General features: G+C 44.1%; 1 protein-coding gene across 1 annotated transcript; it reads right to left on the bottom strand.

The window, feature by feature from the left end:
• Nucleotides 1–11952: 11952 nt before the first annotated feature.
• On the bottom strand, nt 11953–126110 carry LOC306924990 (dynein axonemal heavy chain 11; the record flags this gene model as incomplete). The annotated part of the gene is made up of 83 exons (XM_079503670.1): nt 11953–12200; nt 12816–12956; nt 13663–13775; nt 17178–17293; nt 17921–18103; nt 19141–19383; nt 21962–22081; nt 26933–27124; nt 28362–28589; nt 30144–30271; nt 31222–31370; nt 32374–32567; nt 32936–33058; nt 33883–34053; nt 34550–34690; nt 35906–36070; nt 37466–37670; nt 44110–44232; nt 45239–45474; nt 48671–48844; nt 53499–53633; nt 53979–54080; nt 55018–55200; nt 56227–56370; nt 57669–57782; nt 58778–58924; nt 59554–59787; nt 62998–63159; nt 64978–65120; nt 66031–66154; nt 69900–70062; nt 71934–72130; nt 72795–72956; nt 73452–73691; nt 74394–74496; nt 75259–75424; nt 75886–76093; nt 78745–78918; nt 79400–79531; nt 79998–80148; nt 80462–80610; nt 81162–81289; nt 81515–81647; nt 82069–82146; nt 84205–84399; nt 84510–84602; nt 86721–86859; nt 87712–87828; nt 88713–88858; nt 89516–89672; nt 91760–91920; nt 92166–92297; nt 95037–95270; nt 100004–100156; nt 100933–101059; nt 101152–101243; nt 102235–102459; nt 104441–104563; nt 104875–104997; nt 105832–105990; nt 106734–106817; nt 107268–107426; nt 107645–107731; nt 108373–108489; nt 109092–109314; nt 109731–109900; nt 110805–111062; nt 112594–112926; nt 114060–114212; nt 115272–115514; nt 115876–115980; nt 116422–116617; nt 116911–117026; nt 118321–118458; nt 119998–120114; nt 121188–121355; nt 121974–122219; nt 122467–122678; nt 123175–123274; nt 123364–123553; nt 123729–123922; nt 124449–124598; nt 125889–126110. 83 exons carry the CDS (start codon nt 126108–126110, stop codon nt 11953–11955), a joined length of 13422 nt encoding a protein of 4473 aa, XP_079359796.1.
• Nucleotides 126111–128957: the final 2847 nt, after the last annotated feature.

Below are 128957 nucleotides of genomic sequence, written 5' to 3'. Positions count from 1 at the left end.
CAAGTATCCTGTAGGAGTTCTCTTCTGATTGGATAAGATTGGTATCCCAACCTGACAACGTATTACCACTTTACTAAAGAGCTGAGAGGGAGACGGAGACCCCGTTACTGAACAAACATTAAAGCAATTACTATACAAATAGAGAAATATCACGGAAACCCCCTTTAACTCTGAGAATGCACAAAATGGAATGTACACATTTGCACATTCTTAGAGTTACAAATGAATAGGTTTTATTGTGTACAGAATAATCACAACAAACTATTTTCCTATGTTCTCCTTTTCATTTTGTCAGTGTACTGTATTTACAGTAGCTAGTTGAAAACAGTTCTGACAGATGTACTGTTGTACTGTTAGGCTACAGTTAACTAGTTTTTTCATAATGAGTTTTGCGATGCATTTTAACATATAGTGAAATCAGCAGTAAATGTACAAGACATGAATGAGGCTTTATCACAATGTGTCATTTAAGCAGTGTTGTGCGTGCGTACGTGCGTGCGTGCGTGTTTGATTGAATGTAGGGGTGGGAGTCACTATGGATCATATGACTATATTGTATCATGATTCGTGGGCCATGATTTGCTAAGATCACAAAGTTATTTGATATTGTGTTGTGATTCTGCAAATCATTAGGGTTTTGTATCAACCTCTCACTTGTGTTGACTGCCGTCTTTGGAGTATTTAAAAAAGAATACTAGCCATTGCATAAAATGTACTTAAAAATCAATGCATTTTATTTTAATTTTAGTGAAATTAGAACAACAAATGAAGCATTTAGAACTGTTTGACTTGATCTGCATCCATTAAATGCAACACTTAAGCCTACATTTTTATTGCGACTGAAGGGTCACGCTTACTATGAAAACGTGCATCTCCCGTCCGTTAGTTAATCACCCAAGTCTCCATATATGGTATTGCGCCACGTGACATCTCATGACATCATGGAGACGCTTAGATCTCCATATATGGTATTGTGACATCTCATGACATCATGGAGACGCTTAGATCTCCATATATGGATCTGACCTTGTGACATAACGTGACATCATGGAGACACTTAGATATCCATCATAATTGTGTGAGATCAAACGCTCTACGCTATATATCACCATGAAGAACCCTGGCCATACCCGTTTTTCATTGTGCATTTTTTGGTCAAAGTTGATCCCATGCCAAAGCGACATCACTCACCCAGCAGTCTGCCGTCACCCAGGCGGATGCGTACAGCGATCTGCCCCAGCAGCACAACCTCGACATCACTGGGGATCTCCATATATGGGCATATATGTAGTCGCGACGTAGACGACATCACCAGGGGCCCTACCCCATATTTGGGAATATGGCCATATCACGCCTCCATTTATGTTCACACCTCGTAACATCACGCCTCCATATATGGTCACGCCTCGTAACATCGCGTGACATCATGGAGACCCTTAGATCTTGTGCATTTTTTGTTCAAAGACACTGACCTCATCTAACCCTGGATAACCATACATGCATGAGAAGACTGGATCATCACCTAGATCTGCATATATGGAGCCGGCCAGCAACTCTACATCTGACCTAAAACCCTTAAGCTTATATCTCCATATATGGAGCTGACCACATGAGGCCCCCACCTTCACTTAATGTGGCCCTCAGGTTAATATCAACTGGTGGCCCGGGGGCCACATGAAGCCCCCACCTTCATTTAATGTGGCCTGCAGGTTAATATCAACTGGTGGCCCGGGGGCCACATGAGGCCCCCACCTTCATTTAATGTGGCCTGCAGGTTAATATCAGAATACTGATATATTATACTATGGTAAAAAATTATGAAAAACGAGGATTTTAAAAAAAGACGAAAATCACTCCGAGACCATGGGGTATAGTCCATGGTCTCGAGTGATTTGATCGTCTTTTTTTCAAATCCTCAAAAATGATGAAAAACGGCATGCTATAATATGCCGTCTGAGATGGGCTATGGCCCATGGTGAAAAATGATGAAAAATGAGGATTTGAAAAAAAGACGAAAATCACTCAAGACCATGGTCTCAAGTGATTTGATCGTCTTTTTTTCAAATCCCCAAAAATGATGAAAAACGGCATGCTATAGTATAGCATAGTATATATAGTATATATAGTATAGTATGTAGTCCATGGTCTCAAGTGATTTTCGATTGTCGTTTTTTCACGATTTCATTTTTTTTTTAAATCCTCCAAAATCATGAAAAACGACAGACTATAGTCTGTCTTCCGAAACCATGAACTATAGCATGTCGTTTTTTCTGGGGGGGGGGGGGGGCCCTGGGGGGACACTGGGGGGCACTGGGGGGGACACTGGGGGGGCACTGGGTAGGCACTGAGGAGGCACTGGGGGGACACTGGGGAAGCACTGGGGGACACTGTGGGAACAGACTATAGTCTGTCTTCCCAAACCATGAACTAGCATGTCGTTTTTTTCATGATTTCAATGATTCCAAATGGACCCGTTAGGGTCAGGGTCCATTTGGTTCAATTTGTATTTGCATTGTTTTGACAATATAAATTGGGGTCTCAGAGATAGAAATACCATTAAATGGGGGTCCGTAGACTAATGCATGTCAAACTTGAAATGAAAGAGGTTGAGAATCACTTAGAGCCGTCAACATCTTCTCTTATGGGGGTCCCTGGCATACCTTTTCACATGGGGGTCCGCGGGGCTAAATAATGTCAATTTGGGGGTCCTTGACATGAAAAAGTTTGGGAACCACTGGTGTATGGTAATATGTAGTTGTGATGTAATGTGGGGGGAGGAGTTCAAGCCAATAACGACGCAAGGATGTGTTCAACCGCAGCACATAGTTTTATAAAGAAAACGCGGTGCAATATTTATTTTCCCTCAAATATAATAGTTTTACCAACATTGTTCATGTGAAATAGTTTGTTTATGATTATTATGAGATTATTATGAAATTATGAGAATCGCTATGTAGCGCCTGGGTGTCCCAGGTGTCTGGCCACCAGGGGACAAACAAAACAGTGACCTGTAGCCGGGGACAGTCAGAGTGAGAGATTTGATTCTGACGGGGAGTGGAAATGATACAACACCGGCACGCAGTCACAAACTTGATTTCAGATATACTGTATATTCCCCAACAAATCTCCCGGCCACATCAACATCGTTCATGTGAAGTGGTTTGTTTGTGCTTATTTTGTTGAAATGGTGGAAGTCGCTATAATTATGGTGAGTCCCTAACCCCAGATGACCGCCGCTGGCCAGGTTGAAGCCTGGATTCCACCCGGGGAGGAGGGGGCGAGTCCCCCCAAAAGCCATAACGATTTTGAGCGCTGCATGGACGAGTGATCATCCATTTATTGGCTGAAATAAATAGCTTTTAGAGATACGTTGCCCTGCGAGGTTTCACATTTCTCATGGTCAGCAAGGCAGCTTCTGCTGGCTGGACTCGTGCTTCAACTCCGTGGAGCAGCGCGGACAGGCGATAAAACATCATAATGATTTTGATAATTACAATGAATAAGCATGGACAAAGTAGTTAAGATGAACGATGTTGTCGACGTTGGATGAAGCTCAAAGAACTTTGTTCAGGTATCTAGTTTGTCGCCGTCCGACATTCCTAAACCGTGTTATTAAAGAAAAACTGGTGATAACGGACAAAACTCAATCAAATCGAAAGTGGCCTTTTTCCAGATGTTTTGACCATTACCTCTGGAATGGAAAGTCCAATCTGCTCAGTTCAGCTTTTTGGTGCATGATTTTGAGGACATGTTCAGGAAGGCCTCTAGCAACTCTAGCCGGCACTGAATACACCACTCACTTACAAAAAATCAGACCAGTCTGAAGCGATTGGTGCAACAGCACCCCCTATTGGTAATCTAAACATAGTCACATTTGGTACTCTAAACATAGTCCCATAGTCCCATAGGGACAAAGCTGTTCCTTGGAGTGGTTGCACCACTCAAAAACACTGGATGTTGCCTACATCACCTTGAAGTGGTTGCTTTCACACTTTACCAGCTTTAGATAATTTCCATGTTTGAACTAATCATAAAACCACTGCCTGTTCTGAACTATCTATCTGAACTGACGTTCAGATATATCATATATCTGAACTGGCCAGAATGTCCAGAAGAACATCAAATAACCAATAGGCTACAGATTATGATATGACCAAAATGTATTCCCCATACTACCCTTGAACGACACTGAATGTTACAGGGAATGCGTGTGTGCATGCACAAGCGTGCGTCACAGTGCGTGTGAGTGCCATGAGTCATGGTTCCACATCAAATGCCAGTGCCAAGCGCACACGTGCACACACTCACTCACTACCTCACCACACTCACTACCCCCCCCCCCACACACACACACACACACACACACACACACACACACACTCTCTCTCTCTAATTGCTGGTCTTTTGAGAACTACTTTAGCTGTTGACATCAGTGGAGGTGGATCAGTCAGGCAGCAACACCCAGAACTCTGGTCTCTGTGTTTGGCATTAAAAGCAAAAACAGCCGTTTAAATGAACACTTGGGATGGTGCAGTTCATGTTACTACCACACCTTTTGGCATAAAGTGCATAAAGGGTTCATTTCATAGAAAACAAGTAAACCAAAATGACACTTTTGTGTTGTTACTAAGAAGTTACAGTATGTCATTTTTCATCTTTTTTTCATCTTTGATTGTTAAAAATAATTACGAAAATTATGAAAAACTATGTCGTTTTTCATGATTTTGGTCGTCGAAGATCATGAAAAACGACATACTATAGTTTGTCGTCGAAAACCACGAAAGTGTCATTTTTCATGGTTATCGACTACATGACAGTATGTCGTTCCATTTTTTTGTGTTTTTTCGTAAATGAATGCCCTGCTTGATCATACTAGAGCGTGACACAAAAGCATCAGTAATAGTTATAGCACTGTGGTGTGAAACATCCCTTTCTGCATGAAATATGAACACATATTCGTTTCACATTCGACTCAAAGGGGTTTATATGTGTCACTCACTCATACAAGTACGAGCAGTATACACACTTGGTAGGTATACGTGAAATGTGTTTCAACTAGAACAGAACTTACATTTTGAAATGGCCAATACTTGAATTCCTCCAAGTATTGACTCTACCTATCCTCTACCTCAGGGGTTCTCAACGTTTTTGGCCGGGGACCCCCGGAAATGCTTTGGCAATGTCTCGGGACCCCCGCCTCGCCCCCTCCCGACCCCCAATATAAATTGACTGCTACAATAACCTTAAACCATTTTGGGCGGGAACCCCTTTTGGTGTTTTAAGCATTATGTTATAATTTAGCTATTGAAAAATAGCAGATCTACAAGCTCATAGCGCGCCACCGAGTGGCGCGCTTGTAGGTCTGCTATTTTTGAAAAATCGTGAAAATAAAATTTAAAAAATCTTTTTTATTTATTTTTTAATAATTTGGGGACCCCCCAAAATAATTTGGCGACCCCCCCGAGGGGTCGCGACCCACGGGTTGAGAACCCCTGCTCTACCTATTCTAACACGTACCAGGTGGTTGCACCACTCAAAAACAGAGGCCACTTAAGGTTCAAGGTTCTATGTTGTTCTATTTATTATGTGGATGTCTTGTGTAGGTAGATAAAATGATTTTGTTTCTCAGATACTTTCTCAGTCTCCATACTCCATACATAACTTTTTGTGTTTTTTCGTAAATTAACCCACTACTTGATCATACTACACTGAATTGTCAAACAAAAGTAGCAGATCCACAAGCTCGAGCACCGCACTTTGAGATTGTAGATCTGCTACTTTTGCCGTTTTTGAATTTGAATCCTGAAAAGTAACTGTTTTGGACATATGAAGTTTCCACCCAACACAGACGACGACATACTTCTTCCTACAACAAATAGCGAAAATAACTCGTCTACAAACTGTCACCTTGTAGACCAGATTGTTTGCATCTTGTGTTTTCTTGCTTGTCTCTGTTTTGCCACTGATCTGTACAGCACTTTGGTTGTTTTAAAACGTGCTTTATAATAAAGTTTGATTTGAGATCAATTATTGCATTGGGGTTGGATTCTGTCACTCTTCCCAGTACATCGAACTACTGTACTTAAGTACAATTTTGAGGTATTTGTACTTTACTTAATTGCGTATACTTTTACTCCACTACATCTTGGTTCCAAATATTGTACTTTTACTCCACTACAATATGTTTTGAACACTTTAGTTACTAATTACTATGTAGATTTTTATTATTGTTACAAAACATGCATTAACCACTTCAGCCCGGTTATACATTTTGACGATTTGAAAACAGCCAATCTACAAGCTCACAATGCGTCGCAATGTGACACATTGTGAGCTTGTAGATTTGCTACTTTCAAAAGATTGCAATACATTTGAAAACTTAAAATATGGGACATGCTGCATGATGAGTACTTTTACTTTTGGTACTTTAGGTAGATTTTACTGCCGACACTTTTGTACTTTTAGGCCTACATGTTGAATAACGGACTTTGACTTGTAACAGAGTATTTCTATATTGCAGTATGAATATATGAACACCGGACTTTATTTCTATATTGCAGAATTGATACTTAAACCGGAGTACTTTTTCCCACCACTTCCAGATGCCCCCGCTGTCTTTAATCCATTTTGGGCGGGATCCCCTTTTAGTGTTTTAAACATTGTTATAATTTAGCTATTGAAAAATAGCAGATCTACAAGCTCATAGCGCGCCACCGAGTGGCGCGCTACGAGCTTGTAGATCTGCTATTTTTGAAAAAAAACGTGAAAATATTTATTTCAGAAAACTGGAGGATTTCGAAGTTTTTTTATTTTATTTCGAGGTCAGGACTAAATGGGTTAACCAGGTGTCTTGGTTGGCCTATCAGCCCTATCTTGTGGCATGATGACCCCCCCGTGGCGCCGGGTCCTCGCACCCTGCCATTTCCTGCCAGCGCTGTATCATTTCCCTGTCACCAAATGACTGGCCTGCTGCTGTGGCGTGCTAATGAGAGGAAGAAGAGGAGGCTGATTCTATTCAATACAATACCAACGGGATCAATCCGCTGACATCACCATCCCACCACCAGCCATTTTGGCAACGGGAAGAAATTAAGAGCAAAACGCCAACAGCTGTTTGCAGTTAAAGATAATCTTGGACACGAAGGGAACAACAAGGCAACAAGGGGTGATTTGCGTCAGCAAGTGATTTAACGGCTATAATTTGGTAAAAATCAAAACGTGGCATCAGTCATTTCGTTTGCTGTTGTGCAGATAATTGGTACGTCCAAAACCTGTGCTCCAAATTCCAATGGATCCAATGTAGTTATTTAGTCACAAGCTCTTTAATAGTTTTTTAAATCGGTTCAATATTCACCAGTAAGACGCCTGAGGACGAGAAGCGACCGCGCCCTAAAGGGTGAGGTCACGTGCACGCATCCGCCTGGGTGACAGCAGACTGCTGGGCGAGCGCTGGCGCTTTGGCATGGGGGGTAAGATCTTAATTTTCGGACCTGTTTTCGCCGGCTGCCAGGCGCGGCTGCACTAATAACTTTGGGGCAGGCCTGTCTAGAGTTTAAATGGACAGGTATCAGTCAAAAGGGAGACATCGAAGAGGAAGGATGGATGGGGAAGGATCAACATATGGAATGTCAGAACAGGTCAGCTCCATATATGGAGATCTAATATTGATGACATCAGGGATCTCTGATGATGTCACATGCTCTCTCACCTGGGTGACCAACCAACCAAACAACACACTGAGGGGAAATGCACAATTCCATAGTTAACTGTGACCTTTGGTCGCAAAAACCCACACACTTCACTTTTGCTTTTCACTTTCAAAACCTTTCAGCAAGAATAGCAGATTTACAAGGCGAGCTTGTAGCACATGTAGCGCTACTTTAGTTTCTGTAAGTGACTAATTTAGAAAAAAATAAAAACAAGAAATATTACATAGTCATATTTGTCAGGTGAAAAAAACGCTGGCTCCGTTGTGCATCTTTCATGCTCTCCAGTTTGCTCATAACATTAGGTGGTGTTATTGCCGATTTGCAGACTTCCGCCGTGCCTGTGTCATAGCTTAGGAGGCAGCCAATCATGACTAGGTCACTACTACGCGATTGGCTGGCGGCGTTTAGGCGGCTCCCATTGGCTTAGGCGGCATGGAGGCGACTCCCATTGATGACTAGGTCGCCATTAAAAACGGGCCTGTTGTATGTGAGGGTTCACCTGACAAAAAGTTAAAAGATGGAGAAAGTTTCTACCAGATCATTTTGCGTGGAAGACATTGTTACTTTGACAGGGCACCCACAAATGGCATTAACCCATTAAATCCTGGAAATCATCTGTATCATTTATAGCACATTGGTTCTCTAAGTGAGAGAGGGTATTAATATCACAATCATTGTAACCAATACCCATGCACTTTAACCTTTATTTTATACTTTGGCTATTCAAAAATAGCAGATCTACAATATCAATTAAAAATCTTTTTTTTTTTTAATCTTGAAAATGTTTGCAAATCTTTGAACATAATATACTTTTAGACACATTTGCTAAGAAGACATTTGTAGAATCGGCCTCAGGTCTTAATTGGTTAAAATTACTCATTATGGGGGCTAATTCTTTGCTCTAATTTGCGATACACCTTTGTTATTGTCACCTATCCAGCTTATTATTACTGTTGAGATTTAAATCTTCTTGCAGAGGCTGTTTGGCCAGAGAATGAACAGTTTTACAACAACCCCACTACACTACATATTCATTATCAGCACAGTTAATTATCATGATTGCATAGAAATTTTAATCTTAGTGAGGCAAGCTTCTAGATTAAAAAGTAAATTCCTGTCACTATACTAGTGTATGGTGTTAACCTTGACTCTGGAAGTGCTGCCATCATTTATCATAGCCTCCTGGATAGCAGACCTCAAAAGATATCAATCATCCCAGGCTGCTACACCTTGGGAATGTGTACCTAATCATATTCAAACAAGCCAAGCTTTAGCATACCCACTAGTACATCTGATTATCTCCCCACGTATAAAATTAACCCGGCCGACATCAATGCACTCAATTCAGCAATGCCGACACTACAGATAAGAGCGCTTGTGTGTTGCCATTTGCTCATTAAATGCTATGGTTTTTATTTGGTCAATATTAAGTTAATCAGATCCTTAGCTCCAGAGTGGAGGCAGATAAAGGATGGATAATCTAATGTGCCGCTATCAGAGAAGGCCTTTTCAATAGCTTTCTCCAGGCGGGCCAAGGCCCGGATGAATTACACTATTCTGTTAGTGTGCTGCCTCCGCCGTAGCAAAGGTCAATGTCAAATGTGCCTCATTTAAAAGTCAATAGCAGGCCATGCACATCATCTCCTGGGAATTCTGGGCTGGGGGAGAGGGGGGACCCCGGCAGACGGCATTGTGTATCATTCAGTTAGCAGAGGGCAGCCGGGAAGCTTTTTTAATCTTGACCTTCCAATAAAATATGCTCCCTATCCAGAATTACATGGTCTAAAATGGAGACATAAGCTCCCAACAAATCATGTCCCCGGACTAAGCATTAGTCTCGTGGGAGAAGCGGCGCGCCATTGGAACACGGTTCACAGTTCACACAACAGGTCCATACAACAGGCTGCATGCAACAGCACAGCACAGCGGCACGCATTTCTTTACTGCATGGGTAGGTAAAGCAAAATAAAATATCATGACACAATATGTTCCACATATTACCAATCAGGAGAGGAAATCACAGACAGGCTTTAACCTTTGCTTTGATGAAATATCCGAGACCATTAGGGTTTTATGGAAGATGCTTCTGAACAAAATGCTAGTTTGACCACTTCAAATGCTATACTCTTAGAATCTACAAACTCTCAATTTGTGACGCAGACAGGCTATTTATTTTCGCTGTGAAACTTGCTTCAACACAAGACATGCTGGCTTCTATGGAATACAATTTGACTGAAATTGTGGCAATTGAGAACTTTAATCCAATTAATGAACAACACAAAAATACATCTGCAGTGGATTTGCCATTGTTCATTGTCCAATATGCACATACAAGATTGACAGGGGTATGACATGTTAAAATCTATAGACTATCCATGCATCGTAATTTCAAAGTAAAATGTTGTATTGGTATCAATAGAGTGGATTCTCCATGTCTCTACAGCTCTTTAATAAACATAATACATCTTCAGGAAGGTGACAAAATTTCAGCCAATCAGGAGAGAGTAGCTATTTATGATCTTAATCTTAATTTATAGTGTACCAGTTCCAATTTTGTCTGCTCATTTCTTTGTGTCATCACTTACAATTCCACTTGTTTAATATGTATCCTGACTGCATTCTCTAGTCTGATTGGACACAATTGGATTTCAGAAAATGCATTTTCAGTTAAATAAAAATCAGGAGAGACATGGAGACTCCTGTTACTGAACAAACACTCTATAGCAATGACTACTATCACAATATAGAGAGTTTAACACTTATTTTAACCAAAGAAAATCACAGTACCTTTAATAGAGAAGACTAAGACAAAAAATAAATTAACTGTTAAAAAAAGAACTCTGACAGTGTACACATCTCTATCATTTGTACACTCTGAGTAAAATGAACACTGGGGATTTGGCCATGTAGTAGGAGGTAATAACATTAGATTCCAGGTGGATTTGGCCATGTAGTAGGAGGTAATAACATTAGATTCCAGGTGGATTTGGCCATGTAGTAGGAGGTAATAACATTAGATTCCAGGTGGATTTGGCCATGTAGTAGGAGGTAATAACATTAGATTCCAGGTGGATTTGGCCATGTAGTAGGAGGTAATAACATTAGATTCCAGGTGGATTTGGCCATGTAGTAGGAGGTAATAACATTAGATTCCAGGTGGGACTTTCCGTCCCGTCAGTGGAATACTGTATCCAGGCTTTATGACTCTTTTTGACCACACCTAAGCGAACCGTCCAAGCCTCGTGAGTTTTGGGAATCCAGAACTAGGGATGTCCCGATCACGTTTTTTTGCTCCCGTTCCAATTCCGATCATTTGATTGTAGTATCTGCCGATACCGATTTTTCCTGATACGATATTTATATTTTTATAGAACACTTATGCCATATCGATCACAATAGTACAATATCCCAAATCAGAGACATTATCCAGTCTAATATGAAATGGATATAATATTGATACTAGGGTAAGTAACAAATGTATAGCAAAACTAGAAAAAGTGCCCTTCTGGGCACAGGTCTCCACCAGGAGGATAGGATTGTGTGTGATGTTTGGCAAAATGTTTAGGAGTAATATGTTTGTGTGTGTGTGTGTGTGTGTGTGTGTGTGTGTGTGTGTGTGACGCGACTTGGCCTGTTGTAGCGCCACCATGAGGCTGATTTGAAAACTATCAAGTGGCATTTCTTCCTCAACCTAGTGGGAATATGCATGCACAGTTTCACCGCAATCGGACGCTGTGTTGAGGAGTTGTGGCGATTTGTACAAAACGGGTACAAAGCGGGCTACTCCTGAAAAGTTTAGAAGCCAATCAGGATGGATTACGAGAAATCAAACAAACCCGTCTTGATCACATGACTATGGAGAGCATGTGTACCGATTTGCATGACATTTTGATAAAAACTGTTAGGATTTAGAAAGCCTTTTTTAGAATAGGCCTCAGGTCTAAATGGAAAGTAACTAAGTGCATTTACTCAAGTACTGCACTTAACTAAGTAACATTTTGAGGTACTTTCACTTTACTGGAGTATTTCCAATTTGATGATGATTATGATGATGATGTTTAGACCCACGTACATTATCTCACTTGACGGTAACCACAGTAATCGTGCTGCTGCCGACTAATAGACAGCCAGACACACAAAGTCACATGTTGGAGCGGTTAGCGCCGCTCCAAAAATGTGAGTACTTTTTCCTCCCTCCTCCTCCTCCTCCTCCTCTTCCTCCTCCTCCTCCTCCTCCTCCTCCTCAGACAGACATCAGCAGGGCCACCCCGGCCAGGGTCCACTTGGTGGGAGGCTGCTTGGTCCTGAGGTGGAAGGTGCACACGTAGGTGTCGCCACGCAGCTTGCTGCGGTACACTGGGCACTGGTAGGTGTTGGACAGGTCCTGCTGCTCGGCGGGCACTGCGCGCACGTACAGCACGGGCATGGCGGGGGTCAGCTCCCGCAGCGCCGCATCCGCCATGAGCCCGCTCTGGGTGTCCCAACGGGCTCCTGGGTGACGCACGGTAACAGGATTCAATGTACGGAATTGATTCTTTATTAATTAGTGTGGCAACCAGACTGTTGTTATTGTAAATGAGGATACTTTGCCGCGCTACTCCTCCCACAGTTTTTGCCGCACACACTAATTAATTCGTTCTCCATAGACTTATAATGGGAAGATCGAAGACTAATTAAGGCTCCAATTTAAGTATTTTTTCCCTTGGAGACCGTAAGCGCCATATTTACAAGACTTGGGGGGAGGTTCATAATAATTATGAAAATTAATTGAATGTAATGTATATTGTATGTATAGTTTTACTACCATTTTAAGAGCCTGCTCAGGGACTACAGATGTAAATTAGCTTATGGCTAACTCTGGCACAATTACACGGAAGTGAAAACTGAAATGTTGATTAATGAGCATTATCCCTGTCAAATAAATAAATAAATAAATAAATAAATAAATAAATAAATAAATAAATAAATAAATAAATAAATAAATAAATGTCAGATCACCTTTGACATGATCTAAATGTCTCAATAGAAGAGCAGGGAGACAAAACTGTACTGTATAACTTATAAACATACTCTTCATACTATTGTACACTACAGTTCCACTCCTACCGTCCATGTAGAGGCCGTGGATGTATGCTCCCTCTCGAGGCGGGTGTCCATAGTCATCTCTAGTCTTCTTGGTCACGTCCACGGTCAGGGTCATCTTATCCAGCGGCCACTGGTTCTTACGAGCAATGCTCTGCATCACAGCTGAGATGGAACATGTTCACATGTTGATATGATCATATAGGTTCTTACGAGCAATGCTCTGCATCACAGCTGAGATGGAACATGTTCACATGTTGATATGATCATATATAGGTTCTTTCGAGCAATATGCTCTGCATCACAGCTGAGAGAAAACAGGTTGACAGCAACAATATTTCATTAAGATTACACACCTTGCCAATAGTGACAAATTGTACAGTATACACACTTCTGGCCTCCAAGTTTTGATTGTGTCGCTGACACAGTCAGGTCTCAAATAAAATACGTTTTCTCCTGATTTGTCTGTCTGCATTTTTACTTTAGTGTCAGAAAGAAAGTTGTTAACATACTGGTTTCTGTCGTGTGTACTTGGCCCAAAGCTAAGAAGATTATACATGTTTGGCCTAAAGCATATCGCTGTTGTCAGGCAGAAACCTCTCATCTCCGTATTCCTCCGTATAACTTCGTGTTTTTCGTAAATGAACGTTCTACTTGATCATACTACAGCGCCACACAAAAGCATCAAAAGTAGCAGATCCACAAGCTTGAAGCATGGCGCAATTACATATTTGTTTTTGCCGAAAGTATGATTTTGAGACCTGTTTCGCCATACAACGAGAATTAATGAGATGGCTGTTTTTGGTTTGTGGATCACAGACCACAGAAGTAACATGACTGAGAACTTTAATCCATGGAAACAGAAACTCACCAGTGAGGAAGGACTGAGGGTTGAAGAACCCAGACAACCAGACCACGGCAGGTAGAACCAGGTCCTGGGTCCAGCTGTCCAGCTCACGACAAGCACTCAGCACATCACTGAACCTGGAAATCAGAAAGGTTGGTTGGTTAGGTTGGAAGGTAAATCATTTCCACAGGACTGCTGTCAAAAACACAGATGCTTCTAGATGTGGAAACATGAAACTATCTTATATATTAATAATGCATTGCATTTTCATAGCGCTTTTCTATGCACTGTGCCTACTCAAAGCGCTTTACAATGGTCCATTCATACATCGGGAGGTGAAGCGGCGAACAGTCAACTCCAGCGTTCTCACTTCCCACATTCACACACCAATGGTGGCAACCACTGGAAGCAAAGTGGGGTTCAGTGTCTTGCCCAAGGACACTTCGACATGTAGACAGGAGGAGCCAGGATTCGAACCGCCAAACCACGGGTTATTGGACGACCTGCTCTACCTCCTGAGCCACAGCCACCGAATATGGCTTCTACAAAACCAGTTTATTATTCACATTGTCAGTATGTCACAGCCCCACCACCAGTGGCCATCATTTGAATGAACATTATACCATACAGTATACCCCTGTGAAAATGTCAGCAAGGTATGAACATTACCGTATGAAAATAATTGATACCATAGGACCATTAGTTATTTTTTATTATTTTTATAATATAATAATGATCAGTAAGACCTCATATTTAACCACCATTATCAAAGTGAACATTACAAGACCTGGTTAGAAATTCTACATTATGGCTTTGAAATATATTGGAAATGGAAGGTTGGAAAGTTAAAAGTTTAAGGAGGTTATGCAAGTATGTCCATCATCTTCCAACAGCATCGGAGCATTTGGCCATCAGGCGTAACTTTCCAATGAGGAAATGACGGAGATTGTTTTTAGGCATAGTTACCAGTGGGAGAGGGTCTTGGTTGGGGAGGTATAGTTGTGGTTAGTGTATAACTGGTACAGTACGTACCAGTGGGTGAGGGTCTTGGTTGGGGAGGTATAGTTGTGGTTAGTGTATAACTGGTACAGTACGTACCAGTGGGTGAGGGTCTTGGTTGGGGAGGTATAGTTGTGGTTAGTGTATAACTGGTACAGTACGTACCAGTGGGTGAGGGTCTTGGTTGGGGAGGTATAGTTGTGGTTAGTGTATAACTCGTACAGTACGTACCAGTGGGTGAGGGTCTTGGTCGGGGAGGTATAGTTGTGGTTAGTGTATAACTGGTACAGTACGTACCAGTGGGTGAGGGTCTTGGTTGGGGAGGTATAGTTGTGGTTAGTGTATAACTGGTACAGTACGTACCAGTGGGTAAGGGTCTTGGTTGGGGAGGTATAGTTGTGGTTAGTGTATAACTGGTACAGTACGTACCAGTGGGTGAGGGTCTTGGTTGGGGAGGTATAGTTGTGGTTAGTGTATAACTGGTACAGTACGTACCAGTGGGTGAGGGTCTTGGTTGGGGAGGTATAGTTGTGGTTAGTGTATAACTGGTACAGTACGTACCAGTGGGTGAGGGTCTTGGTTGGGGAGGTATAGTTGTGGTTAGTGTATAACTGGTACAGTACGTACCAGTGGGTGAGGGTCTTGGTCGGGGAGGTATAGTTGTGGTTAGTGTATAACTGGTACAGTACGTACCAGTGGGTAAGGGTCTTGGTTGGGGAGGTATAGTTGTGGTTAGTGTATAACTGGTACAGTACGTACCAGTGGGTGAGGGTCTTGGTTGGGGAGGTATAGTTGTGGTTAGTGTATAACTGGTACAGTAGTACCAGTGGGTGAGGGTCTTGGTTGGGGAGGTATAGTTGTGGTTAGTGTATAACTGGTACAGTACGTACCAGTGGGTAAGGGTCTTGGTCGGGGAGGTATAGTTGTGGTTAGTGTATAACTGGTACAGTACGTACCAGTGGGTGAGGGTCTTGGTTGGGGAGGTATAGTTGTGGTTAGTGTATAACTGGTACAGTACGTACCAGTGGGTGAGGGTCTTGGTTGGGGAGGTATAGTTGTGGTTAGTGTATAACTGGTACAGTACGTACCAGTGGGTGAGGGTCTTGGTTGGGGAGGTATAGTTGTGGTTAGTGTATAACTGGTACAGTACGTACCAGTGGGTAAGGGTCTTGGTTGGGGAGGTATAGTTGTGGTTAGTGTATAACTGGTACAGTACGTACCAGTGGGTGAGGGTCTTGGTTGGGGAGGTATAGTTGTGGTTAGTGTATAACTGGTACAGTACGTACCAGTGGGTGAGGGTCTTGGTTGGGGAGGTATAGTTGTGGTTAGTGTATAACTGGTACAGTACGTACCAGTGGGTGAGGGTCTTGGTTGGGGAGGTATAGTTGTGGTTAGTGTATAACTGGTACAGTACGTACCAGTGGGTGAGGGTCTTGGTCGGGGAGGTATAGTTGTGGTTAGTGTATAACTGGTACAGTACGTACCAGTGGGTGAGGGTCTTGGTCGGGGAGGTATAGTTGTGGTTAGTGTATAACTGGTACAGTACGTACCAGTGGGTGAGGGTCTTGGTTGGGGAGGTATAGTTGTGGTTAGTGTATAACTGGTACAGTACGTACCAGTGGGTGAGGGTCTTGGTTGGGGAGGTATAGTTGTGGTTAGTGTATAACTGGTACAGTACGTACCAGTGGGTAAGGGTCTTGGTCGGGGAGGTATAGTTGTGGTTAGTGTATAACTGGTACAGTACGTACCAGTGGGTGAGGGTCTTGGTCGGGGAGGTATAGTTGTGGTTAGTGTATAACTGGTACAGTACGTACCAGTGGGTGAGGGTCTTGGTCGGGGAGGTATAGTTGTGGTTAGTGTATAACTGGTACAGTACGTACCAGTGGGTAAGGGTCTTGGTTGGGGAGGTATAGTTGTGGTTAGTGTATAACTGGTACAGTACGTACCAGTGGGTGAGGGTCTTGGTTGGGGAGGTATAGTTGTGGTTAGTGTATAACTGGTACAGTACGTACCAGTGGGTGAGGGTCTTGGTTGGGGAGGTATAGTTGTGGTTAGTGTATAACTGGTACAGTACGTACCAGTGGGTAAGGGTCTTGGTTGGGGAGGTATAGTTGTGGTTAGTGTATAACTGGTACAGTACGTACCAGTGGGTGAGGGTCTTGGTTGAGGAGGTATAGTTGTGGTTAGTGTATAACTGGTACAGTACGTACCAGTGGGTAAGGGTCTTGGTTGGGGAGGTATAGTTGTGGTTAGTGTATAACTGGTACAGTACGTACCAGTGGGTGAGGGTCTTGGTTGGGGAGGTATAGTTGTGGTTAGTGTATAACTGGTACAGTACGTACCAGTGGGTAAGGGTCTTGGTTGGGGAGGTATAGTTGTGGTTAGTGTATAACTGGTACAGTACGTACCAGTGGGTGAGGGTCTTGGTTGGGGAGGTATAGTTGTGGTTAGTGTATAACTGGTACAGTACGTACCAGTGGGTGAGGGTCTTGGTCGGGGAGGTATAGTTGTGGTTAGTGTATAACTGGTACAGTACGTACCAGTGGGTGAGGGTCTTGGTGGAGGGGGATGCCAGTCTGTCCCAGGATGCGGGCAGTGTATCAGTGAACAGAGCGGCCTGCAGAGCCTCCATGCTGGACGACATGGTCAGCTCTCCCTGGTAGAGGTCGCGCACGCACGCACGCGCACACACACACACACACACACACACACACACACACACACACACACACACACACACACACACACACACACACACACACACACACACACACACACACACACACACACACACACACACACACACACACACACCTCCTTATTTTGAAACGTTTACAAATTTATTTTGTAACATACTAAAAATAGTAGTATAGTCTAAAAATTAAGGAAACAGAGTAAAAAGACACATTTCCATCTATAATGCCAAATCTCAATGAATAAAAACATTGTGATTAATGATGAAGTTACAAAATGAGTCCTCATTCTAGAAGTTTATGCGGTGCATCACAACCTGGTGCTGACATGTTGTTAGCTTGTAGATCTGTCCATTTTGAAGCATGTTAGTAATGTGAATGTGAGACCATAAACTTCATGTTAGAGTTCCCGTTTACCTTTTAGCTTAGGCAAAAAATTAGCTAAAGTGGCCCGCGATACACACAAATGAAGACAGTACACAACGTTTGGTTAATGGCACGTGAGATTGGGTGTACCGAAAACTTTAGTAAATGTATTTACACGTTATTTATGGCCAGCTTAGTGGATGGGGGCCAAGAGCTTCCTTTACCTTCAGACCCAGGTCCAGCTCTCTGAGGGAGCGTGACATCTCTGCTAGGAGGACGTTCATACGTTCACACTCCTGGAAGCACACCAGGATGTAAGGGCTGCGTTGGGCTGTCTTCGCCATGATCTCAGCCATGTTGTACTCTTCTGGAAGCCTCTCCAAGATGTCGTCAAGGACCATCTTCACCTGATGAAATTAAACATTTATTCTAATTTGTAATATTAAAATGTTAGAATAATTCATTATGTGAACAGAGAATTATTGTGAGTTGAAAGAAGAACAGGAAACTGAGAGCAAAGAAGATGCCATTTTTAAACCGGGATGTTCCAATTAGGCATTTAGCAGACGCTCTAATCCAGAGTGACTGGAGTGTGAGGGCGGAAGAAGCAGAGTAAACATGACCTCTAGTCAACAAACAAGGTAAATAATAACATGCTGAAAAAAGATGACAAGAAGGCATGTAAGCAGAGTGGAGAGCTATACGGGCTGAGGTGGAGTCTAAAGAGGAGAGTCTGAAGTGAAGAGGTGAGTTTTCAGACTGGTGTAACATGGTGAGTGGACCTGCAGTTCTGACTGCAAAGGAGAGTTCATTCTCCTGGCGGCTGTATACTGTATGCATTTAGGGACTGGTGAACTTCGTTTTGTTGAGTGGTGCTAGCCACTGTCTAAATACTTCCTTAATGTTAACGAAGTCCACACCCACAACACCAGAGGGAGTGCAACAAACCATGTACAACCCAGATTCGGCACAAACAAGGGACACATTTATTTTCGCTCCTATGCCACCAAAATGTGGAACGCCCTACCAACAGTCATTAAGACATGCAAATCCCTTGACTCCTTCAAAACCGCTCTCAAAGGGCACCTACGGACGGCTGCAATTCGAAACTGGCCCCCGTAAAATCGGAATCCCCCACAGTAGAGTAGAGTAGAGTAGAGTAGAGTAGAGTAGAGTAGAGTACAGTACAGTACAGTACAGTACAGTACAGTACAGTACAGTACAGTACAGTGCCGGCCGTCGGGGGCTCATTTGGTTCGATTCTGGTCAACACTGACCATAACTACAGAAACTAAGGGACGGACGGACGGACGAGGATCTGTTCCCCGTTATGGGAACATAACTCTGACGGCGGCCCAAGTGAACATTGCGACGTTCGGCACGGTGACGCGCCGGCTTTAGCTCGCTCCACTGTGCCTCTCATGGAAACAATAGCGTCCTGTACCTTGTCCTCGGAGCTCTGTGTGGTGCTCTCTCCCCTGGTGGTGTGGTGGGGCTGCAGCTCCAGCAGGGCTCTGAACAGGCTGTGTGAGGTCACAGCGAGGGTCTCCAGCTCAGCGTTGGGGTGCAGGCCGTACAGGGCGGGGCTCTCTGCCGGCAGGTGCTGGTCCACGTAGCCGTGGTAACCGCTGTAGTCCAGGAAGGGCGGAGCCAGGAAGCCGGGGCACAGGAACAGCTCCCCTTCAAACTGAACAAGTGTTGAACGTGAGACCAGTGGTGTAAAGTAACTAAAAGTACATTTACTCAAGTACTGTACTTAAGTACAATTTTTTGTATTTCCAGTTTTCAGTACTTTTTCTTCTACTCCACTACATTTCAGAGACAAATATAGACCTGGTGCAACCTATATGTTGTTATAACTTAGAATTCGGGAGCTACCTCTGTCTCTCATTAGTTGCTACTAATGTTTTTTTATATTTTTGAATAATAATTTCAGTTTTTCAGAAACCTTAGGTTAGGTTTTAGAAGCCGTTTTTTAAATCGGCCACAAGTCTAAATGTGATATTGTATTGTATTACTCCATTACAATTCATTGAAAACTTAAACAGTTACTAGTTACTTACTGTAGATTATGATTATGATTACAAAACATTCATTATCCACTTCACCCATATACAGTATATACTTTGGCACTATTTGCAAGTCATTTTTATACATTTTATACATTTGAAAAAACCTTGGGACCTTCTGCATAATGATGAGTACTTTTACTTTTGGTAGTTGAGTTTTTATCATGCCATTGTACTTTTACTCAAGTCAACTTTGAATACTGAACTTGTACTTGTAACAGACATTTACTTAAGTACAAAATGTGAGTATTTCTTCCATCACTCGGTGAGAGTGAGATGAGTTCAAGCAAGACAAAGAGATTTTAAATCCAGTCCAGCCGTCCTGAAATCAATATAATATCGTTGCTGTCGGGTGGAAACCTTGAATGTCCAAAATTGTTACAATGGATCCAATTATTTTGTCAAAAGCTTTTGTTTAAATATTCACTTCACTTTCAAAACATCGCTAAAATGGTTTATCTACTGTACATGCTCACAATGTGACGAGTTGCGCTTGTAGACTGGCTGATTTTCACAACGTTTTCCTGTTATACACGAATAGGTAATTATTTACGAAAATAAAAATGATTTCAAAAGGCGTCAAATGGAGTATACTCTACCATACAGATGTACTGAGTATACTCTACCATACAGATGTACTAAGTATATTGTATTAACCCATTCAGGCCTGACGTCGAAATTTAAAAAAAATAGTTTTCTAAATCATGACAATTTTCTGAAAGATTTGAGGCACATTTTAACGATTTTTCAAAAATAGCAGACCTACAAGTTCATAGCGCGCCACTCGGTGGCGCGCTATGAACTTGTAGATGTGCTATTTTTCAATAGCTAAATTATAACATAATGTTTAAAACACCAAAAGGGGTTAACATAATCTACCATACAGATGTACTAGGTATATTGTATTAACATACTCTACCATACAGATGTACTATAGTCATATTGCGTTCATACTCTTCCGTATGCAGCTGTTACAATACGTTTTATTCTCGAAAATAAATTCCAGGGTGCAACTGAGGAACAATTGGAAGTCCAAACTTGTCTGTGTGTTCTAAAGGAGGTATTTGGGTGGTAATCAACATGATGGACAACAGCACATGCGTGGGACTGTGGTCGCTGTGCATACACAACTAGACTGTGATTGATGGCTGATAGTCTGTGGGGCCTAATGGTCTGTCTGGGAGACACAGTGGCTGAAAGGTAATGCTTTATACCGTCCTACCGCTAAATAGAGTCCACAACCACATCATGTATGTATCACAGGATGTATGTATCCTTGCAGGTACAGTAGGTGTAGTGATGGGAACAGTACCATTTTGGGGGACATGTATCCTTGCAGGTAGGTGTAGTGATGGGAACAGTACCATTTTGGGGGACATGCATCCTAGCAGGTAGGTGTAGTGATGGGAACAGTACCATTTTGGGGGACATGTATCCTAGCAGGTAGGTGTAGTGATGGGAACAGTACCATTTTGGGGGACATGTATCCTTGCAGGTAGGTGTAGTGATGGGAACAGTACCATTTTGGGGGACATGTATCCTAGCAGGTAGGTGTAGTGATGGGAACAGTACCATTTTGGGGGACATGTATCCTTGCAGGTAGGTGTAGTGATGGGAACAGTACCATTTTGGGGGACATGTATCCTAGCAGGTAGGTGTAGTGATGGGAACAGTACCATTTTGGGGGACATGTATCCTTGCAGGTAGGTGTAGTGATGGGAACAGTACCATTTTGGGGGACATGCATCCTAGCAGGTAGGTGTAGTGATGGGAACAGTACCATTTTGGGGGACATGCATCCTAGCAGGTAGGTGTAGTGATGGGAACAGTACCATTTTGGGGGACATGCATCCTAGCAGGTAGGTGTAGTGATGGGAACAGTACCATTTTGGGGGACATGCATCCTTGCAGGTAGGTGTAGTGATGGGAACAGTACCATTTTGGGGGACATGCATCCTAGCAGGTAGGTGTAGTGATGGGAACAGTACCATTTTGGGGGACATGCATCCTTGCAGGTAGGTGTAGTGATGGGAACAGTACCATTTTGGGGGACATGCATCCTTGCAGGTAGGTGTAGTGATGGGAACAGTACCATTTTGGGGGACATGCATCCTTGCAGGTAGGTGTAGTGATGGGAACAGTACCATTTTGGGGGACATGTATCCTAGCAGGTAGGTGTAGTGATGGGAACAGTACCATTTTGGGGGACATGTATCCTAGCAGGTAGGTGCGGCACAGCCTCCGGTCCCAGTCATCAGTGATGTGACCTCCATACATGATCTCTCCAAACAAGTAGCACAGGTCCTCCCATGGCACCTGGAAGTAACGACGACATTAGTTCGATCTCATGACACAAAAATCCCTGTTCACACTACAAAGTGCCACACAATAGAGCTCCAAATGTCCATGCAATGTCTACGTAAACAGCTTCAAGTGTCCATGCAATGTCTATGTAGACAGCTTCAAGTGTCAATGCAATGTCTAAGCAAACCAGCGTTTCACGCATTTCCTTATTGCGACAGCAACAAGTGAAGCTTCAAACATTCCCAAAAGCTGAACTTTGAAGCCAATGTGAAGTGTTATAACACAGCCCTGTTTTGTACATTGTCATGTGACGAGTTGTGAGCTTGTAGATCTGATATTTTCTTAATACAAATAAAATAAAAATAAATCTGAAAGATAATTCACCTACAGTATGATGACATTCCCAAAATATGGAGACAACGGTCTGACCACCAGAAGTGAATAATGTTTACATGGCCACACAACCCCTTTTATTCCCTCTATACCAAGGAGATTTACCAGCTCAGTGGCCCTTGTGGTTAGAGTGTGAGACTGGGAGGTCGGGGTTCAATCCCTGGCCGGGTCATACCAAAGATGGGACCCAGTGCCTCCCTGCTTGACACTCAGCATCAAGGGTTGGATTGGGGTTAAGTCCCTGCGACATACTAGTGTCATGTCCAGGGGGTGTACTTGTACATCAAGCTGCCTCACGCTACAGAAACAGGAGATAGGCTCCTGCCCTATGGGCCTCATGGCTCGGCAAGGCTACTTACTTATACCAAGGAGATTTGCTATAGAAGGAGAAAATAAGGGAGTTTGCTTTGTACCCCCTGGTTTTAAGTAGGATTGCTATAGTGTTGTTCATAAACAGGCTCAGCCTCGCTCTTTAATAAATAGAAAATATTTTTTCAGATGGGTTACCAATTTCAGCCAATCAGAAGAGAGTACCCATTTCACTTCAAGTTTTATAGTGTTCCAGTTCCAATTTGGTTTGTTCATTTATTATTATGTCATTACTTCCATTTCACTAGTCTATCCTGTCTCCTCTCTCCTGACTTAAATTGGTATCCCGACCTGAAAATGTATTGTCTGTTTATTAAAGAGCTGGAGACGGCTAGGGAGACTCCTGTTACTGAACAAACACTATAGCAATGACTACTATCACATTATAGAGCTATTTATCACTTATTTTAACCTACACAAATCACTTACCCGTCATTTAATATTGGGTAATGACTTCACAAGCGTAATATGAATTTCACTTCCATTGTGAAATCAGTTGAAAACCACTTTTGTTTTAAGTGCCGTTTTCTTCATTATACTCGTTCAATCACACGTCGATGGTTCCGTCCTACAAACCTTGCACGCTAACAATACCGTTTCTCCTCTGCGATAAAAAAAAATAAGCACTTTTAACGACGATAATGGTGCGAAATGGGCCAGAAATTGTTTCTTTGCACACAATGATCTAAATGTGTGACACCAGAGGGCCTCTTCCTCAGCAGGGGGGGACATTATGATCCTCTGAGGAAAGAGAAGAGCCTCCGGATTCATAACGGATGACAAAAGCTGCCGGTTCACCATCATTTGTACCTGTATTGTTTTGCAAATTGCTTCCTTCATCAGTTCTAATTGCAGTGATCACTTATGCAACGTTGTGGAGTGTCAGATCAGCCTGCATGTAATTACATTTAGGAGAACGCTTCATTGCCCTCCTAATGAATCCTCTGTATACGCACATACAGGTTACTGTTTAGTTAACATAATGAAGGACATTCGTTTTTTTTGGAGGGCAGTATACCAAGCAGATATAATTGGTTGTGACCGCGGTAATAAGAGTGCTAAGAGGGAAGCATTAGGAGTTGCGACTAGAGAGCGCAACTGTCGTGAGAATGGATTTTTTTCTTCCCGAGATAAAGCTAAATTACAGGTTGGGGCGTCCGAAGCTCTCTGAAGAACAGCAACAGACATTTTTCATGCTTTAGTAGTGGAGCAAAAGATTTCACTAAGTAATTGGAGGCAGTGTGGGGATAATCCAGCATCCATACTGACTGGCTGCCGCCACCACCCAAAACCTCAACACCATTACCGTTAGGGCTGATTGATACCTAGGTGCACGCTGGCGAAAATATGTGGTTTTCCCCTCTACACGAAATATATATATATATATATATATATATATATATATATATTCTTTTTAATGATGATGATTTTGATTTTTTTAATGTTTTTTTTTTGTGGCTTTCGCCTTTATTTTATAAAGGTCCAGGCCAAGGTGCCTGGACCGCTGAGCCACGGCCCAGGCCAAGGTGCCTGGACCGCTGAGCCACGGCCCAGGCCAAGGTGCCTGGACCGCTGAGCCACGTCCCAGGCCCTACACGAAATATTTTCGCCAAACTGTTTGCTCTCAGAATAGAGAGGCTAGTTGTCATGTATTTAATCTATTATACAATTGAAAAGGTGTGCCCAAAAAGCTGTGCGCCAACCCAGGAACAAAAGGCACCAGCTACTACGTCACTGACACACTGCAACACACACTGCAACAACCCACTAAACACACTAACACGTCACAGACTTACCCTCCGTGTCGACCCTCCGCTATCTCCTCATGTCGCGCAGCACGCCCACACTCAACACCACACGCGTAAAAATTGTCATTGCACTGCCACTAAAGCCGCCTCCCGTCCAGACTCACACACAATATCAATATCAATAATAAACACAAACACGCCACAAGCACCGACACCCCCGCCTAATTTGTTGCCAGGTCTATGAAAACAAGCCCAGAAAAAATGCCATTCAACACGCTACTTACAACTCGCTTACAATTCGCGGACCTGGCAACACTGCATCCTGTTTTCCCATTGGCTACGGTTGCTACAACACGCATTTGCACTGCATGCTGGGAGCAACACAGCTTAATGTAGGGGTCACCGATTGCTGTGCTACATCCCCCTCATGTTCTCACCACCCCGTTCGGCTACACCACACACACTAACCTACACAATTCTCCACATGCAACACAGGGCCCTTATTGGCTAGCCCCCTCACATGGCGATCCCCAAGCAGCAAAACACAGGCCAGCCAGCCACACACACACACCCACACACACACAACGGCCACGTTCGGAAATATCGCACTGAGCGCACTGTGCAAATGCAATGCAAACTAATAGGCGACTGTGCTTCGGCGCGGTATTTCCGAACGCGCCCATCTCATCGCCACAACGCGCGCAGTCGGATGCCAAGCTCTTCCGCGCATTATTCCTTTCCCAGTCTCACCACACCACGGACTCATTGTAACCTCGCCTCAGTGTCACTGCAGACACGTAATCACACTGTGGAGGATTTGTGACTGAGTGACTGTGTGTGTGTGTGTGTGTGTGTGTGTGTGTAGTTTGATTTCACCATGTTTTACACTGCACAGTTGCGCAGTGCACACCATGGGACAAATCGGCTTTTCACCCCCTGCCACTGTGCCCACAAACGCATGTACAAGAGGAAAACAATCTAAACATTATATACTAACGTCAGCATCGGGCAGATTAACACACACAAGCGTTATTAGTTGAGTTTTCTTATTGAAGTGCCTCTGAATTGTAACTGTGCGTTTATGTCAGTCAGCGATGCGATCCGTGGTTATTCAGCCACCAGCAGCACCATACGCACGGACTGGAGAGAGGCGACGTGTTTCTCTCCCTTCGGCTCATGTAGCCATCATTGTAACTACAAATATTGTTCCCGAAGAAACAATGTGGGGTCACTGCAATCCAAAAGATTGTAGGCCTACTATAATGCAGTCAAGGTCCCCACAAAAATATACTACAGTATGTTCTGCTCCATTCTCAACATCTTTTGGTTTCCAAAAACAGTAACTTATTGTAAGTAAACAAAAACAGTAAAAAGCAGTTTCATGTGTGCTTCTTTTAATTTAATTTAATTTGCTTTGATGTGAAAATAAAATACAACAAATAATAATAATACCCATCCGTTACTACATGTGAAGGGCACAATACTGGGTTTAAAAACACAGCTGAAACATGAAGTGGAGTCTGTCAAATCTCGCAATTTCCTTCTTCCCATTGCGCTGCAACGGAACTAGGATGAGCCGCCCGAAGGGCGGCGAAATTCTAGTAAAGTACATGGTGATGAAATATGAATGGGACTATTCTCATTCTACTACTCCACCACCAAAATGTGGAATTGATTGATTGATTGATTGATTGATTGATTGAAAACCTTATTTAACATCTTGTAGAATAAGCGCAGGAAAGCACAGTTCAATACGGTCTGCTTGGATAAAAAAACAAGGAACAAGGAAGCACTAAGGCTTGTTTCTATTGCGGTCCTCCATTTTCAATTCATCAGAAAATGTAATGACACAAATATTATATACATTATTAGGCAAAATAAAATAAAAAATAAATCACATGTTACTGACATCCATCCGATTAAAAGATGTATAACACTGGATTCTTTCCAAAATGGCCTGAAAAAGTCTATCAGGAGACCACAAGGGAAGGTAAATATAATTTTCCCCATCTCTTTTTTACATAACTAGAACAGTTCCCGGTGGGCAATGGTGCGACCTCGCCCGCATCAAGTCCCCAGGACATTTTTATGTTATTCTTTTAGCCTTAATGTCTTACTGTACTAGCCTGACACTGAATTGTCATTTCGTTCCACTTCTGAATCGCCAGAACATATATTTTTTAATGGGCATGGCTAGCGATTCAGGGCTGGGGCCAGGCTACTGTACCACATGCTGTTTACATTTCTGACTAATAAAGTATTCAATCAATCAATCAATCAATCAATCAATCAATCAATCATCAATCAATAACATGTACTTGACAGCTCATGTCCATGATGAAGGCAGACATACCTTGGAGTTGGCCTCCAGGTAGTTGTACAGGACATTGACAGAGATGGTGAGGTCTCCAGTGTTGAAGGGATACGAGCGGTTCCATCCCTGGGGACCAAACTTACGGCGCTCTGTCACGCAGGCATGGAAGTAGCAGAGAGAGAAGAACACAGCGTTGAACTCCTGCTCCCTAGAGCACATCTCCAGAGTGTCCTGGAGTAGAGATATGGGATGAAGACAAGAGAAGAGAGAGAGACACATTGTCATTGTACACACGCCGACATGGAAAGCATTCATTTTATGGTCTTATCGGGGAGTTGGCTAGCCACCTTCCTGACCTTAACCATACTGAGAAAGGTTCAACTTTGGTTAATGTGTGTACCGTCACTTTAAATGTAATTTATACTTCATCCTACGATGGAGCTTGTAGATCTGCCATTATTGGCAAGGATAGATTGAGAAGATGTCAATTGAGCCGATCAAATTCCTATTCCTTGTTTCCCCGGGTGGTGCTGGTTGGCAGGTTACCAATACACTTTTAGACCAACATGTTTGTGCCAGTGTGGGTGATTTTGTTCCTGTTGTTTTTATCGTTTAGACATAACGTCATGAATGGGCCGCTATACCAGATGACCGATAACAGTCTCGACAAGCCAAAAGCTTATTGATACTCGGGTCTCGATAAATTCAGAACTGGGTTTGCAATGTATCCAAGCTTGTGACTAAAGCTCCAAGCACGCTTCAATGTTTTTCTGTTGAAGCTATGACTACACTTCACACTACACTTCACAAACAGCGTGAAAAGGAGCCCCCCTTTAATCCATGCATTAGCCTCGTACCTGGCTGAAGTGGTGCAGGGCGATTAGCCTCGTACCTGGCTGAAGTGGTGCAGGGCGGTTAGCCTCGTACCTGGCTGAAGTGGAGCAGGGCGGTTAGCCTCGTACCTGGCTGAAGTGGAGCAGGGCGGTTAGCCTCGTACCTGGCTGAAGTGGAGCAGGGCGGTTAGCCTCGTACCTGGCTGAAGTGGTGCAGGGCGGTTAGCCTCGTACCTGGCTGAAGTGGAGCAGGGCGGTTAGCCTCGTACCTGGCTGAAGTGGAGCAGGGCGGTTAGCCTCGTACCTGGCTGAAGTGGTGCAGGGCGGTTAGCCTCGTACCTGGCTGAAGTGGTGCAGGGCGGTTAGCCTCGTACCTGGCTGAAGTGGTGCAGGGCGGTTAGCCTCGTACCTGGCTGAAGTGGTGCAGGGCGGTGCCGGTTAGCCTCGTACCTGGCTGAAGTGGTGCAGGGCGGCGTTCATGCATTAGCCTCGTACCTGGCTGAAGTGGTGCAGGGCGGTTAGCCTCGTACCTGGCTGAAGTGGTGCAGGGCGGTTAGCCTCGTACCTGGCTGAAGTGGTGCAGGGCGGTTAGCCTCGTACCTGGCTGAAGTGGTGCAGGGCGGTTAGCCTCGTACCTGGCTGAAGTGGTGCAGGGCGGCGTGCAGACTGGCGTTCATGCCAGTGGGCGGCTCGCTGGTGATCTTGATGGCGTTCTCCAGTAAACCTCGGGGAATGACGTGCTGCTCAGGGTCGGCTGCAGGCTCCCCACTGATGAACAACCTGTAGTCTGGATGACTGTCCAGCGCCACGCTCTCCACCAGAACCTCCAGAGAGGGCAGCCAGCGCGCCACCAGATGGACATTCTGATAGCAATAGAACAATAGAATAGGGTGGATAACAATAGGGTGGAATATGATACGAGAGGAGAGGAGAGGAGAGGAGAGGAGAGGAGAGGAGAGGAGAGGAGCAAAATTCAACATGGGCAAAACCAAAAGACCAGAAAAGGGCATTTCATCATTATTGCTAGTATTTCATAAACTGTGAATTAAAATTAACAAATATGAATAACTATCAATACATGTATTTGTATAGATATGTAGCAGTGGCTCAGAGCTTCAGCCTGATGGCCTCAACAAGTCTAATATCTCTCCCAGTCCATAGGGATATCCCTTTGGTCTAGTGGTTAAGATGTTGGACTTTCACACGGGTGACGCTGGAGACCCGAGTTCAAATCCCATATATACATACACAATAAACTATACAAAAAAAATCCATTGTGAAAGGCTGCAGTGATGTGATTGGCTGCACGGCATGCTTCCCTTTCAGGCAGCCGTTTATACGGCTGACTTAGCCAATCATGATCCTGATTGAACCAAATTGAGTTTGTGTTCCCCAGCTAAGGAGGTGAGCTAATTCAATTAGGTGCTGCAGTGACTGGCTGGGAACAGCACAGCAGCCTGCCTGTCTGCTGGGGAGAGTGACTGTCTAGAGCCCAGCGCTCCATGGCTGCTGAGTAAACACTTCCTGGCATGTACCAAGGAAGGTAAATTAAGGACACCGACTAGATGTATCTAAAGAGTACAAAGTACATTTCTGACTAGGCCAAAGTCAATCATTGCCAGTCTGACAACTCAAATATCGCGATACTACCGAGCCAGAAACGATACCTGCTGCTGTTTAGATGCCTCGATAAAATAATGTAGTTTGCACATACAAAAAAAAAAGAAGTGGTCACAAAACAACCTGTGAACCTGTGAACCGATTATATGACAAAGATCGTAATAGTTCAGGAATTGTGTTTGTTCACAAGCTGGCCCAGCTGACTGTCATCGACAATACTCCAATGTATTTCAGCGAACTTACAGAACCAGTTTATGCCTCCCATGCACGTCGATGGCACCTGACTGGCCCGTTGACTGACCCTACCTTCATTACCTGTAGAATGACCCAGTGTCCATGCTGTATGTACCTGTAGAATGACCCAGTGTCCATGCTGTATGTACCTGTATAATGACCCAGTGTCCATGCTGTACTGTATGTATCTGTAGAATGACCCAGTGTCCATGCTGTATGTACCTGTAGAATGACCCAGTGTCCATGCTGTATGTACCTGTAGAATGACCCAGTGTCCATGCTGTACTGTATGTACATGTAGAATGACCCAGTGTCCATGCTGTACTGTATGTACATGTGGAATGACCCAGTGTCCATGCTGTACTGTATGTACCTGTAGAATGACCCAGTGTCCATGCTGTATGTACTGTACCTGTAGAATGACCCAGTGTCCATGCTGTATGTACTGTACCTGCAGAATGACCCAGTGTCCATGCTGTATGTACTGTACCTGCAGAATGACCCAGTGTCCATGCTGTATGTACTGTACCTGTAGAATGACCCAGTGTCCATGCTGTATGTACCTGTAGAATGACCCAGTGTCCATGCTGCGAGGCACTCCTCAACACTCTCTCGGCCACCTCCTCCTGCCCCTGGCCCAGGGACACGTTGTGCACGCTCCCCTGCTCCATGGAGAAGCCCAGCTTCAGTCCTGCAACACACATACAATACATCAGGACTGTCCAAGAAAAAACAAGACGCAGAGCCACTTAACCACTTAATACGGCATTGACCGGGAGCCCCCAGCGGTGTTCGGCCCCCTCCTTTCTTTCCCCCTGTACCGCAAATCTCTTGTGATGCGTTGCGAACGTGTAGATCTGCTATATTCACAGAATGTTTGCATATTATGATGCCATGCCCAGAAACAGGGATGATATGGTTTGAGTGGTTACCAACCACCGTGCTTTGAGAGTAAAATAATTCACTAATTTAATGCCAGATTTAGTTCACCTTTTCAGTCAGGTCCTTATTTTAAGGCAAGAATTACCCCAGGATCGTGAAGCGGATCGTCCCGCGACCTTTTTATAATTCTCCCAAAACGTACATTTTCTATAATGATATGACACATACTGTACGACCCCCGGGTAGAACAAGAACCAGATGGGAGGATTACATGGCCACACAGGCCATGGAACGCATCAGGATCCTAGGAGGAAGTTGCTAATGTTGCTCTGGAGAGGGAATTCTGGAGCTCTCTGCTGGGACTGTTGCCCCGCGATCCGATTCCGGATAAGCAGTTGAATATACTTTTACTAAATTCTATTCAATTGTGCCTCATTTGTACAGTATAGTGTTACAGTACAGTATACTATACTGTTGTATAGTGTATATACAAACTTGTTTAGTATTAATTATGAACATGATGCTCCATTTTCGTCACCGCTAAACCCGTTATCCCTAAACTTCTTTGCCTTTTTTTACTATTTTGAAGAACATTTTTGAATATGTTCAACTAGCCAATCTACATTGGCACGTTGTGAGCTTGTAGACTGACCATTTTAACGATTCAAAAATGTTTTGCAAAATAGTAAAAATAGGCAATGAAGTTTAGGGATAAGGGGTTTAGCGGTGACGAAAATGGAGCCCCTTGTGTTTCTTTACCTAACTTCTCCACATCTTTGAGAGGATCCACACCAGCTGACAGGATGAAGAACACGGGGGTGGAAGGGTCGCTCTCCTCAAAGGATTTCTCCAACTCCAGACCAGCAGTCTCCACATATCTGCTCCCCATGGTCTCCTCCACAAAGATCCTGTCAAGCAGTTAGTGGACATTACACACCTTCAATATTAGAGATATCAGAGCGGTGGAAGATTGCCAGTCCAAATCCAAATCCCTGAAGTAGCAGGGAACATCTCCGTAGAATCCCTAACCGAGAATGGTCAAAGTACCCTTGAGCAAGCCACTTTACCCTGGCAACTATAGCTGCTCAGAGGCCGGCACTAAGAGGAGCCCTTGGTGTGGTGTCTGTGCATAGGGCTGAGTAATATGCACACAATCAAATGTCACCATATTTGTACTAGTTTATTTCTATCATAGTTTATTTTATTTATTTATTTATTTTCAAAAAATGCTTAAATACCAGACCTACAGTTCAATCTTATGCACATCGATGTGACATATTTTGAGCTTATAGATGACTATTTTCACAATTTGGGGGTTTTCTTTTGTTTTGTTTTACATTTTTAAGTATAAAATAGGCCTTTAGTGATTTAAAGCAGAAAAAGACAACAGTTATGCCATATACTGTATTTCTATATTATATCCCAAATCACACACAATATCTAGCCTCATATCACAATATCGATAGTCTCCCTTGGGTGGAAAACCTGCTACTTGGGTCCAAAACTGCTACTTTTCAGGATTTAAATTCAAAAACATGAAAAGTATCAGATCTACAACAAGCTCAAAATGTGTCTCTTTGCGCCACGTTTAAGCTTGTGGATCTGCTACTTTTGATGCTTTAGTACAGTATAGTACAATATCATTATATAGATATTCCACTGTTACGCTCTTAGCTTACGCATGTTTCATGATAACTACTTTTTATGTATGTGATGTATTGTCATGCTTTTTGTGTTTGCATATTGTAAATCGCACTGGATTAAGAGCGTCTGCTAAATGCCTAAATTGTAAATTGTAAACGATATAATATTGCCCAGTCCTATGTATGTGTAACATTGTGATTGTAAAACAGGACATTGGTGGATCAGACACATGTTCCCAGATGTTATAAAGGTTGACAGAAGACTTGCCTGAGGGAGTACGTCATCCTGTCAGGCCTCAGCGCTCTGAGGATGAGGAGCTTGTGGAGGGAGCTCAGGTTCTTCCACTCCTGGGGAAGCCTCTCCATCTCTGGACACTCCGACTCCACGACCTTCCTCCATCGCTTGGGGGAGCTCTCCATGTCCCTGTCCAAGCCGCTCAGCTCCTCCAGCGTAGAGATGGTCTAAATTCAGACACAAACGGACGTCATGTCATGATGGAACCTCCTCGTCCCGGTGACATTTGGTGAAGATTGACAAGCTCGAAAAGCAGCGTGAAGCAACGCGTTTTGAGCTTGTCAATCTGCTATTTTGTCATTTTGTTATTTGAATGCTGAAAAGTAATAGTTTTGGACATATGAGGTTCCCACACGACAGACGAAATCCAATTCAGTCCACCAAACTGTATATATTTCCTCAAGTGATGGAACCTCTTTCTTCACCCGGTGAAATTTGGTGAAGATGGCATCAAAACGTCTGAATGACAGCAACTTAACGTTTGTCCATCTTTTATCAGATAACATCATGTGGTAGTATGGTTCAGTAAGTGTACCTTGATGGCCCCCCAGGCCTGAGGAGACAGGAAGGACACTGGGCTGGCTCTGCTAGGCTCCACAGGGAAACGCAGCAGGAAGTCCAGCTCCTGTCCGTCAATCAAGCCCTGTGTCAGCAGCACCTGAGGAGTGTCGTTTTACCAGTGGTGGAAACAAGTACTCAATTGTAAAAGTATCAATACTACAATGTAAATACTCTGTTACAAGTAAAAGTCTGGAATTTGAAGTGTATTTGAGTAGTACAAAGTACAAAGGTAAGTACAGAATGTCCCATTTTTTTTCAAATGTACAGTATTAAAATTTACAAGCACAATGCAGCGTGATGTGACGCATTGTGAGCTTGTAGTTTGGCTATTTTCAAATGGCCGAAATGTGGGCTGAAGTGGTTAATGTAGAATAAAGTACTGGAAATTAGGAATACTCATACCTCAAAATTGTGCTTAAGTACAGTATGTGAGTACATGCACTTTACACCACAGCATTTTAACCATTTGATCAGTTACATCAACTACTTCTCATTGAGAAGTAGTTGATTGAGAAGTTCTCAATCATTCAGCTTGTTTAAAATCCTAACTCAGAAGAAGACGAGGTCAGCCTCATCAACCTGGAACATCCACCTCAATAAGCGTTTGAGGGACAAGGACATGGATGAAGGAAGGACTGCTTTCAGAGCAGTGTCACTTCCAAGATGAAAACAGCTGCTGCAATGACAGATACTTGCATTATGCCGTCAGATGCCACCCCCACCTGTCACAAGACACCCCCTCTGTCCGCCCGGAGCCAGGTGTGAGGGCTAATCGATAGCAGCGTATGGTCCTGCGGACTGCTTTTAATTGAAGCTAATATGGGAGCCGAAAAGTGATTTGATTGATGGGGATGACAAGAGGCCACACCTCTGAGGCTGCCCCCTCCCCCCACCCCCCGTTCCCCTGCCCCGCCCTCTCACCTGGAAGGCCATGTGAGACAGGAAGGTGAGCTTGTCTCTCTGGAACAGGCCCTGGCTGGTGTACAGGAACACAGAGTGGGTGATGGCCTCCATCAGGGTGAGCACTCTGGTCCGGACGTCATCGTCCCACGGTGCTCGCTGCATGGCCTTGTGAAACACACTGTTGAAGGTCTGCAACACACACACACACACACACACACACACACACACACACACACACACACACACACACACACACACACACACACACACACACACACACACACACACACACACACACACACACACACACACACACACACGCTCTGATAAGGAGCAAGCTACATATTATCCTTTGATTATTTTGATTTTATATTAGGACAAATTTGCGTGACTATAAAGACTAAACGGAAGCGGGGAGGAGGCATCTAATTCGTTTTATCCTTGAGTTGTAGTTGTAGACAAGTTGTAGAAAAGTATGATGGAAGCATTTGAAAATAGTGGTAAGCAACAGTCTGGCTGTTAACACTAGCTCTCAGAGACAAACAGAGACAAATAACACTATGAAAATGTGTTATATAATTGATATTATTTGTCCTGGTCAGTGTTCACTGCTGCTGGACACAGCTGTGTTGTTGTGTGAGTGCTTCCAGGCGGCGTGGCGGAGGGAGCGGCAAGCAGGTGTCACCTTGAGGGAGAACTGGTACATGGGGTTGATGACGCTCAGCTGGTTGATGATGAAGTAGAGCATGGAGGCTCTGTGCGCCGCGGGGCGGTAGAGCTCCCGGGCCTCGTTGATCTCTGTCTCGTTGGCCCTGGCCTCCGCCACCTGTGTGCGTTGCGGTCGCAACGGGAGAAAAGAAAAAAAAAAAAAGAAGGAAAAAAAGATGAGTCATTAGCCGCCCAGTCACGCTCCAAAACTCTGCCATTATCCTTAAGCACATAATGCTCCAGAACTCTCTGCCATTACACAGTGGGCCCGATTCACTAAGCTAAACTTCCCATGTTAGTAGTCTGATTCAGTAATCTTTTTTGTCTGTGAATTTTGCGGAGGGCGGCTCTTTCTCTTTCTCAAGTCTGCTCAGATGCAGACTTACATGGAACCAAAGCTTGCTGTATGTTTGGAAGTTTGGAAAATTCCTTTACACACCAAATATGGGTATAAACAGCTTAGTGAACCGGGCCAACTGTCTCTGTTGGGTGGAAACCTCATATGTACAAAACTTTTACTTACAGGATTCAAATTCAAAAACTGAAAAAGTAGCAGGTCAACAAACTCTTGATACTTTAACGCTTGTAGTATGATCAAGTAGGATATTTACGAAAAAACACAAAAAGTTAGATTATGGAGATAAGAGGTTTCTGCCCGACAGCGACGATATCCTTAACCACACGGCCTTTCCAGCTAATGTAATGAAAAGAGGCGCTTGCTGCTGCATGACATGAAAATAAATAAAAACACACACTCAGTGATCCAAGAAAGCCAAGAGTTAGCAAGAAGGACATGCGAAGGTCTATGGAATTCAAATACTGAAATCATACGGTGTATGCGACTGAGAGGAACCAGGTTTTCCTTGGGAGGTCTAGGGGTGCTCTTGGCGGTGGTCTTGTTGTACAGTACCTTGTGGTGGATGGTCTTAGCGGTGGTCTTGGTGTACAGTACAGTATCTTGTGGTGGATGGTCTTAGCGGTGGTCTTGGTGTACAGTACAGTACCTTGTGGTGGATGGTCTTAGCGGTGGTCTTGGTGTACAGTACAGTACCTTGTGGTGGATGGTCTTAGCGGTGGTCTTGGTGTACAGTACAGTATCTTGTGGTGGATGGTCTTAGCGGTGGTCTTGGTGTATATTGTATAATGTACCTTGTGGTGGATGGTCTTAGCGGTGGTCTTGGTGTATAATGTATTATTGTACCTTGTGGTGGATGGTCTTAGTGGTGGTCTTGGTGTATATTGTACCTTGTGGTGGATGGTCTTAGCGGTGGTCTTGGTGTATATTGTACCTTGTGGTGGATGGTCTTAGCGGTGGTCTTGGTGTATATTGTACCTTGTGGTGGATGGTCTTAGCGGTGGTCTTGGTGCTCTCCAGCTGCTCCACCAGGTCCATGTCCCCCAGGAAGTGTCCCTGTGCTGCAGACAGGCGGCCCAGCAGCTCGTCCTCCAGAACCTTCAGCTGGATCTTGAAGCGGTTCTGCTGCGTGGTCAGTTCCATCTGGAGCACATCAACACAGTGAAGTCACCAGTGTTATGGTCAGTTCCATCTGGTTCGCACGCACACACACACACACACACACACACACACACACACACACACACACACACACACACACACACACACACACACACACACACACACACACACACACACACACACACACACACACACACACACACACACACACACAGAGACGATCAGTCTGTCGGGTATCGAGCAGTGAGAACACACTGCTGGTGTATCCTACTGACTCACCTGCCAGTGAGGAGCCCTCACCTGGAGGACGTAGAGACTTCATCCCATTCCTCCCACCCAACACTCCCTGCTGACAGTGAGGAGCCCTCACCTGGAGGACGTAGAGCCTTCATCCGATTCATCCCACCCAACACTCCCTGCTGACAGTGAGGAGCCCTCACCTGGAGGACGTAGAGCCTTCATCCCATTCCTCCCACCCAACACTCCCTGCTGACAGTGAGGAGCCCTCACCTGGAGGACGTAGAGACTTCATCCCATTCCTCCCACCCAACACTCCCTGCTGACAGTGAGGAGCCCTCACCTGGAGGACGTAGAGCCTTCATCCCATTCCTCCCACCCAACACTCCCTGCTGACAGTGAGGAGCCCTCACCTGGAGGACGTAGAGACTTCATCCCATTCCTCCCACCCAACACTCCCTGCTGACAGTGAGGAGCCCTCACCTGGAGGACGTAGAGACTTCATCCCATTCCTCCCACCCAACACTCCCTGCTGACAGTGAGGAGCCCTCACCTGGAGGACGTAGAGCCTTCATCCCATTCCTCCCACCCAACACTCCCTGCTGACAGTGAGGAGCCCTCACCTGGAGGACGTAGAGCCTTCATCCCATTCCTCCCACCCAACACTCCCTGCTGACAGTGAGGAGCCCTCACCTGGAGGACGTAGAGACTTCATCCCATTCCTCCCACCCAACACTCCCTGCTGACAGTGAGGAGCCCTCACCTGGAGGACGTAGAGCCTTCATCCCATTCCTCCCACCCAACACTCCCTGCTGACAGGGAGTGTTGCCGCCCCAGCCCGCAGGAGTATGAAAACATAGGCTCCCAGTCCCCACCAGAAGAGGAGGGACTAAGGTGGAGCAAACGGGCAACATCCTGCTATCCACATTAGCACGTTGACATGGTGTCACGCTGGGTATAAGACGGAACCGGCCGAGTGTCTGAACTGAAGTACTGGAAATGGGATTAAGTACCGCCCAAGGAAGTTACGTTGAGGTTTTACAGATCAATTTACATTTTCCGTGCATGAAACAGAGTATTGTGATAGGTCTAAAAAGACAGTTTCCGGTGGAAACACAATGACGTAAGTCCCGCCCCTATAGACATTCTCTGCATTACCAGGTTGTTGTTTTTTTTTACCTTGAGACCCTCCAGGTCGGGTCTCTCCCAGGTCACCACCTGACCAAGCAGCTGCTCCTCCAGGCCAGCAGGGGTCACTGTGAAGTTGATGAGGGTGGTCTGGGCCTGGAGCTCAGGGGGGAAATGGGGGTTGGCCAGTTTGGTGTGGAGGATGAGCTGGAAGCTGCTGTTGTATTCACACTCCTTACCCCCGAGACGAATGTACCTGTTGTTGGAGGACAGTGAATACCATAGCTGTGAGCTCGTAAACAGAGTTATGAATCGGTCTTCAGTGTCCAGACTGAGACAAAACTTTAGAAATCAAATCTGAACTAGAAAAAGTGCCCCTCGGGGCACAGGTCTCCACCAGGGCAGGTCAGGTTGTGGGCTATAACAGGCCAATGTGAAAAGGGTGGGATATATTCCTCAGCCTATTAGGAACGTCTGTGAAATATTTCACGTAAATTGCATGCTGCGTTCGTGATTTGAGGCTTTTTGTTCAAAACGGGCCAATCCTGTAAACTTTGAAAGCCAATGTTAGCCAATCAGGATGGAATATGAAATATCGGACAGATCTGTCCGATATCTGTCCGATATTGTCTCTACATGACTATAGAGATACAGTGTAACGATTTGCAGGATTTATGGACAAAATATGGAGTAATATCAAAAAATGTGTTTCACAAAAGTCGGCCTCCTGGTGGCGCTATAACAGGCCGTACTGGAAAGTTGTGGGCAGAGGTTCGTCGTTGGCATCCAGGGAGTGTGTGTGCAAAGTTTGGCATCGACCGGGTTAACGGTGCCGAAGATTAGCTGTACACATGGACACACGGACACACGGACGGACGGACGGACACACATGGACGTGCAAAACATACTCTCTCCCCATGCCTTCGGCCTGGTGGAGACAATCACATTTCAAACCAACTAGGAATGTGGTTCAAATCCGACTCCATTTCAGACTTGATTAAACCAATCAGGATAGGCCAGTGTGAACTGACCGTAGCCCGGGCCGGTGAGTGGTGACACCCGACTTCAACTCCAAACTTTTCCATCGTCACTTTGACAGAATGAGAAAGATATGGCTCCACATCAACATCTAACTAACACACAAATAATCCTGAACAAATGAGAAATATTATCGCCGCGCACGGCAGCCAATAGTTATCTGTTTCTGCATTTCAATTAAATTAGCAGTGGTTTGACGAACCTGGTGGCTTTTCATTTTTCTCTAATTACCCCCCCCCCCCCCCCCCCCCCAACTCAGACGGGCCCCCAATTTTTACTGCCCCGTTTTCCTCATGATGGCCTGGGTCTGGTTCAACTCTATATCTTCACACAAGACCCGGGAATTAATGTAGTATTGATAGAACCATTACTCCACCAAATTAAAGTCCGCGCTGATGGATTGTCTTGTAGTCTTCCGTCAGCCATGAAAGGAATAATTAGTATTCATTACTTCACACTCTGCAACATTCCAATTATTAATGAACTTCAGCTGTGGAGCCCCAGCAGATCCATCACGGGCCGCCCCAGCAGCTTGTATTAATCACCGGCAGAAACAAGTGTGCGGGTCATCTGCAAGGGATAAACTTATAATCAGATTTGCCGTGATGGATCGTTACGACAGACAGGGACTTCTTTGGGAGAGAGAGAGAAAGAAGGAAGCAAAAAAAAAGGAAAGAAAAAAATGTCCTGAATGCCGAGATGTTCGATATTATTCCTGGCGCTCGGCTCGGCCGCAGGGATCAAAAGGGAGAGAGATGTTAAGACGTGTGGACGGATGAGGCTGTCGATACGCGGTCGTTCCATTCTTCTATTTGTTCTGAGGTTAATATCCATTTCATGGAAGTCTGCGGGCTAGTGATATGCTGCTTGTTGAGGGTAATTCCTGGGTAATTGAACATGGATAATAATTCCTGGGTAATTGATCATGGATAATCACAGCACAGCTAACGTGGCAGCACTCCTGGAATGAATCTATTTGGTCGTTGGGGTCGCAGCTTGTTGACTGGGGCCCCCCAGGGGTCCATACTTTGGCCCCCTCCTTTTTTTCCCAGTAGACTAACTGTGTTTGCCAAAAATAGCCAACTACAAGTTCCCAATGTGTCACGTTTTAGCTCATTTTGGTTGACGATGAGTATAAAATCAAGCTTCAGTGCCCTAGTGTCCAGACTGAGACAAATCCCTACAGAGACAATCCCTTTTATATCACATTTCAGCCCACCTAAGAATGTGGTTCAAATCTTATTCAGAGTTTTGAAATGACAACACATTAACATCACAGCTGGAATCCATTAGTTCCGAATCTTGGATCCACACATAGCGCTCACTTTAACAACTTAAATCCTATACTGTACAGTTGGAGGCCATCGATATTGTCCTTTTCTTTTTGCTGAGGTTTGCGTGATCTGCGCAAAAGGACAGTTAACCCATTTTGGGCGGGAACCCCTTTTGGTGTTTTAAACATTATGTTATAATTTAGCTATTGAAAAATAGCAGATCTACAAGCTCATAGCGCGCCACCGAGTGGCGCGCTACAAGCTTGTAGGTCTGCTATTTTTTAAAAATCTTTCAGAAAACTGGAGGATTTATAAGGATTTTTTAAAATTTTGAGGTCAGGCCTAAATGGGTCAAATGATAAGGGACAATATTGGTGGCACCCAACTGTACTTGACCCAGGGTTCTATCCAGGGTTCTATCCAGGGTTCTACCCAGGGTTCTATCCAGGGTTCTACCCAGGGTTCTACCCAGGGTTCTACCCAGGGTTCTATCCAGGGTTCTACCCAGGGTTCTATCCAGGGTTCTACCCAGGGTTCTACCCAGGGTTCTATCCAGGGTTCTACCCAGGGTTCTACCCAGGGTTCTATCCAGGGTTCTACCCAGGGTTCTACCCAGGGTTCTACCCAGGGATCTACCCAGGGATCTACCCAGGGATCTACCCAGGGTTCTACCCAGGGTTCTACCCAGGGTTCTACCCAGGGTTCTACCCAGGGTTCTATCCAGGGTTCTATCCAGGGTTCTATCCAGGGTTCTACCCAGGGTTCTATCCAGGGTTCTACCCAGGGTTCTATCCAGGGTTCTACCCAGGGTTCTATCCAGGGTTCTATCCAGGGTTCTATCCAGGGTTCTACCCAGGGTTCTACCCAGGGTTCTATCCAGGGTTCTACCCAGGGTTCTATCCAGGGTTCTATCCAGGGTTCTATCCAGGGATCTATCCAGGGTTCTATCCAGGGTTCTATCCAGGGTTCTACCCATGGTTCTACCCAGGGTTCTACCCAGGGATCTACCCAGGGATCTACCCAGGGTTCTACCCAGGGTTCTATCCAGGGTTCTACCCAGGGTTCTACCCAGGGTTCTATCCAGGGTTCTATCCAGGGTTCTATCCAGGGTTCTATCCAGGGTTCTATCCAGGGTTCTATCCAGGGTTCTACCCATGGTTCTACCCAGGGTTCTATCCAGGGTTCTACCCAGGGTTCTATCCAGGGTTCTACCCAGGGTTCTATCCAGGGTTCTATCCAGGGTTCTACCCATGGTTCTATCCAGGGTTCTATCCAGGGTTCTACCCAGGGTTCTATCCAGGGTTCTATCCAGGGTTCTACCCAGGGTTCTATCCAGGGTTCTACCCAGGGTTCTACCCAGGGTTCTATCCAGGGTTCTACCCAGGGTTCTATCCAGGGTTCTATCCAGGGTTCTACCCAGGGTTCTACCCAGGGTTCTATCCAGGGTTCTATCCAGGGTTCTACCCAGGGTTCTATCCAGGGTTCTATCCAGGGTTCTATCCAGGGTTCTACCCAGGGTTCTATCCAGGGTTCTATCCAGGGTTCTACCCAGGGTTCTATCCAGGGTTCTACCCAGGGTTCTATCCAGGGTTCTATCCAGGGTTCTACCCAGGGTTCTATCCAGGGTTCTATCCAGGGTTCTACCCAGGGTTCTATCCAGGGTTCTACCCAGGGTTCTATCCAGGGTTCTACCCAGGGTTCTATCCAGGGTTCTACCCAGGGTTCTACCCAGGGTTCTATCCAGGGTTCTATCCAGGGTTCTATCCAGGGTTCTACCCAGGGTTCTATCCAGGGTTCTATCCAGGGTTCTATCCAGGGTTCTACCCAGGGTTCTACCCAGGGTTCTATCCAGGGTTCTACCCAGGGTTCTACCCAGGGTTCTATCCAGGGTTCTACCCAGGGTTCTATCCAGGGTTCTACCCAGGGTTCTATCCAGGGTTCTATCCAGGGTTCTATCCAGGGTTCTACCCAGGGTTCTACCCAGGGTTCTACCCAGGGTTTTATCCAGGGTTCTATCCAGGGTTCTACCCAGGGTTCTATCCAGGGTTCTACCCAGGGTTCTATCCAGGGTTCTATCCAGGGTTCTACCCAGGGTTCTACCCAGGGTTCTATCCAGGGTTCTACCCAGGGTTCTACCCAGGGTTCTATCCAGGGTTCTACCCAGGGTTCTACCCAGGGTTCTACCCAGGGTTCTATCCAGGGTTCTATCCAGGGTTCTATCCAGGGTTCTATCCAGGGTTCTACCCAGGGTTCTATCCAGGGTTCTATCCAGGGTTCTATGCTCCTTCCTGAACACCGGGGCTATATCTTACCCCTTATCCCTAAACTTATTTGCCCTTTTTACTATTTTGAAAAAAAGAAAAAAACATTTTAACCCATTTAGGCCTGACCTCAAAATTAAAAAAAAATCTTCCAAATCCTCACGATTTTTCAAAAATAGCAGACCTACAAGCTCGTAGCGCGCCACTCGGTGGCGCGCTATGAGCTTGTAGATCTGCTATTTTTCAATAGCTAAATTATAACATAATGTTTAAAACACCAAAAGGGGTCCCGCCCAAAATGGGTTAAAATAGTTAAAATAGCTGATCTACAAGCTTTTTTTTCAAGCTGTTTTTCAAGATAGTAGAATATGGCAAATACGTTTAGGTATAAAGAGTAAGGCATGCCCAAGATAGGGCCACCAATCTCTATGCCGAAAATAGCAGAGCTTGTAGATTTATTATTTTCACCGAACGTTCGCCAGACTAGGGGCGCTACGGTTCATGTGGGTAATTTCCATTTAACACTTCAAAGTCGAATAAATCAATCAAATAAAAAACAGCCGATCTGTGTGACTTGTTGAAAAAGGGATTCCCTTCGTGGTCGGTGTATCTGTAAGAGCTATGATTTCCAGCCAGTAATCACAGTCGGTTTTGTGTCTTTCAAACCGTCATTCATTATCCTACAGTATTTCTGAATATAGATCAAATGTAGAGAAATGCTGACACATCATGTACCATGCAGGCATGCACACACCCTGCCAAAGGCTCCGTGGCTCAAATCAAAGCTTACGGTAATGATAAAGGACCATTGAGTTTAGTGTGCGGTGTTGTCTGCTGCCCTGCCCCCCTGCCCCCCCTCCTCTTCGTGTGGGAGAGAGATGTATGGCCCTTACACGCATAGTGTTGGCTGCCCACAATTCAAGGCTCACACACTGATGCTGGCCGGCCTGTTCAATATTCATCACACATAAAGAATATGAGCACACAAATATACATCTATCACCGGCCGCTGAGAAGAGGCGATCGATACGCTGGCCTCTGGGATTCGGTGCACGGCAACTACAAATCCATCTATAAGCCAGAGAGTGGGCGATCATAATGCGTTCAGTCATGTCTCTCGGTGGTGTTTCAACGCGACCGCAGCAGAGATCCGACCGTGTGGCAAAAAAATAAATCTGCTGCCATTGTCTCACCGCAAGCCACAGACATGTTGGTGAGAGTATCGATGCGCATCAACAGGGATTGTAAAGTAAAACGTGCATTGATTTAGAAACCTCACACTAAATGTAATCTTTGCAAAGTAAAGCGCCGTTCATGGAGGTGGAGGATAATAATTATAATATCTCGAATTTATATCTTTACATGGCGGGGACTCCGGGGAGGAAAAAACAACAAAAGAAAATAAACTTTATTAGGAAAAAGCAAAACAAAAGAAAGAAGATTCTATGGAATAAAATTAATACAAATAATGATATGGTGTGCAGTTAGCTGGGGAAAGCCATATCAAAGAGGAGTTTTGATGGTTTGGAGGGTGAGGGCTTCTCTGAGGGTATTGCTTCCTCAGGCAGAACAATGACAAACACTTGACTGCACAGCACTACATCTGCATGTAGTTTACCTGCCAAAAGTTGAAGAAAACATTTACTTTTTTCTGTTCATTTTTGCACTATTAAGAGTAAGATTTTGCTGTGTGGCTTGATATTTCATAGTTGGAGTGTTGCCTTTGTAAAACCATGTGAATCTCCAGCATCCTTATTCTGGTTCTTATCGTTCTGTGTTGCTGGCTATTTTTAATGAGCAAGAGATTGTTGTGTGGAGGGGAAAAAGGAGCCGACTAAGTATAAATCCCTGGGGGACTCCAGTTAGTTAAGCAAGGGAAAATATACCCTGCTTATTACACGGCTACTTAATACATACATTCATAAATTGACCCAAAAGTATCAACAAAACAAAGTATTTCCTTGCTTACTGTAATGAAATATTTTGTGTCATGCTGTAGTAATATAATATATTATAATATATAATATATATAAACGGTTTCTGCTCGACAGTAACTATATAGGGTTTATAAAGCGTTTATAAGGTTTGACAATGGTGTGGTTTTGTGAAAAGCATTGCTGACCGTCCTCTCTTGATGGTGTTTCTGGCCAGCAGAGGCTCCAGAACGGGGTCCATCTTCTCTGTGAGGTTCTCCAGCAGAACGGTCTCACCACACGACAACGCTCGCTCAATCACATCCAGATACCTACACAATGGACCAACAACACAATGTCAATCACATCCAGATACCTACACAATGGACCAACAACACAATGTCAATCCCATCCAGATACCTACACAATGCACCAACAACACAATGTCAATCACATCCAGATACCTACACAGTGGACCAACAACACAATGTCAATCACATCCAGATACCTACACAATGGACCAACAACACAATGTCAATCCCATCCAGATACCTACACAATGTACCAACAACACAATGTCAATCCCATCCAGATACCTACACAATGCACCAACAACACAATGTCAATCACATCCAGATACCTACACAATGGACCAACAACACAATGTCAATCACATCCAGATACCTACACAGTGAACCAACAACACAATGTCAATCACATCCAGATACCTACACAATGGACCAACAACACAATGTCAAATGCAAATCCTTAAAGGTGCTGTAAGTGACAGGTTTACTTATTTTTTCTGTTGTGTTAAATAGGTCTTTGTATAATAATCTGCATCTAATCTACTACACAGACACAACAGCTCTTTTTTTATTTCCTTGTGGACATGACAGAAATGTCCATATTTTATTTTATTTTTGTTCTCTCATAAATTAACGTCCAGCGTCGTACAAGAGTGTTGTGCACAAGTAGTGATCTACAAGTTCACAACACATCACAATGCACTGTGAGATTGTAGATCAGATATCTCTGCAATTGTTTTTTTTATGGAGAAAGTGAAAGAGGAAACATTTTTTATGAATATTACAACAAGTTAGTCATTTAGTAGACACTTACAGTACAGTAAGGCAATACGAGGCCTTACTGTACGAGGCATCGTACATGGTAGGCACATCAAATGCCTACCATGAAATATAAAACAAATCGGACTATTGCAACTATACAAACCATAGGATGCCAACAAAATGAACCTGGCATCTAGATGACATTTTAACCATCGGGCCCTTTAGTAATTAACACGAGACTGGCTGACGGCTGAGTGGAAGTTCTCACCCTTTCTGGCCGAGCGTCACCACCCTCAGCTCCGGCCCGCAGCGCTCTCGGATCCACTTGGCGGCCTGCTGCTGCGGGTCGACCACGAGTGGCCAGCGCTCGCTGGTGGTCAGGATGGCGGCGTTCTCCGTGGACATCCTATCGTTTGGCAGGCCCTGGTTGTGCCAGCCCGCCACGGTGGCAGCATCTGCAAGCACCAGCACCGGGTCCAGGCCTTCTGTCAGGGCAATGGGGACCTGGAAAACACGTGCGCATGCACACACACACACACACACACACACACACACACACACACACACACACACACACACACACACACACACACACACACACACACACACACACACACACACACACACACACACACACACACACACACACACACACACACGTCTGTATTACTATACTTGTGAGGACCAGTGGTAAATTTACTTAAGTACTGTACTTGAGTACAATTATTTGTACTTTACTACAGTATTGATTATTATTTTAAAAAAAACATACACTAAGCACTTCAGCCCTATACATTTCAGCCGTTTGAAAATAGACGTTCTATAAGCTCACAATGCGGCACGATGCGACACATTGTGAGCTTGTAGATCTGCTATTTTAAAAATACTTGAAATGGGACATTCTGCATAGAGTAGGCTACTTTTTGCTAACCCACCTGTAAAAGTCAAATCCTACCCGTAACCTATAAATGCCTAATCCTATCCCTAACATGAATATTTGCCCATTGTAAGCTTTACTCCAATCATATATTTGAAACAATTAAACAACCATTTCTGTGAGGATCTGCAAAATATTTGTCCTTACAATGTCTATTTCAACTAATACTTGTGGGGACATTTGGCTCTTGTGTGTGCGAGTGCACACACACACACACACACACACACACACACACACACACACACACACACACACACACACACACACACACACACACACACACACACACACACACACACACACACACACACACACACACACACACACACACACACACACACACACACACACACACACACAGGGAGGATGTCCCCACACTATGCACTCTGCAGGCAGTGTGTTTGGTTCCAATGCACAGATGCTATGGTAAATGTTTGTACATACAGTATAGAGGGGCAGCACAGCACCCTCTAAACAGCTCCAAACCTGTGCCAATGTTTTCACTTGACATTTCAGGCTGGTGCAGCACGCCAGGATCTGGCCTCAAAAACAGACGCATCAACATTTTTTCTAAAGACTAGTGAAAAATAAAATTGTAATGCCATCTGCAGATACGAACCAGTTTAACCAACATAATCTCATCATATGCACCTGTCATGTCAATACGTTTTCCACACAGAGCCTTATGCCAGACATTAGAGGGCGTTAACAAACATTGCTGCCAACCCATACAAACTATTTATTTTTAAAATTGGATGGCTTGATTTTATTTGGTGATAATAATAACAGAGCACAGAGCAACTTTGTGCGGTCTTCAACAAAAACAAGAAATGATTACTTTCGTCATATTATTACCAGCAGCTTTTATATTTGCGGAGGTGGTGGTCCACAGAAGAAAAAAAATAGCAGATCTACAGCTTGTAGCTATTTTAACTATTTTATCTATTATATTTTTTTGATTATTATATATTTTGTAAAGGAATGGTTTTGGTCATACAAGGTTTTCACCTGACAGCAATATATCTGACTATCAGTATCAGTCAGTTTGACCAGATTGCATTCAAATTGGCTACTATGAGTATGAGGTTTCCACTTGACAGCACTCACGCAGTTGGTTTGATTGACACCCGAACACATTGACATGTCAATCTTTCGTAAAACGAGAGTCTAAAATGTTGTAGAGTTATGGGTCCATTTGGTTGTATTTGTACACGCTCAGGTCGCCCATTCTCCAACCCATCATATATATGATTCGCATCGCTCCGTCCGCGGTAGTATGCGTGGGAGTCCGCGGGTACAGTCACTGAGACTCAAATGTGTTACTGTCTGTTACCCATTAAATCAGCAAGTCTGCTGCCACGTTTTAGCGGCGCTCCGCTGTTATTTGGCCCCTCAATGTCGTAACTGTTCTATTAGTTGGCTCTGGGACTGGTTGAAACCAGTGCGATCATGGCTAATGCCTGGGAAGGTGCGTCACAGTGTGTGGCAGGCGAAATAGCCAATGCGAACTGTCTAATTGTAATACTTAGGCACAAACCAACTATTGTCGAAGAACAATATTGATGTAACTAAGAGATTCGCTGAGTGAGCTATATTTTATATACAGAGATTTAGAAGGAATAAGGAAAAGCGTGATGCGGCAATTCCTCCTAGGTGAGAGTCGAGATGACACTTTGTGGAGTGGGCGGTGGCTTCCAGGCGTGCGTGCGTGTGTGTGTGCGCGTGAGCGTGTGTGTGTGTGTGTGTGTGTGTGTGTGTGTGTGTGTGTGTGTGTGTGTGTGTGTGAGCCAATGGAGATCTTTTATAGAGCTAGTGTTGCCAGGTCCGCGAATTATAAGCGAGTTGGAGTGCGTGTAAGTAGTGTGTTGAAAGGTGTTTTTGTGGGCTTTTGAAATTTGTGGACTTGGCAACACTCAGCAGAAAGATCTACCGGTCGACTAGCGGTGTCGCAAGTTTCCAGGGCAAACACTAACCAGCACCTTCTACGAAGCTGCTGGTAAAAACACTAAACAGGACTAAACATCACAACAATACATAACTATAGTATACAGACACATACAGTATACTTATTTTTCTGGCTTTTCCGCCTTCATTAATAGGACAATGGTACTCCTCAATGCCCAAAATGAGAGCTTATAGTCGGATATCAGACGGTCTCTGGTCTGCTCTCAAACTACCATTTCAGCTCATCTTTATTATGATGTAGGGGCATTTTGGAAAATAAAAATAAAGTCGGGTGGACAACTCACATGTCCAAAACTGTTACTTTTCAGGACAAAAAGTAGCATACAAGCTCAAAACGTGCCGCTTCAAGACACATTTCGAACTTGTGGATCTGCGACTTTTGATACTTTTAAAGTAGGGCGCATTAATTTACAGCACCAACAAAATGCATGTAAGTTCTCTGTCGTGGGACTTCTTTACCTTTGGTGTAAGTAGAAACATAATGTTGATCTTTTATAGAGCTAGTACAGTATAGAGTAAATTGTAAGGTATGGTATCACCAGCTAGTTTGGGAACCTAATGGTAAAGTACAAATCTGAGATCCTTAGATTGGCCAAAATGGCAGGGAAGAAAATGGGTACACTGTATGTCTACATCTCCCTCCCAGGTCATCTTTGGGCAGGCCACCATTGGGCAGGCTAAGAAAATTGTGTCTGACCCCTCCCATATTTATGTACAGTATGCTGCAGTGCGGGTCTTTGTGTCCATGCAAGACAAACTTCTCCCCTGGGAGACTAAATAAAGTAACCTTGACTCTACCTTCTGAGACTTGAGGAAGGGGATCCAGGTGTGGTGTAGGAGCTCCAGGCGGTACTGCCTGGTGAAGTATCCCACGTAGGAGATGTAGGCTGAGGTGAGCAGGACGTCTCCACACAGCGTCTGCTGCTGCCGCTCGTACACGACCAGAGCCTGGGACCAGCGCTCCTTCTCTGACTGCAGGAGGAAGCAGACAACTTTCAATAACCTAGCAAATGCATTTTTTATGGCTGATTTGGCAAGGGATATGGTTAGATAGATCAGTGGTCATCAAACTCCTTTTCAGGTCAGGAAAACCCAAATTGAGAAGATATTTATGTTATTTGTGAAGAAGAAAAAATCACACTTGTGTGAAACGAGGGGCGCTTTTATCATACATCAAATAATCACATTCCGTGCAACAAACACACGCACAAAGCTGGGCATAGGAGGGGTTAGTGCCCCTCAAGAATAATAACATTCAAGAATAGTGAATATAGCCAATCTACAAGCTTGACGCGTTGTGAGCTTGTAGATCTGCTGTTTTCACTAGTTTGGGTCCCGGGCCTCCGGGCAAACTTTTGGGTCTCGACCTGAATGGTTTTGGAACCACTGATCTGAAATTGTTATGGAGGTGCACTTCTGCACGTCCACAAATGTGAAACATTGCACCACATGTCGTAGACATTTTTTAGTCCGCCTTTTCATTATGCAAATTAATTCCTCCTGTTGTCTCTGCTATTATACCTTACTGACTCACCCAGTGAGGAGCCCCCACTGGGAGGAAAAATAAATAAATACATATGTGATTTAATTATGCAAAATAAATGATTCATTGTGATTAACCCATTCAGGCCTGACGTCGAAATTTTTAAAAAAAAGTTTTCTAAATCATGACAATTTTCGGAAAGATTTGAGGCACATTTTAACGATTTTTCAAAAATAGCAGACCTACAAGTTCATAGCGCGCCACTCGGTGGCGCGCTATGAGCTTGTAGATCTGCTATTTTTCAATAGCTAAATTATAACAATGTTTAAAACACCAAAACGGGTTCCCGCCCCAAAATGGGTTAATGGTTAATGTGGTTAAACGCTAACGTGACATGGATGCGTTCCAGGTCTCAATGGATTAATAGATTTAATTTTGACACCCCTATATAGAAACACGTTCAAGATTAAAAATAAATGCATAACAAAAATGCAGATGTACAAGCTCACAGCACGGCATGAAGTGACGCGCTGTATGAGCTTGTAGATGTGCTATTTTGGAATAGCCAACATACATTATATACAGTAAATACAGTAAATGGATATGTTGGCTATTCAAAATGGATATGCATGGATACGTTTTAGCTGGGGACCCCTCGGAACGTCAAAGACCGCTGGGGGGCCCCGCACATCTCTTTGAGAAGCAGTGATCTAGCTATAGCCTATATGAAATGTCCTGACTGATACTGGTTTAATCATGTAAACTAAAACGATAGAAGCAGGTGAAACAACACAAGCGTAATTCCCACTTAAGTACCTCTGGAAGTTTGTCTGCCGATCCACTCAGCGAACATCAACTTAGCATCCATTTAAAGCCTTCAATACTGCGACTGTGACAGCCCCTGCTACGATAAATCACGCGTGCCATTTCCTTACAAGGGGCCGTGGGTCCCGAATATGTCGCATAATAAATTCCCAGACAGTTAAAAATCACTATAATTTTACTCTAATGCATTATGGATTGCCTGTAATACCACTCAGTCTGGGGGTTGTGAGACATTGTTAATTTCCAACAGCTGTTGAGGCCTTTGAAGGTAAGCTAATGATTAAATATAGACGGCCTGATTTATTAGTCCAAACACTATCGCTTCCAGGTCAATGCCATAAAGACAAAACATTTATCTTGATATCCTTTAAAAGCCAAGCTGTTCCATGAGAGCCACATTTATTTCCTGGGAACAAGAATGTCGAATGGATAAAATGGCCACCGAAAGAGAGAGAGAGGGGAAAAAAAAGGTGCAATTTTTTTTCCCTTCACATTAGCAAACCTACAGTGTTATCAGCTTCTGTGCTCAGAGGAACACTTATCATAACATGCCTGAGTGGGAACGATGGCTGATGTTTAGACTAAAGTAACAAATGGCCCCATTTCAGTTTGCTTAATGTTGTAAAAATGAGCCACGTTTTATGAGCTAGTACATTTAAGACAAAATAATGACAGACTATGAGTGCTAATAAGCACGCACCCTTGAAAAACACACCCTCATGCATATCGTCTCTGTCAGGTGGAGTACAAAACTGTCACTTTTCAGGATTCAAATTCAAACATACTGTAGCAAAGGTAGCAGATCTACAAGCTTGTGGATAGGCTACTTTTGTGTGACACTGTATAGGGATGATCAAGGTGGACATTAAAGGGACACTTCACCCTTTTTGCAACAAAACTATATGTTAATGACGTTTAGAAGCTTTAGAACACTTTCCTGGAGGTCTTTATGTGTGTAATATGTGGTTTTAGATATTTTAGATTTTAGCAGTGAGCCCAGTGTCTATGATGTCATGGACACTTGATTATAGATCAGACCGCAAATGAACAAGGAGGCGCGGCCTCACGACCGTCTTGAGTGACAGGCAGGCACAACGGAGAGTGTTGTTAATGATAGTTAATGATACGCGTGTAATTCTTGTTTTTTAACCGTTACGAGTGCGTACAGAACACAGTTGTGAACCGTAATCAATTGATATTATAAAAGACATGAAAAGGCTGTGGCCGTTTGGACCATAAGGTGTCAAAAGGCGATCTTGGTGCTGAGTGAGTTAAAGTGTAAGACCACTTTTTTTGAGGTTTGGGTTGTGTAGTTAACTTGCCATGATGTAACTCCAAATCTGGACAAGAATTTTTTTTTCCAGTGTCAGTGATTCGAAATTGCTAATTCAAAATATGCTCCTCATTGACTTACATTGTACGCTAAAACAGCTCTCAAAGTCACTCTTTTTAGACTTTTAGTATGTAAGCAAACACAAACAAAGTTGATTCAGACAAAAGCATCACCAAAACTCATGTGGTTTTTTTTTTCATCAAAATGTTAACTTCCTGTTGATTTTACTATTTGAAGATCTGGATCCGGATCCACGGATCCAGTCCAGGTTTTCTTCCTAATAAAATGGACAAATCAACAGGAAACATTTTAACATTACAACAGGTTAACATTTTTATGAAAAAATAAAACCACATGAGTTTTGGTGATGCTCTATATTGTCTGAATCAACTTTGTTTGTGTTTGTTTACGTATACTAAAATAGTGACTTTGAGAGCTGGTTTGAGAACTAATGCATACATTGCAAAGTATAAACAAGAGCTTGTAACTAAATAATAACTACATCTTATCTTATAAGTGAGAAGTGGGTGGAAGTGGCGCTGTTATCCACTTTATGTTATCCCATTACATCTCCAATTACTACATGTCAGTAGCCACCAGCTCCATAACGCACTTCAGCGTTCCGCCGCGCTATTGAGCGCTATTGACATTGCTCCCTAGCTATCATCTCTGCATGATTTATGTTCTTTGGCCCATTTCGCCTCTGCAGCCAAACAACCCCCGAACTGCTTCGGAAGGCCATTAGCCAATCATGTGACACAGTGCAATGCATGTTGAGTTACAGGTGCATGATGGGAAGGCGTTTTTTTTAATTTTTATTAAGACGATACATTTGACACGGTTCTTTTTTTGTGCCGATTTCCTGAATGAGATTTCTGGCCCGTCAATGAAGGCATGTATACACAAAACTGTTACTTTTCAGGATTCAAATTCAAATCTACAACATCGAAACGTGTCGCTTCATGCCACTTTTCGAGCTTGTGGACATGTGTTGATGCATTTGTGTGACACTGTAGTATGATCAAGTAGGGAATTCATTTATAAAAAAAAAAAAAATTACACACACAAGCATGATTGCAAATGACTGCTGCATCACAGACATGAAGGGGAATCAGGACATGGGTGTTAGCATAGCCTTCTTCTCCACTTGGTCTTGGATGCTGTTCAGTCTGCCATGTTGTCCATGGTCAGCCATGCATTTGCTGTGGTCCAGCCCTCTCTACCCGCCTCCAACCCACAACCCCCCCAACCCAGATATGGTCGCTGTCACGCACAACCAGCATATCTTCATATTCTGTCACCATCGGCAGAAATCTCTTACTGTAGGTATACCTCCATATTCTAACTTTTTGCGTTTTTTCGTACATTAATGCTACTGTACAGCGTCACACAAAAGCATCAAAAGTAGAAACGAGCGTATAGATCTGCTACTTTTGCTATTTTTGAGATTTTTATCCTTTGTTTTTTACATTTTCTGTTTTTTATGTAGCCTATCCCCGACTACTTTGTCGTGCAAGAGTGTCGCACAAAATTCGACGTGCTGTGAGCTTGTAGATCAGCAATTAGCACTTTGTTTGGGTTTTATTAAATATTTAATAAATCAAAGTATTAACAAGAGCTGTGGATGCGGGGCATAAAAAAAAAAACATACAAGGACATACAAGTATCCACCCGACTTTGACAATATGCTACCACGCTATGTACAGTACGATCTTTTTGAACGAGCCCCTTGCACCGGAGCTGCCAGGCTAATTCACCAGGATTTAACAAATTGCAGTCCAGATTAGTGAGGCAGCTCAGACACCATAGCACCTCGGACAGTTAATCCCATCCATGCCAGGGTCAGCCACCTCTGCTACCACTAGACAGTCAACTTTATATGCCAGGGGTCAGCCCTCCCTCCTATACCTCCAGGCCCTGGACCACCCCACACACACACACACGCACACGCACACGCACACGCACACGCACGCACACGCACATACCTCCAGGCCCTGGACCAGCCGGTTGGCCAGTGAGATGGTGTGGTTGGTGCGGGTCACCTCCTCCTGACACATGACCTTCTCTGTGGTGGCTCTTTGGAACTGAGATGTAAGGTTCTGTAGGTTCACGTCCAGATCCTGTACAGACATGCACAGAAAAGTCAACAATGCAAATAAGTTAATACATTATAACACTTTCTATGAAGGCAACATATTCATGTAATAACCATAGGAATTTGTCGATTAGTTGATTTTACCACATAAACATAGATTATAAATATAAATAAATCTGTCTTTGTTGATTATTAAGACCAACCTATAAAAGAGACAGCCCTAAAAACAAACACAAATGCACAATTAAATCAAGGTTCATACACCTAGTGATCTATTGAAATATAAATACTGTAGTTTATTGATTTTATTTCAACAAAAATTGCATTTGAATTGAAAAAGAGTGTTAAAAGGGTAGAATGACATAATGACCTCCAACTTCTTCTGGACAGCCTGCAGCCTGGCTGTGGCTGTTTCCAGCTCTGTGTTAGCTTGTGATAAAGCTAGTCTCTTGGGAGCAACCTCACAATAGACCTGTTGACCAAAAGTACAATTAGTGTACAAGTACAATTCACAGACATCTTTATAAACAAAACATAAATAATGTCTCTGTTAGGTACCTATAATTGTATGTCCAAAACTGTTTCTTTTCAGGATTCAAATTCAAAAAGGCAAAAATAGCAGATCGACAAACTCCAAGCGTGTTGTTTCAGACTCGGTTACAAGGTTGCAGGTCTGCTACTTTTGATGTGACGCTGTAATGTGATCAAGTATGGCACTAATTTGAAAGTCAGAATATGGAAGTAAGAAGTTTCTGTCATTATATCCATTATATCAGGCGATTGTGTCATAATTGTCAGGACTAATAAAACACTGTGTTGTGTGACTCAGACCTAGTCTTGTGCAGCCGGGCAACAATTCCACATTCTCCGAATGCTAGTCTGGAACTACACCTCTCGAAATACGAGAACTGTACATCATTTCTGTTCACGAAAATATATTTTAAAATATCTTTACATTTTATTCTAGGATTTCCATTTCTGATTAGCAACAAGCTGTATACCGGTATGCTTTGATTGTGATTTACAGTAGGACAAATCTGCTCTACTGTAAAGCCCAAACCACACCAGTTGCAACTCCTTGCAACAAAACCGTTTTAAGGTCAACTTGTCAACCACACCAACCAAGGTATGGTTGACCTTAAAACGGTTTTGTTGCAAGGAGTTGCAACTGGTGTGGTTTGGCGGGGAGGAGGCGTCACACCCACTTTATCCTCTGCTCATTTTCAGAGCTTCCGTTGCTCCAGACCACATGCATTGTTGGAGGCAACAGTCTGGCTCGCGAGACACGAGATACCTCATAGTATCAGATGATATGGAAGGTCCAGAATAACCTCGCTCGTAGTATCAGATGATATTGAAGGTGCAGACTAACCTCGTAGTATCAGATGATATTGAAGGTGCAGACTAACCTCGTAGTAACGGACGATATTGATGGCCCAGGCACACAGGCCTGCAGCGGCGGTGGACTTGGTCCTGACCAGGTCAGGGTGGAACTCTGGGTTCCTCAGGTAGTGCTGCTTCACCACGCTCAGACAGCTGTCTGGGATGTGCTCCTTGTCATATGACACCAGGGCCTGCAGGAAGTCATCCACCTGGCAGGACACGACACACAGCATGCACTGAGGCTAGGGGCAAAACTGGACACGTGCTCTGAGGAAATGTCCCCCTGATACTTCAATGCAATAAAGAAAGAGTCACATTTAATTAATCCATTGTTTGTGTGTTAAATAGAGTGTTTGTTCAGTATCAGAGGTCTCCCTCTTTCTCCAGCTCTTTAGTAAACAGAAAAATACATTTTCAGGCCGGGATACCAATTGTATTAACCTGACTCCGCCAGATGGGGCAGCAGAGAGTACACTGGGTTCCCAGGAGCAGGAGGGGGGAACCCAGTGTACTCTCTGCTGCCCCATCTGGCGGAGTCAGGTTACAATTGTATAGCCTGCATGGTAAACCTTCCCGGTCGCATAAATTCACATTATCAAATCGCTAGGTGGGCATTTTGCAGAAATCAAAAAGTGGAAGAGTCAATCAGTGTCTGCCCTCAGGGCCCTGTATTCGACAGACGCTGAATGTCTCTTCCACTTTTTGGTTCCTGTCAAAATACCCACCCAGCGCTGAAGGCCAGACCGGTCTGCAGTAGACACACGATAATGTGAATTCACATGGCAGGGACGGTTTACCAGACTACCAATTTGATCAATCAGGAGAGAGAACTGTACTGTATCCTGTATGAACAGGATACAGGATAAAACAAGTGATGACAAAGACATGCAACACTGACTATACCATTAAAGCTGATACATTTTCTGTTTATTAAAGGGGTGGGGAGATGTCTGGGAGACCCCGGTTACTGAACAAAAACTCTCTAGCAATAAATGTTTTTGCAATTTGTTTCTCCACACAGCAGTCTCACAGCAGAGTATAAAACATGTCTTAAGCTGCTAAAGGTCAAATAGCATAACAGGAAGTGGGAGGAGGCTGAGATTTTGCTCCAATCATAAGCGAGCTTATTCACAGAGAGGGAGAGCTGCTATAGGCGCAGGTCAGGGTCAAGGCCCTCACACAGATTAGATGGGCGTTAATCAGGCTGCTGTTGAATGACAGGGTGACAGGGTAACCTTGCCCATGAAGGCTCGCGCCGCCTTCCAGCTCCGCTCTTTGGGCACGCGGCCACGGGGAGCCAGCAGCACCATCACTGCTGCTGCCACGTTGATGACTGCCACCGGAGGGTTGGGGAAGGTCTTGAGCTCTGTCAGATTCACCTGGAAAACAGTGACAAAATTACAAACAAGCGATATCGCCTCTGTTATTATGTCCAAAACTGTTACTTTTCAGGATTCAAATTCAAGAGCAGCAAAAGGAGCAGATCGGCAAGCTCGAAAAGAGCTTGTGGATCTGCTACTTTTGATGCTTGTGACACTGTAGTAAAATCAGGTATAGAGTTAATTTACAACAACAAAAAACACAAAAAGTTAGAATATGGAGATAATAAACGTTGCAGTCCCGCCCCCTTTAATGAATAATAAATAAAGTATTTATTTAAAGACCTGTAAGCCTCTGTCAAAGCCAACTCGGATTGTGACAACTCATGACAACAAACAATATTTTTGGGCAGAACAAATAATTAGAAAAAATAACAAAAAAGTGTCCTTTTTTTCTTCTTTCTAATTATTTGTTCGGTCCAAAAAATTGTGTCACAATCCGAGTTGGCTTTGACCGAGGCTTACAGGTCTTTAATTAAATACTTTATGAAACATCTATGGGAAAAATGTATTGGAAATTGTCTTCCCGGCCGCTCGTCGAGGGCGGGACTGCAACGCTCTATAGATTCTGCATATACTGTATACGTCTTTCTGTCCATGCCACCTCCTCTTGAGTGGAGTTGAAAATGATAAGGCCTACAGTCACATTTAAAGCAATAGTTGTTAATAGTATTGTTATTATCGTTCTCTCTCCTCTCTCTCTCCCCCTCTCCCTCTCCCTCCAGCAGATGGCCGCCCACCCGGCCTAGAGCCTGGTTCTGCTCAAGGTTAGTATTTTTCTTTTGCCACTGTCACCAAATATGTACTTGCTCAGGGTAAATGTTGGTCTCTGCTCTACACGTGTCTTAAGACAACTTGTTGTGATTTGGCATGAGATTTTATTGAATTGCATTGAACAGTGTTCATTGTGTCGACTAAAACTAATGTTGGTCAACAACCTTTTTTTCACTGACAAAACTGAAAAAACTAAGCTATGATGACTAAAATCATAGACTAGACTGAAATTTTAGGGAGGGACTATTGGAGAAGATATCCAGCCGAACTAAGAAATAATTTTATGCTTGGTTGTCTGTGGGTGTCACACTCAGAAGATAGCTACTAATTTAAATCAGGCATTACGACACCATCATGGCCCGCCAAAATACATTTTAGTCGACTAATCCAAACGTAGATTTAGCTGACTTAGTCGACGTAAACTAGACAAAAGTAAAACATTTCAGATGACTAAAACTAAATGCTAATTTATTCAAAAGACTACGACTAAAACTATAGACAGACAGACAGACAGACAGACAGACCTTGTTGAGGGTGTCCAGTGCTGCCTTGGCTGCCTCCAGGGCCGGCTCTGCCTTAGCCAGGTCCGTTTCACAGTCTCTCTGTTTCACTGTGACCTCGGCCTGGATGGCAGCAACCTGCCCAAAACACATGACATCTGTTTCAGCCATTATATCATCACAGGACACTGACTATTCTCAATTTCAAGGACCCCCAGTTTGATATACATTAGTGAGGCCACAGATTAGACCCCCTATTTATCTCTGGGACCCCCAATCTACATTGTAAAATCATATGTGGTTGATGTATGTATGTGGTCAATGTACGTTTTGTAATAACCCCGAGTGGGTAAAGTTTTCAAATAAATGTAGTGGAGTAAAAGTACAATATTTGGATCTGAGATGTAGTGGAGTAGAGATAATAGTATTGGAAATACTCAAGTAAAGTACAAATACCTCACAATTGTACTTAAATACAGTACTTAACCCATGTTGGGCGGGAACCCCTTTTGGTGTTAGCATTATGTTATGCTTTAGCTATTGAAAAATAGCAGATCTACAAGCTCATAGCGCGCCACCGAGTGGCGGAGAACTTGAATCCAGTATTATAACAGTAGATCTGACCTTCTGTGCCTCTGTATTAGAACAGTAGATCTGACCTTCTGTGCCTCTGTATTATAACAGTAGATCTGACCTTCTGTGCCTCTGTATTAGAACAATAGATCTGACCTTCTGTGCCTCTGTATTAGAACAGTAGATCTGACCTTCTGTGTCTCTGTATTAGAACAGTAGATCTGACCTTCTGTGCCTCAGTATTAGAACAGTAGATCTGACCTTCTGTGCCTCTGTATTAGAACAGTAGATCTGACCTTCTGTGCCTCTGTATTAGAACAGTAGATCTGACCTTCTGTGCCTCAGTATTAGAACAGTAGATCTGACCTTCTGTGCCTCTGTATTAGAACAGTAGATCTGACCTTCTGTGCCTCTGTATTAGAACAGTAGATCTGACCTTCTGTGCCTCAGTATTAGAACAGTAGATCTGACCTTCTGTGCCTCTGTATTAGAACAGTAGATCTGACCTTCTGTATTAGAACAGTAGATCTGACCTTCTGTATTAGAACAGTAGATCTGACCTTCTGTGCCTCTGCGTCGGCTGCCTCTCTCTTGCGGCTGACCTTCTCCGTCTGCAGGCCAACCTTGGCGATGAGCGCTTCGGTCTTCTGGTTTTTAACCGTCAACTCTGCTTCCTGAGATGCTAGTTTGGCTTTTAGATCTTCTACCTAGAAACAGTTAAAATGACGGTAAGTCTTGATAAGAAGGAAACGTTTTAGATCTTCTACCTAGAAACAGTTCAATGATGGCATTGGTAACGCTTTATAAGAATCTTCTACCTAGAAGAGTTATTATTTATAAGAAGGGAGAGGGATTCATGGTTAATTAGCCATCACTAAATGGCTATTACTATTATCTAATGTTTAAACAGCATTTTGTGATGACTCAACAATCCAACCAATGCCTCAACAGACTGAAGTAAATTATTTTAAGCCTAGAATAAAAGCATGCAGGATCCTGGTGATTCATGCGCATAAAACATTTGATTCTGTGAAGGAGAAAAAAAAAAAAAAAGAAAGAAAAGAAAACTGAAAAAAAGGATATTTATTAAATATTGTATATCATAAATATTTTTTTTTCTTCTTCTTTTCACAGAATAAAATGTGTTATGGTCATTATTCTCCAGGGTCCTGGATGGCTTGATTCTAGGCTTTAAAATAATTGATATACCGGTAAATATTTTTGGAAATCTCTATGGAGAAAATGAATGGGGTCTGGAACGATGGAACCAGAAAATGGCCGCCACCGCCCTATAGAATAATGTCCATTTGCAGCCCTATCAGCACGGTATGGGTACCTGGCGGGCGGTGGTGCGCAGCCTCTCCAGGCCTCTCTCCAGGCGGGTGGTGTTGTGGTGGAGCGCAGCGCGGCTCTTCCCCAGCAGCGCCCCGTACTGCCTGATCTGCAGCAGAAAGCTCTTGGGGGTGGTGTAATTGTGCCGCTTCTCATCGCGCCGGTATTTTTCACTCGCCTGGTTGACACTGGTGTGAACGTGGGCCATGAAAAGACTGATGGATTCCTGGACAGAGGGCTGTAAAAAAGAAAGCGGGGGAAAGGTGGTTGGGGGGGAAGGGGGTGGAGAGGGAGGGGGGTAGGGTGCGCGCTCAGGATTGAGTAGAGTTTAACGTCCCCCCAAGCCGATGTGTGCCTGAAATATTATCTTCATAAATTCTGAATCCATCTACAAGTTTCGCCGCCACACTTGGCTGGCCCCGACTTACTCAATCTGAAATTTAGGTGCTGCTGGCAGGAATGATTAGGCTTTGAAACCACTGTGAAAATAATGCGTTTAGGAGCCGCTGACATGCAGCTTGTAAAGCATGCATAGGCCTACTGTTTATATTATCCCTCACGTCCTCAAACTTTTCTCAGCAGTGTATGGAGCCACGCTGTGCCAGATTCATCATAGCGCTGCTCAATGACACAGAGCCTCCATTAATCACACTGTTAGGAATCAATTAACCCATTTAGGCCTGACGTCGAAATAAAAAAAATGTCGACAGTTTACTGAAATACCTATGTATTTGTATCAGTGGTGCTCAATATTTCATGTCAAGGACCCCAAAAATGATATTTAATTGGCCACCGACCCCCATCTGAAAATATGTTATTCCAGGGACCAAGCAAAGATTTGAGTTAAAAACGTTCGCTCTGAAAGAATATACATTCAAAGATGTGTGCCGCATTTTCACGATTTTTCAAAAATAGCAGACCTACAAGCTCGTAGCGCGCCACTCGGTGGCGCGCTATGAGCTTGTAGATCTGCTATTTTTCAATAGCTAAATTATAACATAATGCTTTAAAACACCAAAAGGGGTTCCAGCCCAAAAGGGGTTAACACAGAAACAAATGAGCGCCGAATGCAAGGATCAAACCTGATCATAACTCACAAAAACGCTATTGTTAATGATCAAGGATTCAGCAGGAAAAAAAAAATCATTATTAATTAAGACCTGACATAATGCTCTTTGACAAAGCGTGTTGTGTACAGTTGAGACGCGAGCGAAAGTTCCCATTGATCTGCTACCTATACGTGTATCAGCTATTTGTGGGTTGTGCGGTTTCCAACTTGGAACAAATGAGCGTTTCATCTCCTCGTTTTCCCTGCCTCTTTAACAAGATAAACAATCGGAGATTGTTTGGACCATATCGATGGCTTTGGAGGAAAGACTTCCTCGCAAACTGTGGTCATATGTTTTAACTTGTTATGAAGGATACATTTACCCCCCGGCCATGTACTGAGCGTGATGCATTGACAACAGTTGAAAGTACAGTCCATGATATTCTAGTATTCTACCACCAGTCTACAAAATGTTATGACAATTTGTTCTAGAGCTATTACTACTGAAACTACAGTACTACTACTGAATACATCACCCAAAAACACCCTAGCTCCAGGTCAAATCCGGCGACCTTGGAACAGTCGCCACCACGTATTTCTAAACGTACCCCAAGCAAAACTATGCCTAAACATAACTTCATATATAACAAAACCAAAACTATCCCTAAACCTAACTTTATTCCTAAACGTAACCTCCGTAAAACTATGCCAAAACCTAAACTTATTCCTAAATGTAACCTCAGTAAAACGAATACAAGAACCGATGAGGGCGAGTGGCCCGCGAAAAACAAAACCAAATGGGGGTGAGTGGTTACCCCTAGGTTACCCTACTACTAAACCATACTACTGTTATCTACTCCTGGCTCTTTCACCACACCCGTCGGCTTTCCGAAAAACGCGTCCAGTGTGCAACCACCTTAACTCTCAGAGAAAAGGAACAAGTCCTGAGAATGGCAAGCAAGAATGGGAATGCATGAATGAAAACCAGAAGCCATGTATATATACCGCTTACACGTTTATTTTGTATTATTATTATTATTATTATTTTGTACTCCTAGCTGTGTCTCATTTTCTGCATCTGGCCTATGTTTCATAACTGCGTTACTGCCATGGCAGCAGGATTTCCCCAGCAGGGTCAGGGAATGAGGGAAGGCCTGTCTGTCTGTCTAGTACAGCACTACTTTTATGACTAGTAATACTGGAATAAAATGCATACAGTACAGTATATCCTCACATGATTACACACACACACACACACACACACACACACACACACACACACACACACACACACACACACACACACACACACACACACACACACACACACACACACACACACACACACACACACACACACACACACACACACACACACACACACACACACACACACACACACACACACACACACACACACACACACACACACACACACACACACACACACACACACACACACACACACTAGCCAGCCCGGTGGCACACATTGGCACCGTCTTACGTGACGACACTTTTTTTTTTCCCGGGCTGCGACAGCTGTGCCTCCTGAGAGGGTCGTTATGTAGCTTATTAATCACTCAGCCGCTCATTAACATAAATGATGGTGCGTTGTGATCGTTCCGCCGCAGCGAGGGAAAACAATGATACGCCCGCGGCGCCGCGGCGTGCGTCCCCGGCCGTGTGATCAGTGATCTGTCAGCGCCTCACACACACACTAAGAGCTAACGATGAGAGATGTGTGCACAGGACAACCCAGCTGCCCCGCTCCAATTAGTAGATGTTCATTAATGCAGTCTAACTGAGTCTTCCTCTGGACAAGGATCATTATGGAAGAACACACAGGGTTACATGGAGCCAAATATCTGTCTGTACGCCAGTCCCCACGCAGCCAATGGTCTCTGTCGGGTGGAAAGCTCATACGTCCAAAAAACTGTTTTCAGAATTCAACTTAAAAAACAATAGTAGACTTTTGATACTTTTGTGTGATGCTTGTAATATAACCAAGTAGGTTGTTAAATGATGAAAAAAACAAGACAAATAAACATGGAGATACTGTAAGGGGTTTCTGCCCGGCACACATTGAATATTACGTATATTGAATGACTGTGTGTGAGTGAGTCAGTCAGTGTGTCAGTCAAGGACACATTTGCAGGGGAAATTTTGATTTCACCTCAACCCAGCTGATCTCAGCCCACAAGGGGCAGTTAGAGCGTTAGGTGTCTTGCTCAAGGACACTTTAACCAGTCTTATTCCACACATTGCTGGGGCCAGGCCTGGAATTGTGACGTGGACAACTGGGGACCTCGGTTCCCCAGGCAGGCTCTCTCACCATTCAGCTATGCTACCCCAAAAGGTACTGCACTGTATGTTTGGTGTTGTTCAAGGCGACTGTCTCACCTCTATGCCTGGGATCTCCTGGAGGAAGGTGCGGCTGACAGACTCCAGGGCCTCAGAGCTCCAGGGGTGGAACCAGTCGATGGTGGTGCAGTGGACCAGGGCCGGGAAGCGCCGGGCCCTGAGGCTGAGAGCGCTGCCCACAGGAGACAAACACAACACCACCTGCACACAGACAGAGATAGAAATAGAGCTCTTTATCACAAGAAGAACCTAGTGAACCGTGCTGCTGTGCCATGCACCGGACAGGGTCTGGATTTGTTTCCATTACGCTACGGCTCGGTTTCTAAGAACCTAATCTGGGTCCTGCTCAAGAGGTATTTTTGTATTAGGGGCCAAGCCCGAAGGGAAAAATGCCCCTATTGTTTTTCTACTGTCTTTTCTTCTTCCGACACTTTTTGCAGTTTCACAGTCATTCGTCAAAGGACTGCTGACCATTAGATCTCCCAATTAGGATAGAACGAAGGAGGAGAGAACAACACGCCCCCAGCATCCCCAGTGGGAATCAAACCTGGGACCTTCTAGCTTTGAGGCGACAGCGATACAGACAGTTCCCCCTCATGGGGGAATTAGTATTAACCCTTCTGGGAACCCAGAACTCAGAACTTAATTACTTTCAAAAAGTGATCCTGTTTTTTTTATGACATACCTGCTCTGTTGGTTGTGGAACAGTCTACCACCTACTGTACCATACGAGACTGTCTAGCGTGGCTGCTTATAAACATTGTGTACAACATTGGTTGCTAGAGTGTCAATCATGTAACCATGTTAAGACTGCATGGTCTTGGACTAACTAGATCTCTTGTCTTCTAATTATGTTGTATTGTTCATGTTGTTGATTGTAATGATATACTACTACTGTATGCTCAGTTTGTTTTGTTGGTGAGGATGAAAATGTGCATCTCTTGCTAGATTCCCATGAATTTACAGTAAATGTATTGTTCATTTATACATGTTGTCCTAATAAATGTTCTTGGACCATGTTGCATGGTCTTGGACTAACTAGATCTCTTGTCTCTTGTCGTCGTCCCCCCCCCCCCCCACACACACACACACACACACACACACACACACACACACACACACACACACACACACACACACACACACACACACACACACACACACACACACACACACACACACACACACACACACACACACACACACACACACACACACACACACACACACACACACACACAGCACATGGGCAAATACAAACAGACAAATGTCTGTGCCCACAAACGTGAGAGGATGTGCAGCCAAGTGCATACAAGCAAAACCCCAAACACAAGCAAAGAGACAAGTGTCATGGCACGATGCATCCATCCAATGAGCGAGAGCCATCCGTCCTCCAGTGACAGAGAGAGAGAGAGACACAAACTGGCACACGGCAGTGTGCTTGGCAGTCTCTCAGACAGTGCCAGTCCCAGTTGGCTGCAGCAGACGGAGGCGCTCCCAGAGGCCCTGGCCCAGAGACGTGCTGGACGGCGTACAGTTACAGTATACGTGTTCACTGAGACAACAATTTCCTTCCTTCTGCAAACCCCCCTCCCCGAGTCCACTGCTTGCCAAAGATGTTCAACAATGTCACACTTCAGTTGTGTCTCTGTTTTGAATGCTCTAGGGCACAGATTCTCACCATACTGTATTTCATTTCAAGGACGCTTGCTCTAATATGGCATGTAGAAAGCTTAATTGTTGAAGTCCCTTGAGTTATATGGATTTGTGCGGAGTTGTGTGGAACGAAGGGGAGGGTCACAGATATAAGGGCAGCCACTCATACCCATTCATATTATGGCTGCCCAGTGTGCAACTCTCTTCTCTCCATTTAGGTGGTTAGCTGTGTCTACAGCATAGCAATTCAAACACAAATAATCACACTGTGACACTTCTCACACAGACACAGCTACAGTACAGGTGCACAGACGCAGGATGGCGAAACATTGACTCTGGGAGGATAAAACAAAGCAACGGGACCTTGAGCTGCAGTCGGACCCGGTCCATGAAGAACCTCCAGCAGTTGTCCCTGGTGTCCAGCAGGCCCAGGGCCCTGACCTCGGCCCGCACGCCAGCCACGATGCCTTCCATCTCCTCCTCGCCGAAAAGCTCTGGGATTTCACCTGGATGGATGGAGGAGAGGATTAAGTCAATGTCACTGAGGCCCCTTTTCCACCAAAACGTTTGTTCTAGAACTGGTTCCGTTCAAGATTCTTAGAACCTTGGTGCCATAGAGCTATAATATATCTAGCGAACGGATTGAGGAGCAACAGCCCCGCCCCCCGCTATTCACTTCACTGGAAGTTGCTCAGTGGCGTTTTGAAGCACCCGGAAGGACGACGGGTAGTAGCCCTCGAGCGTTGATATGATTGGTTGGCTCCTATCGTATTACCCCTTGCGCTGTTCTTGTGGTACCTCTGCGTCACGTCCTATGTCACGATTCCTTCATACATTTAACCTGGGCCCAGCCCGCCTGCAGTAGCAGGTTTTGACCAGTAGGGACTAGGGAGTCGACTTCAACGTTGCCCAGCCTTTCTGGGGCTTGCTTGGTGATTTCACGGAACCGGCAGCCATTGTTTGGTTCCGGTTCCGAAGCAACTTTTAGGGTTCTGAACCAATTAATTTTCAGTGGAAACACTCAACTGGTTCAATATTAGAATAACGGAACCTAGTGTACATCCCTGGTTAATGTACACAAGCAAAAGCACCCCGGCCTCGCTTCACACGATTTTATTTTATTTTTTAAGTTTCATGGATTATTTCTTTGTATTTATTATATATAAACCAATGTGTTTTTTCTAATTACATTTTCATGTCAGGAGTGACAGTAAATAATGATGAAGTCATGCTGGTAGCGCAACCCCGCCCATATACAGTATAGTAGAGTACATGTGACTGTGATGCACTGGGCTCAGCTCCAGCTGGAGACCTGTGTAGCATTTCACCTCCCTCTCACTCCTGTTCTCCTCCTCCGTCACATCTAATGAAGCACAAAATGTCTTCTAAATAATGAGCTTGTGTTGTTGCTCTGACCTGAGGTCAGCAGGTCGTTGATGAGCACCAGGAAGCGCTCATCCGGTATGTGGGCGTCGGTCAGGAGCAGAGCCACACGCTGGTTCTTCACACCGGCCTTCAGGTATAAGCCTGCCAGATCCCCCTGTACCGCGCACGCACACACACACATGTGCGCACACACACACACACACACACGCGCGCACGCACACACACTCACGCACGCAGACACACACAAGGTTATATTACTATACTTGTGAGGACATCAAAGCTTTTAGGACGGCGATTTTATGAATGTCATTTTTAAGGCGATGAAGCGATGGAACACGTGTTTTTCGATACGCAGTGCAAATAAAATCATCAACCTGTATGAATGAGGCATCACTAAAATCAAAGTTTGATGTGAACGAATTGCGACACATTTTGCCATTGTTTATTCACGACGCTGCTCCTGGTGTGAAATGATCTTAAGCCTAAAGAGCCGATCTACAAGCTCACATTTTCAGTGTGCAACACTGCCGGGCAACTATGTATAAATCAAATCAGGCATAACGGCAACCTTAACCTCTAAACCTAACCGCTAAATGACAAACCTTAACCTCTAAACCTAACCGCTAAATGACAAACCTTAACCTCTAAACCTAACCGCTAAATGACAAACCTTAACCTCTAAACCTAACCGCTAAATGACAAACCTTAACCTCTAAACCTAACCGCTAAATGACAAACCTTAACCTCTAAACCTAACCGCTAAATGACAAACCTTAACCTCTAAACCTAACCGCTAAATGACAAACCTTAACCTCTAAACCTAACCGCTAAATGACAAACCTTAAGCTCTAAACCTAACCGCTAAATGACAAACCTTAACCCCTAAACCTAACCGCTAAATGACAAACCTTAACCTCTAAACCTAACCGCTAAATGACAAACCTTAACCCCTAAACCTAACCGCTAAATGACAAACCTTAACCTCTAAACCTAACCGCTAAATGACAAACCTTAACCTCTAAACCTAACCGCTAAATGACAAACCTTAACCCCTAAACCTAACCGCTAAATGACAAACCTTAACCTCTAAACCTAACCGCTAAATGACAAACCTTAACCTCTAAACCTAACCGCTAAATGACAAACCTTAACCTCTAAACCTAACCGCTAAATGACAAACCTTAACCTCTAAACCTAACCGCTAAATGACAAACCTTAACCCCTAAACCTAACCGCTAAATGACAAACCTTAACCCCTAAACCTAACCGCTAAATGACAAACCATAACCCCTAAACCTAACCGCTAAATGACAAACCTTAACCCCTAAACCTAACCGCTAAATGACAAACCTTAACCCCTAAACCTAACCGCTAAATACCTAATCTTAACCTAAATGGAATGAAGAACCACGATGGAAACATGGAGTTTTGTGTGTTTTCACTCAATCAATGCCTAATCCTAACCTGAACGGTTTCCTAATTGTAAGCCTAATGTCTTTACCCAGGCACACTGGGAGAGTGACCAATATCTCACATCACACTATTAATGTGGTGATGCCTCATTGTATTCATACAGTTGGATTGTATTTGCGGTGAAAAATCATCCTTGTTTCGGAAAATAAACTACTGTCGCTTTGTTATAATTGCGTTCTCTGTGGATATAATCATGTGTCTAAATGCTCCCTGTAATGCACAGTATACGTTATATTTTCCTGGTTGTGAGAACCAGGAAATATCTCCTTGTGATGTCTATTCAAATTCTACTATAATTGTGGGGACATTTAGCCCACAAGTATGCACACACACACACACACACACACACACACACACACACACACACACACACACACACACACACACACACACACACACACACACACACACACACACACACACACACACACACACACACACACACACACACACACACACACACACACACACACACACACACACACACACACACAAACTTGATGCCAGTAGTCAGTGGGGTACTACAACAGCGAGATCTACCTAAACAACACCTCACACACATCATGAAGGGACATCTACACTGTTTATATTCAAGACAATTAAGGCCAATAAGGATTCTCCTTTAAACGGTTTACATTCAAGACAAGGCCAATGAGCATTCTCCTTTTAACCGTTTATATTCAAGACAAGGCCAATGAGCATTCTCCTTTTAACCGTTTATATTCAAGACAAGGCCAATGAGCATTCTCCTTTTAACTGTTTATATTCAAGACAAGGCCAATGAGCATTCTCCTTTTAACTGTTTATATTCAAGACAAGGCCAATGAGCATTCTCCTTGTAACCGTTTATATTCAAGACAAGGCCAATGAGCATTCTCAATGGATCAATGGATATACCACAAACTCCACGATAACACTTTGATCTTTAGAAGGCTGATTAAATGGACAATCATGTTAGCTTCATCGATAAGGTATTGAAATATTTCCCAGAGCTCTATAATAGCATCGGACAATCCTGCCTCGGTGTGTGGATGAGGAGACCAGAACTGGATCAATACGCTGGAGGCAGTGAGAAGGAGATATCGATCCTGAGGACTTCTCCTTTCCTGTGTGTGTGTGTGTGCGTGCGTGCGTGCGTGCGTGCGTGCGTGCGTGCGTGCGTGCGTGCGTGCGTGCGTGAAACCGTGATCTCCGTCAATTAATCCCAGCCATTTTGCATAATTTCTTTCTCACAGGACCAGAGTGTGAGTTTTTGTCATTTGTACTAATTTTGGTCAAAAGACACAGATAAATTCTGAGTCATTCCAGACTAGAGCTGCACTTAAAATGTGTGTATGGTAGTTTAATATGGGGCTAAACTATCTTGATAGTTTTAAATAAATGTGAAAATCTGTATTTTTTTTATACCAATGAAATAATCATAGTATCAATTCCCAAAAGTCTCATGTTTGGTTGTAAGCTATTCCCAACCTTTACTTTCAGGTCGTGAATGCTGTACTGTAGGCCTTGCTCAGTGATCTGGAACACTTCCATAGAGCAGGTGCCGTGACACCCTAGGGTGCTAAGACACAAGTCCAGAGGTGCCGCACTGCTGCAGGATACTTACGGTAGATAGTATTTAGAAATTACCAGCATCACTTAAGTTTTACCACTTAGACCCTCTATGCTCAGTAAAAGACACCCGAGTTGCACTGTACTTAAAGGGATAGTTCAGATTGTTTTAACTTAAGCTATATTAAATACTTGCCATTAATATAGTGGTTGCAACTGTATTAATTGATTGCCCGAGTCCCGTGGTGGGAGTTCTGCTCTGGTTTTGGTGAAATATTAAGTAGTTCCAGTCATTTTGTGGGGGGCACTGGGGACCACGCATTAAAAGTAAATGTATCCACAAAACTAACTTCATTTGCATTGTTGTTCATTGTCGTTCATTTTTGACCCCTCTATCACACAGAACTATGTGTTTTTGTGTCCATATCACTACACCTAAAAAATAGTTCCATGTGATAGAGGGGTCAAAGTTACAGGGAGAAATACGTTTGAGAACCACTGCCATATAGAGGACAGGTAGCTTACCTTCAGGTCATTAATGCCGTAGGCCTTGGTCAGAGTGATCTGGAACACCTCCAGAGGACAGGTAGCTTACCTTCAGGTCATTGATGCTGTAGGCCTTGCTCAGAGTGATCTGGAACACCTCCAGAGGACAGGTAGCTTACCTTCAGGTCATTCATGCTGTAGGCCTTGCTCAGAGTGATCTGGAACACCTCCAGAGGACAGGTAGCTTACCTTCAGGTCATTCATGCTGTAGGCCTTGCTCAGAGTGATCTGGAACACCTCCGTAGGACAGGTAGCTTACCTTCAGGTCATTGATGCTGTAGGCCTTGCTCAGAGTGATCTGGAACACCTCCAGAGGACAGGTAGCTTACCTTCAGGTCATTCATGCTGTAGGCCTTGCTCAGAGTGATCTGGAACACCTCCGTAGAGGACAGGTATGCAGCCAGACGGGTCAGACTCTGCTTGCCGCTGCCTCCCACCCCAACCAACAGGCCGTGACCCCGAGGACACTCCAGGATACGACTGATCCTACACCTGGTAACAAGTATACACTATATTAATATACAGTAATATTATACATTATTAAAGGAGAATACCGGACTAACTTTCTTACCTTAATCTGATGTTATTATAATATCCAATAAAGAGTGGTACAGGTGAAAAATTACATAACAGAAGTCAGAAGATGCCTCCTGTCCATTAAAATGAAGGAGGAACACATTTGATGACACACCAACCGGAAATTACATCGGAAGTTGCCCAATAGACGCTCTTAGACTGTAGAGTGGCACGCTCTGATATCAAACAATTAATTCTCCGTCTTTTGGCTCAATCTCAGCCCTGGGCACACAATGTAATTTACACATTGACTCCAAACTGGTGGACGAAAGTGGTGGCGCCTCACTGCCGAGCGGATCTGTTTTAGTGTGACGCATGTCCGTTTTGGCGTTCCATTTTAGATGGTAAATTATTAGTGTCAATGCTAGCGAGCTAAAATGAGGCCATCCTTGCTCTAGAGAACGCCAATGTTCCAATCGGGATCACCGGACAATCAGAAAAGACCTGCGTTTGATCGGCGTTTGGTCAAAACCATGGAAAGCGCCGTAGATTTAGAGTTATGAGCCTTTTCAGTCGGCCTATATTCAAGAAGTGAAAGCATGTGCGAAACACAAGGAGTCCGCTGAAGAAGGAAAGGCCAAGCAAAAAAATAAATAAAATAATTGATTACAGCTATTCCGTTTTATATATTAAAAAAGCTTATATGACGGAATCAGAAGCAGTTCATTTGTTAATCAAAAGGACAGAGATCTCCGTTCTGGGCCCTCAAGGTGTTAATTGATGTCTTTCTTGTTACTCGTTACATTTTCATTGTTTAATTCGCCGTTTTAAGACATACAGGGTTTCCATCAGACATAGTAGGATACGTCACATGTGGCTCCCATGTCTCCCAGTGCCCCGCTGCTGTTGGATCTTTGGACACTATTACAAACGATCACACTATTATGAGGCGGATTTTCATTAAATGGAACGACGATCGTGGCCGGGTGGTTCTTCAAAGGTTAGTGAAAAACAACGGCAGTCAAATGGGGATTACGATGAATTAATCCCGCAGTCAAACTGTTAAAAAAAAACTAAATTCTACCACAAATTACTGAGATGTCGATTCGCACAGGATTACTATTATCATAGGACGTCCGTGTTTGCTGAAATATGGTAGGTAATTAATGAAAAAACTAAATTCTACCCCAAATCACCGACATGGTGGATTCGCACGGGATTAAAAACGCAGACGTCCTCCGTGATTATTACAACCTGGGGTACCTGGGGTAATACTTGTCCTGTCCGAATAGGCCTCTTCTTGACTTGAAAAAGCCTGAGAACCTCTGCTGAGACATTCATGAGATACTCACAATCCAGGTTCACTGAACACTACTCACACATGTTGCATAGCGTCCTCAAACAGCACCAGGTTCACTGAACACTACTCACACATGTTGCATAGCGTCCTCAAACAGCACCAGGTTCACTGAACACTACTCACACATGTTGCATAGCGTCCTCAAACAGCATCAGGTTCACTGAACACTACTCACACATGTTGCATAGCGTCCTCAAACAGCATCAGGTTCACTGAACACTACTCACACATGTTGCATAGCGTCCTCAAACAGCACCAGGTTCACTGAACACTACTCACACATGTTGCATAGCGTCCTCAAACAGCACCAGGTTCACTGAACACTACTCACACATGTTGCATAGCGTCCTCAAACAGCACCAGGTTCACTGAACACTACTCACACATGTTGCATAGCGTCCTCAAACAGCACCAGGTTCACTGAACACTACTCACACATGTTGCATAGCGTCCTCAAACAGCACCAGGTTCACTGAACACTACTCACACATGTTGCATAGCGTCCTCAAACAGCACCAGGTTCATGGCAGCATTGAGCTCGTTGTAACTCTCCAGAGCGTCAGTGAGGACGCTCCGCAGCACAGCCCAGTCTCTGAGTGGGGTGTACATGCTCTCCTCAACCCCCTGCTGGCTGAAGTGGCAGTACAGAAGAGGCTGTTTGACCAAGTCCACATCCTCCACTCCCTGTGAAGACAGAACGTTTTCTTTTTTCTCTCTTTGTGTCTTGCAGGTTTCTGAGAAACTTTAACATCATCACACTTTGGCATTCGCCGAAGAAGAATTAAGGCCCAAGGTGCCAGGTGGAGACATCTAATTGGTAGGGGTGGGACGATTCACTTACCGATTCGATACGATCTTGATTCCTAGGGTGCCGATTTGATTTATATTGCGATTCTTAATTTAATTATACTAGTCCTTCTAGTCCTCTGAATATATGAACAGCAAATGATGTTGGCCAGATGGGGCAGTAGAGCGTACTCTCTACTGCCCCATCTGGCGGAGTCAGGTTAATATAAGGAAGTGTAGGCTACAGACAGAAGGGCGGACGGATAGACAGACAGAATGACTGACAGACATTTTTCGGTGCATTTATAGATAGATAGATAGATAGATAGATAGATAGATAGATAGATAGATAGATAGATAGATAGATAGATAGATAGATAGATAGATAGATAGGTCTTACTGTCATGAAAAAATGAACAAAACAAAACAAAACAAAATAAAATAAATCACGATTCGAACTTGGCATTAAAAAGTGTGATATTTGAGTGAATCTTTATTTTTTTCCTTTTTTTTGCCCACCCCTACTAATTGGGTCAGATCAGTCAGTGGGAAAGTGAAGCACCTCGAAGCATTGGTGCACGGTGTCCATCTGGAGCCTGTGGAACATCTGCAGGTCTCTGCCGTCCACCAGTCGGTCCGAGTAGACCCTGCTGGTCTCATGACACCACAGCAGCACCAGGTCCAGGCTGGACCTCACCACCTCCGGCCTGGAGAACAGGAGGCCCTGCACAACCCAGCACACAGTCAACAAGGAGAGAGAACATGTATTCTTCAGTGGAAGGGTAACATGGTTTAATCTTCTGTGATGTGCTTTGTCAAAACTGCTAAAAATAAATCGTTGAATATCAATTTATTATACTGTATTCCATTTTCCATTTCAGTATATCGTTGCTATCAGGCAGAAACCTCCATATTTTAACTTTTTGTGGGGTCTTTTGTAAATGAATGCCCTGCTTGATCAAACTACAGCATCACACAAAAGCATGAGAAGTAGCAGATCCACAAGCTTGAAACACGGCGTGATTCGACACATGTTGAGCTTGTAGATCTGCTACTTTTGAATTTGAATCCTGAAAAGTACGGTAGCGGTTTTGGACATACAAGGTTTCCACCCGACAGAGACGATATGTTATACCAGCGCTTCTCAAAATTCTCATGTCAAGGACTCTATCAAAGTAGCACAGGGTCAAGGGTCAAGTTCACACTACTGTAGTGTCACCTGGAAGACGCTGGACAGTTCCCTCAGGTTGAACAGGTAGTGGAACTTGAGGGCGGTGGGCAGGAAGCTGTGGACCACCCTGTGGTGAAGAGCGATGGAGGCCTGGACCACGGCCGCAGCTGCCCTGTGGACGCCGGCGCTGAACGGCTGCTGCTGCAGGTGACCGGCCAGGATCTGACCGTAGATGGACGTCTGGGTCTGAGCCGACGGGAAGTTCACGGCAAACACAGAGAAGTGTCGCTGTGAGGATAAAACAGGAAGTTAACTAGTGTTGTAGTCGAGTCCACCTAAAGCGAGTCCAAGTCAAGGCCAAGTCCGAGGGGGGCGGCGGGACGGTGTCGAGACCAGATTATCCTTTTCTTTCTTTCTACAGAAAACACTGTGAAAGCAGGCTGGCTAAACTCTGTTACTTAACAAGATAGCTGTATAAGCGCCAGTCAGACATCTTATACTGTTAATGTGAATGGACTCCTCATAATATGATATATATTGCATTGTAGTGTCCGAGTCAAGACCGAGTCAAATTATGTGCATGAAAATGTGGACTTGAGACCGGACTCAAGACCGAGACCGGACTTGAGCACTACAACACTGAAGTTAACACACACTGAGAAGTTGTCTCTTTGAGGAGAAAACACGTCTCAGTGTCTGCATCATTGCCAAGTCTGGTGTGTTTACATTACATTGACATGTGTGTCCCATCTAAATAAACAAATAAAGTTAGCGCGCGCAAGCGCACACACACACGCACACGCACGAAAGAAAGAAACTGAGATGATGACGTCATATTATATGCAGTGTTATATAAGAATCAAAAGAATTCCGTACATCTACAGTAAACCAATGCAAATGGCAATTAAAGTGAAATGGAGAGTAGCAGGCTTTTATGAAGCGAAACAAAAAAGTCTGGGGTTGATGTGGAAGTTTCCAGCAGTTAAATACCTGAAGTCTGGGGTTGATGTGGAAGTTTCCAGCAGTTGTATTCATACAAGCAACATACTGAGTGTTGTGTATGTCCTTCAAGGACAGCTTCTGTCTGTCATACCTACAAAACAACAGGATTTCATTTTGACAGAAAACTATTTAAGATGCAACAAGTGATGTGTCTTTGTTAGATATTCTGATAGTAATCATTGCTACATAGAGTGTTTGTTCAGTAACACAGGTCTCCCTGTCTCTCTAGCCTCGGGAACCACAGGTGTTTTGTAAAAAAAAAAAAAAAAAAAGCCTGGTCAAACGAGCCAGGAAAAGTGGGAGTGGGAGTGAACCTTGAATTCTGCTAATCAATAACAGAGGGGCGTCACTCCAAATTTGGTGACATCAGTGTTCTCTGCTGTGTTCTACCGGGGAGGGGAGTACATTTTCAGGTCGGGATACCGATTTCATCCAGTCAGGAGAGAGAACTCATACTGGAAACAGGATACAGATTAAACAAGTGGAATTGGAAGTGATGACACAAGCAAACAAACAAAAAGAGCAGATGCAATTGGAACTGGAACATTATACAATTGAAGCTGATAAATTAGTTTTCTCTCCTGATTGGATGAAATTGCTGTCCCAGTTGAAAATGTAACAAGTTTTCAGTAATTTGCTACTGTATTGAAGAAGATAAGAGAAGAAAGAAAAGAAAATACTGGATTTGTGTAATACAAATAATTTAAATTATATTTTTCATACATTTGTAAAATCATTTTGCGCTTAAAGAAACGGTGAAAAATCGTATCGTGAACCTAGTATCGTGATTCATTCAAATCCTATCGTGAGTTGAGTGAATCGTTATATTTGTAATCCAGATGTTTGTACTCACCAGTGTTTGTAGTCCAGATGTTGCCGTATAAGCGTGTGTGGCTGCACTGTGCCATAGCTGTCCACCGCTGGCATGTTCATGTCGTCTATGAAGTAGACCAGCTTCCTGTTGCCCTGCGGCGCATAGCTCCTGCCCGCCTTCTTCTCCAAGGGTCCCTCCAGCACCGCTAAGACCCCACAACACAAACAGAACTGCTAGAAGACAGACCGCCACAACAGCATAACATAACTGCTATATCTTTGTTGTTGGCATATATATATTTTTTGCATTCTGGAGCTTTTGGACCGGCTATTCTCAGCAAAGAGGTTTGGTGTATACGGGAAAGAAGAGCAGACCAAGTACCGAGCCAAAGGTCAAGTTTACAAAGTATTGATTGTTTTAGTTGTTAAATATCTGAAAATACACATTAACATGGATCCTGCTTCATCTCTCTCTCCACTAAGAGGCCCTTGGCCTGAAAAACATTGAAGACCCCCTGATGTACACAGCATTTAACAAACTGGAAAGACTTTTTCCATGTTCTGAAGATTACCACAATCTGGTACCACAAGATGGTGCTAAAGTTCAGTTGATGTGCGGCACCCTGATGCAGTCAGAAAAGAGACAAGAGGAGCAACGTTCACTCACTCTGGAGCATGAGGGAGGTGGTGTAGTAGTTGAACGGTACTCTGGTGGTCATGTGAGACGCTGCCGGCAGAGAGTCCAGCTGGTTCCTGATCAGAGCCGTCTTCCCCACGCCACAGTTCCCCACCAGCATCACAGGCTGTCCTCTCTGCAGCAGCAGAGACAGCAGGTAGCCCAGACGAACAGTCTCCACGGTGGGCACCAGGACAGACTGACCATTAGAGAAACAGAGGGGGAGATCATTAGAATCAGAGTCAAGTCTCTTTTTTTTCCTTTGTGCTTTTTTGTTTTACCACTTTTCTCCCCAATTGATTCCTCCCCACCCACTTGCTAAGTTGTCACTGCTGTTGTATCCTACTGACTCACCTGCCAGTGAGGAGCCCCCACCGGGAGGACGTAAAGCCTCCTCCCGGCTCCCGTCCAACGCTCCCCACTGACGGGCACTACCCCCGCCAGCCCGTAGGATTATGTTGTACGGTGACAATTATGCCCCTCCCTGCCCGGCTTCCCTCCGTCGAACACGGGCCAATTGTGTTCACATACTGTAGACGCCAAACAAAGCCGGATGCACCACAATGGATTCAAACCCACAACCTACAACCTCTGCAGTGGCGGGCAGGCACTTTAGCACTGCGACACCTGCGCCAGAATCAGACTCATCTTATTGTCACATCACAGGTTTACAGGTGTATAACTTGTGGGTGCAATTTGTTTTTGTGCAAGCTCCAATGTTTCTGTTATTTCCATAAGAGAAAGGGAAGAAGGGGGGGGGGGGGGGTGGCAACAGGTATGAGAGGGAGAAACAGAGGGGGAGATCATTAGAATCAGAGTTAAGTCTCTTTTTTTTTTCTTTGTGCTTTTTTGTTTTACCCCTTTTCTCCCCATATGATTCCTCCCCACCCACTTGCTAAGTTGTCACTGCTGTTGTATCCTACTGACTCACCTGCCAGTGAGGAGCCCCCACCGGGAGGACGTAAAGCCTCCTCCCGGCTCCCGGCTCCCGTCCAACGGGAGGGAGGGAGAGGGAGAGAGATAAAAAGAAAGAATATATATCTAAGTACCTGTGGTAAGCTGAGGTAAGACATATTGTTGAAGGGAAATCTAGGGCTGTCAGGATTACACATTTTACTTGACGATTAATTGTCACACGATTGATTGTGATTAATGGTTGAATTGTATTTTTGGCATTGAACATTGGAACATATGAACATACAAATGTATGTCTGTTGACTGTTAGTCTGTCTTAGGCTTTGTAATCAAAAGTTGTACTAGGGCAGATGTGACAAAAGACTTAAACATACAAAGAAATTACTGATATAATAAATTGTATACTTAACTTAGGAGATCTACAAGCTGCTCGTTTTTATATTTGAAAAGGTATTGTATGAAACATTTTCAACATACATTTTCGGCTAAATAATTGTAATTATCTCAAATAATTGTGATGATTAAGTAATAATTGTGATAGGTCTAGGAGACAAAAATACACAGTTATCCAGTCAAAGTCAAAGTCGTACGATTAGTCACACATGTTACCGCAGTGAAATTTGCTCTCCGCATTTGACCCATCTCTTGGAGCGGTGAGCCGCAGCGTGCGCCGCGCTCAGGAATCATTAGATGATTTGACCCCCAATCCAACCCATTGATGCTGAATGCTAAGCAGGGAGGCATTGCGTCCCATTTTTACAGTCTTTGGTATGACCCGGCCGGGGATCGAATCCCCGACCTCCCAGTTTCAGGGCGGACACTCTAACCACAAGGCCACTGTCATCCAGTGTTGGGAGAAGTACTTTTACTTAAGCAAAAGTAACAATACCACATTAAAAAACTACCCTTATATAAGGCCTGTATTCAAAAACTGTAACTTGAGTAAAAAGTACAAATATATTGCCATCAAAATGTAATTACAGTACGCAGTAAAAGTAGTCATGAATGGCAGAAATATGTACTCAAGTACAGTATCACACCACTGTTGTTATCTCGGCCTTTCTCCTGCGAATGTGATTTATTGACAAGACGCAGTTTGGTTCTTGTTGTTCTGTGATTTTATAATGTCTCCTATTTCCCCCTGGGCGCCATGACTATATTCTGTCATAATAGCGTCATTTGCTTGGAACAAAACCCCGCTAATTACACCCCGGCGGGAGTCTTTTAAAACGATCGCAGCTGCACGCCAGAGCGCCAGGGGAGACAACAGCGCGTGGGTGAAGAGCTCAGGATGCCTTCACCTCCACACACACTCTTCTTAGATGGCAATCACACACAGTGGCAAGCCTTTTATGTGTTTTACGGACCCCTGCCATGACCCTCATGACACGGCCATGCCCTCTCTCTTATAATTATTATGCTCACTGAGGCGTGCACATATTTTTAATATGACTGTTTTCAAAGAAGAAAGCTTGCGGAAAAGTGTCCACTCTCTTTGGAAAAGTTTGTGTGCACGTCGTGTCTAAATCGGCGGAGTTTTCGATCAAACATCGCTGGAGTTATATAGCATCATATACTATACTGTATACAGTATATGATGATTTTGGGTGTGACAGTACAGTACAGTACAGTAGAGGGACCCCCTGGGGACCCCCACACGGTAACTATGTCATTTCTCAACCGTTTCGGACGCAGGTCAGCTCGCCGGAACCGGCCCAGCCCCCTGGCCACGTTCCTGGGGGTCTGGATGTTCCGGGGACACCCCGGGGACCCCCACACGGTAACTCTGTCATTTCTCAACCATTTCGGACGCATTTACTTTTACATACAGTAAGTAAAACATTCGAGCACTTTATCCACCACTGAAGATAGATAGGTTCTGGTGAGATGATCTCACCTGTAGCGGTGAGTCAGGTTCTGGTGAGATGATCTCACCTGTAGCGGTGAGTCGGGTTCCAGCTCAAAGTGCCGCACGGTGTCGCTCCACGGCAGGAAGCGCCTAGTCAGCGGGTCCAGGAAGTAGTCGAACACGGTGCCCTGCGCCGGGAGTTTCACCGTCTTCATCTCTTTGGTCCACCACTGGCTGAACTCCACGCGGTAATCATATGCCTAGTGGACACAATTCCCATAGTCATATTTATTTTTACCAATTTTATTTAAGGGCAGGCCTATTTTCAGGCACCTTTTAGTCACGCTGAGGACCCATTTTTCTACGGCGCTCCAACGGTCTACTACATTATCATCATGTCAACGACACAAAACAATGACAATAACAAAACAAATCACAAACCTCTTACGATTCTTGCTGCTGTGGATACCTGAATTGTCCTACGAGGATCAATAAAGATCTTAACTCATTTAAGACCGAGGCCGATTCTAAAAACGCCTTCTAAATCCTGACCTAAGCTTTCTGAAAAACTTCAATTATTTATTCAAAAATTACAAAAAATGTACAGTATGCTGCTATACACTGTACATAGCAACAAGAACCTCAAAATCACCCTGTTGTGCTAAAGTATGTGATTTGAGCCGCTGGCCAGGTAAATTGCGCTGCCGTTTCTGGTAATAACTGGACAGCCACACTTAATACCTGATCTTGATGTAAGGCTCCTCCAAAAGCCCAGATGCAGGCGAAGGTGAAGTATGTCTCATAGAGCTCCCTGGGAGACTCAGACGGGATGTTTGCTGGGGTCAGCAGACAGTCCAGCAGAGCACACAGCGTCTGAACAGAGAAAACAAAAGTCAAGGACCCCCAAATTGATATGCATTTGGCCACAGGCCCCCCATGTGAAAAGGTTTTGTGCCAGGGAGGGACCCTTAGAAGAGAAGATTTATATATTTTTTAAAAAACATTCTGTTCTGAGCGGAACAAACTAGCTGTTAAAAAAAAGAGAGAAAAAAAAAACATTCTGTTCTGAGCGGAACAAACTAGCTGTTAAAAAAATTAGGAAAAAAAAACATTTTAAAGTCTTATGATATTTATTCAACTAAAACTAGACTAACCCTAAAACATTTCAGATGACTAAAATATGCGTGCCGCCTTAACCCTTATACCTAAACCTATTAGCCACATTTTACTATTATTTAAAAACATTTTAATCAGCTAGCTAGCAGATCTACATCGCCACGTAAGATAGGGCACCAAGACCAAAACTAAATAAAACCACTATTTTAGTCCAGGTTTTCACCTGGACCATGGAGTTCTCTGGGATGGGAGTGATGGTTTTGAAGGTGCTCCTCATTTGCTCGATGCAGCGAGGAAGGTACTTGTCAAACAGGATGATGAGGTGGGCTCTCTCTGTCTGACGCACGCGGGTGTCGATCCAGCTGGCAACGTAGCTGAGCAGCACCAAACAAGAACAATACGTTACTGGAATCTGAATCACTTTCTTAAACACATTTATATAGAATGTGTCTTGGGACTATATTGGTCAGTTTCACAGTAAATTTAATAAATAGTTAAGGCTCTACATTGTGTAATTATTGCTATAGAGTTTTTGCTCAGTAACAGGGGTCTCCCTGTATCTCCAGCCCTTTAATACTGCCTCATGTGTTCAGTAAACAGTGAGTACTGTAGGTGTGTGTGTGTGTGTGTGTGTGTGTGTGTGTGTGTGTGTGTGTGTGTGTGTGTGTGTGTGTGTGGTTGACTCACGGGCTCCATCCCACGTCCTGGGGGTTCACACAGAGGATGCCGGCGCGGGACACGGTGGCGGGCGTGGCCGACCTCAGGTGACTGACCTCAAACAGTAGCCGCATGGACGGGGTGAGAGGCACGCGCTCGTTACTGGCCAGAGTCAGCACCTGAACACACCGCCGCGCGGTTAGGAATGCAGTATTCTGACATCAGTGCCACTAGACGGCGCTATACCCCCCTGGGTCACGGCGTTATTTTTTGTATTGGATGTTCCATAGGGGAATCTTAGATCGTGTCATTTGTGAACTGTGTTCCAGAAATCAACCTGGTGATTTTACTCATATGCATCAACTGATGGTGACGCAGTACTATTTTCTCCGAACACAGACGTTATCATAATATAATATATCATAAACGACACAGTCACATACCTGACAGAATTTGTCTGAAACACTGAAACACGTGGAAGACGATCGACACTCCGAGTTTGCTCCCATCTTTTTTTTAAACCCGCTCCCCGATACGTAAAAAAGTGCCCTGCTTGTGTTGTACCGTATGTATACATGCATGTAGTACAGTTAAAGCATTGTGTAATGTGTGTGTGTGTGTGTGTGTGTTGTACAGCATGTACAGTATGCATGTTGTACCCAGCATTGTTGTGTATCGTAGAGTACAGTATGTTGTACATTAGCGTACGTGTGAAGAGGAGGGTGGGCACCTTGTTGTCGTCCATCACTGTATTGAGTGATTCAATCCACATGGGATCAATGTCTCCGTCCAACACCATCCACTTAGGACCGCTGTGAGCCACGCTGGCCTGTTCCCTCAGCAACGACGACAGCAGGCCTGTGGAGTGGAACGTCCACCATCATTAGCAGGGATGCTTAACTGGCAACTGATCTTTCATCAAAAGTTCTCATCTATTGGAGCCTTCTGTTATGACATTTAAAAAAAAAAGTTAAAGTATACAGTACAGTATTTTTCTATACTGTAAAAGTTTTTTCCTGATTTTCGCTACACAAAGTATCAAATAGTGGTTTGAAGTAATTCCAACGTTAACTCATTGTTTACCATCTTTCCACTCTCGGGTGGCAGGGTGAATGAAGCCGAACAGCTCGTCTGTTTCCACAGCCTTCGGGTTCAAGTCGCACCAAACAGGCTTCCTCTTCAGGTTGGCGTACGTTTTGTTGAGGACGCGTAATATCTGCTCAAAACCATAAGCATTGTTTTTACATTTGATTAATTTTACAAATGAGCGGCCAAATATGGGCCACATTTTCTTACATTCAAGGCCCAATATATCTACAAATGCTACAAAACCTGTGATGTCCAGTTATTTTATTTAAAAATGTAGGGGTACATTTTGGTCACAATTAATGATGTCCGGTGCATGTTCAAATCATTATAGCCTATACTTTACATTATTTCAAACCATTTTCCAAAGCATGTATCTGTATTCTATAATGTTTTCAAATACATGTAGTGCAGTAAAAGTACAATATTTGGATCCAAGATGTAGTGGAGTAGAAGTAAAAGTATTGGAAATTGGAAATACTAAATGTACTTAGTTACTTTCCAGCACTGCATAAGGATTTAATGTTGAACACAAAGCAGGCTGTTCTGACCTGGCTCTTCCCAGTGCCGGCGTTCCCGATCACAAAGACAGAATGACGGACGGCCAGCAGCTCTTCCAGCTGCACCACCTGGCAACATTAATGAACACACATTCATAACCAAACTGCTAGGCTGTCTGACTGCAAATTACAGTTGGATTTTAACATCACGGACCAAACCGGCTTCGTCGGGCAGAAACCTCTTATCTCCATATTCTAACTGTTTTTTGTTGTTGTTTTTTTTAGATTAATGCCCTACTTGTTCACACTACAGCGTCACACAAAAGCATCAAAAGCAGCAGATGCACAAGGTCAAAGCACGTCGCTTTGTGTCCAGTTCTGAACTTGTAGCTCTGCTACTTTTGCTACTTTTGAATTTGAATCCTGAAAAGTTTTGGACCTATGAGGTTTCCATCCGACGGGGATGATTTGCAGATTTTCCTTGTTGATTTATCGTTGTTGTGAATTATGATTATGTGTTGGGGGATTGCGGTTTTGTGTTATTTTGGCCAGTATTATGTTAATGATCTGGTGTCAGAGAGGGTTAAGTTATGTGTAGGTGGGTGGCACTCAAACTATCACTGTTTAGTTTGTTTTTTAAGTTGGACTGTTTATCCATTTCTGTTTGTCCTATTCAAGACTCAAGTCTATATAATGGAATGGAATGTGCATTGATTTACTGGCCACTCAAGTACAGTAAGCACTGGTTGATATGAACTGCATAGTGTGTCTTTTCTGGTCCAAACAGAATATGAGCCATCTACACATCAAACTCTTTTAGAATGCATGTGTATAAGTTACTCAAAATAATCACATATCGGCCCTTGAAGTCCATTATTTTCTCAGGTCTTATGACCTGCAGTTTGTTTAACAAGTCTGGTGTAGAGCTCTCCACGATTCCGAGACCCGTAAGGGTCCCGATTCGTGTTTGACCATAATCACTCAGACCCGGGTCGGTTCTGGTTCCATTATGAGTGGATCCGAGAAGACCCGTGCTCAGCAATGATCAGTCGAGAAAACTAAGTGCTACAGTGATTATACTGACCTGGGATCAGATTACTGCAGTGCAATATATACTGTATGAGGAGAAAAGTTGAGCTGCGTGTGCTGTCACATTAGTGAGAGTGGATAGAGCACAGACTCAAGGTGTATCAAAATATACAAAAATGTGCATGTGGCAATGTGGCATGTGTGACCGTGATTCCTTTTTCATCTCGGTGAATACATGCAATATAATGTCATTGTCTCCTGTAAGCCGCTACATAGATAGGTTTCATTATGGAGTATGACTCTTAACCCATTTAGGCCTGACGTCGAAATAAAATAAAAACGTTCGCCCTGAGAAAGAATATATACCTATTCAAAGATTTGTGCCGCATTTTTACGGAGACCTACAAGTTCATTGCGCGCCACTCGGTGGTGCGCTATGAGCTTGTAGATCTGCTATTTTTCAATAGCTAAAGTATAACAGAATGCTTGAAACACCAAAAGGCGTTCCCCCCAAAATGGGTTAATATATTCTAGCCTGTTAGAATGGCATTTTAGGTATGCTGGGTCCATAAAATAATGTAATATCTCTGAATAAACCAGATCTCGGAAAGAACTGCACAAGTCCGGGTCACGGGTCCATCCGGGTCCAAGTCCGCCATTTTAAAACAGAATCACCGGCTCATTAGGGTTCAGGCCCATCATTTTGGACCCGTGAAGAGCTCTAGACTGGTGTACAGCTTGAGAAATTGTTAGTTAGAAAATGTGTTTCCCAAACCATATAACCCTATCAAATGCTAGGCAGCTACAGTTCATGTACAAAGTAGAGTGTACACACGGACCTGAAAAAGGGTCCATTTGTACACTGTCAGATTTAACCCATTCTGTACGGGAACCCCTTTTGGTGTTAGCATTATGTTATGCTTTAGCTATTGAAAAATAGCAGATCTACAAGCTCATAGCGCGCCACCGAGTGGCGCGCTACGACCTTGTAGGTCTGCTATTTTTGAAAAGTCGAAGAACGACTGACATAGAAATATAGCTTTTTCAGAAAACCGTCAGGATGTATAAGACATTTTTAGAATCTGATCTCAGGTCAAAATGGGTTAAATGAACACTCAGGATTTGATGTGCACTAGTAACCAGGTCATGGCAGACCACCTTGAGAATGAACGCCTCCTCGGGCTGCAGCCGGAGCTCCAGGGTGGTGCGGCGGACGGCCTGTTCAAACTCGGGGTCTCTGTTCCTCTCCACCAGCAGGCCTGGGAACAGGTCTCCCAGCAGGCCCAGGAAGATGGTCACGTCCTCTGTGACAATCTTGGGCATGTTGAAGTCCCTCAGAGCACGCATCAGCACCTGCAAACACATGCAGGACCACGCCAGCATGTCAGGGTGATTCACGGCAGTTGTGCAGGTGACATTATGTGGCATAGATGGATCTGATGATGGATTGATGTGACAGTGACCTGGTCCTCTGGTCTAGTCTTGTCCCCTCTTCTCAGCGCTCCTGCCACCACCAAGACAGACTTCACAGCACGAAGGCCCCAGTCATAGTGGTCCTGAAAGATAGGCACAAGTATAATATTCCATCATCATTCAAAATATGGCTGGTAATGAAATGATTTACTATTAAAAGAAAAGTCACACTGAATGCAACACTCAAGATCACAAAGGTTGTGCAGAATTAGAAGTAATTTGTAAGAAATAAAAAAAAAAGAATGCTCATTCAGGAGTGTGGCAGGAGTGTGGCGTGTGCATTCACATCCCTCTCATTCAGAAGTGTGCTGTGTGCATGATGCACATCCCTCAAAGTCAAATGTATTTAATGTTTCTGTTTGACCATTCCTCCTATCTGTTTGGACAGGAGCTCTCTACATAATGACTGTGTATAGGGTGTAGTCTCAGGGTGTAGAGGTAGCCGGGGAGGCATACCATTTTTCGGTTTCTGATCCAGTCGGGAGCGGAAAGAGCTTACGCCATGTTGTAGTCAGTGTCACTGGTTTGTAGTCATCAGTCATTCCTTCCGGAACCAGAATTACCCAAAATAATTCGCCGCGATCAAGGGCGTCATAATTTTAGGGCCTACCCAATAAAACCCTTGATGCGCCGTATGAATCCGACAAGTTTCTTCAAGTACTTATTGGAATAGTTTGTTTAGTATATCCACCTTTTATTCCAACTCAAAGCGACTGGCGAGACTAAAAATAAACAGGGTGGCGATGCAGAAAAAATAAACCTGAACCACCTTACTGGAATCAGGGTTTTTTGTTTGTTTGTTTGTTTCTTTCTTTCCGGTCTAAACCACAAGGATCACACAGGCAATTTTGGAACACAGACCAGGCTTTCCTCCGAGGTGGAAAGTCTGGTGACACGAGGTTAGTGCAGAGGGTTGTGAACTTGTGAACTATATACCGCCACCATCTGGTCGCGTACACGGTGATAGATAGATGATAGATATTGATCCCACTGGGGTAAATCAGTCGCCCTGAGGCAGCACAGTTGTTAACCGTATCACTGCCACCTGGTGGACGCAAGAGCCAACGCTTGACTGCCGACCCGGATCTACTTGGTTTCAGTGTGTTGCACGTCCGTTTGTGGCGTCCATTTTAGATGCTAAATATTAGCGTCAATGCTAGCGAGCTAAAATGAGGCCATCCTTGCTCTAGAAAACGTGTTCCAATCGAGATCACCGGATAATCAGAAAAGACCTCCGAACATTGAACATGTCAAAACCATGGAGAGCCCCGTAGATTTAGAGTTATTCAGCTTCGGCCTGTATACAAGAAGTAAACGGCAGTGCTGAAGATGGAAAGACCAAGCAAAAAAAATCAATCAATCAATCAATTGATAGTCACGAGCAGTTAATTTGAGTTACAGGGTTACAGGTAAAGCGGTAAGGGGAGTAGGGAAAGAAAGTGCAGCAGTCGTATACAGCAATACAAGGCAATAAAAATGTAATGAGAAGTGCCGTCAAAACAGAACAACACTATACAATAGTATATACCTGCACTATGTAGAGACAAACAAACAGGGTGCAGACTCTCCAACAGTAGGTCGGAGACACATTTTTATGGGTCCCTTTATTTTTTGTTACCAGCTCAGTGGCCTTGTGGTTAGAGTGTCCACCCTGAGACTGGGAGGTCGGGGTGCAATCCCCGGTCGGGTCATACCAAAGACTCCCTGTTTGGCACTCAGCATCAAGGGTTGGATTGGGGGTAAGTCCCTGCGACATACTAGCGTCGTGTCCAGGGGGTGTACTTGTACATCAAGCTGCCTCACGCTACAGAAACAGGAGATAGGCTCCTGCCCTATGGGCCCCATGGCTCGGCAAGGCTACTTACTTTTTTTATTTCCTACATCATTTTGGTTTTATTTTATTATTATTTCAAAACATTCCCAAAAAAGTTCATTAAGTTCATGAATAAAAAACAAAATTCAATGCTTTTTTTCAGTAATTTCATGAAGAAATCAAAGACAAATCTAAGAAATTCCATAAATTAGAAAACAAATAAAGAAGTAGTGAAAATAGCCGATCTACAAGCTCACAATGTGGCGTGAAGCTTGTAGATCTGCTATTTTCACTAGCTTTGGTCCCGGGCAAACATCTAATCTATCTTTTGGGCAAAAAGGTTTGGGAACCACTACTCTACACTGTAGAGGGTGATGATGTACAGTACCTGTTTAGACAGCAGTTCTCTACACAGCGTGTACAGGGTGATGAACTTCCTGGCCAACAGCTTGGCTCTCAGGAAGCCTTCGGCCACCAGCATGATCTCACAGATCAGCTCCACGTCCGGCACCACCATGGCACAGGGTCTGAAAAGCAGGACCAATTGGACCATCATCACATATCGTTGCTGCCTCCATATTTGTTTTTGCTTTTTGTGTTTGATTTACAATTTAGGCATTTGGCAGAGGCTCATAATCCAGAGTGATTTACAGTAAATGGTAAATGGTAAATGGTGCATTTATATAGCGCCTTTATCCAAGGCGCTTTACATAGATTGTGCATTACATTCACCCATTCACACACACATTCATACACCGATTGCGGCGGAAGCCATGCAAGGTACCAACCGCAGCACATCGGGAGCAATTTGGGGTTCAGTGTCTTGCCCAAGGACACTTCGACATGTAGCCAGGAGGAGCCGGGATTCGAACCGCCGACCCATGGATCATTGGACTTGCTCTACCTCTTGAGCCACAGTCGCCCACAGTCGCCCACAGTAATCAAGGTAAACACGAGGTAATAAATCAAACGCTAAAGAAAAATCTATAATCTGTACATTGAAACTAAAAACACTATAGGATGCAGTGGCTGGGGGTGGCAGTGGCTGAGGAGGTAGAGTGGCCGCTTGGGAACCGGAAGGTTTCCCAGTGCGATCGCGGTCTCCCCCAGAGTTAGTGTTGAAGTGTCCTCGAGCAAGACTCTACTACGCCGGCCTGGGCCATGGCTCAGTGGTCCAGGCACCTTGGCTGGTAATCCAGTCTGGCAGTGTGCGCGGGTTCGACTCCCGATCCCGACGGCCTTGTCTTCCCCCCATCTCTCTCCCCATTTCCTGTCAGCCTACTGTCTGTCCTTCATAAAAAATATAAAATAAAGCCAAAAAAAAAAAGACTCTACTACGCCCATGTTTTGTTTTGTATGGTTTTGCCTTCACTCCCAACCTGAACAGAGCCTTGAGGTTCTCTGGGAGCTCCGTCCGGCCTGCGTAGCCGGGGTTCATGGTGATGAAGATCCCTACGGAGGGTTTCAATGAGATGTCTTCTTCCAGGAACAGGAAGCTGTGGTAGGAAACATAAGACAGCTTTATTTTTAGAGAACATTTCAACTAGCCCGACACTCAGCCTGAATTGTCATTTCACTCCATTATTCATTCCGAAAGCCCTCTCAGTGCAGCCATTTTCTGAGACAAGGCAATTCAATGGGCTTACTGCTTTACACAGAACTTCAAGCAAAGAAAACACAATTATACAATGACATTTGGACTACATAAAACAAACCTCAATCACAGGCAGTGGCAAACAGAACGTTTTAGTTGTGTAACGTTCCAAGAGTGGCAGGCTTGGCAGCAGACCTGCAGTTTTCTGGGAGATTGTTCCAGATAATGTCCGTGGTGCATAAAAACTAAATGTTTTTTTTACGGTAGGAAAACATTCAAATCAAATTCCTCATGTTCCTCATGTTATGTCCTGTTTCACTTCGAAATACGCCAAGATACGAAACTTTGTTACTCTCGAAGGTATTTCAAACTGCTATTTTTCAAGTATTGTACGTTTGCCTGTTGTATCTCCTATGGTACCACATCAATACAGAATGGAATTGTGGACAAAATCTTATTCAACAACAACAAAATATAGAGGGTATGCGCATGTATAAAGTGAGTGGCAAATCGAGTGGCAAAGTGAGTTTAACGTCCTTTAACGTTGTTTAATGCAATCAGATATGTATGGGCTGTCAATGTATGTATGTTTCGGCCACTCAATAGGCGCTCCCGCATAACTTCCGGGTATGATGATGATGTCACGCGCATACCCTCTATTCTAGGTTTTGGGTCTGAGAAGCTAAATCTCATCAAATAGTGGCTCAATAAATGCCAAATAAATAATGGGCCTCGATATAAAAAGGGTTGAAAAGCACTGTTGTAGAAGAAGTGACAGTGACGTACCGTTTCTTCTTGGTGCGTATGGCGTCCTGTATGGTCTTGACCTGCACAGCCACCACTGACAGAACCTCCACAGAGATCCTGTTGAACTCGTCGAAACATCCCCACGCACCGGTCTGTGTCAGGCCTTTGTAGATGTTTCCAATGGACTGAAAATCATACCAGAATGCAGAAGAACATTAGACCAAGAACCCCATATATATTCCAGAATTGACAGAAATATGTGCTTAGAGAAAGAATAATTATCGTAAATGTAAAAGCAAACTGAATCATGTGGATCACAGGATCTATTCTAGAGCATTGTTTCCAAACAGTGGGTTGGGACATTTCTGGGTCACGGAACAATTTCTGGGGGTCACGACTCGAGTAAAAATCTAATTTATTTTCCTACATTATTAGAAGAAAAAAAACATCCAGCCTAAGTGGAGTTAGGAGGTTTTGTCCTTCATTGATAAGAACAGCTGACCCGGGTGACCCCCTCTGGTGGAGTTAGCTGGTTTGGCGGATCATTTGAGGACCCAATAGCTGGTTTTGTCAGAAGCGCATTTTAATACTTTCCATTGGTTCAATATTTTTTAACTAACACACACACACAGACGTAAACGGGTGTTCAATAGCGTTGATTTATAAAAAGAAAAAAAAAGAAAAGAAAAAATGTATCATATATATACTGTATACAGTATATACATATACGCTGTAGAGCGTCTGCAAGACTTAATCTAGACAGACACAAAGACAAACAGACAGACTAGACGGCTAGACCGCTGCAGAGTCTAGTCTAGTATTTCATATGGTGTGAGCCTGACCTTGTAGTCCATCTGCTCAGAGCAGTTGAAGACATACACCATGACCCCCAGGGCTCGGCCCAGGTCCTTAGTGGTCTCCGTCTTCCCCGTCCCAGCAGGGCCGGCCGGGGCTCCGCTCATCGTCAGGTGGAGAGACTGGGTCAGTGTGATGTAACACCTATACAGTACACACAGTAGAGACTGGGTCAGTGTGATGTAACACCTACAGTACACACAGTAGAGACTGGGTCAGTGTGATGTAACACCTACAGTACACACAGTAGAGACTGGGTCAGTGTGATGTAACACCTACAGTACACACAGTAGAGACTGGGTCAGTGTGATGTAACACCTACAGTACACACAGTAGAGACTGGGTCAGTGTGATGTAACACCTACAGTACACACAGTAGAGACTGGGTCAGTGTAATGTAACACCTACAGTACACACAGTAGAGACTGGGTCAGTGTGATGTAACACCTACAGTACACACAGTAGAGACTGGGTCAGTGTGATGTAACACCTACAGTACACACAGTAGAGACTGGGTCAGTGTGATGTAACACCTACAGTACACACAGTAGAGACTGGGTCAGTGTAATGTAACACCTACAGTACACACAGTAGAGACTGGGTCAGTGTGATGTAACACCTACAGTACACACAGTAGAGTCAAGTCCTCTACCTGTCTGTGAGGGGTATGATGACCAGGCGGGGGGGGGGTGTTACCTGTCTGTGAGGGGTGTGATGACCAGGCAGGGGGTGTGTGTTACCTGTCTGTGAGTGGTGTGATGACCAGGCGGGGGGGGGTGTTACCTGTCTGTGAGGGATGTGATGACTAGGTGGGGGGTGTGTGTTACCTGTCTGTGAGGGGTGTGATGACCAGGCAGGGGGTGTGTGTTACCTGTCTGTGAGGGGTTTGATGACCAGGCGGTAGGGATGGGTCCGATTTATCGATTAATCGATTATCGTTAACAGGACCCGAAATCGATTATGAAAATTAATAATTGATAATTGATTTTTTTTATTTTTATGAAAATCTTTTGGAAAGGCAATATTGTCATCCAAACAGGACAGGGCTATAGGCCTACCAAAGTGTGCCTGGAATGTGTCTGTGTAGCTGCATGAGGAGTGTGAGTCATTGAGTGTGAGTGGAGATTGATTCCAATCAAGATACATGTTTGGAGGATTTAGCAGGTGTTGGGAATTTACCTAATCAGGCCTAGGCTGGGGTTGCTATGGTGATCAATTGGCTCAACACTGGTCCAGGGACCACCAGTGGTCCTCATTTAAAAGATGGAGTTAGTAACCAAATGGACCCTTATTAACTCTCAAGAGTTAAAATTATTGTTAAGCATCTACATCAGGTGTTCCCAAACTTTTTTGACTTGGGTACCCCTTGGGGGGAAGAATTGTTTTATTTGTAGGGTTCATTAAAAAAAATATATATATTCTTTTCTTTTTTTGGGGGGGGGGGGGGGGCTTATCGATGTATCGATTAATATTGAATTATGCTAATCGATTTTCATTTTTGACACATTTACACATCCCTACCAGGCGGGGGGTGTGTGTTACCTGTCTGTGAGGGGTGTGATGACCAGGCGGGGGGTGGGTGTTACCTGTCTGTGAGGGGTGTGATGACTAGGTGGGGGGGTGTGTGTTACCTGTCTGTGAGGGGTGTGATGACCAGGCGGGGGGTGTGTGTTACCTGTCTGTGAGGGGTGTGATGACCAGGCGGGGGGTGGGTGTTACCTGTCTGTGAGGGGTGTGATGACCAGGCAGGGGGTGTGTGTTACCTGTCTGTGAGTGGTGTGATGACCAGGCGGGGGGGGGGTGTTACCTGTCTGTGAGGGGTGTGATGACCAGTGGGGGGGGGGGGGGGTGTTACCTGTCTGTGAGGGGTGTGATGACCAGGCGGGGGGTGTGTGTTACCTGTCTGTGAGGGGTGTGATGACCAGTGGGGGGGGGGGGGGGGGGGTGTTACCTGTCTGTGAGGGGTGTGATGACCAGGCGGGGGGTGTGTGTTACCTGTCTGTGAGGGGTGTGATGACCAGGCGGGGGGTGTGTGTTACCTGTCTGTGAGGGGTGTGATGACCAGGCGGGGGTTGTGTGTTACCTGTCTGTGAGGGGTGTGATGACCAGTGGGGGGGGGGGGGTGCTACCTGTCTGTGAGGGGTGTGATGACCAGGCGGGGGGTGTGTGTTACCTGTCTGTGAGGGGTGTGATGACCAGTGGGGGGGGGGGGGGGGGGGGGGGGGTGTTACCTGTCTGTGAGGGGTGTGATGACCAGCCGGGGGGTGTTGCCCAGGTACTCGTAGGAGTAGAGGAATTGAGCGTCACAGATGTTAGCGTAGCAGTGCTGCTCTGTGTCGTCCCAGCGGTGACGCAGCTGAGACAGCCACCTGAATGCCTGGGAGCTGGTGACCTGGGGAGTAAGAGACACGTGATCTATCAACCAAAGACCTATTCTAGACCTGTTTCAATACCCATTCTAGTCAAAGATTATCTCTTTAGTTTTGTCAACGTTGACAACCAGGTTGTTCTCCTGGCGCCATTGTGCCAGGTTCTCCACTTCTCTCCTGTAGGCTGTTTCGTCATCGCTCGTGATCAAGCCTATGGCTGTGGTAGAGAAGTAGAGTAGAGAAGGGGCCTCAGAACACATGATCTAACCTTTAGACTGATGAGGTTGGACACCACGTCTCTGGCGTGGACATCAATGGTACAGACGGTCATGATCTTCTGTCTGTCTCCAGAACTCAGATCTCCCAGCAGCATGTTGATCAGCGAGTTCAGCTGGACAATCTGGGTAAGTAAAAGAAAGTGAGGGTGCAACAGTTAGGGCTTAAGTGTTTAATCAGTATAAACAATTTAGTCGATTATAAAAGATCTATTAGAATATTAATTATTGCCTTCCGGCTAGGGATGTAAATAAAATGTTGGGGCATGTGGAGTTTGCTTTGGAGATGCCCAAACTGCAAGTGAGGAGTCTGCTATTAACAACACGAGATAAAATAAGTAATTTTTTTATTTTTTATTATCATAAATATTATTCTCTGGTATCGGTATTCGGTATCGGTATCGGCTAACACAGAAATTGTGGTATCGGGATCGGATCCCGGGATCGGATCGGGAACGAAAACCCTGCAACTAAAAACAAGAGGTACAAATTCTCATTCATACCTACTTCTGGAATGACTGGAATGACCTGCAAACGACATTGAAGCCACATTGGTACAGTTGAGATCGTATTGAAATTTGTCTTAGCTTTTTATTTGAAAACCTATGTATATGTATGTATATCTTTTGTGTTTCTTTTCCTGATCTTCTGATGTATTGTGGTGTTTTTTCTATTTTTTCTATATGATATTGTATTACTCGATGACACTGAAAATGAGTTTGATTACTCAGTGTAATTTCGAGAATAAACAAAACTTGAATGAACTTCCATTCATGCCATCAACAACGGAAGCAGGAGGCTAGCTGTCAGGGGGTGGGTGGTGAGGATGGTTGTAGTTGCACTTTGGTTGCACTTTGGTTGTAGTTACACTTTATATTTAATATTATCTGGATCTTGTGATAATGTACATATCTGTTCTTGTTTATGTATGTGTTTACTGTATGTACTGTGTTTTTAGAGGGTTTTTTTTTATCATCTGCCTTAAATTGAGTTGCCCAGATTGGGACATACAAATAAATGTGACCTTGACGTTGACACACTTCTCGAATATTTGATTGATTGAATGTAATCAATACAGCAACCACTAATAAAAAATAACCGGTAGTTGCAGCCCTAATATTGAAAGCTATGCAAAGAATAGTAGCCTGACGTGTTTACAGTGTGCCGAGCGAGGTTTCCTCATCCGTCCGACACGTGTATAACGTTTTAGAACCATTTGTTTCTGTCAGAAGTGACATTGCTTGCATTATGCAAGGTTACACATTCTTGTCTGTAGGCCAAATAGGCATGAACCTCATCATCAAAGGGTGTGCGTGTGTGTGCCACTGCCCCAATGTAATAATATGAACACAGTGTTCTGGACCCTCATAACATCACGTCAAATGAGAAGTAATCTCGCACACTCCCGTTTCCTCTTTTGACTAAAACACAAGTGGAGGGCCTGCATTTATCACCAGTTGGCCCATGACAGCAGATTCAATCAGTGCAGTAGTAGAGAGAGTTGGGGAGAGAGAGAGAGAGAGAGAGAGAGAGAGAGAGAGAGAGAGAGAGAGAGAGAGAGAGAGAGAGATTATTCAAACAGCGGGCCAAGGACATGCTAACCTTAAGTAGCGCTGATGAAACTGACAGCATTTATAATACACCAACTGTGAGCTCAGCCCCACAGCATGGCTAGTGAACCCCCAAAGCCTTCCACTCAGGTCACACTGACTGTGGGACAGAATGGAACAGGTGTGTGTGTGTGTGTGTGTGTGTGTGTGTGTGTGTGTGTGTGTGTGTGTGTGTGTGTGTGTGTGTGTGTGTGCGTGTGTGTGTGTGCGTGTGTGCGTGTGTGCGTGCGTGCGTGCGTGCGTGCGTGCGTGCGTGCGTGCGTGCGTGCGTGCGTGCGTGCGTGCGTGTGACCTGACAGCTGTACCCACCTCCACTGCAGGTGCATTTGGAGTATTTGGAGTAAACATAATACCGTCGTTGTGGGGCAGAAACCTCCTATCTCCATGTTTTAATTAATTTTTTATTTTTCATAAATCAACACCCTACTTGATCACACTACAGCGTCACACAAAAGCATTCAAAGTAGCAGATCCACAAGTTCGAAACGCACTACGATCTGCTACTTTTGCTATTTTTTTATTTGAATCCTGAATAGGAACAGTTTTGGACATACAAGGTTTCCACCCGAAAGAGATGATATCGTGGTCTGGGCTGCCGGGCCGTCTTGTCTTTTGTGGTTTATCCCTACAATTTATGCCTTTTGTGATTGATCCCTACAATTTATACATCTTGAAGTTGACAGCTTCAAAAAACGAAACAAAAAAGTGCTTCATAACAGCAACGTTTTGATTTGCAGTATTTCTTTTGCAAACATCACGTGTTTCTGTAAAACCAAGGTAGATCATTTTTTGTTCTTTCGAGTCAGAGTTTGAGATGAGAGTTGGCTAAATTGTTTTAGTTGTCCAGTTTACAGGACGTGTTACAACAGGATAACATGCAATTAATTTAACCACATGATCACTACATTTTGTGAAAATAGCAGATTTATAAGCTCAATCTACAAGCTTGGCTAAGAGGTTTTGTGTAATAAAGTACCTGAGGCCAAGTATACAGATCCCTGGGGAACCCTAGTCAACTTAGTATATACGTTTTATTAAAGCAGTAGTTCACCCAATTACATAAATTACACACTGCATGAAGCCTTGAATTAATGGATATTTTTAGTTGTTGCCACATTCCTAAGCCAATAATTTGCTGTCGGCAGAGTACTTGCGGAGCCTCCATTTAGACATTTATGGGTGAACCACTCCTTTACAGTAGTTGAAACAAATCTATAAAGACAATGTTTAAAAATAAATCCTCATAAAACCCACCTGTTTCTTATTGTAGTCTTTCAGAGCGGACTCGAAGCCTTCCTCCAGCCTCCCGAAGGCCAGGTCCATGTCGTTGCTCCACCAGACCTGAGAGCCGGTGAGGGCTACCTGGCCAGGGAAGTCCAGCACCCACTGCTCCCTTGGCCTGTCCTCGTACACACACACCGCCTCGGACAGCTGACCTCTGACACTGGCCCTCATGGCGCTCTCCAGCCGGGTCAGCCAGACCTCCACCTGATGCAAGGGCAAGGCAACGCGTTAACCAGTGGTGTAAAGTAACAAAGTGCATGCAAGTACTGTATTTTGAGGTATTTGTACTTTACTGGAGTTTTTCCAATTTCTAATAGTTTTACTTCTACATCTCATCTCAGAGGCAAATAGTGTACTTTTACTCCACTACAATTATTTGAAAACCTTAGTTACTTTGTAGATTTTAATTATCAGTACAAAACATACAGTAAGCACTTTCTTTGTTTGTTTTTTAAGTTTATACTTTTATACTATTTGACTTTATTTATATTTGTTTTCTCCCATAGAGAATATGGGATTTTATTACTCTGGCATACTTTGTCATAGAAACGTGATTTAAACTTTTAGCAAGCTCACACAACGTTGGGCTTTTTCGTGGTTCAAACGGAATTCAAATACGTTACACGTTTCTTCCGAAATCTACCAAACGAAGCTGTAGGCTTTTTAATGTTGACAATTCATGAGTGTGTTGTCAGAACTTTTATTTGCGACAGACCAAAACAGTAGCCTAATTTTTTCTGCATTCCAATGGTGATATGGCATAGTCACAGTGTTTCGTAAATTTGAATTTATTCACAGAGAGATTTCAGTACAGTGCAGCAACAGCAAGCCTTTTATCTGCATGTCGCGAGGCAGAATTGAGTTATGAATAATACACATTCCGGGGTTGGGGCTGGAAGTGTGCCTCTCGGAGTGTTTTTCCAAACGAACCATTAACGTACATTGTAAATACATACACTTTAATGGACTGTACCATTAAAGTGTATGTACCCTGTACAGATCCGCGCAAAACCCCGGACATCTGAAGGAATTTATAAAAAAACCCGGACAGCCCCCCAAAAGAGGACATGTCCGGGAAAAAGGGATCTATGGTCAGCCTGCCACAAACTGCAACATCCTCTCTCCTCCTCCCTTCCTCCTCTATTCTTCCAGGCTGTTCCATTCTTCATTGGATAATGTCTTCTCTCCTTTCAGTGTTTCAAACAGTCTTCTGTCTCGTCTCATGTCATGTCCCTCCCTGAGGTGTCCTGTGCCACTGACAGACCCGTCTTCTCTGGAGTCTGAAGGCCCAAAGTGTCTTCTGTTCCTCGTCACCACGTCTTCTACTTTCTCCATCATCTCTTTCACTTGTCCTGATTGATGCAGTCTAGTACATGGTATCTGTAGCCACATTTCTCCAGGATCCTCCTCAGAGGTTCTCCTTCAGACTATGTACTCCTCAACACATCTCTCGCCCAGCCAGAATCTCATTGTGAACAGAATCAGAGTGTCTCAAGACTCTGTCCCCCAGTAGCTCCATGTGTTCCTCTACTGATCTCCTGTCAGCTTCAGAGAAACTGGTGGAGACATCAACATTCACCAAGACACACACCGTGTAGAAGGACATATTTGATCTTCTGTGACGCAGGTGTAGTTGACCAGTCTGGACAGATCACCACACCCACATTTCTGTCAGCAACTCAGCTCTGTCTCATTCTGCCTGTTCAATCAGGAATATGAGGTGTACTGCATGTTAGTTATAATAATCAATGCGTGTGACTAGGAGGTTTTTAAATGACTATTCTGTAATAAATAAAGACACCCTCCTTGTCTAATAGCATCACAGAAACACCAATTACAGCAATGGACATGCAGGTACCTTCTGTAGACATCCCCAGTAGACATTCAGGGCATTCAGGTACCTGTCCTGAATGTCTTGAATGTCTACTGGGGTTGGACCATGACCTGAAGGTACAGGCTGTCTTCCAGGCAGGGGCCTGACGGGCTCACTCCAGCTCAGAGTTCTCCTGGTTGGATGGAGGAGCATCAGCATTCCAGAGGCTCTGTGAGTGGTTCTCCTGGCCGGGAGGAAGAGCAGCAGCAGCAGCCAGGCTGCTGAGGTAGTGGTGGATGTTGAGCATGGCTGCGTCCAGCAGAGAGTAAATGTCCTGGAGACACTGGAGCCTCTCCTCCTCAGACAGCCCCGTCAGAGGAGGAGTAGGCATGGACAACGTGGAGGGAGGAGCAGCCGGCGGCACATGGAGCAGCCACGACGGAGCTGGCGGGAAGGAGAAACCGGGGAAGCCGGGAGGGAGCGTCTCCCCCGCAGCAGCGGACGGGGTTTCCCCCGTGGCCTCCTCCGCGTCAGCAGCACCACCAATACCACCACCAGGGGGCGCTCCAGAAGAGAAGGGAGCCCAGACGGGGAACAAGGTGACGGGAGGAAAGCCAGGCGGCGGCAGCGGCATTCCAGGAGCCGCCACGATAGCAGGGGGCGTGGCGAACGCTTCGGCCGAGGTTTGAGCGCGGTAATGGGGAGCCGCCGTGTGAAGCACGTCGGCACGGCAGATGGGACAGGTGCGCTGCCTCTGGAACCAGGAGCGCAGGCAGCCGCCATGGAAAATGTGGCCGCAGGGCAGCTTCTTGGCTCCGCCCACTGCCGGCGCCATCTCCTCCCGACACACCACGCACGTGCCGTCGGCAGCCCGCAGGTCGGCCGCCGTGGCGTCGGGGTACGCGGCGTTCATGTGGCGCACGGCGCGCCGCGACATCACCACGTCTGTGGCGGCCCTCCGCAGCGCCCGCAGCGCCAGGTAGAGCGGCCGCGTGGCGAATAGCGGGAAGCTGTGCGCCCAGAGCATGATGCAGATAAAGGCGAGGTGCAGCAGCGCCGTCACGCCGCCCGTCACCAGCTCCGTGTAAAGCATGTAGACCGCCTTGTCGTGCCAGGAGGACGCGGACGCCCCCTGGTGGCCGCCACGCAGCTCGGCGCTGTGCAGCAGGTACTTGACCAGCGTGGTCAGCGCCATGGTCAGCAGCACGGCGTACTCCAGGCCGAACACCAGCTGCACCGACGGCCCGCGGCTCGCCACGCTGCGCCAGGCGTGCCGCACGAACAGCACGTCCAGCGTGGCCAGCAGGGACAGCAGCGAGCGCACGCGCAGGTGGAACAGTGGCGACGCGGCGTCGCGCGGGCTGCGCTCCATCGTGTCCACGCGGTCCTCGGCCAGCCAATGGAAGCACTTGAGGAACAGCAGCAGCGTGAAGAGTGCCACGAAGCGCGGCGACGCGTCGTCACGGAACACCGTGAACGCCACGCACGTCTCGGTGACGGCGTAGCCGCAGCGCTCCACCAGGCGCTCCGTCTCGGCGGTGCGCAGCGAGCCAAAGAACACGCCGCGGAGGAGGCGGCCCAGCAGGTAGAGCAGCACCGCCCCCTGCAGGTAGAGCACGGCCATACTGGGGCTGCTGCGGCCCAGGTACACCACGGCGGGGTAGAACTGCTGCTTGAGGATGTAGGCGTGGGCCACCACCGCCCCCGTCAGGGCCAGGCTGGTGGCCGTGACCAAGGCCGCTCGCACCATAGCTCTGGGAAACTCACCTGACGGTAGCAGATGTCGGGTAAAAATTTATGATTTTCAGGGCAAATACAACGACACAGGGGGGTTGGTCAGTTATGTGAGGAGGTAGCAGGGGGTGCACACGGCCAAATAAGTTTGGGAACCTGCTCGCTGTCTTCAGTGTCTTATAGGATCAGAATCTTATTCAGTGTCCTACAGGAGACTGCCAGTGTCTTGAGGCAATCCAGTTCTATGTCAGGGTCTTACAGGATCAGTATCTCAGAGAGTCCAGTTCGACATCAGGGATGTGTCCTAGGCTTCCGGGCGGTCGATATTATGTTCCATTTGGACCGTTCAACATGTGTTCGAGCCTCTCAGCCAGTCAGTCTGTCTGTCTGTCTGTCTTCGACACGTATAATTCTGTATATCTGACGGTCTGTGTATGCCCTGTTTCTCTGTGTGTGTATTTGTCTCGCACAGTATACCCAAATATGGAAATGGCTGTGGTCATAGCAGTGACATCATGGCTGCAGATTGGCCTCCAATACTAGTAAGATTTCAGCCCTTCCCTCATTAGTACCATTATTACCATGAAATTATGAACACGTATTGTGCCCAGGACGTCCCCACACATCTTTATAATTACACCCGTAGGAGGCCCAGGACATCTAGAGACGTATTTAGAAAACGCGACTGCTAAAATCCATTTTGTACAGCGTCCGTTGCTAGGCCCACGCCTTGCTCAGAGCTCCCGGATATGTTTTGCGCATGTGTGCAGCGATTCACTTCCTTGTTTACGGGCCGACAAAACTTGCTATTATTGAGGGATGCTAGACCCTCCAATGTCCGGATTTGATGGTGTGTGTAAACATACCTTGTCCTAACACAAACATTAAATGCCATTGATAATGAATGGCCAGTTTTGAGTGTTTGTCTAAACAACAACATTGCGTAAACACAAAAATTGAAGACGAAGGTGGGGACGCAAATTCTGATTGGCCGGAATGAGATGATGTATGATGATGTACGATGATAAGAGCGCCCCTCACTTTACACAAGTGTGATTTTCTCTAAATTCCATTTTCATCCATAGGGGCGCCGCAAATGCGAAAAAGTTAACCGTTTGTTGCAAACCCTACGAATTACTTTCACATGCTCACAGGTGTGCACACCAAAATGAGTGTCAGGGGCATATAGCGATTGGGACAACCACACTTTGCAATCTCCCCAGAATTGCATCTTTCTAGTTTGTAATCGTGATAGTATGTGCGATACCAGTGCACAACAATGTACTGTATACCAGTCCCTTTAGATAGAGACGAGAGTACACTTTTCTTCAACACTTTCTACTGTACCAGTGAATTTCGGAGGCTCTGATATTGAATGTTTGAATCTTACCGGACCATGGCAGGGACACTCGGTCTGGAACGGGACATATTCTCTCTCTTTGCTGTACATGCCGACTGCGACATCACCCATGTCCCCATGATCGCCCTCTGAGAACTCCACGTCACACATGCTGTCAAACAGTTTGGAGAGGTGGCATGTGATCTGCAAATGACATCACACGGTTCAATTTACACAAGATGTATAATCAGCATAATTCATAAAGTTAAAGGTTCTACATGTTAAATAGCTCTATATTGCCATAGCAATCATTGCTATAGATACTGTGTTCACTAACAGAGTTAGGGTTAGGGTCTCCCCCTTTCTCCAGCTCTTTACTAAACAGAAAATACTTCTTCTGGTCAGGATGGCAATTTCATCCAATCAGGAGAGAGAACTCATACAGGAACAGGACACAGGATAAACAAGTCAAATGGAACTTGTGAAACAAAATAAATGAACAGACACATTTGGAACTGGGATAAAAGCTGATGAATTATCTTTGCAGGGTCCTCTCATAAACATTTATTTTCTGCTTAATAAAGAGCTGCAGAGACGAGGGAAACCCTGTTATCGAACAAACTATCTATAGCAATGATAACAGAATATAGTCCTGTAACCTTTAAACAATTTTGTTTTAACAAAGAAATATCACTTGTCTCAAGGAAACCTTAATATGTACCTAATAAAATCACACCCATGTGAACTGAGTGGTGTAAGGTCTTATATAGCCTGATCAGCTGTGGTCTGACGTAATGTCTGACGTAATGAAATCACACCCGGGTGAACTGGGTGACCGTAGCAACCATGCTCATGTTTTCTGCACAGACAGACAGACAGACAGACAGACAGACTAACAAAGCCAGTTGTAGGAGTGGTTTACACCACTCAAAAATAGTGACCTGGGATAAAAAAGGTCCCAGTGTGTGTGGTGGACATACCGCTCTGGGACGACTGCCCTTAGACAGGATGTCCAGTAGGTCTGCTGAAGACACAAAGTAGAAGCGAGGGAAGGCCAGTCTCTTTGTCTCCAGATACTCCGCCAGAGCCTTTTCGCACAGCGCCAGTCTGTAAAATACACACAATGTTTCCGCAGTCAGCATAAAATGTAACGCTGCCTATCACTTATATTCATCATCAGGTGAACGTTAACCATCAACCTTTTCTGTAGATCCTCCAGCTTCTCAAATAGATGCCGTTTGTTGGTGGCCTCAATGACGTTCTTGGTCTTGGCACTGTCCAACATCAGCTCCTATAAGCAAATACAGTCACATTTCAGTAGAAATGTGAGTAGAAATGTCATTTCAGTAGAAATGTGACTGTACAAGTGGGTTAGCATGTATAATAATCATGTATCAATATAAATAACTATTATAGTTTTTTTCCCCCCTCTATTAAATGTCAATCTATCTACATATTCTTGTCTTTGGTATGCAGCCTATAATTTGGGGTGTGATTTGAATGAAGCGTCATACAAGCGTTCAGTATAAAGATAGTTCACCTTTCAGCTTGGTACGCCCAAGGTCACACAGCCTAGGACATAGTCTCATGAGCCAGACTGTTGAATCCCACAATTTTAAAATGCTTCTGTCATACTGTACAATCTGGAGCAACGCCTCCTGCCTGCTTCCGTTCCATCTTTACAGTTGCACAAATTTGTAATATATATATATATATATATATATTTTTTTCCAATGTATTATAAATCAAAATAATCAAAGCAAATACAGCTAGCTGTATCAGAAATGAAAATTCAATATAAAGATATTTAATAACTGGAAATGACGAACAGATGACACCTTCCGTTCTCAGACTATATAGCATTCGGAGATTAGGGAATAGTTGTCAGGTTATGCGAGACTACACAGGACTGGACACAAAGACAGACACACAAACAGGATCAGGTACAATATCCCAACCACGTATCACTCAGGTAAACACTGAAAAATGCTTAAATCGTTGCCGTCTTAAATCAATGCTATTGAACACTCTTTACGTCTGTAAGTATACAAAAGGTGCTTCTGAAAAAAATAAACAGTTAAGTCTTTGTCCCTCAACCTGTCCAATGTCCACCCCCTCTCCCTCTCTCATGCAAGTACAGTATCTGACAATATAAATTATAAACTCACAAAACCATCTTTGATGAGGCAGTATTGCTTTGTTTAAAAAAATATATAAGGTTTTCTTAATTTCCTGAAAAATGTAGCTGGTTTCTGCCCGACAGCAGAGAAATGAGAGCTGACCTGAAAGGCGGCGTCTATGTCCTGGAACCTGCGTGCGTCGGTGGGCAGCTGCAGGCGGATGTCGTCACAGCCCATGAAGATGCTGTGCAGGTGGAGCCAGGTCCTCTGGACCTCCATCCACACCATCAGCACCGAGTCAGCCACCGTCAGCCGTCTCTGCAGCCCCGACACCTCCAGCAGGAAGTGGGCCACGTGCTTACTCTGAGAGACGCCCTGCAGCTGCACCTGGAACACAACAATATCCTTTCAGTCAGATAACGCACGGATAGATTGAGCATACACTCAAAGATGAATACAATCTAAATCGTTTTTCTGCCTTACTCCTATAGATTATGTCCAAAATCAAAGTTGGTACACCGGAGAACTATATGGTGGTGGATGATGATGCACAGTAATTGGCTGAGGCAATCAGGATGCCTGCCAAAAAAGATAGTAGTGTGTGTACTGTACACACAACAACCAGGCATTCGATCCAGAAACACTCAAACAACTGGTGGTTCAGACGAGAGAGAGAGAGAAAACTCTTCACCAACAGAAGCTATGACAGATGTTTCACAGATATAGTGAATTCCATATACTTTTCTCATTGACATGCTGTACTATTGGAGACGGGGAGAAACAGTGGGGGAGGTAGGGAAACATTCTTTCTGTTTGCACAAAGGAGCAGACAGTGGAAGAGGCAACACTTTTAATTGCCGGCTGAGACCGTCGGTGTGTGTGCTGTACTCGTACAAAGACCATGGCTGTACAACAATGTCCTGCGTCCCGAAGCAGCCATAAATCAGAGGCCTCAATAGGGACCTCTCCGTGGTCTCAGGAGTGTTGTTAGACAGTCAGACAGGACGGGTCAGGACAGGACAGCCCCTCACTGCACTCTCATCTCATCTCCATTCATACTCAGCAACACTGAATTAAGATTTAGATGTCTTTACTCACAGCTATGGATTAGTGTTTCCCAAAGGGGATCCCGGGCCCCCCTTTGGCACAGAGTGCACCAAAGGCGTGAGGCCTCGTCTGTTTGGAGGCAGTCCAAACCGGGAAAGCATCTGCGTCATTTTTTATTTTAGTCATATATCGTATAGCAGAGGTCCTCAACTAGAAATGCTGAAGGTCCACTAATAATTTTTTTAAAAGACTAAGGTCCGGTCCCATGCCACGCAGCCCGAGCCACGCAGCGGCCAGCGGAGAGCGGGGCTCTATATTTTTAAGTACAGTCACACCAAGACAAGCTTATACAAATCGGATCCCCTCCCAACCAACCAATACTGGGGTGCAGAGTATGGAAATAAAATGTTTCACAAATATTCCCCTCCAAAACTTCACAGCAAATGAGAGGTATTGTGTTGAGGCACAAAGAACACTTTTATTTTGTCAAGTTAAAAAAAAAAGAAAAAAGAAAAAGGGTCCACAGAGAGGTGGTCCGCGGTACGGTCATGGACCGCGGTCCGCCTATTGAGGACCCCTGGTATATAGAAACATATGTTATTCAGAAAACTCTTTCACTTTGTGCCGCACTGCGAGCTTGTACATTTGCTATTTTTGAAAAATCTTCTCTTCTGGGGGTCGCTGGCACTAAACATTTTCAGATGGTGGGTCTACGGCCAAATATACTATAAATGTGGGGGTCCTCCTTGGCAGGAAAACTCAAAAGTTTAGAATATGAAGATGAGAGGTTTCTGCCCGACAGCGACGATATGTACCTGACAATTGTTGTTAAAAATGCAGTTCTATGTAGATGCCAGTTATAGGCTACTCCATAATGGAATACAGCAGCCACATAGTGGGTTACAATGAGGGCAATTAGATTAATTGCATGCAATTATAATGATACATGTTTTCACCTCCATGAAGGAGGAATCCATGATCGTGCACCTTTAATCCTATGGATGGATGTATAGCTTTATGCTCATCACCCCTCCCCTAATTTGCACTGCAGTAATCTGATCCTAGGTCAGCTTAATCATCACACATCACTTTCAGAATCACTTTCACACATCACATCATAAGACATGGACCAGAACCCATATGGGTATTGGGTATTTCTGGTTTGGGTGGACCTTTGAAGACCTCTAATAACAGGAAAAAGAAAGAAAGAAATTAAGAAAGAACAAAACGAAAGAAAGAAAGAAAGAAAGAAAGAAAGAAAGAAAGAAAGAAAGAAAGAAAGAAAGAACCTTAAATGTAGGCTAAAATAAATGTACAGTACCTGGTGATCCTCAAGTGTCTCGATAAGATCCTCATCACATCTAAGAAGAGGCAGAGATGTTTGGATGTGGTCTTCATAGCAGAACTCCATCGTCGCCCATGTTTGACTGATCTCCATTATAACCTGAAATGAAACCGTAGTCACCGTAGCACTGCTGACACAGCAATAACCATCTATACTGTAGTGTAAATTGAAGTTTTATTGAGATCCATGTTCATATAATTGACAGGGTCCTGGTTTGATGTTGGTGCTTTTGTCATTTGCATCCTCTTCCACCATGGTACAGAATATTTGAACATATCTTACGCATGGCTCTCAGATCATGATGAATACTTTTTCAATTAAGTGCATTATCCTCTGCATTATCCGCTTCAGAGACACAACTCGATCAAACAGAAGATTCAGACAAGCATTATTTAGCGAACTCTCTGGACCTTCTCTATGGCCATCTCCTTGACAGCCTTATCGACCACGTTGCGAACTTCCTCTTCATACAGATGCAGCCGCAGAGCCAGGAGGTCCTCCAAGGTGGTGCTATCCGTCATGGTGAAGTCCACCTACAGAAGAAGAAGGAGCGAAAACGAAGATGGTTCATTTATGAAGATAGACCATCCCAATTGGAGCCACTAGAGGCAAAATGGTACACAAATCCTACAAAAGGTCTCCTAAGTGGGCCGTCTTTACTGGTGCTAGATCCCGCAAGAGTGTGTTGCTGGGACAGGGAAAGGTCGATAATAAAGTTTATTTTCTCCGGATTTGTCTCTCCGACAATCTTTGGAAAATTGTGTGGCTTGTGACGATCGGGTCCAATATTTAGTTCAGTGACCATGGGGCTAAAGAATCGTTCACTCTTCCATTAGAAATAATAGGCTCCAACCTGCTTCCGGCCTCTTAAAAAGGCGACCACCTACTTCACCATATGCGAAATAAACCAAAGATGGCAAAAATCACCACAAGGTGCCAGACTCTCATGACAGAAAATTGATCTGATACATGGGGTGACCAAGGCAGTCCCTTGGTGCCGCCACTGCCTTGGCAAATGCCAGGATCAAACTTCTCCCCTATACAATATACATAGTAATACAGTCAAGCCCCTATAGCACTGAGGGACCCCCCTGAGTCTATACATTTATAGAAGGATGATTGTTATTGCAAACATGTAACTTTATAATGTTGCGTGACATACGTACCTTGCTATACGGTAGTTGTTAAAATAGTGCTGCTTTAAACACTATATACTTCCTTCCCCAGCCCCCCAGGGGTCTGTACTGGGCCCCCTCCTTGTTTTCCCTCTTACACCAAATCTCTTGTAGATCGGCTTACTTTTGCCAAATGTTCGCCCATTATGAACGTATGACATGCCCAGAATTGCAGTTCATGTGTTTAATCACCTTAGTGGTTCTAATTAGCTGCACCCAGTGGCGCTGGCGTATTGCCAGGTTCTGCAGCTCGCTCACGGCCCTCAGTGACGTCAGCAGGTTCTTCACATACAGGTCCAAGCCACAGTACACATCCCACGTGCGCGCCTCCTTGTCAAGCCTCCTCATGTCCTGCACGCAAACAGAAGGAAGGTAAACACAACGAACCGTGTCATCTGTTCCCAACAGCAGCAGTGACACAAGACGGCAGGAGAGATTAGAGCCAGACCGATGATGGCAGCTTGTTGGCAATACCGATTACCGCTGGTTTTTGGGGTTTTTTACCAATATTTTGTCAAACATTTTCGAATCAATATGACAAATTTGATTAGTTTATATTTGAGAACATTTAACAAACAAATAAATGTTTAAAATACTTTTAAACATTTATTCAAAACGGGCCAATCCTTCAAACTTTGAAAGCCAATGTAAGCCAATTAGGATGGAATATGAAATATCGGACAGATCCGTCTTGAACACATGACTATAGAGATAGTGTGTAACGATTTGCGGGATTTTTGGACAGAATCTGGAGGAGTAATATAAAACAAATTGTTTTTCAAAAGTCGGCCTCCTGGTGGCGCTATAACAGAATTTATAGCAGAGGTTCATTGTTGGCATCCAAGGAGTGTGTGTGCAAAATGTGGCATCGACCGGGTTTACGGTGCCGGAGATTAGCTGGTAACAGACGGACGGACAGACACACACACGGACGGAGTGCAAAACATACTCTCTCCCCATGCCTTCGGCCTGGTGGAGACAAAAATAAAGGGACCCATAAAAATGTGTCTGCGACCCACAAATGGGTCCTGGGACCCATTGTTTGGGAATCAGTGCTCTATAGGAGAGGTGGCGTGATGCGTCAGGGAGCTCACCTTGGCAAAGCGCCTCAGCTCCGTGTCCATCTGGCTCACGTTGATGAGCCTCCATGTGGTCATTGTCCAGAGCCCCACACTGCTCTGCACAGATAAAGACACACACGAGGTGAGGTGAATGTGTGTGTGAGTGGCTAATGAGGACATTTAGAGGCTGCACGGAATGCCCTGAATGAATGAAAGTGTCCACGGATGGAGAGGAGCAAACAAGGTAATTGTGGATAGCGGTGCTGAAGGGTGTAAACCTTGTACTCGTATGTCCAAACGAACCTGTGGCCCATCTATCCAATATAGTTATTATAGTGATGAACAGTACAGGCAATGGATAATGCAGATTGTTTCAAAAATAAATAAACGGACAAGAAATGTGTGGTCAGAACAACCACAACAACTGTTTTCCCAGGCTCCCATATAGTATTATTATATTCGCATACAAGAGCACTCGCCCCAAAACCCGCTCGCCCTGGGTCAAGCCTTCCGATTACCATATATGCGTATGCAGAAATATATATATATTTTGCCATTAGCGCTCACATGCACATATGTGACAAGGTCCCAGAGTTCCTTGAGGATGACGATCTCTCGTCGGCAGAGTTTGATGTCTCTGTAGTCTGGGATGGACACCTCAAACAGGTTGGTGGACTCCTGCAGCGCAGAAACCTCCTCCTCCAGACACTGGATCTGCTTCTCAGCCTATAGGATACAGAACATCTGGAGGTTACAGACGTAACGGTTATATAACAACAAGCAAGGTGGCTCGCTACCTTGTGCTTAATATAACCACAATGTTATATACCACTGTTTCTCAAACACGGGGCTCTAGATGTGGGTCATGAAAAGGTTTTAGAACTGCTATACAACACATTATTTTAAATGTGAAATCATGGGAGAACACATTGTGTAAAACATACTTTCTCCAGGCTGAGGTAGGGATGCACAGCAGTATAAGTGAAGGGGGCTTCACGTCTGAACTTCTCCCTGAATTCACTCTGTTTCACCTGCAGGGTGACAGATATAAACGCACTAGATGAATGCAATATCAGAAATGAGAGAGAAAATAAGTTAAAAGTTAAAACACATCCCAACAAACATTTACAGGTGCTGAGAAGGAAGAGAAGTCTGCACACTAGCCCTCATTTGTCAAAGTGTACAAACCAGCATATTTTTTAGCCCAGGAATTAGCTTACGCCCACGTCCACGTGAGATTTATCAAGCAGGTGTACCCTGTCAATTTTAGCAGGAGATTTGTCTGCTGTTGATAAAATGTGGCGCAGCCTCACTCGAGTCACTCCACCTGTTTTTCGACACAGGTGTTGATGCATCAACAATTGTTTGTCTTTGTACATAATGTATTGTATTATTTATTAGTTTTATACATTTTGGAGTGAATACACATGTTTAGATGCCTGTGTCAGACGATGCTGCTCCGCATGTCTACGATGGATCTATCTATCAATTCACGATGGCATGATGCTGAAAATGCCGACAATTGCTGTGATCTCGCCGTACGCCCATTTCTTGGTGGGTCTACACTATTTTGATAAATGAGGGCCACTGTGTCGTAGCTCCCAGTAGAGGAACAGAGTTACCTCAAACGCCATGCACTGTGTCATAGCTCCCAGTAGAGGAACAGAGTTACCTCAAACGCCATGCACTGTCGTCGTAGAACCATGACTTCTGCGTTTTGCAGCGGAGCCACGTCGTGCCTCACTGCCAGCGCCAGTTTCTTAGCTGCACTCCATTTTTCCGGTAGGTCCTAATGAGAATATGAATTCTTGTTTTATCAAGCTGTTCATTTGGTGATGCCTCATTCACATAGGTTGATTCTTCTATTGGCAGTGAAAATATGCACTTGTTTAAAAAAATGATTATGGTTTCCCGGTGTCCTGTGCAAGTGCTACATTTATACCATTGAGCTAATAGAGCCTGCCTGCTTGCTCAGGGGATAAATTGAATCTTGACCATCAAGTCAAAATTTGTGTCAGATTCTGTGTCTATAGGTGAGTCGTGACCTTTGAACACGATCTAAATGTCTCAACAGAAGAGCAGAGAGACAAAAGAATCTCTCCAAAGAGCAGGGGGAAAGAATAATAATAATAAAGATTGTATAAGTTATATCGTATTTACTATTTAACATACTCTTCCGTACAGACTGGACAAAATTACATTTGATCAATTAAAGTTACATAGTGCTGCTTTAATCACACAAAATGAACACTCATGGATTGTAAGGACCTTTAGTCTGAAAACACATGCAGTAAAATAAATATATATAATAATATAATAAGTATCCTAAATGTGTGTGCAATGTAAATACTGTTGTCAGTACATATCAACCCCATGGCTGTTCATCCTTACCTCCAGCTGGGAGTACACATGCTCAGGTATTCTCTCTCCGTATCTCTCCAGCAGGGTCAGAGTGGCGTTGAGGGGCTCAAACATCACGTCTGTGCTCGTCTGGCGGTCTCTGACGGCCAGTAGGTGACCCATGACCTCCACCAGGCCACGGTGGTCCCCTGTAGACACGGGCCGGTGCAGCCCTTCCACCGTGGAGCCAACAAACTGCTCCAAACCATCCAGGCTTTGGGGGAATGAATGGTGAACCATGCATTACCGTGGGAACAGGTCAAGTGTGTGTGCTGCCTGCTATTGCTAAAAATCAACAAGCATTCAAAATATAATTTGGAGGAATTAATCGGACCCAAAATTCTGCAATAAATATGTCTTGCTCTGGTGGTAAATAAATGACGATCGGTGCATTATATAGCACTTTTATCCAAGGCGCTTTACATACATTGTGCATTACACATTCAGCCATTCACACACATCCACACACCGATGGCGGAGGAAACCATGCAAGGCAACAACCTGCTCCTATGGAGCAATTAGGGGTTTAGACTCTTGCTCAACTTTGACACTAACTCTGGGGGAGCCCTGGATCTAACAAGCCGCTCTACCTCCTGAGCCACGAGAAGAAGCATGCGTAACTAGCAGTACCTGTCAGTGACGTAGGTCATGAGATGCTCTTTGAACAGCCAGCTCCACCTCTTGATGATGTTGAGGAGACTGAGCTTGAAGGTCTTGGTGTCCACTCTGAACCAGCCGTCAAACACCCTGCAGTCCTGCAGCCTGGACACCTCCGTGTACATCTCCTCATAGTAGTCTATCTGTAGAACCATCATCACAGTAATCTATCTATAAAACCATAACACTTCAGTGTACATCTCCTCATAAGTAGTCTATCAACATTTGTTTTACTTAAAGATGGAATGCCGTGATTTTTTCCCCCCTAAGGAAGACTCTGAACCCCCTAACTGCTCTCAGAGCGCTGTAGAATGGCTACTAGTAGTTATAGGATGGGAAAATGCTGGGCATGTAACGATTCGCTCAACTCTCGACGATGCGATTCGAATCACGATACAATTTTCACAAAGATTGTTTTCCTAATTTTATTTCTCTTACACAAATCCAGTATTTTCTTTCTCTCTAAATGTTCTTCTCTTATCCTTTTTTCTTTTGTTTTTCTTATAATTTTTATCCCACGATTTTGTAACCCATTTTTTCACCCAGTGTCAATTATCTAATGTAATCCTGGGCTCTACACTTCCTCCGCCAACCTGGGGAGAGCAACAAACCTCAGACCTCATGCTTCCTTCTATGCATGAATCCTAATTCTATGCATGAATCCAAGCCGCTTCTTCACCTGACAGGGGGGAGTTTCCCCGGTTGGACGTAGCGCGTGGAAGGAACACGTTATTCCAACCAGTTCCTTTCCCGTCCATCAGGCTGGCCAGGGGGAGGCAGTTTAGAGACCAGGATTACTTATCCTCTTTTCAATACAGTAGTAAATGGCTGGAAAATATTTTTTATTTTTAATCAATTATCTTACAAAGATCCTGTATTTTCATATTATATTTAATCCAATTGCCACCAGTTTGAATACATTTTAAGCGATTTACGATTATGTCGTTATATGCCTAGTAAATGCAGAGGAAAAGTTCACGTACAGTATGTGCATACATATACAGTATATACAGTATAGTGACAAAAACATATTGTTCGAAGTTTCACCTGTTCTTTGAACTGGTCGATTGTAGGAGGGGCTTCTGGGATGGCCTGGGGTTGGAGGGGGGCCTCCATCTCCTCTGTGGTCAGCACCTGTCCATACAGGAGGAACTGTCGCAGCACCTCCGCCCGGTCCTCCATCCACAGGTGGGTGTAGCAGGAGAAGGTGGTCTGGTACTGCTGCGCTTTGCTCAGGACGCTCTCCACACGCTCCATCACCTCCTGCCTCAGGTCCACCAGGTCCAGCATGTCCTCCATCTCAGCCTGGAACCATCATGATTCAAATTATCGATTAATTCATTAATTGATAGCTTTATCGATCGATTAACCGGTTAGTTGATAAGCTGTTTTGGGTTTTTTTTTCTAAATCTGAGAATCTTAATTTCCCTCAATAATGTCTATAGCAAAACTGTCAGAAAAACAGTTCTCAGTTCCTCAATAATGTCTAAAATCTACATTATTCTGATATACAGAAAGAATACAAATGTCATATTATAGTCCTTAATCAATTCTTTATTTGACAATTTGAGATACGGGGCCAGGCAATGGCATCTTTTATGAGGAATCAAATTAAATTAAAAGTCTTGTCTGTCATATCACATGCAAAAGCAGAGATGTTTCTGTGTCTACCAAGGTGGGGGGGGATTTTCCACATGTACGTTCCTGGACCTCCACCCAAGATAGAACCGCATAATTATTTTATTTTTTTTAAAGTTAACTGTTGAGTTTAATTGAAGCATTTCTTAACGGCGATTACTCGATCTTCGATTAATTGTTAACATCCCTAGTGCAGAGTAGTCTTAGCCTGGGTTCCAGCCTGATTCGCTGCGTTCCGCGGATCTGAAAATGGCACTGCGCTAATCAGTATGGACAGAGGTTACGTTATGTGTTACGTAGCCACGTTGTTTCTGATACGTCATCAGCCAGCGCCACACTTTCCATGCTTCTCACTGTTGACAAAAATAGCGCCGTTCACGACTTGAGAGTAAAGACCTACTGTAAAAAGTAAACGATTCAGTAGTCCACTGTCAGATTCACTGAGTGGTGTAATATAGCCTGTCTGACGTAATGAAATCATGTCTGACGTAATGAAATCACACCCGGGTGAACAGGGTGAACATAGCAACCATGCTCATTTTTTCTGCACTAACAAAGCCAGTTGTAGGAGTGGTTTACACCACTCAAAAATGACGGCTGTGTGGGGTTAGTTTAGTGAATGATAAGGGGACGTTGCAGGACAACAGCAGTAGCTGCGCAGTGCACATTCAAACTGGTGTTTTTCCTGAACCCGCACCACAGACCAATCAGAAGCCTCGGCTCCATTTCAACCTTCATATGTCCCGCCTACCTGTGGAGAATAGGAGTCTCTCCAGAGTCCAGACTGAGTAGCGCAGTGACATGTTCAGATCCGCGGAACGCAGCGAATCAGGCTGGAACCCAGGTTAGAGTAGTCTCCCATAGCCAGACTATCAGATATCTCCGACCAATCTCCAATCATGTGGATCCATTTAAATAAGGCAACCAGTGACAAGACTCTGATGCCTGACAGTGAGTCTCTGGCTTTATTCCTGAACCCGGCAGACCTTTGAAACAAGTCACTCTCGATCTCCTGTCTTTCTGCACTGTGAAGTCAACTATCATGAACCCCTTTTAGACATGAGGACGATTCTGAAAACACCATCTATCCTTAAGCCACGTTTGAAAGGTATAACAGCATGTGTGGGTTATCACGGTCTGAAGGGTTATAAACAGCAAGAAAAGCCTGAAAGAAATAATTCAAAAATAAATAAAATACCTGATAGGACTCCAAGTGCAAGTGAGCAGCCATGCGGTCCACCTTGGTGGACGTCTTGAAGATGTCTCCCACCAGTCCCTCCACCAGCTCGTAGAGGCCGTCCCCTGCGTCCCGCTCCAGCGAGGGGAGGAAGCTCATGGATGAGCCGTGCAGCAGGAGCTGGGCCTCAAACAGCGGCGCTTGACACAGGCCTGACTCCATGTTCTCCATGAAGAACTCCAGAGAGTTGCTGATGGCCTTGAAGAGACCCTCCACCACCATGTCATCCACGTACTCCAGGTAGGAGCGCCATTCCTCTGAGGCCATGTCGGTGCGGAACAGGGACATGTTGTCCTGAAGGCATACGAACACATGGAGAAATAGTATAGGCATTTGTAGGGATAGTAAGGGGTTAAACCTCAAACAAATTGCAACAGAAACTCTTTCCAACTTTTTTTTGTTTCATAAATATGTTAGTAACAACATATCAAAAGAAATCCCAGTGGTGGAACATATTGAAAAATCACACCGTGTGAGGGGTGCTCTTATCATCATACATCAGCCAATCAAATCATTACAAACCGTGCTACAAACACACACACAAAGCTGCGCATAGCAGGGATTAGCGCTACTCAAAAATACTAAAATATTATGTGACGTACAGTATCAACAACAAGGGGTTTTCATGATTCTGAATCCAATGAAAGTATTTGTTTTGCCCTCCATTTGTTTTGCTAAAAACGGCCATAGCCACTTGCCCAAATGTGCTAACCATCCCATTTGTGATGACGTCACATTTGTGACGATGAACAAATCAGCATCCAGAGTCCATATACCTGTAGCAGCGTGTGGATGAGGTGTCCATCCTTCTGTATGGAGCTGTACCATACCTGTAGCAGCGTGTGGATGTGGTGTCCATCCTTCTGTATGGAGCTGTACCATACCTGTAGCAGCGTGTGGATGTGGTGTCCATCCTTCTGTATGGAGCTGTACCTGTAGCAGCTTGTGGATGTGGTGTCCATCCTTCTGTATGGAGCTGTACCATACCTGTAGCAGCTTGTGGATGTGGTGTCCATCCTTCTGTATGGAGCTGTACCATACCTGTAGCAGCGTGTGGATGTGGTGTCCATCCTTCTGTATGGAGCTGTACCATACCTGTAGCAGCTTGTGGATGTGTCATTGTGGTGTCCATCCTTCTGTATGGAGCTGTACCATACCTGTAGCAGCGTGTGGATGTGGTGTCCATCCTTCTGTATGGAGCTGTACCATACCTGTAGCAGCGTGTGGATGTGGTGTCCATCCTTCTGTATGGAGCTGTACCATACCTGTAGCAGCTTGTGGATGTGGTGTCCATCCTTCTGTATGGAGCTGTACCATACCTGTAGCAGCTTGTGGATGTGGTGTCCATCCTTCTGTATGGAGCTGTACCATACCTGTAGCAGCGTGTGGATGTGGTGTCCATCCTTCTGTATGGAGCTGTACCATACCTGTAGCAGCTTGTGGATGTGGTGTCCATCCTTCTGTATGGAGCTGTACCACCTGCTGACGCGCTCAGCCCTGTCGTCCAGCATGAGGAGTGCACCCTTCTTGTTGTCCTTCCTGCAGAAGACGCTCTGCTTGCTCCAGGCCTTCATCAGAGCCTGCAGCAGTGTTGATTTGGACAGCAAAATTGCAATTAGGTTTCAGTCACAGTTCTTTGCATAGTGTTGATTTTGACAGCAAATTTAGATTTTAATTTAGTCTTTTGAATAGAACTCATGGAATAAAGCAAAATTAAATCTCAAGACTAAAAATGTAATGATGATGTTTTAGGCCGACCAGCTGAAGAAATCACAGATTTGAGGCATTAAGGTTGCTTTTATGACATTTCTGAGACCATTCATGTTTCTGCTCATGAGCTATATTAGCTACAACACCCGAGCGCAAAACAAACATATATTACTTAATCATCATTTTTATTTGTTTTTAAAAAAAGACAGTCTGCGAACATTTTGTCATAATTTTAGTCGACAAAGGGCCGATTCATATTCCTATTTAGTACCGGGAAAAAAACTTTTTGGGAAAGGTCCCAGACCTGAATTTTGTTAGGCTCTATAAAAGTAAATTCATACTCCCTCATTGCTAGTGCTGAAGTCGCTTGTAAATAATGACAGTAGCTTCCCACTCTGCAGAGCTCACCTCCCGGCCACAAGCATTTGGCTTTTGGCTTGTTTCTCTTCCAATCGTGTTTCGTTGGCTTTATGGACGACAAATTACACTCGAAGCTGGGCTGAATGAATGAGGAAATACCGCTGTAGTGCCGACATGATTTCGGCTCATAGAAAAAAATCTGTGGCACCGAAGCGCCAACTTTAGGACGGTTTCCGACCCCCCCAAACCTCGAATGACGTCACATTGTAGTCTCTACAGAACCAAACTTTATTTCAGCTGTAAATGGGGAGTATGAATCGGATTAAAATCAACACTGCAACCATTCATGATTATTTTAGGTGTATTTCTTTTTTTATGCTGTGTTCCCTATGTATTGTTATGTAAATGTATTCCACTGTTTGCCTGTCTGTTTTCCGTTTTGTGTTTCGTGTGAGGACTGCGGATGAAAATTAGCAACTGTGCTATATCCGGTGTATTTACGTCCATGTGACGTCCATTAATATGCATTGTCCTGTCCAAATAAACAAATAAAGTAAAGTAACACTGGCCTGCATTGCGTGGCAGTTGTCCTTGGTTCTCTGGAGGAGTCGCTCCACACCGTGGACCAGCTGCTTGGTGGTGCTGATGAAGCTCCAGCAGTCTGGGTGCTGCCACGTCAGGCTGCCCTCTGCCCTGCTCAGCTGTTGGTCAATGGCCTCCAGCTCTGCTCTGACGAGAGGAAGCTCCACTTCCAGCATGGTCTGTTTCACCTTGTTGTACCACTGGACCAGCAGCTGGAGACTGCTCACATACTGGACGAACAACAAAGAAATACATACCGTATGGAGTCTGGACACATATGCTGGATTATGGCGAATATGGTCTCTTCTTGTTTTCTTTTTCTTCATTTTGCATTGTGTGTTAGCAACCTTCATGAACATGAAACAACCTCTACTGTATCACTGCCTTCCGTCAACACTCTAAATCAGCGGTTCTCAAACGTTTACATTTCATGGAACTCCCTCAACAGACTTGTAAGGGCCACTTTGAAAACCACTGATCTGAATGACACCTGCCCCACGGGGCAGCCCAGAAGGCCAAACCTAGCACATCAGCCTGTGGGCCTGTGCCTGAGAGTGCTACCTTCTGAAAGAAGAAAATAACTGCGCCTACCTTCATGAACATATCTCGGTTCTGGTACACCTCCATGGCGGCAGCCGGGATGTCGATCTTGTCGAGAGCCTGGATGTATTCGACGTCTCTCAGTACCGCGATCAGCTGAGATGGGAACATAAACAGAAGGTATTGTCATAAACACACACAACTCAAAACGTTTTCTCCTCCTTTTTTTCCATTTTTCTCCACAATTTAGTATTCATTCATACCAATTGATTTCTCCCCACACACATTTGTGTATGTACTGACTCGCCCATCGGTGAGGAGCCCCCACCGGGAGTGCTACTCCTACCGCCCAACACTCCCTGTCGACAGGTGCGGCGGCCCCAGCCCATAGGAGTACGTGCGGTGCTATTATCACCCATTCTGTCTTGGCTTCCCTCCCCCAAACATGGGCCAATTATGTTTGTGTAGACGGTCGACAAAGCCGGATGCATCACGGTAGATTCAAACCCACAACCTGAGTGGTGATGGGGGATGCACTTCACCACTGTGGCACCCAAGTGTGGTAAAATAGTGACCGTTATGCCTATAGTGCATTACCTCTGGGTTGAAGTTGACGGAGATGAGGCCAGATGAGGTGTTTCTGGAAAGGAGAGGCTGGTCCAGGTTGAAGTGACACACCCGGTCCAGACCCTGACACCAGTCAATGCAGGCGTGCTCCTCAAACTGGTCCAAGCGGCTCAATGTGTCCGTGTACATGTGGTGCTCCGGCACCATGTCCACACCTTCCACGGACCTGCAAATGAAAGAAACACAAAAAAACCTACTCTATCAATGTCCCACACCTGACAGATCATCTACAGTAATTGTTTGACAAGTTGGCTTCTACAGTATGTGTGTATTATTTATTGAATTATTGTGAAAAAAAACTAAATTGGATTAAGAAATCCTAACATAGGCCAGGTTCTCAATGTGAGTTCCAGGGATAAAAACAAAATGTTTAAAACCTAGTGTCCTTAGAATAAAAATACGTACTACATTGGATACTACATTTTTATGTATTGTCAAGAGTGAAGAACTTTCACCAACATGTCAAAGAGAAATCTGACGTTTTCCCACGGAGTCTGAATTCGTTCTCTAAGCACTTTCGCCCACTTCAGGGCTCCTGATGTGCGCGGCATGTTCCTAGTCAACCCCATGTCCGTCTGTCAACAAGAAGGAAAAACAGAATTCATTAACTTTATAATAATGCTTCCTAGTCCAATGTAGTCATGCCCACATATTTCCACCCACCATCCATCCAGGCTGTGAGATTGCGACCGCAACCACAGATTCTGTAGCAAAAAAAAATGATGATCACACTCTGGTTGCTCACTTGGTAGAGTGCATGCCAATAATGCTCAGCCAGGTTAAATTCAATGGCATGTCCGCTTCCCCATCTCTCTCTCTCCTGCCAATTCCTGTCTCTCTCCACTGTGGCTATCAAAAAGTTTGGAAATTGCCCACAAAATGACAACTAAAGTAGATAAAGTCCCCCTCGGAGCACAGGTTTCCACCAGGGCAGGTCAGGTTGTGGCCTCCTGGTGGCGCTATAATAGGCCAATGTGAAAAGGGTGCCATTTCTTCTTACGCCTTGGATGGCAATTGGATGATTTGAGGCATTTTGTTCCAAAAATTTGTTTTTCAAAAATCCACCTGTTGGTGGTGCTATAACAGGCCAATGTGAAAAGGGTTGGATATATTCCTCAGCCTAGTAGGAAAGTCTGTGAAAGATTTCATGTAAATTGCACGCTGCGTTCATGATTTGAGGCTTGTTGTTCAAAACGGGCCAATCCTGCAAACTTTGAAAGCCAATGTTAGTCAATTAGGATGGAATATGAAATATCGGACAGATCCATCTTGAACACATGACTATAGAAATAGTGCGTAACGATTTGCAGGATTTTTGGACAGAATCTGGAGGCGTAATATCAAAATAATTGTTTTTCAAAAGTCTGCCTCCTGGTGGCTATAATGCAAAAATTTGGCATCGACCAGGTTAACGGTGCCGGAGATTAGCTGGTAACAGACAGACGGACACACAGACACACTCACACACAGACGGAGTGCAAAACATACCCTTCGGCCTGGTGGAGACAAAAACTAAAAAGCTAATAAATAGCATACATTTCAGAAACATGAAAAATCTAATTTCTCACTCCCGGCACATGTCAATGGTAAATGCCCATGTGGAAGTTCAGATGGATTAGTCAACCCACTCAATGAGGAGAAAAATGAATGAGGACGGCCGGATGAACAGATGGAAGGACATACAGTAGCTTTGTTCACTTTATATTACCATAATGATCTGTTCTGTTGTGGTGTTCCCGTCAATGGAAAAGGAAGTAAAGCTAGGGTTGGACTTGGTACTGTATGTCACAGTGAGTAGTCACTTACATGCCAGTAAATGTAATTCCACACAACGGTTATGCATCCCGTGTGTCATTTTTAATAGTGTACCTGGTGAAGCTGAGCCTTATAAAGAAGCTGACATCTCTCCAGCTCTTCTCTGAAGTACTGCTGCAGGACCAGGTAGTTGGGACTGAAGATCTGCTTGATTTGTCTTCTCTCCAGGAAGGGTCCAGAGATAACCAGCAGCTGGAGAACGACACATCAGTACAGCTTCATTCTCACATATAAAATGTTAAATAAAAAAATAAAATAAAAAAATGTTTTGTGGCTTTCGCCTTTATTTTATATTTTTTTATGGAGGGACAGACAGTAGGCTGACAGGAAATGGGGAGAGAGAGATGGGGGGGGAGACATGCAGTAAAGGCCGTCGGGATCGGGAGTCGAACCTGCGGCACACTGCCAGACTGGATTACCAGCCAAGGTGCCTGGACCACTGAGCCATGGCCCAGGCCATAGCTGGCCTTTTTGAATCCTTATTTATACTTGGTTGTGTGCCGGTGTCATGCACCTCACTGATGTCTCACCTGCAGGCCAGACTATTATGCAGAAGGGTTCTATGTTACTGTGCTATTGATGCACATTATGTATATATCTGCTGTTCTTTCACTTCATGTGTTACTATATATACAATATGCTGCTACTATTTTAACTGCCTCATACCATTGCCATATCAGGAATATGTGAAATATCTTACCTGCTTGCATTTGAGTCATTCCACAAAACCGGTACGATTTGCAGTCCCTCTTACCTTTTAAGGTGTATTTTATCGATTGAGTCACCAAAATATTTTTTTTAATAAATAGATGATTAATCATTAAAATAGCATTATATAGCTCTGTCCCCCAATCGCACTCAACCCCGTTACACAAGCCATTCTCCCCTCCATAAGAATACTTAACTGGCCCTTTAGTGACATCACGAACATTAAGTGGCATTCTACAAGTCTTCTGTCTGAAATGTCTTTATTAGGAACAATCCCTTGAGATGAACAACATGCTACAGAAAGAGGCAATCTCACACCTTATTTTACAATGTTTTAGAGTAATTTATACTCTCACATGTGGTCGTAAAGCATAACAGCTCAACTCCGTTACATGGAATAAAGATAGAAAACAATTATTTGTGAAATTTATGTTTGTTATTTCAACATATATAATCACATGCATGCTATGTTGTCTCCTCTTAATCACCAAAGGTAGTGTAGTGGCCATCTTCAGTAAAAAATCCAAACTCCGTGTATAACGGGGTTGTCACAACTCCCTTATAATTTTCAACCCCGTTTATATTATTCCATATAAAAATACATCAACAAATTAATTGAATGCCTGAGATGGGAAATTATGTTTTTCTGATAGCTAAAGATGCCCTTAATATTGTGGGGTATTCAGAAAAGTAAAACCTTTCGGCCAAATCGTACCGGTTTCGTGGAATGACTCACTTATTTAATTCTAGTCATATCAGGAATAATTGAATGTCTGACCCGTTTACCTTGTTCCTCTATTCTTCTTCCCTTTCTTGAAAACATTGTACAAACTTTTTTGAGCTTGTTGATCTGCTTTTTTTTGGTGCGTGACACCCACCTAACTATGTACAGTACAACTCATGTTACAGGCAGCCATTTAGATTTTAGTGTGTTAATGTTAATATCTGTGCATTTGTGAAGTGTTTGTGGGCGGCCGGTTCAATGTACTGGGAGCAAGGTGTGGGTTTCTAACTCTCACTCACCTTGAAGGCTGATTCCAAGCTGCAGCAATCCTTAAACGCCGAGCAAAGAACAGAGGCGAGGCGGCGCTCAAAGTCCTCAAGCTTCACTTTGAAATCTGTATAGTCTTTTTCAAAGTCCTTTCAACAAAAGAAAATCAATAATTCATCAATCGTGAAAAACAGTTCATATCATTAACAAAATAACAAAAAAACGACACCCTGACACACTTTTTGATATGCTTGTGTTAAGTTTTCTGAAATAATTCTGTTATTAATTTGTATTTATTTATTTGCCTATAATGAGTCTGCCATGCCCAAAATAGGGACGCCAGGTTTATAACACAATATAAATGCAAATGCATGTTAATCCACAACAATCCCTCCCTGGCAATCCTTTCTATTCAAGACATTATTTGTCATGATAAGAGTGGTGCACATTATCGGTTGATGTGTTGCAGGACTGGTTTGTTAGTGTAAGCAGTGTTGTTACTATGCTGAGCAGCTTTTATGAGCAGTAGCACCCGTCCTGACATGGCCTGGTCAGCATCACACCGTTCATCATGTCACAGAAGCCTTCTTATCTGTGTGTGTCCATCACAGTGAATTACAGCTGTTCACTACACTGACCAAAAGACTGTCTTAACAAACACACAGCTACTAGAGCGTTGTTTCTTTCCTTCAGAGGACAGCCAATGTAAACACCCTATGAATATCATTTATATTTAATTTCATAATTTTACATAATTTTTATTTCAAATAGCAAAAACTTGTATATCGTCTCTGTCGGGTGGAAACCTCATATGTCCAAAACCTGTTCAGGATTCAAATTCAAAAATAGCAAAAGTAGCTGATCTACAAGCTGAAAAAGAAGCTTTACTATATGTTTGCCAAAAATTGCCAATTCAAAGGCTCACAATGGTTGTGAGCTTGTACGTCGGCAATTTTTTGGCAACGAGAAAAATGGCATGTTCTCTCCAGAATAAGGATGCTACTTATCGTCTCTGTCGGGTGGAAACCATTATGTCCAAAACTGTTACTTTTCAAGATTCAAATCCAAAAATAGCAAAAGTAGCAAGATATAAGCTCGAAAAGCGTCGCTTTATACGGCTTGTGGATCTGGTACTTTTGATGCTTTTGTGTGACACTGTCGTATGATCAAGTAGGGCATTAATTTATGCGAGGGGTAGAAAAACACGTTATAGAAATATTACCTGAATATGGTCATGCAGTGGGTTGTATTCTCTCTCCTTAAACACTTGGCAGAGGTGTGTGAACTCAGTGAACATGTGAGCAGCCTGCTCACTGAACACTCTGCCTTTGAGTCCCCCAAACTCTAGCTTCTCCAACCTCTGGAAGTCCAGCATGGTCTCAAACAAGTCCTGGAAACAGAACATACAATTCACACAAAATAGAGGTGCAAAAGTTAATCCAACTACAGTAATCGATGTAATCGTAAAAAAAAAAAAAATACATTTTGCTTTCAAAACAACAAATTGTGAAAATAGCAGAGCTACAAGCTCACAACACATCGCATTGTGAGCTTGTACTGTAGAGATATTTTCTATATTTTTGTGCAACACGGTTCTGAGTAAAGTATAAAATAAATGGTTAGTCAAACTAATCAATTTAGTCGATTATAAAATAAATCAAATAGTTGAGATTAATTGAGATTAATTGAGATTAAGATGGAGTTCACAACACAACTATAACACATCGTTGTCGTCGGGCATAAACCTCTTATATCCATATTATGTTTTCTGTTTTTTTGTAAATGAATGCCCTACTTCATTTTGAGCTTGTAGATCTGCTACTCTTGTAATTTGAATCCTCAAAAGTAACAGTTCTGGACATAACGTATGAGGTGTCCACCCGAACGAGACACAATAGTCAACGATATACACTTATACAGTTGTAGTTATTATAGTTTTTACTTTGACCTTTTACAGACAAATTCTCAAACACAAAAGCCACTCGTCCTTCTGAAGGGATGACCTCACTTGTATGTGTAGAACACGACTGAGGAAGCAGTCGAAACGTGTGAAAACCAAGGAGGACTGGAAGTCCCAGCAGGGAGCCTGGTGGTGGTGGTTGACCTCCTGGCGGGCCGTGGCCGGGGTCTTCTTTCTGTACATCTGGAACGTGTCCCTGAACCGTCTGAAGACTCTCGCCACGTTCCTCACCTTCTCCAGACCTTCCTCTACCTCGTCCCTGAGTAACTGCTCTGCACATAGGTAGTCTGAAGCCTGGAGAGACAGAGAAACATGTACAGTACAGTATGTAACACTGACATGGTTTTAAAAGTTATTAGAACGCGGGAGCATATCCCTGTTACAATGAGCGAGACCCCTGGGAGATGGATTGTTGAGGTAGAGTACCACACCTATCATCAGCTCCCAGTACTTACCGCACACATGACACATGACTTGGGAACCGTTTGTTCCCAAGCCTACTTACTTACATTATAAATTTGCCCAACAACACAGAACCAACCTGTTGGATGAGAACGTTGCACAGTTCCTGCAGCAGCACCACAATGCGTGCGGGCGTCCTGTACGCCGGGCAGCGCGTCCATATCAGGGACACCATGTGGAACAGAGCCGGGACGAAGGCCTCCATACGTGGAAACTCTTCCTTTTCCAGCTGAGACAGATGCGCACGCAGCGGCCGCAGATGGAGCTCAATGTCCCGCGATTCTTGTAGCGCTGAGGGTGAATATGAGGCATGTTGTCATGGCCACATTAGTCTCTCGAGACAGACTGAACATGTGCAGATTGTAAAGCGGAATGTCTTTCCTTATGGAGGAAAGATGCTTGCTCATAACTTCTGTTTCACTATTAGTGGTCACATAAATAAATCCTACTGTAAATTAGTCAAAATATTTCTAGCGTGAACGTATATGACCAACAGATGACAGCTTCCATCCGCGTCTTTCAGTAGATGTACAGAATCTAAATAGCATTCCAAGATTGTGGAATAGTTTTCTTGCATGAGAAACCTCCTCTCTTTCAATTCCATACAAATTCACCTAGCAATTATAAACAAAATGTGTTTATAATTGCAAGATGAATTTTGATGGACAATAGGCCATAGTAATGTTCTCTTGATAATGCTGTTGTGCAAATTGTACATTTAAGTAACAAATCAACTCCTGTACAAATCCTGTGACCTTGTTTGAATCAGACAACAACATAGGCTTACCATCAAACACGTTTCCAATCAGAGTGGTGATAGTTGGGTGATAGCTGCTCTCAACCACCTCCAAGATCTTCACCATCTTCTGAACTATGGGACTCTGAAGCTGAGAAAGTATAGGTAGTAAAACATTAACATTCAGAAGGACAATGGATCATTGTGTTACTGATCATCACGGAATAAAGTGAGCGTTGCCTGTTGGTAGATGTTCTCTATGTTGCTCTTCCTGGACGACCAGAAGTCCAGCTCTGTGTAGGGTCCTGGGTTACTGCCGGTTCGAAGCAGCTCTGATGAATCCTCCTTCAGAACCTTATGGATCAGGTGGGTCCAGGTGATACCCAGGGACTCGATGGTGTGGATCAGTGTCCTGTCATAGCCGTCACACCTGATAGAAAAACACAACAAAGTCTCTTGTATGGCGGTTTTGAAGGAAGAAGGGAAGAGGCCCAATTTATTTCCAAATATGGCTGCTGTGCATATAGCCTATTGGCTAATATGGCAGCAGGCCGTTTCTACTTCCCAACACAAACACCTTGAACATTGTGAGTGTTGTTCCTTACAGTTGCATGGTGCGGTAATAACCGTCAATGTCACATGTCCCCGGGGGGACAGGGAGGACAGTTCGTCCCAGATACTGTCCTCTGACCACAGACGTCTTGTTCCTCATCTTCTCAGCATGGCGGCTGATGTCCTCACACATCAGGTTGGGCCACGTCACTTGGTTGGTCTTGGTTGACAGCAGCGGCACACACACCTTGACCCATTAAAACCAGGAAGTGTCATTTTAGATTTTAGCTATGCAACATAGGTTTTTCAGAAAACTATTAGGGTGGTTTAGAATAGTGGTTCTCAAAAACAGCAGATATACAAGCTCGCAGGACACATTTCTGTGTTGTCACTGCGTGTTGTATCCTACCGACTCACCTGCCAGTGAGGAGCCCCAACCGGGAGGACATGGAGCCTCCGTCCTACTCCTCCCGCTCAACACTCCCTGCTGACAGGTGCGGCCCCCAGCCTATAAGAGTATGACCAATATCACCCTCCCCACCTAGCTTCCCCGAACACGGCCCAATTGTGTTCGCATAGACGCCCTACAAAGTCGGTTGCACCACGGTGAACTCGAACCCACAACCTCTGTGGTGGTGTACAGTGATTTTACCAGTGCGCCACGCCACCCAAACTTGTTTTACCTTAACCCATTTAGACCTGAGGCCTATAATAACCGATTCCAAAATAACCCATAATCCATCTAGTGACTAGAATAGATGGATGACATTTACCTGTTCTACAGTGTTTGACAGTTGTTGCATTGCTGACTGAGACAATGACCCAAAAAGCACCAGTTCCCTGCAGTTGTCCGTGTCGAGTGGAACGCCTCTCTTCTTCTTCAGGAGGTAGACATGCTTGTGTAGAGCTGGAGCAGGTGGAACCTAAAAGTTGAAAGAAGTTGAAACGATCTTCCAGGATTCAGGTGTGGCACTAGTCTGGCAGGCTCAAGCAATAACGAGAATACACTACCGCAAAACGTGGAATTGTAGGCATTACGATGAATTGATTTGTTTTCTTTATTAAAGTGTCATCATGCTTCCAAGGAAACCCAACCCATATGGACTTACAGGACACTCTACATTTCATATAACACACGTGAATTAACTAACATGCTGATTCACAAACAATTATCAAAAAAAGAATCAACTAAATCATCCAAAACATATACAGGGCAAATTAATAACACAACCTAAAATAGGTTATTCTCAGTGGTGTAAAGTAAAGGCTCATTCATACTCCAAGTACAATTACTCAAGTACTTCTACTCCATTATATCTTAGATCCAAATATTGTACTTTTAACTCCACTACATTTATTTGAAAACTTTAGTTAGAACACTTTGTATAGATTTTGATTATTATCATAAAAACATACATTAACCAGCCCTATATCCATTTGAAATAATTTCCCAAAGATATTTTCACATTAGGTACCAATAGGCCTACTTTTGTACTTTTACTCAAGTACATTTTGAATACTGGACCTTTGCTTGTATCTCTATATATTGCTAACATATGAGCACTTTTTCCACCACTGGTTATATGGTATGTATTTTAGTTTGACTCGGTTCCACAGAGAAATATTGTGAATAGCCAAACTACAAGCTCTACAAGCTACAAGAACAACAATGCATGCCTCTTTCTTACATTTGACAAGTTAGCCAATTGGTATTAAAAAGGTTGTAAAAGTAATTAAATTGTCACTTTAGAAATGTACAGTTTGTTTATTGTTGAGTTCAGTTTTGTTTCCTGTGGAGAAAATAATGTTGCAAATCAAGCAGCTAATCATCTGGGAAGTGGGGACCCACCCAGCACCCCAAATTATTCCCCCCAGTTTGGGAACCACGTGCCTAAAATGCCTAAATTGTAAGGTCACAGACTCACATATGGTCGGGCGGGATGTGATGATGATGATGATAACACTTCCTTATTGGAAAATATTAACTAATATATTGCACAAATAGACTCCGATTGGGAAGTTAACATTTGGGGCAACCGGGTAAAGCACTTTATATTTTGCATTTGTACATGTTCGGAGAAGTAGGCTTTACTGGTGAAAGTGAGTCTTGGCTATAGCTCACTTTCACCAGTAAAGTGTCTTGGCCCAAGATCGTACATACGAAAGTAAAAGTCAGATAAAATATCTGTTTATAACAATGTGTGGATTCTTACCTCGATGTAAGCAGTCAGAGAACCGTCAGAAGACAGGCTGAAGAATATGACGTTGAGTCTCTCCAAGAAATGTGTGATGAGTGTCTGAACCTCCTGCTGCTCTGTGACGCTCTGCTCCCATGTCTGGAGCTGCAGCCCCAACAACACACACACTTTACCCCCAATAAACCTCACCCTGGCGTCCTCCACGAAGCATGGCACGGTCTCCTCCGAGTCGGACATTATTACTTACTTTCAGCAACAAAACTGCAATTTTTCTGTTTTAAATAGACAGTTTTGGGGCCTTTTCGTAACTTTAGAGCGTCTCTGCTCTCCACCTCGATGCCATCAGTCAGCATTCCAGCTGATGTTAGGGGGCGTGGCAGCGTTGCGTTGCTAAGCGACACCGAAAGACACAAGTTCTGATTTGTCTCTAAATCAAATCCGTCTAGCCTGCTGACGGTGTCGGCCATCGGCGTGTCGCTTACCGACAACAAGGACAAGCTTGCATGTCGGAAAGCATCGTCGTAGTCGTGAGATGGAGACATGGACTATAAATACAATCTCTACAAACTAGTTCAAAGTAACAGCTGCTGAGGCCAAATAAATCAGATATAGACGTCGTAATTTACAGTCCAGTGGTTCTCAAAGTGTGTTTGAAAATGTGTTAAATAGCCTAATACAGCATCTCAGAAATGAATTATAGCCTACATTCGCTATAACATTTTAAATTAATCAATCAATCAATCAATCAATCAATCAAACAAACCACTGCCCCCTAGCCAAAAACACCTATTACAATAATACAATTCCTGTTAAAAAAATCCTACCAGAATTGGAACCAATCCTACTGGATTTGTTCTTATAGAATTACTTTCCTATTAGGAAAATCCAATAAAATGTTCTTACACACACACACACACACACACACACACACACACACACACACACACACACACACACACACACACACACACACACACACACACACACGCACACACACACACACACACACTTTGTGTGAACACAAACATTGGCTGATGATTGGCTGATCATCCCATAGCAATGATTTGATTGGCTGAGCACATATTGTACATATTGAGGATTAAAGAGTAATGGCAGAAAAGTGAACTCGCCAAAAGTGATTGGCCGGAATGACATTTGTGATGATTTGATTGGCTGAGCACGGAATGTGATGTATGATGATGTATGATGAGAGCGGTCCTCACTTCACACAAGTGTAATTATTTTATTTTTTATTTTTTGAGGGGTGCTAGCCCCTCCTATGCCCAGCTTTGTCTGTTTGTGTGAACACAATGAATGTATGGCGCTAGCCCCTCCAACGTCTGGCTTCCGGAATTATGTCATGTGGCAGCCAAGTCTATGGACTTTTCTTCTAAATCTTTATCCCACGATTTCTGTAACCCATTTTTTCACCCAGTATCAATTATCTAATGTGATCCTGGGAGCTACACTCCCTCTGCCAACCTGGGGAGAGCAACAGACATGCGGACATGCTCATGCTAGTCTATGAACTTTTAATGTTTGTTTAGGGCACTTTAAACAAATTTTACCAGGCTATCATACATGTTCATCATGATATAGGGCGCCCCTCACTTCAGACGAGATTTCTTATTTCAAGAACCCCCAGCTTGATATGCATCAGTCCACAAAGTATCATCAGTGTTAATTTAACTCTGAGAGTGCACAAATTAGTTAGACCATAAAGGGCAGTGTGTTGAAATTGTTTAGTTTCCTGTTCTATAAAGTAGAAAGTAGAAAGCTCTAAACTCAAGGCTTACCAATGCTAGAGCCAGGTGAAAGAGGCCAGCATTGAAGTCCACCAAAAAACAAACAAATGAAAAACAGGAGAGACTCTTGGTAATTGTGATACAGAAATATTTGTGTATTTACAACGTGCATTTAAAATATATATGTATAGGCCTATATAATAGTGAAAATACATTGTGTGCAAAAGAGAAATGAGTGTGCGTGTTTGTGTTTGTTTCTTGGTCTGTCAAAGTCCATGAATGTTATTGTTATTTTAATGGTGTGTCATTGTGCTGCATACAATTCCATTAAAGATATTAAGGGAAGTCCAGTTCAATAAACCCCATTTAGTTGATTAAAGCCAAAAGGCCACTTTTATAGTTGTGGAACTAAATTCTTCATTGGCAAACGACAACCTAACAGTATAATGTTGTCTATGTCGGGTGGAAACCTCATATCTCCTAAACTGTTGAACTTGCAGATGATGATCTGCTACTTTATGCTTTTATGTGACGCCATTGTACGACCAAGTAGGGCGTTTATTTACAAAAAATATATAAAAATAAATGAAGTTAGAATATAGAGATAAGAGGTTTCTGCCCGACAGCAACAACTATGCCCTAGTTAGTAGGTCAACGCAAATAGCACAACCATAGGGTCCAGATGATGGACCCTTATGGGTCTGAAAGGCACTTCACTGGAAGGCAAGGAGCTGGAGGAATACCTTGAAAAAGATAAATGAGAAGTATACCATGGTCCATTTGGTTCCATTTGTAAACTGGCAAACCGTATAGGATGTGATGTGTACAGTCTGTGGTAATCAAATATGCTACATAGGCATGTGCATGGTAAAACATTTCATAATTCATGTTGATTGATTGAGGGTTTCATTGACTATAAACATAATTACTTGCGCAAGCAGAGCGTGCAAGTCATGTTTTCAGTCAGGTGCTACGATGCGCGTGTTTGGGGCCAGCACATGTTATGACGTCATATGCTGGCCCCAAGCTGACCGTGCAGGTGTGTATTTGTGAGACGAAAGTTTATAGCGGTCTACAGCACTTGCACGCTCTGCTTGCGCACCTATTTGTGTGCAACGAGCAAGTAAGCACTCGACAGAGTGCAGTTCTAGTTAAACAAAAGGTTTGGAGAAATTCTGTGTTGTGAGTAGATTATTTCTCTAAAAAAAGAAAGAAAAGAAAGTTTCTGGATGCTAGGATTCATGTTGGTTAATCAATATTGAGCTATTGATCATCATAAGTCCCTCTGGATGCTTGCAGTGTGTCGATAAATAGGATGTATGAATGAATAACCAAACTA

Source organism: Electrona antarctica (assembly GCF_951216825.1).
Source record: "Electrona antarctica genome assembly, chromosome: 6".
In the NCBI taxonomy this organism is placed as follows: domain Eukaryota; kingdom Metazoa; phylum Chordata; class Actinopteri; order Myctophiformes; family Myctophidae; genus Electrona; species Electrona antarctica.
Note: the sequence above shows the minus strand (reverse complement) of the source record. Positions and strands in the feature narration are given on the sequence as shown.